This window comes from Podarcis cretensis (genome assembly GCF_951804945.1).
Source record: "Podarcis cretensis genome assembly, chromosome: 1".
NCBI classification, from domain to species: Eukaryota; Metazoa; Chordata; class Lepidosauria; order Squamata; family Lacertidae; genus Podarcis; species Podarcis cretensis.
The window spans coordinates 85,024,364-85,144,305 of record NC_137170.1 but is presented as its reverse complement, the minus strand read 5'-3'; the positions used below and the strand labels follow the sequence as shown (position 1 = coordinate 85,144,305).

At 42.1% G+C, this 119,942-nt stretch overlaps 11 protein-coding genes and 3 pseudogenes across 14 annotated transcripts; 9 read left to right on the top strand and 5 right to left on the bottom strand.

The window, feature by feature from the left end:
- Positions 1-11,706: 11,706 nt before the first annotated feature.
- On the top strand, positions 11,707-12,636 carry LOC307215051 (olfactory receptor 5AR1-like; annotated as a pseudogene). The gene has a single exon. The product of its transcript is annotated as an olfactory receptor 5AR1-like (transcript).
- A 2,395-nt stretch (positions 12,637-15,031) lies between these two features.
- Positions 15,032-15,970, top strand: LOC307214853 (olfactory receptor 5AR1-like; the record flags this gene model as incomplete). The annotated part of the gene is made up of 1 exon (XM_079973906.1): positions 15,032-15,970. One exon carries the CDS (start codon positions 15,032-15,034, stop codon positions 15,968-15,970), a length of 939 nt encoding a protein of 312 aa, XP_079830032.1.
- A 10,945-nt stretch (positions 15,971-26,915) lies between these two features.
- Positions 26,916-27,851, top strand: LOC307215008 (olfactory receptor 2G3-like; the record flags this gene model as incomplete). The annotated part of the gene is made up of 1 exon (XM_079974142.1): positions 26,916-27,851. One exon carries the CDS (start codon positions 26,916-26,918, stop codon positions 27,849-27,851), a length of 936 nt encoding a protein of 311 aa, XP_079830268.1.
- Positions 27,852-34,764: 6,913 nt separating this feature from the next.
- Positions 34,765-35,700, top strand: LOC307214946 (olfactory receptor 9G19-like; the record flags this gene model as incomplete). The annotated part of the gene is made up of 1 exon (XM_079974058.1): positions 34,765-35,700. One exon carries the CDS (start codon positions 34,765-34,767, stop codon positions 35,698-35,700), a length of 936 nt encoding a protein of 311 aa, XP_079830184.1.
- A 5,473-nt stretch (positions 35,701-41,173) lies between these two features.
- LOC307214994 (olfactory receptor 9G19-like) lies at positions 41,174-42,109 on the top strand (the record flags this gene model as incomplete). Its single annotated transcript, XM_079974116.1, has 1 exon — positions 41,174-42,109. The coding sequence occupies one exon, from the start codon at positions 41,174-41,176 to the stop codon at positions 42,107-42,109; it is 936 nt and encodes a 311-aa protein (XP_079830242.1).
- Positions 42,110-49,717: 7,608 nt separating this feature from the next.
- Positions 49,718-50,653, top strand: LOC307215014 (olfactory receptor 9G19-like; the record flags this gene model as incomplete). The annotated part of the gene is made up of 1 exon (XM_079974154.1): positions 49,718-50,653. One exon carries the CDS (start codon positions 49,718-49,720, stop codon positions 50,651-50,653), a length of 936 nt encoding a protein of 311 aa, XP_079830280.1.
- An 8,209-nt stretch (positions 50,654-58,862) lies between these two features.
- On the top strand, positions 58,863-59,798 carry LOC307201074 (olfactory receptor 9G19-like; the record flags this gene model as incomplete). Its single annotated transcript, XM_079950207.1, has 1 exon — positions 58,863-59,798. One exon carries the CDS (start codon positions 58,863-58,865, stop codon positions 59,796-59,798), a length of 936 nt encoding a protein of 311 aa, XP_079806333.1.
- A 2,417-nt stretch (positions 59,799-62,215) lies between these two features.
- LOC307214862 (olfactory receptor 5AR1-like) lies at positions 62,216-63,170 on the top strand (the record flags this gene model as incomplete). Its single annotated transcript, XM_079973917.1, has 1 exon — positions 62,216-63,170. Exon 1 carries the CDS (start codon positions 62,232-62,234, stop codon positions 63,168-63,170), a length of 939 nt encoding a protein of 312 aa, XP_079830043.1. The 5' UTR covers positions 62,216-62,231.
- Positions 63,171-67,447: 4,277 nt separating this feature from the next.
- On the top strand, positions 67,448-68,570 carry LOC307214876 (olfactory receptor 5AR1-like; the record flags this gene model as incomplete). The annotated part of the gene is made up of 1 exon (XM_079973942.1): positions 67,448-68,570. The coding sequence occupies exon 1, from the start codon at positions 67,632-67,634 to the stop codon at positions 68,568-68,570; it is 939 nt and encodes a 312-aa protein (XP_079830068.1). The 5' UTR covers positions 67,448-67,631.
- Positions 68,571-75,680: 7,110 nt separating this feature from the next.
- Positions 75,681-76,607, bottom strand: LOC307215068 (olfactory receptor 5AP2-like; the record flags this gene model as incomplete). Its single annotated transcript, XM_079974231.1, has 1 exon — positions 75,681-76,607. One exon carries the CDS (start codon positions 76,605-76,607, stop codon positions 75,681-75,683), a length of 927 nt encoding a protein of 308 aa, XP_079830357.1.
- A 6,181-nt stretch (positions 76,608-82,788) lies between these two features.
- LOC307201064 (olfactory receptor 5AP2-like) lies at positions 82,789-88,343 on the bottom strand (the record flags this gene model as incomplete). Its single annotated transcript, XM_079950198.1, has 4 exons — positions 82,789-83,134; positions 85,174-85,552; positions 85,920-86,097; positions 88,329-88,343. 4 exons carry the CDS (start codon positions 88,341-88,343, stop codon positions 82,789-82,791), a joined length of 918 nt encoding a protein of 305 aa, XP_079806324.1.
- Positions 88,344-92,175: 3,832 nt separating this feature from the next.
- LOC307201055 (uncharacterized protein) lies at positions 92,176-98,435 on the bottom strand (the record flags this gene model as incomplete). The annotated part of the gene is made up of 2 exons (XM_079950192.1): positions 97,489-98,435; positions 92,176-93,113 (listed from the first exon to the last, which is right to left on the bottom strand). Exons 1-2 carry the CDS (start codon positions 98,426-98,428, stop codon positions 92,176-92,178), a joined length of 1,878 nt encoding a protein of 625 aa, XP_079806318.1. The 5' UTR covers positions 98,429-98,435.
- A 2,364-nt stretch (positions 98,436-100,799) lies between these two features.
- LOC307201045 (olfactory receptor 5J3-like) lies at positions 100,800-107,077 on the bottom strand (annotated as a pseudogene). The gene is made up of 4 exons: positions 107,043-107,077; positions 106,289-106,426; positions 102,007-102,627; positions 100,800-101,438 (listed from the first exon to the last, which is right to left on the bottom strand). The product of its transcript is annotated as an olfactory receptor 5J3-like (transcript).
- Positions 107,078-108,750: 1,673 nt separating this feature from the next.
- LOC307214680 (olfactory receptor 5J3-like) lies at positions 108,751-111,622 on the bottom strand (annotated as a pseudogene). Its single transcript, XR_013843850.1, has 2 exons — positions 111,493-111,622; positions 108,751-109,762 (listed from the first exon to the last, which is right to left on the bottom strand). The product of XR_013843850.1 is annotated as an olfactory receptor 5J3-like (transcript).
- Positions 111,623-119,942: the final 8,320 nt, after the last annotated feature.

Genomic DNA, 119,942 nt, shown 5'->3' with positions numbered 1-119,942 from the left:
AACTGCTATAGGAATACAGTGGTACCTCAGGTTAAGAACTTAATTTGTTCTGGAGGTCCGTTCTTACCCTGAAACTGTTCTTTTAAATAATTTTTATTAACCGACCAATCAAATCAAATCAAATCACATCACATAAATTCCAAATTACAAAGCCGAATTTTTAAATTTTTGTTGAGGGTACCCATATTTCAAGTTCCAAAGGGGGGTCCAATCATCTTCTTGCTGCTGCATTAATGTCCACAAATCTGTCCAAATAATGTTCATAATTCTATCCAATCCTATCTTGCTGTTTCCCACATCTCATCTTATTATTTTCGTATATTTTTCCTTTCTCTTTGCCACCTCTTCTGATAATCTCCTTAAGCAGGTAAAAACAAGTTGTAATCCTGTATGAATTTTTCTGTTTGTCCAATAGCCATATCGAGATGGTTTCCATATATCATCACTTCCATAGATAAAAGCACTCTTTCCATCATTAATCTTCGCAAATCTGTCGCCTCCTTTTTCCCCCCGATACATTTTTATTGAAGTTATGCATAAAACAAACATATACAAAAAAGAAAAAATACAGAAAAAAATACAAAAAGAGTCAGAACAGTACAAATACACAAGCCAACATTTCCCTTCCCCCAACTATGCAGAAAGAGATAAATTGGCTACATCAAAAAAATAGAAAAAAAGAAAAAAAGAAAAAAGAAAAAAAATGAAGAAGAAAAACCGAACCCTGAACTCCCTTCCACCCTTTTGGTAAGTATCAAATATCTTCTTCCATTACGTATTTGATTTTTAATCTAAGATCTTAGATTCACTCGCTGATAGAATTGTTCTAACCCCGCCAGTTCACTTTAAACATTTGTTCCAATATAGTTCCAATATTTACTCCAATTTTTCAGAAATTTCTGTTCATCTTGATCTCTTATTCTACCTGTTAGTCTATCAAGCTCAGCATAATTTACCATTTTAATCTGCCAATCCTTCATGCTGGGAATAGTTTCCACTTTCCAGTATTGTGCCAACATAATTCTTGCTGCTGTGGTGGCGTAGAGAAATATCGTCTTATCTTCTTTTTGGATTTCTTTACCCGTCATTCCCAGCAAAAAGGCTTCAGGTCTTTTGGGGAAGGTGTATTTAAATATTTTCTTAAGCTCATTGTAGATTGATTCCCAAAAGCCTTTCACCTTTTTACATGTCCACCACATATGGTATAGGTCACCCTCCACCTCACCACACTTCCAGCATTTCTTATCCTTTAGTCTGTACATTTTGGCCAATTTCACAGGCGTGTGATACCATCTATATAACATCTTCCAGACATTTTCTCTCAATGCCATACAGGCCGTGAACTTTATATTACTATTCCACAATTCCAACCACCTTTAGAAATCAATATTATAGCCAAAATCGATTGCCCATTTAATCATTGCCTCCTTCACCTCCTCGTCTTTTGTATACCACTCTAATAATATATCATAGATTCTGGACAATATTTTATTCTTACCTTCTACTACCTCTACATTAAATTTTGATTTATTATCTTCAAAACCTAAATTCTTCTTATCCTCTTTTAACAAATCGTTCACCTGATGATATTGTATCCAGCCAGTGAATAAACTTTTTGTCTCTTTGTAAGGTCTAAGTTTAGGCCCTTGATCTGTTTTTCTTAGCAATTCTTCATAGGTAGCGTTTTTCTCCTCCATATTAGCTTTCTTATTCGTTAAAACCTCTATTGGTGAGATCCACCAGGGGGTCTTTCTTTCAAGGAGATTTTTATTCCTTTCCCATGCCTGGTATATTGGTCCCCTAAAAATATGATTTAAGAAACTCTTGTGGACCTTCACTTTCCCATACCAGAGGTACGAATGCCATCCGTACCAGTTATTAAAACCTTCCAGGTCCAATAAATCTCCGTTCTCCAGTTTTATCCAATCTTTTAGCCAGAGTATGCACACCGCTTCGTAATACAGACTTAGATCCGGAAGGGAGAAACCCCCTCTTTCTTTTTTATCTATCAAAATTTTCATTTTTATCCGTGGCCTTTTCCCCTGCCAAATAAATTTCGCCAAGGCTCTCTGCCACTCTTTACATTGCTTTAGGCCTTTAAGTATGGGGATAGTTTGGAATAGGAACAGCATTCTAGGCAAAATGTTCATTTTAACAACAGCTATCCTCCCCAAAAAAGAGAGTTTCATCCTCCCCCAAATTTCCATATCTTTCTTAATACTCCTCCAGGTGACCTCATAATTATCCTTATATAGATTTAAATTTTTGGCCGTGACCCATATTCCAAGATATTTCACTTTCTTAGCTACCGCAATTTCCGTCCTTCGTTCTAAATCTATCGTTTCTTCCTTTGTTAAATTTTTAACCAACATTTTGGTTTTATTTTGGTTTACTTTAAGTCCTGCCACAGCTCCAAATTCATCAATTTTTTGTAGAGCTTCTTTTACACTATATTTTGGGTCTTCTAAGGTTAATACGATGTCATCTGCGAAAGCTTTGATTTTATATTCCCTCTTTCCTACCTTGACTCCTTTGACTTCTGTTGCCCCCCTCAGTCTCTCATTAAGTATTTCTAATACTGTTATAAATAATAAAGGAGACAGAGGGCAACCCTGTCTAGTTCCTTTATATATACTAAAATATTCTGTTGTGGTGTTATTTATTACCAGTTTTGCCTTCTGCTCTTTATATATTGCTTCTATGCCTTTTCTATATTTCTCTCCCATTCCCATCATTTCCAGACTTTTCTTTAAGAAATCCCACGAGATATTATCAAATGCCTTTTCGGCGTCTATGAACACCAAGGCCGCTTGTCTATCTATTCTCATATCCAAATATTCAATAATATCTATCAAGTTCCTTACATTATCCCTTAATTGTCTCCCTGGGAGGAAGCCCGTTTGGTCTTTATGTATTTTATTGTTCAGAACCTTATTTAACCTTTCTGCCATTATATCTGCAAATAGCTTGTAATCATTATTTAATAATGAGATTGGCCTGTAATTTTTCACTTCCAAGGTATCTGCATCTTTTTTAGGGATTAATGTAATATATGCTTCCTTCCAGGTGTTTGGGATCCTTCCTTCTTTTAATATGATATTCATTACTTCTCCTAGCACTGGGGATACTTGATTACTTAGTGTTTTGTAATATTTGGCCGAAAGGCCATCCGGCCCTGGCACTTTCCCACTTTTCATCTTTTTAATAGCCTTCTTTATCTCTTCTTGAGTAATTGTCTGGTCTAATATCTCCTTTTCTTCTTTTGAAATTTGCTTTAGGTGGTGTTCTTGCAAAAAATAATCTATTTCTTGCTTTGTTTCCTTTCCTCTTTTATATAGGTCCTTATAATATTTTTGGAATATCCTTTTTATTTCTTTTGGTTCTTCCACAATCCTTTCTCCTTCCCTTATCTTACAGATCGTATTTTGTTTTCTTCTTTCTCTTATTTGCTACGCCAAGTATTTACCTATCTTATTTGCAGATTCAAACGTCCTCTGATTCATTGTTTTAATTTTCCATTCTACCTCTTGGTCAATTATTGTAGAGAATTTAGCTTGTAATATCTTTATATTCTGTTTAGCAGTCTCCTCACTGGGGTTGATAGTTAACTTTCTTTCATTTTCCATAATCTGTGTTAGGATCTGTTCTTTCTTTGTCTCTTTTTCTTTTCTTAGTTGGCTATTTTTCTGTATTAAAAAACCCCTCATAACTGCCTTTCCTGCATCCCACACCGTCTCTATAGCAGTTTCCCCATTTAAATTCCATTTGAAATAGTCTTCTATTGTTTCTATGGCCTTATTTACAATCTTCTGGTCGTTAAATAAGAATTCATTCATTCTCCATCTACCTGTTTTGGTGTCCTTTCCTGTTAACTCGATGGATACCGCATTATGATCGGATATGGTTCGTGGAAGAATTTCCGATTTACTTAAATTCTGTGTCAGTTTCTTTGATATCCAAATGCTATCTATTCTCCCCCAGCTCTGGTTTGGATTTGAAAAAAAAGTATATTGTTTTATAGTGGGGTTTTTAAATCTCCATGCATCAATTAATCCCAAATTATTTACCATATCAAAAAAAAGATCGAGGTAGTTTACCTTCCTTCTTCTCTTGTTTTTTTGTTAACTTGTCTATGTTTGGTGACACCACCCCATTAAAGTCGCCCATCAGTATCATTTTTTGGTCCATCCATTCCATCAATTTATCACCTAATTCAGAGTAAAAGGCTGATTTTTTATCGTTTGGTGCATATATTCCAACAACAATTATTTTTTCTCCCTGAAACACCATCTGAACTATGACTAGTCTCCCTTGATCGTCTTTATACAATAGTTGTGGGTCGTATTTTTCCTTTATATAAATTACCACCCCCCTTTTCTTCACCTTATCCGATGTCACAAAGTCTAATCCCAATCTCTTATTACTTAGTATTCTCTTATGCTTATTTATTACATGAGTCTCTTGGAGACAAATTAAGTCACAATTCTGTTTCAATAGTATATGTACAATCTGGTTCCTTTTATTTTTATTGTTCAACCCATTCACGTTCCAGTTTAGTATTTTTAACGCCATCTGTTATGTAGTATTGATTAATTTATCAAATCTGTACACAATCTACTGTTCTTTGTCTTCTTTCTCTGGTTCTTCCCTTTCTTCTATTAAGCTCTCCTCTCTATCTTCTCCTTCACTCCCCCCGCCTTCCTCCCCCTGCTGATTCCCCACCTCCTCCTCCCCCATCATTTTTCCCAGATCCTTCTCATATCTCCTTGCAAATTTTTGGAGTTCTGAAGTGGTAGACAGTTTGAACCTTTTTTCCTTGAAATAGAATGAAATACCTTCCGGGAACTCCCATCTATACAAGATCCCGTTTCTCTTCAAATGGTTTGTTAATTTTTTATATGTGTCTCTCCTTCGAAGAAATCTCAAAGGAATCTCTTTAAAAATAATAATTGGGTTTCCTTCAATATATAGCCTTTTAACATAATTCTGTTTCAAAATTTCATTTCTTATCTCCAACGAATTAAACATGGCTATTACATCTCCTGGCAATTTTTTTCCTTTGGCTTTGGCCGATTTTACTCTTATTCGAAAAATATTTACTAAACAATGATTTATCTCTTCTTCTTTTCTGTCTAGCCAAATTGCCAGCTCTTTCACCACTTTAGCTCTAATATTCTCATTTATACTCTCTGATATTCCTCTGAATTTCAGATTAGATTGATTTTGTCGCATCTGCGTCATAGCCATGTTATCCAACAGCTCTTCCTGTATCTCTCCTATCTCTTTGACTTCTAGTCTAATCCTGTCCACCTCTTTCTTACTGTCTTTCGTATCTTTTTGCACCCTTTTCATTGAATCCTCCAAAACCTTAGTTCTTACCGAGAGATCTTTAACTTTTCCTGTCAATTCACCCACCACTCCCTCCAGTTTCTTGTCTAAGGTATTTTGTACCTCTATTAATTTTCTCTCAATATACTGTTCATTGTTTTTAAACTCTTTTCTTATTTCGGCCATCAAGCTATCATAGTCTCTAATTTCTTTTGCCTCCTTCCCCTCTTCTTGTCTTGAGGGCCTCCTTTCTGCTGGTGTTGCCACCCCCTTTTTAGAGCCGTTCAGCATTTGTATATTTAGGGTTGGATCCTCCTATAATATCGGAAGGGTGAAATATAAAAATAATAAAGCTAACGTCTCTCAAATGTTGCAACAAGGATCCAGAATTAACTGGGTTAGTACAATGCAAAACATAACCCTTGATAGGGAATCAGATGATAACACAGATTTAAGTATACCTAAATCAAGACACGTATTTAAATCTTTAAGGTCTTGGAGGTCTTGGAGGTGAGTATGGTAAATATGCTCAACCACCAAAAAACGCTTCCAAGCGCAGGGGCAGGGTCCTGCAAGGGGGTATTCTTTTAAATTAGAAATTGGACACGATCTCCCCTTAGTCCAGCATTAGTGTATGTCTCTATAAGTTCCGAAGTGTATGTCTCTTTAAGTTCCAAGTATGTCTCTTTAAATCCTGAAGAGAGTCGCAGCCGTCTAGGAAGGTCAGAAACGTACCAGATTGGAGTGACAAAGTAGAGTAAAGTCCCCCTTAACTTTGTTGAATATGGCAGTCTCTCCCAGTCTCTGTCTTTGCACAGGGAGTACTAGAAGAAGGCATAAACTCCACAGACCGTTTAAATCACACCACTCCCCAACGCCACGATCATAGAGTTTAGAAACGATCATAGAGTTTAGAGACGGGCGTTTAGAGGCGAAAGTCCTCCACAAAAAACCCACGCTGGCTATAACGCTCTCCATCCCGATGAAACAGAAAAGTCTCTTTCTCTTCTCTCTAGTCCATTAAAGGGTTTCGCTGTTATATTGCTATTACCTTGCCTCCGACTCTTTATACTTTGTGTCCGAGGTCTTTCCACCACACTCACTTAGCGGCTAGTTTCTTACTCTTATTTCCTCTCTCCCAGCATCTCGCTATACTCCTTATTCACCTTACCGCCAGTGGTGGACTCCTCCTCCTTTCGCCACTTCTTTCGTCTCCGCTGGGTTCTTATCTTAAAGTTCCTTTAATCTTGACTAAAAGTTTTCCAATATTTCATTTATCCCCACTGCTTTCTCCGCAGTGTTTAATAGCTATTTCCCAGCTTTTCCGCTGTTGTTGGAGGTCCGCCGCTTTCCCTCAGAGCCTGAGGCTTCACAACATGGAGTCTGTTGCTTCCCCTTCACGCTGCAGCTCCAGCCTTGTTAAACGCCGGCAACACAGGCGAGCACAAGCAGCGTCGCTGGGTACTTTGTCCCCCAGGATATTCCTCCTGCGGTTTCGGGGTTCACGGAGCCTTCGTGACCCCTCTAAATCTCCATGTTGTTCGAGACCCCCCCGGAGGGTTATCTCGTGCTCCTTTCTGCGGCCGCGGCGTCCCGGAAGTCAGCATTCACCAATCTGTCGCCTTCTTTAGTCCTCTGAGGAGGTTCGCCCGCAGTATAAAAACAGATCCATTCCTCCTCCCAGACATAAATCTTTCAACAGAACTTGCCAAAATGGCGACACTGTTTTTTTACTGCGTCATCCCAAAGCTCTTGTACTTTCCTTGGTCTCCTTAAAACATGCTTTTGGTTAGGGTTTATTTTCACAGTCTTAAATCATCCAACTTAGGTCATTTAATCGGCATTTCTGACTTATGGGGGATTACTGGTTAATCACATAGAAGAAAGAAAGTTTTCCCCCTCCCCCATCCAGTCCCGCTGCTGACATACCGAGCCTTGATGTGTCTTCTCATGATATATTCCTGTTTATCCGACAGAGGTCCCTTCAATTAGCAGTCTTTACTCCCCATTCTTCACTTGAAATATGTGCATTTGCTTCTTCCTAATTGTTTATTTTCAAGTCGCTGCAGCTAGTGGCGCTATCAGAGACAGCGTCCAGGAGAGCCGAAGTCCGCACAAGGGCATTCTGCCTAGTGCCCTCACCCCCTCGAATCCGGGGGTGATTTATGGGCACAGCAGGCAAGGGCAGTCCTCCCCATTCCCTTGGGGGGGCAGGGAGGCTGCATACTCCCATTACAGCCTCCTAATTACCTTGTGTGGGTTGGAGAGATGTTATTGTTGGCCAACTTCCAATGTTCCCCTAGTGGCCCCCACCCTGAAACCCTGAAACTGTTCTTAACCTGAGGTACCACTTTAGCTAATGGGGCCTCCTGCTGCTGTCGTGTCGCCGGAACACAGGTTCTGTTCTCATCCTGAAGCAAAGTTCTTAACCCGAGGTACTACTTCAGGGTTAGCGGAGAGCCACTCCTGACATAGAGAGGGGGGGTTGTGGGCTCATGCCCCACCTACACCCGTGCGGGGCTGGCCACAGCCCCGCGCAATTTGGGAATCCCGATCTGCATCATCTCCCACACCAGCCAATTGGCTGGCGGCAGGGGCGGGGTTAGTGTATGTCATTTAAGGTTGGGGTAGCCCGAAATTGCCCCTTTCTTCCGTAACCAATAAAGTTGTAAACCAATAAACCTGTAACCAATAAAGTTGTGGCCAATTTCCCCCCATTAACCTAAATTACTGGTGTCCAGTGTCTTTATTTACTCCATCGGGGGGGGGGGGGGAATCGCCACGCAATCTGTAACCTGAAGCATCTGTAACCTGAAGTGTCTGTAACCCAAGGTATCACTGTAGTAAGTATAGGGGAAATTCACGCAGCTTAACCCACCACATGAATATTGGTCCTCTATATTTTATTTGTGGACAAATAACATATAGAAGGTTATTTATGGGATGGAGGAGAAGGGTGCAGAAGGCACTCATTCTAAGGGATCCATGACATCACTGAAAAAGAGAGGTACCCTTGCTTTCAAAACAGTGCTGGTTGACGGGTTTCCCCTAGCAGCAGGTTGAGTGTGGCTAGTCCAAAGGCAGGTAAAGGATTGAGCAATAGGGGAGGCGAAGACAAAGAAAGAACAAGATAACCACAAAACCAGTGAAGTTGAGAATCAGTCAATTCTCATTCTAAAGCATTTTCCAGGGGATCTCATAACCTTGGTTGGCTTCAGGAATTTCATGAAAGAATAACTTATTAATTCATATACGAAGACTCATCTTTCTATATTGTTCGACTTCCATTTTGTTGCTTTTACACTTGCCAAATTTTATAAATTAAGAAAAACCATTGCAGGGAGAGCAAAGAACTGCCTTATACATTATTTTCTGGAAGCAACAAACAACCAAACAACCAACTAGTGTGAACCATGGAAAGCAGTAATGATGACGGTTGTGTAAAGGACTGCAGGCCTTCCTGGGCCATCTGCCAGGCTGCCTGTTCACTCACCCCACCCACCTACTCACTCAGCTAAGCCGTCTGCTCATTCAGACCCCAGGCTTCCCTCTGTTGTGCAATCATGGAAGCAGACAGGTGGGTGGCATCATCACAGGGAACAGGTCAAAGCCCACCTGGACTGCCTGCTCACCAGTGTGTTTGCTCATTCTGCTGGCCTGCTCATTCACATAGTCATCCTATCCGCTTTGCTCATTCCATCCACTGTTGTCATGCTGCAGTTCACATGGCCATCTATTGGCGGCCACACAAACTGCAGCATGATGAACTTTTCCCGTCTAAAAATATTTAAATATACACACAATTATGGCCTATAGCTTCTAATTATTGGCAGCCACTTTATCAATAACCCAACCAGGTGTTCGTATTCCCATGTTGCCTCTGGAAGGCAGATAGCCTCTCCTACAATTATTAACTTTTCACTCTCCCAGTAGTGTTACATCAGTGTTTCTCAAACTCGGGTCTCCAGCTAGCAGGACAAGTGGTCAGGGATGAGGGGAGTTGTAGTCCAAAAACAGCTGGAGACCCAACTCTGGGAAACACTGTGTTACATTCTCTTTGCCACATTAATGAACGGAAACAACAACTATAAACCACTGGTGTTATGCCACTTTGATGTACAGTTGCCATACAGATTTAGGAGATCTGTGTGATGTCAGAGTACAAGCAATGGCATGTAGACAAGAACATGACATATTGACAATATTCAGGGTGCAGAGGTTGACAAATATAGTAAATTGATTAGCTACAGCTCTGGCCTTGGTTCACTTGTAGGATTAAATGATCCTCATTTACTTAACAATCTTGATTCTAATTAGTAACTTCTTCAATGACTTCTGGCTAGCCCTGTGAGTCTTTATTAAAACAAACATTTCCTGGATTCTGCACCCCAGAGAAGACAAGCAAATGAATAAATAATTGTGTACAAAGGACATTATTAGGAGGATATAAGTGTTGGCATTCTTTGCTGATAAAGTCCTATTATTTTTAATTGTGACATACAGAACTCTGTAACACAGTCTATAATTATTCCCTATGTGCTTTGTTTGTCCCATAACAAAATAACCCTTAGAGTATTTTTCACACTATGGAATGATATGATGCAAAATACATCTTAAAAGTGTACATGTGGAGTTTGGATGAGTATTGAAAATGCACTGAAAATCAACTGGAATCAGTATTTATGAAAGGCAGTATATAAAGGCCTCAAATAATAAATAGATTAATAAGTAGTTAATGGTATGGACCATAATAGAGGGAAAAGTTGTTGCTCAGATAATTTCCTAGCATATTTTGATGAAATAAAAACCCATCTAAATGATACATATTTTTTACCTGAAGGGAAAATTTTTCCCATGATTCTCAGCTTTCAACTTTGTATATTAATTGAAGGTTAGGTATTCTCGCCTCTATGGCATTAAAATAATTTCACAGACCTCTGTTTTTAATGCAGGTTTTATTTCAAGTCTTTATCATGCTTATATTTGAAGATAATCACTTCAGAATTGGTGAGGGAACATGTTAGTGACTTTTTCTGAAGTAGAGTTACTATCTTGAAATCAGACCATGTGATCTGATTTCATTCCCAAAGTTCCCTGGCTCAATATGATGTGGAGAATTCCTTCCTTCCTGCTGTCAGTGGGTGAGGGACTGGCAACAATCAAAGTGAAGGAAAACTGGAGGTCTGAGAAGCCTCCCTACCTTTCTTCTTCCTCCTCCCCCCTCTCTGACACCTAGACTGTTTGCATCAGATATGCCAGCAGCCCTGGAAAATGTAATTTCCTATTGTGTCAGAGTCATAAAGGTAAAGGTAAAGGATCCCTGACAGTTAAGTCCAGTCACGAACGACTCTGGGGTTGCGGTGCTCAACTCGCTTTATTGGCCGAGGGAGCTGGAGTACAGCGCACGGAAACGCCGTTTACCTTCCCGCCGGAGCGATACCTATTTATCTACTTGCACTTTGACATGCTTTCGAACTGCTAGGTTGGCAGGAGCAGGGACCAAGCAATGGGAGCTCACCCCATTGCAGGGATTCGAACCACCAACCTTCTGATCGGCAAGTCCTAGGCTCTGTGGTTTAACCCACAGCGCCACCCGCGTTCACTTTGTAGTTGTGTCATAATTAATGTGGCCTTGTAGTAGGTCAGTGAAGTTCACTTACTGTTCCTCTTTCTTACCTGAAATCACCCAGGCAAAAAACATCCAAGGGTGGGAATGGCAGCCTTCTACTGCCAAGGGTTGCATTCCTTTGGTGGAAATTTTTTGACATGAAGGGCACATGCCCAGGGTGGACAGAGGCAGAGCAAATGATAGGCAAAGTGTTCTGAATGAACTAATTGAACATAAAGAGTGTCCCACTCCAGTTTTCAACATGGCTGCCTCAGGTATGGAGCTGACAGGCTGTCTGTGTAAGATGGCTGCCTGATTCCCCCTAGCTTGCCCTACTCACCTCACCTTCGCAGTTCCCCTCTTTCAGCCAGCACTAGCAGACGGAGGGGGAGAAAGGGGAGAAAGTTGTTGCTTTGGGGATGCTCTGACTAGGAGTTCCCATTGCTCTGTTAATCTTCATCTAACCCAGTGAGTTTTTATAATTTTTACTGCATTCATTCTCTGCTCCACTGTAATTATTTGAAAGAGTAACTTTTACCCCTAGAGAAGACACAAGTTTTAATAGATTGTGTTCCTTTCTAAGCATACATCAGTTGAGAAGTATTTTGTCAGTTTTATAGAGAAGGCTAAAGAAGCAGTATCTGGCAATGCAGACTAATTCTCCATTTTTCTCAAGCAGGTTACAACGTTACTATTTTCTGGAACTGGCAGTGCAGGCTTTGCCTTTCCTCACTTCTCCTCTTCATCTCCTGTTCTGAAATTGTCTGGTGATGTCTGAGGGCAATCACACCACCGTGACAGAGTTCATTTTTGTAGGCTTCACAGATGATCCACGCCTAGAGGTTATCCTCTTTGTGGTGTTCTTATTGATCTACCTGGCAAATTTGGTTGGGAATGTGGGCATGATCCTCTTGATCCTCCTGGATGAGCAGCTTCACACACCCATGTACTTCTTCATCTGCCAGCTCTCAGTAATGGACCTGGGCTACTCCACTGCCATTGCCCCACGCATGCTGGCTGACTTCCTGTGCCAGCGTAAGGTCATCTCCTTCTCCAGCTGTGTCATTCAGTTTGTGTTTTTTGTGATATTTGTGGATGCTGAATTTTACACCTTGGCTGCCATGGCATATGACCGCTATGCTGCTATCTGCCGCCCTCTCCATTACTCCTCAGACATGTCAAATAAGGTCTGTGTGGTGCTAGGGATTAGTTGCTACTTTGCAGGTCTGATGAGTATGGTGGCCCACACCAGTCTCACATTCAGCTTAGATTTCTGTGGGCCCAACGTTATCAACCACTTCTTCTGTGAGATCCCTCCACTCATAGCGTTGTCTTGTTCGGACACTTCCATCAGTGAAATCCTCCTCTTCTTCTTCTGTGGAGTCAACGAGTTCAGCACCATCATTGTCTCCTACGTTTTCATCTTTGCTGCCAACTTGAGGATCCGCTCTGCTGAGGGCAGACGTAAAGCCTTCTCTACCTGTGCTTCCCACCTCACCAGGGTCACCCTCTTTTATGGGACAGTTATGTTTATGTATCTGAGGCCACCATCAAGCTACTCATTAGATTAGGACAAATGGGCCTCTGTGTTCTACACACTCGTGAACCCCACACTGAACCCTCTAATCTACAGCCTGAGGAACAAGGATGTGAAGGAAGCATTTAGAAGAATCATCAGCAAGAAAATGTTTTCACACTAACTCTGGTTATAACTATGAGGCGGTTCATAGAGATTGATGAGGAAAGTGATGCACTGTGTACCTAGTAGAGCAGAGTTATTCTGTGAAGTCCTGGTTATCTATACAACTGTACCTTGGTTTTTGAACAGAATGCGTTCCAGAAGTCCGTTCAACTTCCGAAATGTTCAGAAACCAAGGTGTGACTTCCAATTGGCTGCAGGAGCATCCTGAAGCCAATTGGAAGCTGCAGAAGCTGCACAGGACATTCAACTTCCGAGTCAAAGTTTGCAAACCGGAACACCTACTTCCGGGTTTGCAGTGTTCGAGTTCCGAGTTGTTTGTGAACTAAGTTGTTCGAAAACCAAGGTATGACTGTATAACAGCACAAAATTTGTGTTGCTGAGGAAAGGTTCAAGAGAAAGAACTTCAATTAACATATTTAATTATCTCTGTAAGGATGAAAGGGAGAAAGTGACAAGGGGAGGGGTACCCTTGAGAAGTATTTTTAATGGCTTCCTGTGGAGCCATGTAATCCTTGCATCAGCCATCTGGAGCTCTGAGCTGGATAAATAAATACCACCTTTTGACTTGCCAGTTTACAACAGCTAAGAAGCAGAGGAGAGGACAAAAGTATGGACTGAGCATCTGACTTCCAGGTGGGATAAAGTTTTTCAAAGCAGGAGGGGCTCAAGGTTGTGTAAGTAGATATGTGGACCCAAGCTAGCTCAGGGAATTTTGGAAATTTAAGAGGTCAAGGTTTCTGCTTGAGGAATCCCCTAGCAAACATTGTCCATGCTAGAGAGTCCACGTTGCTTAGAATTCTTACTCAAGTTGACATTGAAAACCAAGCAAGAATCTCCTGAAAGCAGTTGTTGTTGTTGCTGCTGTTGTTGTCGTGCTGCTAGAATTGGGCAACAGATAGGCACAACAATATTTAACAACCCAAATGCTGTGCTCTTCCAAGGGTAGTCTGATTAAAATGGCTGGTGAGTAAGATGCAGTGATGGCTACTGACCTGGATGGCTTTAAAAGAGGATTAGACAAATTTATAGAAGAAAAGGCTATCAGTGGCTGCTATGTAGGGTGGTTATGTTCTACCTTCACTGTTACAGGTAGCAATACTATTTGCTGTGAATCACAAATGAGGAGAGTGCCTATTCATTCATGTCCTGCTTGTGGACTTTCCATAGGCATGTGGTTAGCTGCTGTGAGAGCAGAATGCTGAACTTAAGAGGCCTTCAACCTAATCCAGCAGGGGTTTGCTTAGCTTCTTAATGTTTACATATTCAAAACCAGGACAATTTCAGGGTCATTATCTTCTTTTATAGCAGACAGAGCTAACAATTCAGGGGGATCTGCACAGGGAATATTTACTTCAGTGGAATCTGGAATAAGTCATGCAAACAGGGTGCTACAGAGACCATGGATATAACCCAGAGAACTAGTAGGACAATGGAAGGTTCCAGGCCCTGTGCTGCTCTCATGGTTCTCTCAGGGAAGGTTGGGTAGAAGACTAAAAGATCCATTAGCTCCCAGGAAGAAGAGATGGTAGCAGGAGAAGAGTAACATCAGGAGAGTATAGATGCTTCCTCCCCTTCTCCCACAGATTAGTGATTTGGGGAAAATTTGTTGAAGATCTCTCATAACACCAGACTCCTCCTATGTCAGGAAAAGAGGGGAGGGAGTGTCTTAGAGGAGCTATTCACCCAGAAGTCCCATTCTTTAGCCTAATCCTATCTGCCATGGTGGAAAAGATTGCAGAAGCTTCATATCCTCAATCAACTGCACCAGTTGCATAAATGTGCCCCTGGATTTGTTTCCCTTTTTACTGCACTCTCTGGCTACACTTTTCTAGATCCAAATGCAAAGTATATGAAAAAAATTATTCACTCTATTGGGATCTGGTAAGAAATGGAGCTACCAACATGAGTTTGACCAAACTGCAGGAGGCAGTGGAAGACAGGAGTGCCTGGCGTGCTCTGGTCCATGGGGTCACGAAGAGTAGGACATGACTAAACGACTAAACAACAACAACAAATGGAGCAAATAATGGTCAAGACTTTATAAAGCAGCATATTCTATCTGTGGCTTTAACTAAGGCAGGCTTTGATTCCAATCAGGGAAAGGAATGAATAAAAATGTTTAATTATTGTACATATAATAAAATAACTGTTTTCTTTTCTTTAGGAAGAAACACTGAATGTGATAGTTTATGTTCCTTTCATAACATTGACTAAGGGGACTTGAAGTGATTGGTGGACCCAGTTGCAGAAGGAGTGCTGTATTCTCTGTCCAGCAGGGCAGACTGCCTTTCTCCCATTCTATTGCTCTACACTACAAAGCATTTCTTCTGCCTCAAGTAGTGTCTTCTGTCTTCTCTCCGGATCCCAAGATCCCCAATTTGTCTTCAGCCACGATGGCTGAGGGCAATCATAGCCAGGTGACAGAGTTCATTTTCTTGGGCTTCACAGATAATCCACGCCTTGAAATAGCTCTCTTTGTGGTCTTTCTTTTCATCTACCTGGCAGATGTGGTAGGAAATGTGGGCATGATCCTCCTGATCACCGTAGATGAGCAACTCCACACACCCATGTATTTCTTCCTTTGCCACCTCTCCTTAGTGGATCTGGGCTACTCTACTGCCATTGCCCCACGCATGCTGGCCGACTTCTTACGCCAGCGAAAAATTATCTCCTTCTCCAGCTGTGCCACACAGTTTGCATTTTTTGTAGGTTTTGTGGATGCTGAATGCTATGTCTTGGCTGCCATGGCATATGACCGCTATGTGGCCATCTGCCGTCCTCTCCATTATACCACAGTCATGTCAAAGCAGGTTTGCCTGGTACTGGCTATTGGTTCCTACGTAGCAGGTCTAATAAGCCTGGTGTCCCATACCAGCCTGACTTTCAGTTTAGATTACTGTGGCTCCAATATCATCAATCATTTCTTCTGTGAGATCCCCCCACTCCTAGCATTGTCTTGCTCTGACACCTACATGAGTGAGATCCTCCTCTTCAGCCTCTGTGGCTTCATCGAGTTCAGCACCATCCTTATCATCCTTATCTCCTATCTCTTCATCTTTGCTGCCATCATGAGGATCCGCTCTGCTGAAGGCAGACGTAAGGCTTTCTCTACATGTGCTTCCCATCTCACTGGAGTCACCCTCTTTTATGGGACAGTTATGTTTATGTATCTGAGACCGACATCCAGTTACTCATTAGATCAGGACAAATGGGCCTCTGTGTTCTACACGGTTGTGATTCCTATGCTCAACCCTCTAATATACAGCCTTAGGAACAAAGATGTGAAGGAAGCTTTTAGAAGAGTTGTCAGCAAGAAAGTTTTAACCCAGTAATATCTTCTCTCAGTGCTCTTTCTAGTCAATTCTGCTTGTCCTTTGCCTAGAAAGCACGGGTCTGAGCAGTTTCCCACTTGTCTCAGACTTTCTAGGCATGGGTCCAAATGATTTTGCCTTTGCCTCCCGCTGTCCTCCAGAAAACCCACTCCTTAGTGCTAAATCTGAAGAAACAGTAACCTGTGGTAAACTCAATTGCTGTTTGTTCTGATTCAGCACTAAATATTGAGTTTCCCTGGGGGAAAGCAGCAGGGCAGCCTTCAGTGATGACATGCTAAGTTCAAAACATTACGAGAAGGAATACATTCCAGGTCTTATGCTGCAAAATAATATTGTGCAGGAGTCTATAGATGTTTACAGAGGATGATAATAGCTATTCTATACTACTAAATAAAGAGAGGGAAGAAGACTTGTTTCCATTAAGAGCTGTAATATTTGTTTCCATGTGTGTGGCTCTGTGAATATAATGCAAGTTTTAGAATAATTACAATATTTCCCAGTATTTTTCACTAAACACACACACACACACACACACACACACACAATTATTCTTTCACATTAATTTTAGTGGGACTAAGTGTGATTAACTTGGTCTGGAGCCAACAAAAATGTCCAAAGAATTTTAATGGTTTCCTTTCATGCGTCAAAATATATTAGGGACTATGTCAGGATGGGAAAAGAACTATAAAAAGCACTCCAGAAAAATTACTTTAAGAGGTGAGCTCAATCCTTTGCTATGCAGAAGTGAGCTCAGTGAGACTTTCAGGTATGTGTATAGGATTGAAGCCTTAGTAATCATTTAAGTTCTACTTACTACATTACACTCACTGAAAGTTTTTGGGTTTATTTCTCAAGCTACTTATGGGAGATTTATGTGACTCTGGGTTATGTGAGGCTTGCATCAAAAATGGAAGGTGGAAAATGGTGTGGTGGAAAATGGTGGTCAAAATGCATAGTAAAATTATATGTTCTGCATCCTCATAAAGATGCAGCATAACAAGAGTCACTGAGGTGAAGGTATGGCTGCTTCCCAAAAGACAAATTCTACACACATTCTTGATGATTTGTGCTCATGATGATCTCAAGACAGTCATACACAATCCTGCTTTCAATCCTGTTTGCTCCTGCAAATGTTTTGAGGTGGTCATTTCATGGACTGTGGCTGGATGAAAGACGACAAAGTGCTGGGGTAGCATCAGGTCGTTGGATAGAGGGTGAACAACTGAAATGATGTCTATATTTGCCTATATAGTGTGGATCCCATGGAAATACTTTGAAGATTCTTAGGATTCTGTCCTGTAATGCATTACTGAATAAAGTCTGTCTGATTTGGAATTTGGTTTGGGCCTCCATACTTGAACCCCTCAAGGGGAATTTCCCCCAGAGTAGCCAATATGGTGCTCTCCAGATATTGTTGACTCCAATCCCTGCCGATATGGCCAATGGTCAGGGATGATGGGAGTTGTAGTCCAACAACATCTGGATGACACCACATGAGTTACCATTGATGTCAGATAGATGCTTGTGGCTATAAGACTAGTCATTCCTTTACAGGGATAGGCCTGATCCTCAAACAACCCCTGCTCCACAAAGTGGCTTACTACTAAATATAGTGGCCATATGCACTAATTTACAGAGGGCATTCCTATATTTGAAGTCAGAATGCAACCCTCAGAAAACCTGAGACCTCTGCACTGGCCTGAGACCTCCAGGTATAGGGCCGTATATAAATTCAATAAATAAATAAATACTATTTGATGGAGTCTTCTATTTGAATGGTTCCCCAACCCTAGCTCATTTTAAGATGAGAGAAAATAAGAGAGAAAAGGGACTTGAAATTGCCCAAGATCCCTAGCACCTGGGCAGCAGAATGAGTACACACTCAAGTCACCTGGCACACAGCTTCTCTATGTTGACATGTATTTCTATTTAAACTATAGTTGCATGTCAAGGCCCCGTACTCTCTCCTTTGATGAAATAAAACACGTGGACATTGGTATTTTACTGTAGGTTAATGGGCGAAAAAAAGGTCACAACTTTTATTGGTTACAGAATGTGAGTGGTATTGGCTTTAGGTATTGGACCCAAGTATATCTGACTCCTGCGTGCCATGCAGGAAGTCTCACAACGGTTAGCCACCTGTAGGCGGATCATGCGAAAGGCTGGGCTGGGTGAATCCCTAGCTGGAATTAAGATTGCCGGAAGAAATATCAACAACCTCAGATATGCAGATAACACAACATTGATGGCAGAAAGTGAGGAGGAATTAAAGAACCTTTTAATGAGGGCAAAAGAGGAGAGCGCAAAATATGGTTTGAAGCTCAACATCAAAAAAACGAAGATCATGGCCACTGGTCCCATCACCTCCTGGTAAATAGAAGGGGAAGAAATGGAGGCAGCGAGAGATTTCACTTTCTTGGGCTCCATGATCACCGCAGATGGTGACAGCAGCCATGAAATTATTATTATTATTTTTGTAATAATATTTATTGAGGTTTTGAAGGTTACAAATAAAACAGAGAAACACCAAATTAAACAAAAAATGAAACAATATATCACAGTAAAAAAAGGAAATACCATACAAGTAAGAAGAAAAAAAAGATTAAGAAAAAAGGAAAAACAACAGCAAGAAACATATCAAACCTTCACATAATATATCTTTCATATGCTTATTTCCTTGACCTCCTCCCACCTCCCTTTTTTGTATTCTAATTCAGTTAAATATTTCAGCAAATCCTTTCCCTCTTTTTATCCTCAAAATTAATATATCTATTTGAACTTAAACTTTTAAAACATTTCCACTAGGGCCATAAAAATTTCATTCCATGATTTTTCTCTCCCTCATTAAATTTTACAAAATTTCCAAATATAAACTTTAAATTCCCAATCTTCTTCCACTGTCTCCTCTCCCTGGTCTCGGCCTCTGCCCTCCCTTCTGTCAACTCCAAAAAGTCCATCAACCTGGAGATCTTATATCCGAGGCTCTTAACTCTCCTTCACATCCCTTCTGCCGATCTTCTTCATAATCTTTAGTGCTAAAAAGCAGATCTCGGGGGAGCTCCTTCCCAACAATGCCTTTATTCCTTCTTAACAGGGCAGCCAGATTTCCATAGTTAAAGCTAGGATCCATAAAGCGTTCCAAATCTTGTTTCAAAAATCCTCCAAATCCAAATGTCCCACAAGCTCCAATCTCCTCCTGACCTGACTCCATATCCCAAAAGTCAATTGATCCCTGCATTGGGGAATCTCTCCAATTTCCTTTTCCAGACCAGGCCAGGCGCCAATCTTCAAAATCTGGCTTTTTCTAGTTTCAGTCACAAAGGGCCTCAATTTTTTTAATTTTTTTTTTTAAATATTTTTATTAAGTTTTGCATAACTATATTTCACAGACATACAACAGACAAAAGTAAATGAAATAAACATAAAAAGAAAAGAAAAAAAAGAAAAGAAAAAGAACATAAAATACGTACAACATAAACAACACAACTTTAACAACACAACATTAATTTTACAACTTAAACAACACAACATTAATTTTACAACAACATTGATCGACTTCCCTTTATCTCGATTTCGGATAATGTTATCTTAATTATCTTTCTGCTGTATCTATTCCAAAATAAAATTTATAACGTAGTAAGCGTTATCTCATGCCTACTGTGATTTATTTTTTTTTAAATACATCTATATTTCTGATTAACATTTTGATTTTCCCCTTGTCTCTATTTCCATATATATTCTAAATTTATCCCATTCATTACTAAATTTTGTACTTTTTTGATTTCTTATTTTCTGAGTCAATTTTGCCAATTCTAAGTAATCCATTAATTTAAATTGCCACTCCTTTAATGTTGGGGTGTTTGCTGTTTTCCAGTACTGTGCTATGAGGGTTCTATCGGCCGCTGTTGCGTATTGAAGAAGGGTTCTATCTTCTTCTTTAATATCTTTGCCAATTATCCCCAGCAGGAAGGTTTCAGGTTTTTTAACAAACGTATATTTGAAATTTTTTTTTAATTCATTATAGATAGATTCCCAGAATTTTTTGAGAATCTCGCACGTCCACCACATGTGAATAAATTCGCCCTCTTTACTCTTACATTTCCAACACAGTTTGTCGCCTGTTCTATAAATTTTATGCAATTTTATCGGCGTTATGTACCATCTGTACATCATCTTGTACATATTTTCCTTAAGTGTCGTGCATGCTGAAAAGTTCATATCTTTACACCATAAAGCCTTCCATTTATCAAACTCTATATTATACCCTAGATATTATACCCTATATTATACCCTTATTAACCAAAACAGAATCCGGGTGGAGGATTAGACCATACGAAGAAATAAAAAATAAGTTGACTGGTTGGATTCAATATCATCAAATAAATTCTATGTGGACGGAAGATAAAAAGATTGGAATAAATGAGAAAAAATCTAGATTCCAGATTGAAATAATAGAAAGTAAAACAAAATTACTATCAAAAATGTATAACCAGTTGCTTGAGTGGGACACCAAGGATGAGGAAGTAAAGGAGGTGATGGTGAGGTGGGCGGTAGATCTAGGGCACAAAGGGCCTCAATTTGTAATCCTCAATTTGCATCTGCAAGGTCAAGGCTCCCCCCTGTATTACTCTGGGCTCGACCACAGCAAAGACTCTCCTCCCTGAAAGAGAGGGGAGTGGTTGTGGACGGGAGCCCGAGCACCGCTCCTAGCAGGGGGCGTTGCCCCTTGCCTCCAGCTCACCTGGCTGGCACTCACGCCCCCCCCGGTGGCTGTCCAACCAGGTGCCATGGGGGGGCGTGTCCAGCAGCCTTTATGCTGCAGTGCCAGCCTTCCCCCCGGCCTCATTTCTCCTTCTTCTCAACGATTTGTTCAGTCATAATAAATTCCTGTGCCGGATCCTTGACAACTTCTGTGTTGATATCCACTTTTGATGCCAAGATGACAACATTAGTAGTCATAGCATCTATCTGTTTATGAAGCTTTTCCAGCAAATAGTTTGTTTTATACAATGCAAACACTAAATCTTCCCTAAGAGACATTCTTGGGATGTTCAAGGTCAAATTCTGGTTTCTCACAGTCCTTATCTTACAGCTGGATGTCTCCACTCCACTCTTGTAACAGTTTCAAGAACTCAGTCCTTTCCAACACAGTTCCAAAGGTGAAAAATAGTATCAATTTTTCAGTTACTTTTTCTTCTTTTAAAACGCAGAAGCGGACAATGGAAACAGTATCTTTCTCTTGTAGCTAGCTGTCAAATATGTACTGTTCACTGTCAATGGACTCCCCCCCCCTCTTCTTTTGCAGCCCGTTCCCAGGTTCAGAGACGTAGTAATTTAATTTAATTTTCCACTCTCTCCTGCAGGCATGCTTGGTCAAAATTTTCTCCCCTTCCCCTGCTTCCAAGGGGATTTTATAGTTTCAATCAATGGAAGTTTGATCCTTTACATGAAGCTTTCCAAAACCTTAGCTTATGAATACTTTGCTTCAGTCTATTTACAAAAAGGGGAGGCGGACTTCCTGTTTTGAGCCTTCCCCGTTCGATGCCAAATTAAAGTATTTAGAAATCCAATTTTCCGTTACTCACGGGTTGTTGTTTAAAATCCAATTGTCCACAGGAAAAAGTCAGCGCTCTCCGGCAGCAGCAATGCGGCTTCACTCCGTGAAAGAAGCGGTCGATTCAAAGCACCGTGCCGCTCACCCCACATCGCTCTGGATTCCCGATACTGGGTCTCCCCGCGAGTAGGGGGGCGCAAAAGGTGCCAGCTGAATCCCAAGTTCACAGGCTCTTCCGCCTGTGATTTCCAAGGGTCTCTGCCTTCGCCGTGGCGGTTCAGACCCTGCTTTCCATGGAGCAAGTTCCTCCCGATTGGAGGAGCTCCGCCATTGCCGGAGGCGCTTACCAGCAGCCATGAAATTAAAAGACACCTGCTTCTTGGGAGAAAAGCAATGACAAACCTAGACAGCATCTTAAAAAGCAGAGACATCACCTTGCCAACAAAGGTCCGTATAGTTAAAGCTATGGTCTTCCCAGTAGTGATGTATGGAAGTGAGAGCTGGACCATAAAGAAGGCTGATCGCCGAAGAATTGATGCTTTTGAATTATGGTGCTGGAGGAGACTCTTGGGAGAAGATCAAACCTATCCATTCTTAAGGAGATCAGCCCTGAGTGCTCACTGGAAGGACAGATCGTGAAGTTGAGACTCCAATACTTTGGCCACCTCATGAGAAGAGAAGATTCCCTGGAAAAGATCCTGATGTTGGGAAAGATGGAGGGCACAAGGAGAAGGGGACGACAGAGGATGAGATGGTTGGACAGTGTTCTCAAAGCTACCAGCATGAGTTTGACTAAACTGTGGGAGGCAGTGGAAGACAGAAGTGCCTGGCGTGCTCTAGTCCATGGGGTTATGAAGAGTCAGTCATGACTAAACGACTAAACAACAACAACAAGGGGGAGCCCTGCTGATGTACATCAACCAGGAGCTCCCCCATGGTAACCAGAAAGTTCGTGCCATGGCCCTAGCCACCACCTAGGCTTCGGACAGGAACCATGACCCCCAGATTCCTTTAACGGAATACCCTTAAAGGGGAGAGTTAGGTGATGGCCACAACCTCCCCTCCCATAAACCAAGCTTTTCCAATGCCTAGCCACCAAACTTACAAAGTTGTGACAATTTGCTACGAGGTAGGTGAAAACCAAGTGGCTGGTGCCAATCTGCCAAATGGAAATATTCCTACCAGGCCCCTTCAGCAGGTGACCAACCAAAGTCCATAGCAAGGTCAAGGTGAAGAACACCAGAAGGGAGGGTGGGAGATCCGTGGAAGCCAGGATTAGAGAGGGAGATCTCCTGAGTGCGCAGCCACTTTCATGTGGCAAGCCACGTCCCCCAGCTGGCTGGATTGGCCTGCTGTGGTCATGACGTGCGCCAGGGCTCCCTGTGATGCGGGGGCCTAAACATACCCCCCCCCGCACTGAAAGGCAGGAAGTGCGAGGCCCGCGTGCAACCCTGCCTCTCTCTGAAGAGAAGCGGCTCTAATATTTCTAAATTTCAGAGAGGAACCAGGGGGCTTGTTGTTATCATCACTGATCAGCACTGACAACTAGACTCATTTGCAATGAAGCAATCAGAAGCACACTTTTGGGCCCCCAATCTGCTGGGGCAAGTAGATGTGGTTTGGAGAAAACGCCCTGGCAGGCCAAACTGGAACCCCCACCAGGCCTAATCTGGCCCACAACCAGAGGCTCCAAGCCCTCTGTTTTAGTGTGTCACAATATTTTTTTGTATGTGTTTGCTGTAACAGATTAATGTGAGGTGATTCTTCAGAGACATCAAATCCCAAGTGCTTCTCCTACTTTTCTATAACCTTTGCTTTCCATCCTGTTTTTTCCTCTGCAGAAACATAATGGAGGAGTAAGAAAGGATCCTTGACAGTAATTTTTCAGCTCAGCACTTGTTGGGTTGGGTTTTGGGGTGGGGAGTGGAGTGTGGAGTGTGGTGTGTGTTTCTGGGAAGCGGCAGGGCAGTTACAGAACTCCAGGTAATATAACTGCTTCCTAACTGTGTTGCGAAAATGGAGCAAAATGTTAATGTTTTAATTTTATTTAGTTTGTTCCTTTAATAACAACAGGAAGTCACCAATGTGCACTATGTTTTTATAATCACTGGGAACTGGTTCCACATACAACAATTTCCAGAAGGATAGCTGTGTTAGGTTTGTTGCAGCACAATAACAAAAAAGTATTGTAGTACCTTAAAAACTAACATATTGATGACTGCATAAGTGTTCGTGGACTACAGTCTGGGATTTTGCAGGTTCTGTCTACTCATCCTTTCCACTTAACCATCCCCTTACTTATGAATTCCAACACTTTCCTCTGATTTTCAGAGCATTCTATAAATTAACAAGAAAAGAAATTACATTTGAAAATTAACAAAGAGAAGAGAAAAGTTTGAGGTGTGGGCTTGTTGTGCTTATCTTACTTTCAAGATGGCCAAGGGGGGGTTGTATGGCTGTCCTTTCTTTCACTGTACAGTACAAAGCATCTCTCTAGTAGCTTGCAGCCTTCCTGGGGGCCCCTGCTTCCTGAAAATCTTTGGTTCAGCTTTCCTGTAAGTGCTGGGTGGTGGGGAAGCTGTCCACCATGCTTCTGACAGCTATTCATTGTTGCTGTTTTGCAAATGAAGTCTTTTCTGCTGTTAAAGAAATAGGGGAGGGCATTCTGAAAGATGAAAGGAAGGACTTCCCTTAAAAAACCCTAAAAAACCACCCAAATTCTGAGGCTCTCAGTAACCTGATTCCTAGTTTCCTACACTTCTCCAAATAGGGAAGACACCATAGAGCAGCTCCTCCAATGCACTTTTTCAGATTAGTAAGCAGAACATGGAAGCAACAGAGCAGTGGGGAAATATTTAATCAGGGGTGGGGTGGGGTGGAACAACATACTCACTGAAAGCTTATGCTTTCTAAAAAAAATTTAAAATAATCTTTATTACTTTTCAAACTTACGGCAGACAAGAAAAAAGAACAAAAGAAAAAACAATACAATAAACAATACAAAACATAACCTTAACACTAAATTAAACAAAACAAAACAACAATTTAAAAAACATATAGCATACCATTTCATTAGTCTATCTTTCATTCCCTTATTTCATCGACTTCCTCTCACCTCCCTTTTTGTATTCCACTTCTGTTACTTGTTTCAGCAAATCCTTTCCATCTTTCTCTATCTTTATTATTATGAATGTCTTAACATATTTTTAACCTTATTTTCCATTAATACTAAAATACTTATTTATACTTAATTCTTTATAGCATTTCTGCTAAAGCCATAAAGTTTCGTTCCAACAATTTTCAAACACTCATTAATTTTACAATATTTCTATGTACAAACTTTAGACTTTCCCAATCTTCTACCACCCTCTTCTCCCTGGTCTCGGATTCTGCCAATCATTTCCGTCCATTCCACATAGTTCATCAACCTGGAGATCTTCTGTCCGAGGCTCTTAAATCTTTTCCAAGTCCCTTCTGCAATTCTTCTTCATATTCTTTGATGCTGAAAATACTGAAGAGCAAGTCTCGGGGAGGCCCCAACCCAGCCATGCCCCCATTCCCTCTCGACAGGCCAGCCAACTCTCCACAGCTAGAACCAAGGTCCATACAATATCTCAAATCATGTTTCAAGACTCCTCCAGATCCAAAGACCCCCACAACTCCAATCACCTCCTGACCCAGATTCAGAACCCAAAGGTCAATAAATCCCTGCATGAAAGAGTCTATCCAACCTTCCTTCTCCAGTGCAGGCAGGGCTCCAATCTTCAAATTCTGACTTTTTCTATATTCATTCATAAGAGGCCTCCACTTATAGTCCTCAATTTGCCTCTGAAAGGCTGGGGCTTCCACTTGTATTACTTTAGGTTCAACAACCACAGTTGTTCTTCTCCCCAGTTTGTCCTGTCAAAGTAGTTTCCTGTATCAAATCCTGAGCAATTTCTGTATTAATGGTCACTTTTTGTCCCAAATTTATCACTTTTTGTTCCAAGTTCTCAAGTATGGAATTCATAACATCCGTCTTTTTGTGAAGCTGTTCCAGCGAGTAGCTTATCTTACATAAAACAGTCACTAAAGCTCCTTCTGTCAACATTCTTAAAGTCCAAGGTCAATCTCTGATTCTCACAGCTCTTATCTTGCAGCTGGAAAAAACCCACTCTTGTAACAGTTTCAAAAGCTCCCTCTAGAGGGAAACAGTCTCCACTCGATCCTTTCATGCGCATTTTAAAATATAAAGTTAGTTTCAATTTTCAATTACTTTTCCTCCTTTTTGAACGCAGAAGAGGACAATGGAAACAATATATTTCTCTTATTTGGCCATCTGTCAACATGCTATCCGTTCACAGTCAATGAACTCTCCCAAAACATTAATTCTGCTGGCAGCCCTTTTCCAGGTTCAGAGCAGTGGTAATTTAATTTTTCACTCTCTCCTGCAGGCTCACTAAGTCAAAAATTTCCCCCCTCTTCTCCTGCTTCCAAGGGGTTTTTTTAACAGTTTTAACCGATGGAGATTTAATCCTTTACAAAATACTTTCCAAGGCTTTAACTTGCAACATCTTTGCTTCAATCTATTTACAAAAGAGGAAGGCGGACTTCCTGTTTAAAACCTTCCTGCTTCGATGCCAAATTAATGAATTTAAAGATCCAATTTTCCGTTCTACTCACGGGTAGTTGTTTAAAGTCAAATTGTCCACAGGAAAAAGTCAGCGCTCTCTGGCAACAGCGATGCGGCTTCACTCCGTGAAAGAAGCAGTCGATTCAAAGCACCACGCCGCTCACCCCACTTCGCTCCGGATCCCCAAATCAGGGTTTCCCCGCGTGTAGGGGAGGCGCAAAAGGTGCCAGCCAAATCCCAAGTTCACAAGCTTCTCCCGCCTGTGATTTCAATGGGTCTCCGCCTTTGCCGTGGCGGTCAGACCCTAATTTCCACGGAGCAAATTCCTCCCGATCGGAGGAACTCCACCATTGCCTGGAGGCGCCAACCCGGAAGTCCTGGAAAGCTTATGCTTTCTAAAGTCTCCTGCAAATGAGACAGAAAAATGGAAGTCTCTTTTGCAGAGAAAGAAAGCTGCCAAGAAATTGGAAGAGAGGTCTTGGAACATCAATGATAGATAAATTTAGCATTCACCCCGCCATTGAAATGCTACTTCCTTGTCTCCATTTCAAATGCTATCATTAAGACATAGAGCTGCATTGTAGGGGTTTTCTCATGGAAAGGTAAGCTTTTCTCCCTGCAGTGGAACATCCATAGAGTACAAGGAAATTTGCAAGGGTTGCCATTTTCATCTCTTCAGTGAGCATCAAAGACCAGGAACAGTATATGTCACTAGGTGCTGATTCTGCACTTTACTTCATCTGCTGTTTTCCCTTATCCTCCTCACAGATTAAATGTGAATGAAAATGGTTGGCTGCAACAAAACATTTGTGACCGAGTTCATATTTTTGGGATTCTCCAATCAACCAAGGGTGCAGCTGGTGCTCTTTGTGGTGTTTCTGGCTTGTTATCTGCTCACAGTGTTTGGGAACGTCATCATCATCTCAGTTGTCAGCACTTACCCTCGGCTTCATACACCCATGTATTTCTTCCTTATCAATTTGTCTTTCTTAGACATTTATTACGTCTCCACCAATGTCCCTCAGATGCTGATGAACCTTGTGACCAGAAGGAAAACTATCTTATTCTGGGGTTGTGCGATCCAGATGTATTTTTCCCTGGCGTTTGGCATGACAGAGTGCTTTCTGCTTGGCGTCATGGCTTATGATCGGTATGTGGCAATCTGTCAGCCTTTGCTTTACACGGCCATCATGAACTGGAAGCTCTGTGCTCAGCTGGCTGCTTTTTGCTGGTGCAGCAGTTTGATGAGCTCCATGATTATTAACATTTTCACCTTACAATTGCCTTTCTGTGGTCCTAACATCTTGAACCATTATTTCTGTGAGGTGCCAGCAGTGCTGTCTTTGGCTTCCACTGACACTTACCTTGCTGAAATGGTTGTCTTTGTTTTCAGCATCATCATAGTCTTCATTCCTTTCCTGTTCATTATTGTCTCCTACACCTACATTTTCTTAGCTGTGCTGCGGATACAAACTGCCCAAGGAAGGGTCAAGGCATTCTCTACCTGTGCATCCCACCTCACTGTTGTCACCATATTTTATGGGACAGCCATCTTCATGTACATGCGACCAAGGTCGAAGTCCTCACGAGACGGGGACAAAGTGATTGCTTTGTTTTATACCATTATAATGCCCATGCTTAACCCCCTGATATATAGCCTGAGGAACAAGGATGTGAAACATGCTCTGAAGAGACTATTGGTGCTAATAAGATGATGGGTTTTTCTGACCAGATGGTACCCAGAAATAACTTTTTGTTATTAAGCAACATATAAATCTCACTAATGAATGATGGACATGTCAGTCGGGATTTAAGCCAGGTTCCAACCTGTATGATGACCTCAGCCGGGAGAGAGACAAGGGAAATGTGTCCCTGTTAATTCTCCTTGAACTCTCAGTATCTTTCAATGCCATCAGCCACTTCTGGAGCGGGTGTCTGAGTTAGGGATGGGCAACTCCACTTTGAAGTGGTTCCAGTCCAGCTTGAATGGTCATTTCCAGAGGGTGATGCTTGGGGAGTGCTCTTTAGCCCCATGGAGCCTTCAAAGTGGGGTTCCTAAGGGTTCAATTTCATCCCCTTTGCTGTTTAACATGAAACCACTAAGTGGGGTTATCCAGAGTTTTGGAATATGTTGTCATAAATATGCTGATGACACACAGCTCTACTTCCCCTTTACATCTGTAGTTGTGGCTGGGGATGTGCTGGACTATTGTCTTGCCTTGATAATGGATTGGATGAGAGGCAACAACTGTAGCTCAATTCAGACAAGACTAAGGCACTGTTTCTGGGTGGTTCCCTAGACTGAATAGATGGGAGGTTGCCTGCTCTTGATGGGGTTACACTTCTTCTGAAGGAGTGGGTACTTCTGGACCCTTTGCTATTGCTTGAAGCTCAGGTGGTTTCAGTGACACAGAGTGCCTTTCATCAGCCTATTATAGTGGTCATGAAGGCCCAAGCTAGACCAGTGAGAGCTGGTCATTAGCATACACAATGACAATGAAGTCCCCTAAACAATAGTCAGCAGTCCTAGTCAGGGCTTTTTTTCCCCAGTTGGGACTCACTGGAACACAGTTCTAGCTCCTCTCAGATGGGCACCATTGCCATTCTAAGAGAACAAGAGAGTCATTCATGGTGAGTCTAGAAAAATAGCACACTGGTCCTAGGGTTCTCCAACACCATGCTGAAGACCACCTTCACTAAATCAGATAAGGACGAGGTGTCAGCATCCCCAGTGTGACTCTGTGACTCACAACTAGGTGCAAGGATGTGAAATATGTTCTGGCGAGACAACTGATGCCAATGAGCTGGTAGTTGTTGTTTTTTTCTGGACATTTCTCAGAGAACTTTTTGTTATTTATGAGCATATAAATCTCATTGATGAATCCCATGCATAAAAAGAAAGTTTGATCCAAGGAATCCTTGTCTGTTTGTGGCCAGATGGTTGTCATTATTTATTTTTGACATGGTCGATCATGAACTCCTGGATCACCGCCTTGCCGACGTGGGGATCCAGGGCACAGTCCTTCAATGGCTGCGCTCGTTTCTCTCTGGTCAGGGACAGAGGGTGGCGCTTGGGGGGGAATTGTCATTGCGCCACTCCTTGGTGTGTGGAGTACCTCAGGGTGCGATACTCTCCCTGATGCTTTTTAACATCTTTATGCACCCCCTCGCCCAGCTTGTCTGGAGTTTTGGGCTGGGTTGCCATCAGTATGCTGATGACACCCAACTCTATCTGTTGATGGATGGCCATCCTGACTCAGCTCCAGACACACTGACCAGATGTTTGGAAGCTGTGGCTGGAGCCGGTTGAAGCTAAATCCTTTGAAGCCAGAGGTCCTGTGGCTGGGACGGGACGATATGGGATTGGGGGGGGGGGCAACTCCCATCTCTTGCAGGGGCGCAATTAGTTCCAGCACTGTCCGTTAAGAGTTTGGGTGTAATCTTTGACACCTCCCTTTCCATGGAGGCGCAGATTGCAGCTATAACAAAGGTGGCATTTTTCCATCTCCGCCAAGCTAAGCAGTTGGCTCCTTACCTCTCTCGCCCTGACCTAGCCACTGTGATCCACGCGACGGTCACCTCCAGACTGGATTATTGTAACTCGCTCTATGTGGGGCTGCCCTTGAGACTGACCCAGAAACTCCAGCGGGTGCAGAATGCTGCAGCGAGACTCCTTACGGGGTCCTCGCTGCGAGATCACATTCACCCGGTGCTATACCAGCTGCACTGGCTCCCGGTGGAGTACAGGATCAGGTTTAAGGTGCTGGTTTTAACCTTTAAAGCCCTATACGGCCTAGGACCCTCGTACCTACAGGACCGCCTCTCCTGGTATGTCCCACAGAGAAACTTACAGTCTTCAAATAAAAACATCTTGAAGGTCCCAGGCCACAGAGAGGTTAGGCTGGCCTCAACTAGAGCCAGAGCTTTTTCGGCTGTGGCTCCGATCTGGTGGAACACTCTGTCACAATAGACTAGGGCCCTGCGGGACTTGACATCTTTCCTCAGGGCCTGCAAGACAGAGCTGTTCCACCAGGCCTTTGGCCAGGGCACAGCCTGACTCCCTCCTTCGGCAATCTTCGCAGGGTTTGATTTGAATTAATTTTATAATGAATGATTTTAGAGTGTTGTGTTGTGTTGTACTGTTGTACTGTTTTATTGTTGTTAGCCGCCCTGAGCCCGGCTTCAGCTGGGGAGGGCAGGATATAAATAAAATATTTATTTATTTATTTATTTATTTATTTATTTATTTATTGACTGACTGACTGACTGACTGACTGACTGACTTACGAGCCAGTGTGGTGTAGTGGTTAAGAGTGATAGACTCGTAATCTGGGTTTGCATCTCCGCTCCTCCACACGCAGCTGCTGGGTGACCTTGGGCTAGTCACACTTCTCTGAAGTCTCTCAGCCTCACTCACCTCACAGAGTGTTTGTTGTGGGGGAGGAAGGGAAAGGATATTGTTAGCCGCTTTGAGACTCCTTCGGGTAGTGATAAAGCGGGATATCAAAATCCAAATCCAAAACTCTTACTGGCTTACTCACTTATTTAACTTGCATAGTTCCCTTCATCTGCAGATCTCAGGGAGGTTCACAGCATAAAAATACAAGATAAAAACACAAAATACGTAATAAAAACGAGAACAAAAACAAAGAAAAAACAAATAAAACCCTTCCCCCATTCCCTCCCATGAACACATTTAAAAGGATATAGGATGTTAGTTAGCCCAAGGTCTGGTTGAAGAGGAACGTTTTCACCTGATGCCTAAAGGTAATGAAGACACCAGTGGAAATTATCTGCGAAAGCATTCTGCAATTGGAGAGCTACTGCAGGAAACTTGTGTTTCCACCATCTGGACCTCTCTTGGAGGAGGAACACAAAGAAGGGCCTCAGAGGATGATTGTTGGGTCCAGTTTGATTCATATGGAGAGAGGCCTTGAGGTATTGCAGTCCTGAGCCATTTAAGGTTTTTGGGGTCAAAAACAGCACTTTGAATTGGGCCCAGAAACTAATTGGCAGCCAGTGTAGTTGGGCCAGGATCAGTGTAATATGCTCAAACCATCTTGCCCCAGTGAGCAATCTGGCCACCAAAGTTGTGCCAGCTGAAGTTTCTGAACAGTTTTCAGAGGCAGCCCAACATATAACACATTGCAATAATCTAACCTAGAAGTTACCAGAGCACAGACAACAGTAGTTAGCTTATCCCTGTCCACATAGGGGCATTACTGGTCCACTAGCCAAGCTGGTGGACAGCACTCCATGCCACTGAAACCACATGAGCCTCAAGCACCAGTAAAGGGTCCAGAAATACCCCCCAAGCTATGTACCCGCTCCTTCAGAAGAAGTGTAATCCCATAAAGAGCAGACAACCTCCCATCTATTTGGTCTAAGGAACCACACACTAGCAGTGCCTCAGGAGATAAAATTGAATCCTGAGGAACCCCACTTTGAAGAGCACTCCCCAAGCAACAGCCTCTGGAAATGTCCATCCAAGCAGGACCAGAACCACTTCAAAGTAGAGCTGCCCACCCCTTACTCAGACACCTGCTTCAGAAGGATATCATTGTTGAAGGTATCAAAATCCACTGAGAAGTCAAAGAGAATAAACAAGTTCACATTTCCTCCTCTTCAAATCCATGTGTTTGAAAGGATGTGTGAAAGGTCAAGTTCTGGGTAGCCAAGCACAGTTACATTTACAAATTCGTGTGTGTGTGTGTGTGTGTGTGAGAGAGAGAGAGAGAGAGAGAGAGAGAGAGACTCCACAGGGCCATCCTGTTAGGCTGCAACAGATTGTAATGGATTGCTTTGAAGTCACTTCAGCACCAGATGAACCCCCCCCCCCGCAAACCACCCAAATATATAATGTGCAGAGGAGGGCAACCAAGATGATTAAGGGGCTGGAAACAAAGGTTCAACAAAGGTTGAAGGAGCTGGGTATGTTTAGCCTGGAAAAGAGACTGAGAGGAGATGTGGTTGCAATCTTCAAATATCTCAAGGGCTGTCACATGGAAGATGGAGCAAATTTGTTTTGTGCTGCTCTGGAGGATAGAACTTGAGCCAATACCTTCAAGATACAAGAAAGGAGATTCTGACTAACTTTCTGATAGTAAGAGCTGTTTGACAGTGGAACTGTCTTCCTCATGAGGTTGTGGACTCTACTTCCTTGGAGGTCTTTAAGCAGAGGTTGGGTGGCCATCAGTCATGGATGCTTTAGCTGTGATTCCTGCGCTTTGCAGGGGGTTGGACTAGATGACCCTTCTGATCCCTTCCAGCTCTACAATTCTACGATTCAATGATTTCAGCTGAAAATTAAAAACTAATGAATATTTGTCGAAGCTCCCAAATAATATGGACTTCTAATGGATCTGCAGCCCGTACATTTGCTGCTTTTTCTTGTTGAAATCATAAAGATAAACACAATGTAGGTGCCTCATGCAAGTTAATGAAATCTAGGGAAGATGTTCACAAGACTTATTCCCTCCCCAAGGGATAGAGTAAGTAAACAAATCTTTACACAATTATCATATAGCAGCCCACTTGAGAGCAACAAACACCAAATGCAAGCTTTTAATTGAACCAGACCTCTGAAATGCCACCCCACTGACAGCACACTGGGAACAAGACCTTCAGAAAAAGAGAACGTTCTCCCCACCTACCCTTGGCAGTCAGGATTATTTGGCATGAAGGAACAGAAGTACACACTGAGATCAGCTTCTTCTGAGAAGATTTCTAATGCCTTCTTTCCCTTTTTATATTCCAATTACAACATTTCTAGAATCCCATGCATTATGTGTGGAATGATGCCTACTTACTTTCCAATATAACAAGGAAAAGGGGACACAGACACCAGAGCCATTCTTTGCAAGCAACAGAAAACCATGTGTTTATAACCCAGCACACCCAAAACTGACTTCCCGTTTTCATGCAATGTCGCTTTTCTTTTATGTGTCCTAGCTTTGAAAGACTTGCAGCATCTGAAAGAAAAAGAAGACCTCTCTCCTTGAATGCATTTGATGAGGTAAGGAAATCAGGCTTCAAGCACTGATGGTTCTGCTGCCAGAATGATTATGATGACTATGATTTTAGAACTGAAGATGTCTGGATAGCTTTTATAAAAACTCCATGTAATTCAATGGTTAGCTTAGAAGAGGGTAAAAAAAGAACAGAGGCTGTCTCTTCCCCACCTCCTTTGTTCTCTATATTGCATGTCTTGTCTGCAGCATCAGGTGAACAGCACAGACTGAACTTCCGCAACACCTCCGAACACAATTAGTCCAATACAGGAAGGGAGATCAGCATGTGGGTTTTTCACTCATGCAGCTGATGAGGATGCAAACATCTGGTTTGCATTCAAGCCTTCTTTGAACTGATCAGGTGTATCTTTTGGTGTGGCTGCCAAAGAACATCTCCTTCTGGAACCATTGGCTGTGTATGCAGAAGCCATGCTGAGGCTCCACAGCTCACACCATCTCCATCCACACAAACTGCTGCAGCACACTGGGATAGAGTGGAGGAGGGTTGTGATGGTTGTGAGGTAGGTGTGGTGCAAAGGTGCCAGCAGCAGCACCAGACTGGCTCCACCAGAGCATTTGCACTGTACCAACATCACTGCCACAGCACCCCTTCCCTTCTCAGTCCCAGTATGCTGCACTGACTCAGTCAGACAGAGGTCTGGTGAACAGGGCAGTGTCACCATATGCCTGCTTTTATGTTATTAACTCATAACCATCACTTTTAAATAAAGTTAACTAACAGTTCTTGTCATCAGAAATTAAGTGGGACACCAATCTCCCTTATCATGATTGAAGCATTGAGTTATATGTAACAGAGTGGGAAGATGTAGAAGCACTAATATTCTTAAGTTTATTTACTAAGTCCTTTGGTGCTGTTTGATTAAACAAGTGAGATCTGCACCAATATGTCACAGTGTACCCTTGCATACTAACAGGGTTTTTCAGGGTTCCTGTCTCAATATTCTTGTAAGACATTCATATATAAAATGTACAATAATAGTTAATATGAACATGGAATAATTGCCATGTCTGGCCAAACTCTCACAATATGTAATTGACAGGTCCAGAAGTATGCATTTTCCTGTTTCAGTTCTCTGTACTCTGAACGATATTTTCTAATCTCTAGAAATTAGAGCACATTTAAATAATGCATAATAATTAGAAAACATAGAAATTAGAGTGCATAATATTCAGAAAACAGAGAAATAAGAGCACATGTATTAAATAATACATAATAATATGTATGAACAGCCATAGTCACCAGCACTAGACACTTCAGAAATATTTTTTTCAAAAGATGAAAAAGGAAGTGGTTAAAAATAATGATGAAACTGAGACAAAAAGTGTCAGTCTAAAAAGTATTTTACTTAGTTAAAAAAAAAAAAGCTTTGTTACAAGTGAGAAATCAAAAAGCCCAAAATAATTTTGAAGTGCATATTAGTGAGAATCTCATTAAACAAGTAATCTCCTCCCTCCCCATTTTTAATTGCCCTTGTGAGCTCTCTGATTCAGAACATATTGAGGAAAAGGAGCTTTAATAGGACACCATGGTGCCATTCCAAGTGTTAAGTGTCCTGTGTGTTTTCAGGTCCTTCAGCAAATGATTGACAGAAGATTCATGGAAGGAGGAAATCACACCACAGTCACTGAATTCATCCTTTTGGGATTCACAACAAATCCCAAACTGCAACTGATACTGTTTGTGGTGTTTCTCATAATTTATCTAGCTAGTCTAGCCGGGAACATTGCACTCATTCTTCTAATCTGCAGCAGCTCTCACCTCCATACGCCCATGTATTTCTTCATTGGGAACCTTTCCTTCCTGGATCTGTGGTATTCCTCCGTTTATACACCAAAGATCTTGGTGAACTGCATCTCTGAAGACAAGAGCATTTCCTTTGGTGGTTGTGCTTCCCAATTCTTCTTCTCAGGTGCCTTTGCCTATAGCGAGTGCTACCTTCTGGCAGCCATGGCCTATGATCGTTATGTGGCCATTGCTAAGCCACTGTCCTATGCCACTGCCATGTCCAAAAAGCTGTGCACAGTGCTGGTGGCCCTCTCATATCTGGGGGGGTTCATCAATGCCACTGTTGGAACCAGTAAAACCTTCTCGTTGAGCTTCTGTGATGGCAATGTCATTGATGACTTCTTCTGTGATGCACCCCCTCTGATAATGCTGGCATGTGATGTGACTGACAATTACCAGACTATGCTGTACGTCCTCTTGACTTTAAACATCATTGCCCCTTCAGCCTTCATCCTTGCCTCTTATGCCTTTATCCTAGCAGCCATCTTAAAAATCCGCTCCACTGGTGGCAAGTACAAAGCCTTCTCCACATGCGCTTCCCACCTGACAGCTGTCACCTTATACTATGGCTCCATCCTCTTCATTTACTCACGTCCCAGTTCCAGCTATGCTTTGGAGCATGACAAATGGGCTTCCACATTCTACACAGTGGTCTTTCCCATGCTGAACCCCCTGATTTATAGCTTAAGGAACAAGGATGTGAAAAAGGCTGTGAAGATGTTGATGACAAAGAGGACAGATTTCTAAATTAAAAAGACTGTAAGATCAGAAATAAGTGTGTACGGTAGTTTTGTAACACATATCTGAATGCTATTATCATCATAACTTCTAATCTAAAATATCAAAAGTCTCATTTGAGGCACTGTATTGAAAACTCAAATGGTTGGCTTCTCAGTTGCATATGACTGATAGATAGCTTTCAATTTTATATGTGTCAGTCTCAAATGGAGGTATCTGTCCCATAGGAAATGTGAGCTGGGGTGCCAACTTGGCCCCACAACTGTGGTTGCCTGGGGCCATGGGTGCCATGCAGCCCTGGCACTGAAATTTATGAGTGCCCATCATGAGGAATTTTGTGGGTGTTCGGGCACCCAGGCCCCAGGGAGTTGGCACCTATGAAAGTGGGTAGTAAAGATTCTCTTTTTCACCTTAGCCTCTCAGATCTCCTCAGAACTATTAGTCAACTACGGTAAGTTATGTGGGAGATAACAACTGTGGAAGGGAGACAGGGTAGAGAATGAAGAGATACCTTTTTCTCCTGTTTAAGGCAGTCCCAGAAAGGAACGCATCAGGGCATGTATAGGGAGGAAGCAGAAATGGTGGAACCCCACACCTCCCAGGCCAAGACATTATGGAAATATTTGGGACTCCTTAATAATGATACCTGCTGACAAAGGTCCATATAGTTAAAGCTATGGTTTTCCCAGTGGTGATGTATGGAAGTGAGAGCTGGACCATAAAGAAGGCTGATGGCTGAAGAATTGATGCTTTTGAATTATGGTGCTGGAGGAGACTCTTGAGAGTCCCATGGACTGCAAGAAGTACAAACCGATCCATTCTGAAGGAAATCAGCCCTGAGTGCTCACTGGAAGGACAGATCCTGAAGCTGAGGCTCCAATACTTTGGCCACCTCATGAGAAGAGAAGACTCCCTGGAAAAGACCCTGATGTTGGGGAAAATGGAGGGCACAAGGAGAAGGGGACCACAGAGGACAAGATGGTTGGACAGTGTTCTCGAAGCTACCAACATGAGTTGACCAAACTGCGGGAGGCAGTGGAATACAGGAGTGCCTGGCGTGCTCTGGTCCATGGGGTCACTTAGAGTCGGACACGACTAAACAACTAAACAACAACAACAATAAGGATACAGCATTAGCATTGATGGCACAGTTAAACAGCATGCATTCCACTTCTGGTGGTTTTGATTAAGCAAAGGATAGGTGTGCAGCAGATTGATTGGAATGTCATGTGTGATTCAATCACTCAAGTTTCTGATCGCCTGTGTTTTCTGTGGGTATGATGTGTGGCCTCTGTGGCAGCAGAATCTCTGACCAGTAGAAGCCAGTAGAGGGAGGCCTCTGCCTAGGGCCAAGAGAGGTGTTCTGTTTTGTTTGCATGGTAATGAGAAACTACCTAATTTGCACTTCTTGAATCAAGATGTAAACAGAAACACAGCTCTCCTTCAAAATTCATACTTTTCCCAATTTTGCGGTGCTATTCTTTAGTTAAACCATGTGTAGGAAAAAAATGCACTATATTAGGGGAGCCTTTGCAAAAAATGTGTATATTTCTCAAAACTGAACACTAAAATGGTGATAAATTTTCACGAGGATTTACCGTATTTTTCGCCCTATAGGACGCACTTTTTCCCCTCCAAAAATGAAGGGGAAATGTGTGTGCATCCTATGGGGCGAATGCAGGCTTTCGCTGAAGCCTGGAGAGCGAGAGGGGTCGGTGCGCACCAACCACTCTCGCTCTCCAGGCTTCAGGAGAGCCGCAGCGCCAGTCCCACAAGGTCGGGGGACAGCGGGTAGGCAGAACGCCGCCATCCCGCTGTCTCCCGATGTGGTTTGGAGGCTGACGGCGGGGAGACGCGTGCTTCTCCCGGCCGCCAGCCCCGCAAGCTCCGGGGACAGCGGGGAGGCGCAGCGCGTCTTCCCGCTGTCCCCGGACCTGGTCTGCAGGCGGGCGGCGGGGAGAAGCGCTCTTCTCCCCGCCGCCAGCCCCACATGCGCCTGGGGGGGAAATATTTTTTTTTTCTTTATTTCCCCCCCAAAAAAACTTGGTGCATCCTATGGGGCGAAAAATACGGTATTTAAAAAAAAAACAAAAACCAACAACACCCAATTCAAAATTGCTTTGGAAGTGTGGAAACCTGAATTTAAGATTGATAGATTCATTATTATCTTCCTCCACCTTACACCAACGTCCTTAAGGAGCAAGGACATGTGATTGTGATGAAATCCTTTTTTCTCTCTGTTCTCAAAATGCTTATCATAATTTTTGTTCACCATTAGGTTTCTGATGGGTGCGGAATGAATGAATGAATAAATAAATAAATATTATTCATGAATTCAATATGTCATGATGCAACATGGTATATGATTGCCTTTTTTATGCTTGCATGGGTTCTTTTATTCAGACATCTCAGTGACATCATGGTGCCCCACATCCTATATGATTGGCCTGTAGTTCTACATGGTTTCACATGCCTCAGGGTGATATCAAGGTGTCTCTGAACTAAAGAGCTAAGATCAACAAAGTGCATAGGGGCTGGTATGTGAAAATAATATCAAGAAGTTGTGAGCTAAATATTACCTTTGTGTGTGCGTGCAAAGTGTAGGTAATTAATTTGACACAAAAATGGAATTCTGATGTATGGTTGACTGTGGACTGTGGACATACAAGTTAATGAACTCTAGGGAATATGTTCACAACACTTATTCCTTATACAAAGAATGTAGTGAGTAAACAAATCTTTACCCAACTACATAATCATATAGCAACCCACCTGAGAGCAACAGGCACCAAATACAATCCTTTAATTGCATCAGAGCTGTGAAATGCATTTCCATTGATAGCACCACTGGGCCGGGGGGGGGGGGGAGAGAACCAGTACCTTCTAGATAAATATCCACTCACTCTTTCTAATCAGGACTGTTTGATGTGATGGAGCAGAAGAACACTGAGATTAACTTCATCTGAGGAAATTAAAAATGTCATATTCCCCACTGTTATATTCAAAGTAAATCTTTAAAGATACCTATTGATTTTCTAGTATAACAAGGAAAAGGGTACGTAGACCCTAGAGCTCTTGGTTCCAGAGCTCAGCATCAGAACAGAGACACTTTCCACAACCTTGCAGTTCTTCCATATGGTGCTGCCAGAAGACACTTTAAGCTTATCGCCAAGAGAAAAATGACATTCCCTATCATTAATCGGCCATCAGTGGCCAGCAACAGAAAACCATGTGAGCATAACCCAGTACACCTAAATTTGGCTTCCAGTTTCCCTGCAACTTTGTTCTATTTTTATTTAGCCTAGTTTGGAAAGCTTTGCAGAGCCTGGAAATAACAAGAAGGGGTCTCTCATTGGATGGGCTTGATAAGGTAAGGAAATGAGGCTTGGTTATTTGAAAGGGTTGCGTAATTTTGGTGCCAGAATGATTAAGATGAGTGTGGTTTCAGAATAACAACTGAAAACCTCTAGATAAATTCTTAAAAACGCCATCTGATTAAAAGATTAGCTTAGAAAATGGTTCAACAACAACAAGAACAACAGGGTCTCCCCTCCTTTGTTCTCTGTCTTGTTCTCACATGCTTGTCTTGCCTGCAGCATTAGGTGGTGATTTGCAGCTAAGCATGAGTCATCATGGAGGAAAGAGGTTAGGGTGAACTGAGAGCCAGTGTGGTGTAATGGTTAAGAGCGGTAGTCTCATAATCTGGGGAACTGGGTTTGCGTCTCCGCTCCTCCAAATGCAGCTGCTGGGTAACCTTGGGCTAGTCACACTTCTTCTGAAGTCTCTCAGCCCCACTCACCTCACAGAGTGTTTGTTGTGGGGGAGGAAGGGAAAGGAGATTGTTAGCCACTTTGAGTCTCCTTAAGGGGAGTGAAAGGCGGGATATCAAGTCCAAACTCCTCCTCCTCCTCCTCTTCTTCTTCTTCTTCTTCTTCTTCTTCTTCTTCTTCTTCTTCATATGACCTCAAATACGATTAGCCAAATACATCAAGGGAGATTGGCATGTAGGTTTTTCACTTACGCTGCTGTTGCTGCTGCTGCTGATGCAAACACAAGGATGGCATTCAAGCCTTCTTTGAACTGGTCATGTGTGTCTTGATGTGGCAGGGGATGAACATCAGTACCTGGAACCACCACGTGTCTGCAGAAGACATACATAGGGCTGCACAGCCCTGCTGATCTCTGTCCAGATGAGTTGCTGCAGCATACCAGGATAGAGAGGGGAAGGGATGTGATGCTGTTGACTTGGTACATTGGGAATGGGCCAGCAGAGCACCCCATTGACTTCACAGGTGCATTTGCACTGTGCAAACCTCACTGCCACCACACCTCCTCCCCTCTCTAGTGACTCAGGAGGACAGAAGTCAGGCCGACGGGGCAGACATGACATCCACTTCTAGCATTATGTTAATGGCTCACGACCATTGCCTTTAAATAAAGTTAATTCACAAATCATGACATCAGGAATGATTGAAGCTTGGAACTGAAAGGGAATACACAAATGGACTAATATTCTTACATTTAATTGCTGAGTCTTTTGGTGCTGTTTGATTAAAGAAGTTGCATCTGCAACACAGTGTCATAGTGTATTCTTGTATCCTAGCAAGTGTTTTGAGGGTTCCTGTCTCAATCCAATTGCAATATATTCCTATATATAATTAAAACAATCTGTTTAATCTGAACAAAGATTTAGTTCCATGAATCGGGCCAAACTCTCATAACGTGTAACTGATAGAGCCAGAACTCTTATGTATCTCTATGTATCTTCTTATGTCAGTTCTCTGTACTCTAAATGATATTTTCTGATCTCTAGAAATTAGAGCATATTCATAATACATTTCTCTGAACTGCCATAGTCATTGCACTAGATACTTCGGAATCTTTTTTGCAAAATAACAACAGGAAAGTCAGATTGAAAAACAAACAAACTGAGAAAAGTGTCAGATTAGAAAGTATTTTATACATTGGCCTGAATACAAGCCTCACTTTTTTTCCAAATTCTGATCGTGAACAGTTAAAGTGTGGTTTAATTTTGAGACCTTGCAAAAAAGGGCTTTTACAATATTGCTGCTGAAACAGATATGCGGTAAAATGGAATGGGTGTGAGTGCCTGCAGAATATTAAGGGAGCGGCTTATATTCGAGTATTGTCTTGTTTTCTTTTTCCCCATTGAATTCTAAAGGTGCGGCTTATATTCGGGTGTAGCTTATATTCAGGCCAATACGGTATATACACTTTGTAAAAACATGGCTTTGTTCCAGGTGAAAAATCTGAAAGCTCAAAATAATTCTGAAGTGCGTATTAGTGAGAATCTCATTAAACAAGTAATCTCCTCCCTCCCCATTTTTAATTGCCCTTGTGAGCTCTCTGATTCAGAACATATTGAGGAAAAGGAGCTTTAATAGGACACCATGGTGCCATTCCAAGTGTTAAGTGTCCTGTGTGTTTTCAGGTCCTTCAGCCAATGATTGACAGAAGATTCATGGAAGGAGGAAATCACACCACAGTCACTGAATTCATCCTTTTGGGATTCACAACAAATCCCAAACTGCAACTGGTACTGTTTGTGGTGTTTCTCATCATTTATATAGCTAGTCTAGCCGGGAACATTGCACTCATTCTTCTAATCTGCAGCAGCTCTCACCTCCATACGCCCATGTATTTTTTCATTGGGAACCTTTCCTTCCTAGATCTGTGGTATTCCTCCGTTTATACACCAAAGATCTTGGTGAACTGCATCTCTGAAGACAAGAGCATTTCCTTTGGTGGTTGTGCCTCCCAATTCTTCTTCTCAGCTGCCCTTGCCTATAGCGAGTGCTACCTTCTGGCAGCCATGGCCTATGATCGTTATGTGGCCATTGCTAAGCCACTGTCCTATGCCACTGCCATGTCCAAAAAGCTGTGCACAGCGCTGGTGGCCCTCTCATATCTAGGGGGGTTCATCAATGCCACTATTGGAACCAGTAAGACCTTCTCGTTGAGCTTCTGTGATGGCAATGTCATTGATGACTTCTTCTGTGATGCACCCCCTCTGATAAAGCTTTCCTGTGATGTGACTGAGAATTACCAGACTATGGTATACTTCCTTCTGACTGTTAACATCATTGCCCCTTCAGCCTTCATCCTTGCCTCCTATATCTTTATCCTGGCAGCCATCTTAAGAATCTCCTCCACTGGTGGCAAGTACAAAGCCTTCTCCACCTGTGCTTCCCACCTGACAGCTGTCACCTTATACTATGGCTCCATCCTCTTCATTTACTCACGCCCCAGTTCCAGCTATGCCATTGGGAGTGAAAAATGGGCTTCCACATTCTACACAGTGGTCTTTCCCATGCTGAACCCCCTGATTTATAGCTTAAGGAACAAGGATGTGAAAAATGCTGTGAAGATGTTGATGACAAGGAGGACAGATTTCTAAATTAAAGAGACTGTAAAGATAACTTGATAGATCAGAAATAAGTGTGTAAGATAGTTTTGTAACCCATATCTGAATGCTGTTATCATCATAACTTCTAATCTAAAATATAAAAAGTCTCATTTGAAGCACTGTTTTGAAAACTCAAATGGTCAACTTCTCAAGTGCACATGACCGATAGCTTTCAATTTTATATGTGTTAGTCTCAAATGGAGGTATCTGTCCCATAGGAAATGTGAGCTGGAGTGCCAACTTGGCCCCACGACTGTGGTTGCCCGGGGCCATGGGTGCCATGCAGCCCTGGCACTGAAATTTATGAGTGCCCATCATAAGGAATTTTGTGGGTGCTCGGACACCCAGGCCCCAGGGAGTTGGCACCTATAAAAGTGAGAAGTAAAGATTCTCTTTTTCACCTTAGCCTTGCAGATCTCCTCAGAACTCTTAGTCAACTACGGTAAGTTATGTGGGAGATAACAACTGTGGAAGGGAGACAGGGTAGAGAATGAAGACACACCTTTTGTTCCTGTTTAAGGCAGTCCCAGAAAGGAACGCATCAGGGCATATATAGGGAGGAATCAGAAATGGTGGAACCCCACACCTCCCAGTCCAAGACATTATGAAAATATTTGAGACTCCTTAATAAGGATACAGCATCAGCATTGGTGACACAATTAAATAGCATGCATTCCACTACTGGTGGTTTTGATTAAGCAAAGGATAGGTGTGCAGCAGACTAATCGGAATGTCATGTGTGATTCAATCTCTCAAGTTTCTGATCACCTGGGCATGATGTGTGGCCTCTTTGGCAGCAGAATCTCTGACCAGTAGAACCCAGTAAAGGGAAGCCTCTGCCTAGGGCCAAAAGAGGTGTTCTGTTTTGTTTGCATGGTAATGAGAAACTACCTAATTTGCACTTCTTGAACCAAGATGTGAACAGAAACACAGCTCTCCTTCAAAATTCACACTTTTCCCAATTTTGCGATGCTGTTCTTTAGTCAAACAATGTGTAGAAAAAAATGCCTTGTATTAGTGTAGTCTTTGCAAAAATGTGTATATTTGTCAAAACTGAACACTAAAATGGTGATAAAATTTCATGAGGATTTTACTTTTTTAAAAAAACATCAACACCAAATTGCAAATTGCTGTGCAGATGTGGAGACCTGAATTTAAGATTGACAGATTCATCCTTATCTTCCTCCACCTTACACCAACGTCCTTCAGCAGCAAGGACTTGCGATTGTGCTGTAAGTTGGCAACAATAAGTGAAATGAGAGTCAGTGCAGATTAGTAAGAAGTGGTGGTATTTAGGGCAAATAAATTCTAACAATGTATATAGTTATGAAGTCTGAATTGGTTATATGTATCCACTTAGGAAAGAAATCTTGGGTTCACTGTTGTCAGCTCAGTGTTAATGAAATGAAAAATGCAAACTCATTGTATTCTCATTATTATATTTGCTAATATAAACATTAGAATGGATTACTGTTTTAATACCATATTGGCCCGAATATAAGCTGCACCCGAATATAAGCCACACTTTTAAAATTGGAAGGGGGGGGGGAAGGAAAAAAAATACCCGAATATAAACAGCTCCATTCCTTGCTGCTCCTGGCTGCATACTGGGGGAGGGAGGAGCAGTGCTGCGTTGCCAGCGTCCTTTCCTCTTCCTCACTTTCTCCTTTCCCGGCCTTGGGGGAGAGGATGGGGGACAACGTGCAGGGCAGGCACCACTTTGCTAGGCTCCTGGCACTGTTTGCCCCACGCTCCTGGCTGCATACCATAAGGTCGCAAATATAAGCCGCACTTTAATTTTTCACGGTCTGAATTTGGGGGGAAAGTGAGGCTTATATTCAGGCCAATATGGTATATGACCACAGTGGAGAGACTCCTTTGTGAATAAAGATGAAACATTTATTGTTCCTCAACATTAGAAGGAAAGTTGTTATGCTGGAATGGAGAAAGACTACTGTTGACATTTATTAATAATAATCATTGAAGAACCATTTTTAGACTTCTTGTGCGAAAGGAAAAATGAATGAACTGAAATGCCTGGATCTGAAGACTGGGGAAATATTGCCTAGCAGAAGGAGGAACAGCTGGATGCCAGCCTGGAGTGAATACTATATATATATATATATATATATATATATATATATATATATCTGATAGATGTTGGTTTGCAAGCCCCCTCCATAGAGGCTGGCCCCTCTCACTGTCCTCGGAGCTTGCATACCGGTAACCTCCTCTGGCTGATATCCAGACAGACCAGGGAGATTTTGATAGGCGACATTTTCCCAAGCGTGGGTAAAATGCACAACCCCTCCCTCCTCCTGCTACTGCAGGGGAAAGAAAATAAGTCAGAAATCTATTTACATAATGTTTATTTTTGACATTACAGCACTAGAGAAAAACACATCCTTTCAGTTCAGTTCTTCTAGCAAGTCTGACAAACTTCCTGAACATGTGCAAATGGAAGGTTTCAAATTACACTCTTCACAAAGACTTATCCAGCCTGTGAAGGTCCTGGGAAATTCTTCTTTCCCACAGATAGATGCATCATGTGATGTCAACAAACTGGCTGTCTGCAGCGGCGATGTTTCCATATACTGACAATAGACAGATAATCCAAAGTCCTTCTCTCTCTCTGGGAGAAGAAAGGGAAGCCCCAATGAGAGCTGGGAGGGTCCACCCCATTTTGTGTGAGAGAAGGGTTAAGATCTACCCTTGAGAGAGGGCTTTGTGGTTTCTTCATAGGATCCACTTCTCCCAGCTTCCTCACTCAGGTCTCGGTCATAAACACCACATTGGCTCCCCCACCCACTATCAAGTCTTGGATCAATGAGATCATATTATGAACCAATCCAGCATTCAGCAACAGAACAGCCAGATTGGTGCATATTTTGGTGGTAGAAGAACGAGAAACCTGAGACTCCATGGGGGCAGAGGCGGAGCTAGCTGCTCTGGCACCCAGAGCTGTGCACCCGGGGGTGCTGTACATGCTGTGCACCCGGGGGTGAGGCTAGCCGCCCCAGGGGCAGGGCAAGCGTCCCAGGGGGTGGGGCGGCGATATCATCCCCTCTCAGGGATGACACCCGGGGTGGGCCACACCTTCCACACACCCCTTCCTCCGCCACTGTGGGAGGGGGGAAGAGAAAGGTAAACCCAGGGCTTTTTTTCACTTGGAACTCACCAGAACTCAGTTCTGGCATCTCTCAGGTGGGCGCCATTGCCATTCTTAGAGAAAGAGAGAGGTGTTTGTGGTGAATTCCAGCATCTCTTTTTTCTGTCATCATCATCCATGTATTGCACTAGCCAATGGCCATGGCATCATTCACAAAGGGAACAAAGAATAGCAACAATAAGCATAAAAAACCATAAAAACATCAGGCACTGCAGATACAATGAACCACAATCACTTCTCCTAAAAATTATTTGTTGCATACGATAGAATAGCAAGGGGTTCTCAGGTAGAATGTGCCAGCTTAAATGTCCGAATCACCTTTGCAATTGACCGCCATTTTATCTAGTTCTTTTCTCCTGATCTTCTTAGCTGCTAACGCATATAGTGCTACTTTATAGGTTACGAAGTCGTCAGTATAATTCAGCAGCCATTTCACCCTTTCCACCCTGTTCGAGTGTGTTCCATTCGTGAGCAGGGGTTTTATAAATCGGTCTCTTGGTTCTATATATAGTGGGCATTACAATAAATAGTGGCACAGGTCCTCTACGCAAGGCAAAGCCTCTCCTTGTACTGTACTTTGCCGTACCGATCATCCACCACCGCCAAGGGCATCGATTGGAATTGTAATTCTGTAAAAGTGTTTTTTCTAGAAAAATAAACCGCATGCAAGCACCTGGCATTCCCATCATAGGATTTCCTATGATGAAATGCTTTTCTCTTGTTCTCAACATGCTTATCATAATTTTTGTTCATCATTAGGTTTCTGATGGGTGTGGAATGAATGAATGAATGAACAAATAAATAAATAAATAAATATTATTCATGAATTCAATATGTCATGATGCAACATGGTATATGGTTGCCTTTTTTATGCTTGCATGGGTTCATTTTTAATGAAGTTGAAAGAGGAGAGCGCAAAATAAGGTTTGAAGCTCAACATCAAAAAAAGAAGCTCATGGCCACTAGTCCCATCACTTCCTGGCAAATAGAAGGGGAAGAAATGGAGGCAGTGAGAGATTTTACTTTCTTGGGCTCCATGATCACTGCAGATGGTGACAGCAGTCACAAAGTTAAAAAAACTCCTGCTTCTTGGGAGAAAAGCAATGACAAACCTAGATAGCATCTTAAAAAGCAGAGACATCACCTTGCCAACAAAGGTCCGTATAGTTAAAGCTATGGTTTTCCCAGTGGTGATGTATGGAAGTGAGAGCTGGACCATAAACAAGGCTGATTGCCGAAGAATTGATGCTTTTCAATTATGGTGCTGGAGGAGACTCTTGAGAGTCCCATGGACTGCAAGAAGAACAAACCTCTCCGTTCTGAAGGAAATCAGCCCTGAGTGCTCACTGGAAGGACAGATCCTGAAGCTGAGGCTCCAGTACTTTGGCCACATCATGAGAAGAGAAGACTCCCTGGAAAAGATCCTGATGTTGGGAAAGATGAAGGGGACAAGGAGAAGGGGACGACAGAGGACGAAATGGTTGGATAGTGTTCTCGAAGCTACCAGCATGAGTTTGACAAAACTGCGGGAGGCAGTGGAAGACAGGAGTGCCTGGCGTGCTCTGGTCCATGGGGTCACGAAGAGTCGCACACGACTAAACAACTAAACAACAACAAATGGTTTCATTTATTCAGATATCTCAGTGACATCATGGTGCCCCACATCCTATATGATTGGCCTGTAGTTCTACATGGTTTCACATGCCTCAGGGTGATATCAAGGTGTCTCTGAACTAAAGAGCTAAGATCAACAAAGTGCATAGGGGCTGGTATGTGAAAATAATATCAAGAAGTTGTGAGCTAAATATTACCTTTGTGTGTGTGTGCAAAGTGTAGGTAATTAATTTGACACAAAAAGGGAATGTGCATATTTTAGCTAAAAATATAAAACTCATAAATACTCATTGAAGCTCATAGATAATATGGAATTCTGATGGATGGTTTACTGTGGACTGTGGACATACAAGTTAATGAACTCTAGGGAATATGTTCACAACACTTATTCCTTATATAAAGAATGTAGTGAGCAAACAAATCTTTACCTAACTACATAATCATATAGCAACCCAACTGAGAGCAACAGGCACCAAATGCAAACCTTTAATTGCACCAGAGCTCTGAAATGCGGTCCCATTGATAGCACCACTGGGGCACAGGGGAGAGAGAGAGAATCAGAACCTTCTGGATAAATATCCACTCGCTCTTTCTAATCAGGACTGTCTGATGTGAAGGAACAGAAGAACACTGAGATTAGCTTAATTAAAAATGCCCTATTCCCCACTGTTATATTCAAAGTAAAATTTGAAAGATGCCTATTGATTTTCTAGTATAACAAGGAAAAGGGTACATAGACCCTAGAGCTCTTGGTTCCAGTGCTCAGCATCAGAACAGAGACATTTTCCATAACCTTGCAGTTCTTGCACATGGTGCTGCCAAAAGACCGTTTAAGCTTATCGCCAAGAGAAAAATGGCATTCTCTATCATTGATCGGCCATCAGTGGCCAGCAACAGATAACCAAGTGATCATAACCCAGTACACCTAAATGTGGCTTCCAGTTTCCCTGCAACTTTGTTCTATTTTTATTTAGCCTAGTTTGGAAAGCTTTGCAGAGCCTGGAAATAACAAGAAGGGGTCTCTCATTGGATGGGCTTGATAAGGTAAGGAAATGAGGCTTGGTTAGTTGAAAGGGTTGCGTAATTTTGGTGCCAGAATGATTAAGATGAGTGTGGTTTCAGAATAACAACAGAAAACCTCTAGATATATTTTTTAAAATTCCATCTGATTAAAGGATTACCTTAGAAAAGGGTTCAACAACAACAACAACAGGGGCTCCCCTCCTCTGTTCTCTGTCTTGTTCTCACATGCTTGTCTTGCCTGCAGCATTAGGTGGTGATTTGCAGCTAAGCATGAGTCATCATGGAGGAAAGAGCATAGGCTGAACTTCCATATCATCTCAAATAAGATTAGCCAAATAGATCAAGAGAGATCAGCATGTAGGTTTTTCACTTACTCAGCTGCTGCTGCTGCTGCTGATGCAAACACAAGGATAGCATTCAAGCCTTCTTTGAACTGGTCATGTGTGTCTTGATGTGGCAGGGGATGATCATCCCCATCTGGAACCACCACGTGTCTGCAAAAGACATACATAGGGCTGCACAGCCCTGCCAATCTCTGTCCAAATGAGTTGCTGCAGCATACCAGGATAGAGAGGGGAAGGAGTGTGATGCTGCTGACTTGGTACATTGGGGATGGGCCAGCAGAGCACCACATTGACTTCACAGGTGCATTTCAACTGTGCAAACCTCACTGCCACCACACCTCCTCCCCTCTCTAGTGACTCAGGAGGACAGAAGTCAGGCCGACAGGGCAGACATGACATCCATTTCTAGCATTATGTTAATGGCTCACGACCATCACCTTTAAATAAAGTTAATTCACAAATCATGACATCAGGAATGATTGAAGCTTGGAGCTGAAAGGGAATACACAAATGGACTAATATTCTTACATTTAATTGCTGAGTCTTTTGGTGCTGTTTGATTAAAGAAGTTGCATCTGTAATACAATGCCATAGTGTATTCTTGCATCCTAGCAAGTGTTTTGAGGGTTCCCGTCTCAATCAATTGCAATTTATTCCTATATATAATTAAAACAATCTGTTAAATCTGAACAAAGATTTAGTTCCATGAATCTGGTCAAACTCTCATAACAGGTAACTGATAGAGCCAGAAGTATGTATCTTCCTATGTCAGTTCTCTGTACTCTAAATGATATTTCGTGATCTCTAGAAATTAGAGCACATTTAAAATACATTTTTCTGAACTGCCATAGTTCGGAAACCTTTTTGCAAAATAACAAAAGAAAGTCAGATTGAAAAACAAAGAAACTGAGAAAAGTGTCAGATTAGAAATATTTTATCACAGTGGCCTGAATACAAGCCTCACTTTTTTTCCAAATTCTGACCATGAACAGTTAAAGTATGGCTTAATTTTCTTAATTTACAAAAATGGGCTTTTACAATATTGCTGCTGAAACAGACATGCGGTAAAATGGAATGGGTGTGAGTGCCTACAGAATTTTAAGGGAGTGGCTTATATTCAGGTATTGTCTTGTTTTTTCTCTCCCCCGCCCCCTTGAATTCTAAAGGTGTGGCTTAATTTCAGGCCAATAAGGTATATAGACTTAGTAAAAACATGGCTTTGTTCCAGGTGAGAAATCTGAAAGCTCAAAATAATTCTGAAGTGCGTATTAGTGAGAATCCCATTAAACAAGTAATCTCCTCCCTCCCCATTTTTAATTGCCCTTGTGAGCTCTCTGATTCAGAACATATTGAGGAAAAGGAGCTTTAATAGGACACCATGGTGCCATTCCAAGTGTTAAGTGTCCTGTGTGTTTTCAGGTCCTTCAGCCAATGATTGACAGAAGATTCATGGAAGGAGGAAATCACACCACAGTCACTGAATTCATCCTTTTGGGATTCACAACAAATCCCAAACTGCAACTGATACTGTTTGTGGTGTTTCTCATAATTTATCTAGCTAGTCTAGCCGGGAACATTGCACTCATTCTTCTAATCTGCAGCAGCTCTCACCTCCATACGCCCATGTATTTTTTCATTGGGAACCTTTCCTTCCTGGATCTGTGGTATTCCTCCGTTTATACACCAAAGATCTTGGTGAACTGCATCTCTGAAGACAAGAGCATTTCCTTTGGTGGTTGTGCCTCCCAATTCTTCTTCTCAGCTGCCCTTGCCTATAGCGAGTGCTACCTTCTGGCAGCCATGGCCTATGATCGTTATGTGGCCATTGCTAAGCCACTGTCCTATGCCACTGCCATGTCCAGAAAGCTGTGCACAGCACTGGTGGCCCTTTCATATCTAGGGGGGTTCATCAATGCCACTGTCCTTACTAGTGAAACCTTCACATTGAGCTTCTGTGATGGCAATGTCATTGATGACTTCTTCTGTGACGTACCTCCTCTGGTGAAGCTTTCCTGTGATGTGACTGACAATTACCAGACTATGCTGTACGTCCTCTTGACTTTAAACATCATTGCCCCTTCAGCCTTCATCCTTGCCTCTTATGCCTTTATCCTAGCAGCCATCTTAAAAATCCGCTCCACTGGTGGCAAGTACAAAGCCTTCTCCACATGCGCTTCCCACCTGACAGCTGTCACCTTATACTATGGCTCCATCCTCTTCATTTACTCACGTCCCAGTTCCAGCTATGCTTTGGAGCATGACAAATGGGCTTCCACATTCTACACAGTGGTCTTTCCCATGCTGAACCCCCTGATTTATAGCTTAAGGAACAAGGATGTGAAAAAGGCTGTGAAGAAGTTGATGACAAGAAAGACAGATTTCTAAATGAAGAATACTTTATATATGACATAGTAGATTTATTTATAATGTAAACTGGTTTTATAGCACACATTTGTATGCTTTCATTGCCATACCTTCCCCATATCTCCCATTTGAGGAACTGTATTAAGAACTCAGTTTTTCCCCTTCTCTACTACACATGGCCTACAGCTATGAATTTAATATGTGTCAGTCTCAAATGGAGGCAACTGTTTCTGAATAAATATGAGCAATAAATATGCTCTCTTCCGTCTTAGGTTTTCAAATCTCTTCAGAACTGTGTTATAACATCTCTCTCTTTTTTACCCATAACATTTTATCCATTTCCCAACAATAACAAAAACAAAGCAAACAACAATAAAAAACCAGATTGACTTCCCCCAATTCCCTTCCTTGCTTCCAATGTATATCAAAGTACTACATGTCCATTATAAAGTTTTAACCATTTGCATTACTTATTATCTGTTCATAATAAATGACAAGTATTCTTAAAACCCTGCCAGTGTACATTGCTTCTGTATATATGCAATAAAGTCCTTCCATTCTTCCTTAAATTCGTTGTCATCTCTTCCTCCTAATTTCATTGTCAATTTTGCCATTTCAGCATATTCCGTTAATTTAACTTGCCAATCTTCTTTAGCTGGGATATTTTCTTCTTTCCAATGTTGTGCTAATAATGTTCAAGCAGCTGTGGTTGCGTACATAAACAAGTTCTTTTGTGATCTTGGTAAATCCATTCCTGTAATATCTAATAGGAAAGCTTCTGGTTTTTTATCAAAGGTTATTTTAAACATCTTCTTCATTTCATTATAAATCATTTCCCAATACTTCTTAACAATTTTGCAATCCCACCACATATGAAATAATGTGCCTTCTGTTGTTTTACATTTCCAACACTTATTTTCTTTAATTTTGTACATTTTCGCTAATTTAACTGGAGTATAACAATACTACTAATAATACTAATAATAATTTTTATTTATAACCCCCCCCCCCGCCACTGGGCCAAAACTGGGCTCAGAGCGGCTAACATCAAATGTATAACACATTAACATAAAATCAATTAAAATACATCCTAAAATCAGTACAGGATCAGATGGCAACCTGCAGATTTGGGTTGGGGACCTTAAACGTTCATCAGGCCCAACTGTTTGTACTGAACTTATATGAGCCTGTGGGAAAATTTGGGAGACCACTTTCATGCAAGTTCTTATGAAAGGGGAGAGGGAGTCAGACTGAACCCTGACCAAAAGCCTGGTGGGACAGCTCCGTCTTGCAGGCCCTGTGGAAAGATGTCAAATCCCCAAGGGCCCTGGTCACTTGTGACAGAGCGTTCCACCAGTGGCCGAAAAGGCCTTGGCCTGGTTGAGGCCAGTCTAATCTCCCTGAGGCTCAGGACCTCCAAGATGTTATTATTTGTGGACTGTAAGGTCCTCCATGGGGCATACCAGGAGAGACGGTCCCGTAGGTACGAGATACCATAATTTTCATATAGTTTTCTTTAATCACCACACATGCTGTAAATTTTATCTCTTTCTTCCATAGTTTTTCCCATTCCTCCATCTGTATATTGTGTCCCAGAACTGAGTTATAACATCTCAGTATACAGGCATTACAACTCACCATTGAACCCATTGTGTTTTGACCAGATGAAATTTTGTCTTTTGGTGCACTGCCCCATGAAAGTTGAGGGCTTCATTGACTCATTGAATTGTAGAGTTGGAAAGCACCCCCAAGGGTAATCTAGCCCAACCTCTTGCAATCCAGGAATCTAAACTAAAGCACCTATGCCAGAGGATGACCATCCAACCTCTGCCATCTGACCTCTGCCTTGAAATTTATAGGAAAGGATATTCTTACGGTTAATAATAGATAAAATAATTTTATCTATTTTCCCATGGAAGAGAGTATTTGAATTTCCTGCACTGGTATGTGAAAGGTAACAACTAATTTGCACAGTCAACCAAATCACATGACTCAGCTGGATTCTACCCCCTTGTAGCTATGCTCTGTTGTGCTACAAATAGTCTGCAATTAGGTTTTACACCTGCTGAGTGAAGTTATGCTTATCAGTATTCTGCCAAATCTGAGTCTCCTTTTCATCAGTTTCAGGTATCTAAGTAATGGTGCCTGCAATTTTCCTCTTCAAAAATATTTAAGGAAAGGGTATAATAGATATGTCTGAAGCTTTTGAGGTCAAAAGTTGAGAACCCACAAAGTGTGCATATAACTATACTATTAGACATTATATTAAATACATGGACATCAACTGAGGATGGGCAGGAATGTAAGGTATCATCAATATTAAAGAAAAAATAGATTAATTAAACTGTTTTTTAATACTTGTTTCATTCCATACCAAAAGTCTTTTCATCTAGCTTAAAATATGCCTACAACAACAATGTAAAATTCTTACACTGCAAGCAACCTGCTGTCTAATCTTTTAATTTTAGGATTTGTGCTTCCGGCTTTCTTTAATAAAGGTGAAGAAGCTTCAGTGAAGATGGAATCAGTAGAAAAGAGGGTTAATAAATAAAAAAAATCAGAAAGATGTGGGAAAATATTTTGAGGCATAAAATATAACTTCTGAGCTGTTCTTATAAACCAGTCAAGAAACTTTGGGAATCAATGAAATATTATATAAAGCCAAGAGTTTTGTTTAGGAAGGAAATTATTTTGTTGAAAATGATGACAAAAAAGGCCAAGTAAACATTTCTCCTAATCCATAGTTGTCTCTGTCACTGAGTAGAGACAGTGCTTCAAACAGGATGATACGAGGCAGGCCCTGGACTGCCTGGTCTAATTTTATAGTGGAGTGAGATCAGGACCCTGGACAAGAACAAGGATGCTGAATCTGAATGTAGGAGCAAGAGCTTCAGGACTTCAGTAAGTGGAACTACAGTAAATGAGGTTTGTGGTTTGAGGACCCGATCCCCGCATAGTGGAATGAAACACAAGGACACGTGATATAAGGTTAATGGGCAAGAAAAGGCCACAACTTTATTGATTACAGCAAGTGAAAAGGTATTGGCTTAGGCATTGGATTACATCAGCTGACTCCACCCACTCGGAGAGGGGTGAGTATAAAACAGGGGGGTTTATTCACCAGTAGGTGGAGCCTGTTGATGCTAATCCAACTATAAGCTCTCCCCTGATGTCACCGAGGGTCGTGCCATGGCCTCCCGCCATGCAGGCATCGGACAGAATACATGACCGCCGGATTCCTTTAACGGAATACCCAAAAATTGAAGGCATAGGCGATGGCCACACCTAGCCCTTCAATACCACAACACATTATTCCAATGCCTAACAGCTACCCGAGCCCAAAAGGGGCTCGCCGCCAATACCCTCACAGCTGTAACCAATCCCTGATGCTGCTGCTGATGTTATTTAACCAAATGTCATTCCCTTGCTCTGAAAGATGAACCCCATCATTCCGGTACAAGGCCTGGTCGCCAATCCGGATACGGTCATGAGAAATGACTCGGCCATTCATAAAGTGCACTCAACGGGCTATTGCATGATTTAAGAGTTTCCTGGTTTTTTCAATGGCCATACAGTTCTGCGCACCGCGCCAAACAATTCTCTTCAGGAAGGAGGACCAGAACACCAATGTTCCGGGACACAAGGCAGCGATATCGTCCAAATCTCTTTTTATGTTCCTGTGATGGCCTGGGAATCTGATTCAGAGGCTGAACCGGAGGATTCCCAGCCTGCACAGGAGTCCCCGCCTCCAGGGCCGGCTGAACTGGGGCAGGGCCTTGATGCTGAAGCGCCTGCACCTGTGCCGGATCCTCAGGAGCAGGCACCAGGTGAATCCACTCTGGCTCCGGAGGTGGTTGAGGACTCAGTGCCTATAGGTGAGTCTCCCCCTGGGTCCAATAACCCTTCAGCCTCTCCTGAACTGCAGAAGCTCAGGGCAGAGAGGCGAAGGGAACTGGTTTCTCCCAGGAGGAGTGCTCGCCTTAAGGCCAGGAGAGGCGGGTCTCCTGGGGGCCAGGACCGCCCCTGGCCTCAGAGAAGATAAAGGCCAGTCAGCCTGGTCCCAGGTTGCGGGAGCAACATCGTTGAAGAGCTATTTCGGCCAGCATCCAGTCCTGTTTCCCCAGAGTTCCTGTCCTTGCCCGGCTTCTCGCTGTGGACCCCGCTTCGCCCGAGGAGGACTGTCTGCCAACCCTCAACTCAGGTCCTGGACCTCGCCCCACAGTAACCCCCCCCCCGGACCAGCACAGTTCCACAACAAGTCCACACTTCTTCTGCTAACAAGGTCATTTTCCCCTAATTGAAGGATAACGATGTCAGGAGGGCCTAACACGGCAACTCTCTCCCTCAACAATGGCATACGCTCTTCCCAACGCATGCCTCGTCTCGAAAACCAGGAAACTCGCACTCCAGGTGGCAACCCAAGGTTAGGGGTGAGGTTGCAGCTAGCCAACCGAACGCGGGCCCAATTGACTATACTATGGCCGCAAATCCAGACACTTCTCCTGAGAACAGCTGAGAATAAAGCAAAGAAAAGACGGGTAAGTAGAGGTACTGGAGCAGAAAGCATTCTAACGAATGTAACCTTTATAAGCGTCGGATTTCCACCGGCCCATTTCCTTAATCTTATCCACCGGCAGCCCCAAGCGTGCAGCTGTTGTGGCAGCGCCAATCCTGAATGAGTGTGCCGCATAATCCTGGGAAGCTAAACCACAGGCATCAATCGCTTTGTGGAGTACCTTTGTGAATTGGTGACTCAACAAAGGTGACCCATCCTCGTGAACCAGGAGTGGGCCCGGGCCGTCCAGTCTGAGGTAAAGGTACTGTCTAGTGTCCTTGACCGGGCATGGGCCCTGCTGGGCTGAAGCTGTAAGCTTAACAAGAGCACCCCTACTGGCCTGATCAGTTTTGGATTGATGTATCCGCACCGTTATGCTTGTTTCGGACAATGCACGTCTTCCATAAGGAGGCCGCACATTGAGCCACTTGCGTTAACCTCGGCTACGACTTCCCCAAATCTCAAGGCGCCAAAAAAGGTGATAGCATATGCTGCGGAAAAGAGGCGGGCCTCAAACTTTGTCCAACAGATTGACCTAAGCTTTGTGCGTATCTGTGAGAGCAACCCATAGGAAATTGGCTTAGGGCCTTCGACTCTAGGGGGTTGTAACCTGCCCCAACCCTCAATAGCTCTGCGGATCAGGAAGTCACTGCACGGATCAGAGTAAGGCCAAGTAAACATTTCTCCTAATCCATAGTTGTCTCTGTCACTGAGTAGAGACAGTGCTTCAAACAGGATGATACAAGGCAGGCCCTGGACTGCCTGGTCTAATTTTATAGTGGAGTGAGATCAGGACCCTGGACAAGAACAAGGATGGTGAATCTGAATGTAGGAGCAAGAGCTTCAGGACTTCAGTAAGTGGGACTACAGTAAATGAGGTTTGTAAAAACTACTTTAATTAATTAAATAGGTGTGTGATCTTATGAAGCAGCCAATCATTACAGTTAGTTGCAAGACAATGGTGATGACTGAAGTAACAAAAACATCTCCTCTGGTCTGCACTAGCTATTCTGATGCTCCCCCTAAATAATCCTGATGTTCCCCCTACATTATGTTTCCTCTTTCCCTATCTTCTTGTTCTCTTTCAGCTCTTCCAAATATATACCTGAAGGCATCCAGAGAAAGAAATGGCCACTAGAGAGATTTGGGGAATAGGTTCTCAAAGTCTATTTCCTCAACAAGTAACACTCTCAATTTGCTTGCCCATATATTAGGTTATTCCAAAGGCATAAAACCAAATCCCAGCAGAGCATGAGAAGTTTTGTGTCATTAAAGAGGCCACTGGGACTATATCCTCCAGGGACAATAGAATGCTCTGACTAAATATCAAATAATATTTTTCTGATGTGGCGCCACTAATGGGTTGTGGGTGAATTGCTGGTTCCAGCACTTATATAAATCAGCCCAGAGATTGAATAAGCTCATTTTCTTCTGGAATCAGCATCATCCATGACTATCATATTGTGCCCTATGACTAGTGGGTGCCATCAAGATTAAGAGCTAAGTTTTGTTCCAGAGCTTTATCACCTAACAGGTTCAGCTTATTTGATTCTATAGATATTTGATTCTATATGATAAGAAACAGACACACCCTCTTTCACTCCTCCCTGCATACTGGCTTGTACAGCACAAAACCAGCAGAAGAAATCAGTCGACTGACCAAGCAAATCACATCTGAGAATCAATTCTCAAAGCGTATGTTATGCACCTGGTTGTTTTGTTGTCTTTGGAATGTTTTCTGGAAAGAACAAGGAGGAGAAGATTGATGACAAGCCTCGTTTTGTGCTGGAGAAGGTAAGGCAATCAAAGGCAACACACTTCAAAGACTTGGGTGCCCAGATTAAAATCAAGGTTATAATTGTGATGGAGATTGGTATTAATGGCAACACTTTTAAAAGCATGCTTGAAATGCCTCTGGGTATATGTCAGTAATTTTTAAAAATAATAAAATTGGATTAAAAACGATTAATGCAATATAATAAATATGGCTTTAAAACAACTCCCATTAAAATAAATTCATGTGTAAATCCCATTTTGAAAGCATATTTCTTAAGCAGAAATGAAGCACTTGAAATGGAAAGCAACTGTCCTTTCTGCTTCAGTTGCTGCTCTTACATATTGCTTTCTACTGGATTTCTATTTATGTTCCAAATACACTTACAGTGGTACCTCTGGATGTGAACGGGATCCGTTCTGGAGCCCTGTTCGCATCCTGAAGCGAACACAACCCACAATTGCACGTGCATGGGTTGCGATTCAACGCTTCCGCACATGTGTGTGATGTCATTTTGAGCGTCTGCGCATGCGCGAGTGGCGAAACCTGGAAGTAACGCGCTCCGTTACTTCTGTGTCACCGCGGACACTCAACTTGAAGCACATTTATCCTGAGGTATGACTGTATTCTAAACATCTGAGTTTACAAGGAGGGGCAGAAAATTATTATTATTATTATTATTATTATTATTATTATTATTATTATTATTAAACTTTGTATGCCTCCCTTCATCTGAACATCACAGGGCAGCTTATGACATAAGAAATGCAAACTGGGAATACAAAATGGATAATAAAACAAAAGCAAACCAATAGCGCCTCCCATAAACACATTTAAAAGGCCATAGAATGTCCAATCAGCCATAAAATGGCGGGCATGACCAGGTAAATCAAAACTTTTAACAATAAATGAAATTTGGATCTTTATATAGCACATTGGATGGGGCAACAGGGTTGTGGAAGAATTTGGAGTGTGTAAGAGCATTGCTTGCATCCTTTTCCACTGTTGTCCTCTGCTACTTGTTAAGATCAGAGATCTCTTATTTTCCAGATGCTGAGAACACTACAAGCCATTTAGCTCAGAGGTGAGGACTTTTTTCAGCTCAGTGGTGTCCTTTCCTCAAAGGCAAGCTTCCAAGGACCACATGTCAGTGATGTACAGGGGCCAGGGCAAAACTGGGTGAAGCAGCAGCTGTGACACCTCTGCGCAGTAAGCTGCATTCTGCCTGCAGAAAAATCAGAGGTTTCTGGGCACACAAATATATAGAGCGAGAGTGATAAACAGAGATCCATCCAGTCAAGTAAAAGGCATTTTCACAGTTCAGGGACTCATTTCAGCCAAGCCAAAGTCTTCAAGAAGCCTCAGGGAGGGGAGATGGGATGGATGGATCCGTCCATTTCAGTTCTCTCTGTTTTCCCCATTTCAAATTCCATTCTTCACATTTTGCAGCGTTACAAAATAATAATAATGAAATCCTCATGAAAATTCATCAGCATTTTAGTTTAAGTTTCTCCCAATAAACACATTTGTATACACAGTTTTCACTAAATTGCATGTTTTAAATATCCACATTCCCCTAATATATGCACTTTTGTAAATAATTTTTGGTTGGCAAACCGCATAGCAAAATTGGGATGAGTGAAAATTTCAAAGGATAGCTGTGTCTTGCTTTGCATAGTGGTTCCAAAAGTGCAAATTCGATAGATTTGGCTTCAAATTAGACCTGAATAGAATTTCTTGCCCATCTCTAGAGGGACTGTAGCATGGAGAGGGTGTATCATAGATAAGGTCGTGAGGTTCTTCATCCCTGATGTAGCTCATTGAGAACTGATGCTATTCTGATAGGCCAGAACTTCAGTGTATATCTTCAATTTCCTTACCAGCTAATCCCACATAGCTTCATGGAGGAAGGAAATCTCACCACAGTGACCGACTTCATTCTCCTGGGTTTCACAACAAACCCTAAACTGCAGCTGATCTTATTTGTACTGTTTCTAATAATATATATAGCCAGTCTGGCAGGGAATATCACATTAATTGCTCTAATCTGCAGCAGCTCTCACCTCCATACGCCCATGTATTTCTTCATTGGGAACCTTTCCTTCCTGGATCTGTGGTATTCCTCCGTTTATACACCAAAGATCTTGGTGAACTGCATCTCTGAAGACAAGAGCATTTCCTTTGGTGGCTGTGCCTCCCAATTCTTCTTTTCAGCTGCCCTTGCCTATAGCGAGTGCTACCTTCTGGCAGCTATGGCCTATGACCGTTATATGGCCATAGCCAAGCCATTGTTGTATGCCACTGCCATGTCCAGAAAGCTGTGCACAGCACTGGTGGCCCTCTCATATCTGGGTGGGTTCATCAATTCCACCTTAATCACTAGTGAAACCTTCACATTGAGCTTCTGTGATGGCAACGTCATTGATGACTTCTTCTGTGACTTACCTCCATTGGTGAAGCTATCCTGCAACGTGCCCAAGAGCTATCAGTCCGTGTTGTACTTCATTTTGGCTTCTAATGTAATTACTCCCTCTGCACTTATCCTTGCCTCCTATGCCTTCATTCTGGCTGCCATCTTGAGGATTCGCTCCACTGAAGGGAGACTGAAAGCCTTCTCCACATGTGCTTCTCATCTGATTGCAGTTACTTTGTACTATGGCTCTATCCTCTTCATCTACTCACGGCCCAGCTCCAGCTATGCTTTGGAAAGGGACAAAGTGGTCTCTGTTTTCTACACAGTAGTGATTCCTATGCTTAACCCCCTCATCTACAGCCTCAGGAACAAGGATGTAAAACATGCTCTGAAGAAACTGGCAATGAAATGGAGGACAGCATGAATGAATATAACTGGAAGCATGCTGTTTTGTTTCTAGTAGCTTAGCATTATTACTCATTAGTAAGATCTTTTGTCATGTGTTTTTATGTAGATGTGTCCTCAGAGCCTCATTTGTATAATGCATTATTTGTGAGACACTATTTTTCATACTCATAAGACCCATTCATGTTGGACTAATTCTTCCTTTTCTCCCTCTGCACATTTTGAGGCTAACTATTGCTGCAGATAACAATCATTTTAGATCATTTTCCCCGATAAAGTATCTGAACCCTAGGCTGCCATCCTATACCCACTTACTGGGGCATCTCATTTAACTAAAGATGTATAAATCTGTCATTTTAAATGTGCCACAGTTTTTTGGTTTTCCAAACTTAGGTTCAATCCTGCACTTAAGTCCTCACAAAAATTCATCAGCACTCTAGTGCCCATTTCCCCAAATACAATGCATTTTTACACATAATTTAGTTGGGGAACTGCATCACAAAATTCATCGAAGTGCCGATTTCAAAGGATGGCTGCATATTGCTTCCGGAAGAAAAAATTAGAGGCAGTTTCTCATTAAGATGTTTATTGAACTTATCTCTGCATTTAACTCAATGAGACTTACTTTTGATAAGGCATGCTACATAGGATTGCAATATTAGCTGCTTGTGTATATCCTAGATCAATATATTGCTCTCATAGAGAACATCTATGAGCATAACAAACTTCGCTCCTCACTTATTTAGTTGAGATGTTATAATATAATTTGAAAATAAATATAAAGATAACAATTTCTTTTAAAATTGTATGTTTCCTGCTTCATAAAACAATGATAATAAATTAGAAAGTATATGATAAAACTGGCCTCTGTTATTGCAAAGGGTTATTTGTTCTGGGTGTTGGTGGCTATTACATCAGTGCTGTTGTGTGAAGAAACAGTAATTCAACATCCAGTGGCCCTCTAGAGGTAGTTGGACTCCAGCCAAGATGATCAATGTGCAGGGACGATGGGAGTTGTACTCCAATAACATCCAGAGGGCCACAGGTTCCTCATCCCCATTCTAGATAAAAAAATTCATTGCATGATGCAATTGTTCCACAGGAGTGTGTGTGAGAAGAGGAGGAGGAGGAGGAGGAGGAGGAGGAGGAGGAGTTTGGATTTGATATCCCACTTTATCACTACCTAAAGGAGTCTCAAAGCGGCTAACATTCTCCTTTCCTTTCCTCCCCCACAACAAACACTCTGTGAGGTGAGTGGGGCTGAGAGACTTCAGAGAAGTGTGACTAGCACAAGGTCACCCAGCAGCTGCATATGGAGGAGCGGAGATGCGAACCCAGTTCCCCAGATTACGAGACTACCGCTCTTAGCCACTACACCACACTGGCTCTCAGGGCCCAAGGGAGCCAGCACCCATGAGTCAGGGACTTATGGAGCAGTTGCAGCAACAGGGAAACTTCCGCTCCCACCAGCTTATACGTCCTCCCCTGATGGGTTGTGCTCCTGCAACCTGAGACTTCTAGCGGCACAGAAGGTCTGATTCTCTTCCCACTACAAGACCCTCCTGGTTCTAGGAGACAGCAGGCAGGGGGAGGTGGAAAGTCTACTGATCCATATGTTAGCTAAAGAGCCTCTTCTGCTGCTGCCCCATCTCGTATGCCTTCCTCCATCCCACTCTGTCCTGACTCTCCCATCTGCCCTGGCTCCTGCCTTGTGGACAGTGGCAGGCCCCATAAATCAATGCTCCCCTTGCCTGGATAACTCCCCTAGTCCCCTGCCTTTGCTGCACACTCTTCAGAGTCCTGCCAGTCCTTGAGAGCGTTGGTGACGTCAGGTGCAGGAAGGAAAATGAGGGCCCCTGACAAACCACAATTAGTCCCACTGCCTGAGAAACCCTGCCAGAAAGCAAGAGAAATGGATGTCATGTATTTTCTTTTGCAAGAGGGGAGGGGAAATGATAGGGAGCACAATGAGAAAACAAATTGCATGGGATGCCTATACCCTTGAAACCTCCACAAAGTTATGTCTCCTGATGAGGGAATCAGAGATCAGAAATCCCCTGGGGACAGAGCTCCCGGCCTCTGCCATTCCTACCCTTTAATTATCGCATCATCTTTCAGAGGTAGGAAACTCAATGCACAATAAATAGACATCCAGGAGTTTACAGGGATCAGTAGGATGCTGACTTAACCAGTGATCAAAACTTCAGAGTTCATCTCTCCCACCCATAGAAAGGTTCAAGGAAAAGACAAAGGGGAGCATCACTCAGGAACTCTGGATCTTCTAAAATCTCCACAAGAAGCCTTGGTAAGACCCAACTATGTCATCATCAGCCTCACAGAGCAAGTGGGACCCAAGCAAACTTTGACATCTCATAGACTGATTAATATTTAAAAAAAACCCTGCCATCCACATTTCCTACATTTCTCCAGACCACTGTATCTTTTCCTTAAAATGGTGAATGAAAACAGTACCACCGTCACCGAGTTCATTCTCCAGGGCATCTCAAATGATCCAGGTATGAAAGTCTTATTTTTTGTGGTATTCCTGATCATCTATCTGGTCAATGTTGTGGGAAACATGGGCATGATCATCTTGATCACACTTGATTCCCACCTTCACAATCCTATGTACTTCTTCCTCTGGCACCTGTCCTTCTGTGACATCTGCTACTCATCTGCCATTGCCCCCAGAACGTTGTCTGACTTGTTATCTGAGAGCAGGACTATCTCCTTCCCTGAATGCACTGCCCAGTTCTACTTCTTTGCTGCCTTTGTGGGTGTTGAGTGCTACATTTTAGCAGTGATGGCCTATGACCGCTATGTGGCCATCTGCAACCCATTGCTCTATTCCACTGCCATGTCCAAGTCCCTCTGCATCCGGCTCCTACTTGGGTCATACATTGCTGGTACAATTTGTGCCATAATACACACAACAGCCACCTTCAGCCTGCAGTTCTGCAGTTCCAACCTCATCAACCATTTCTTCTGTGATGTCCCTCCACTGCTGGCAATCGCTTGTTCTGACACCCACATTAATGAGATTTTGCTTTTTACATTTGCTGGCTTTGTTGAGATGAGCTCCCTCTCCATCATCCTTCTCTCTTACATCTTCATTTTAGCAGCCGTCCTGAGAATGCCCTCAGGGAGACTCAAAGCCTTCTCCACCTGTGGGTCCCACCTCACAGGGGTCACTCTATTTTATGGGACTGTGATTTTCATGTATCTCCGGCCCACTTCTGTCTATGCCTTGGATCAAGACAAATGGGCTTCTGTGTTCTACACAGTAGTGATCCCCATGCTCAATCCTCTGATCTACAGCTTGAGGAACAAAAATGTTAAGGAAGCTTTCAGAAAATTCATTAACAAGAAGCTGAACTCTGTCTTAAACTAAAATGCAATATTAATACTGAATGGGTTTTTTGTGAACTGGTTCCATAGGAACTTGACTTGTAGATTTCAGAATGATTTCCTTTCCCTTATAGCTGATCAACAATTTCCTACCCGCTAGAGAACCAGAAAACGAAGGAATGCAACCACAGAGTTATTGTCTGACATTCATTGAGCAATGTCATTTGCAATTTCAAAATCATTTGTGCTGAGTGAGGTTGACTGAAACTTCATGTCTACTCTGCAATTTAACAAGTGTGAGGGGTCACCTGAAAGCAGGCATTCCATCAGGCCACCTCAGTGGAAGAGATGGGATATGTTGTGTTGGGATATAAGGAACATATAAGAAGTGTCCCTTTCTTTCTAGAAGACAAGACTAAAAGAAGAAATTCCCCAGGCACCATGAAAATCATAGGAGCTCAAGGGTTCAAAGAGCATTACATTCAAATACAGCACCTCCTAGCATACATAACTGGAAGATTCCACCATCTTCTTTAAAAATGTGTCATCATGAAAACAGCTGGTTTGCTATTTTATAACACTAATTCTCATCATCGGGTTGTATCCAACTAGCTTATACCCAGAGTAGACTGACTGAAATATATCAGCTATGACAGTTATATCCATTTATATTCTGAGTAGGACTAACGTTCCAAGGTTTTTATGTCATATTATTGTGTTGTAGTCTAATGAATTGTTTGTTTACTGTCCTGGGTATCTTTGGGTTGATGGGTTGGTTATAAATATAACAACAACAACAACAACAACAACAACAACAACAACAACAACAACAAGCTTGATGTTATCAGATATTTTTCATGGAAATCACCACTAGAATGCAATCTGCCTAGTACATTGTGAGTGTTGTTAAGATTCTCCTCTCAAAATTCCAAAATACTATACAAAGTAACCCAAGAGAACCGGGATTCTATGGCCTCCTCCAAAGGTTTCCTGTGGCTTTTGTTATTTCACAAGTATGAGGTTACCAGCTAGGCTGCCACTGACTTCTGCTCGGCATTCTGGGCAGCCCAACCAGAAGTAAACACAGGCAAGCCTACAGTGGAACTATGCAGTAGCAGCTTACCACTCAATGCACTCTTACCTCACACAGCCTACGATGAGGGAGAGATGTGATTCAGTGCACATTTAAAGGTGAACTTACCTAGTTTCCACTTTCTGAAGCAATGTGAATCAATACAAATCCATCGGTCACAATTCAGACTTCTCTGAATTTTGCAATGCACATCTCCAGTCAAGTAATATTCACAGACTAGGGTGAAATGTGCATATGGATGCAAAAATCAACGGGAATAATAAAAAAAAAGCATGAAGAAGAGTTTGGATTTGATATCCCGCTTTATCACTACCCGAAGGAGTCTCAAAGCGGCTAACATTCTCCTTTCCCTTCCTCCCTCACAACAAACACTCTGTGAGGTGAGTGGGGCTGAGAGACTTCAGAGAAGTGTGACTAGCCCAAGGTCACCCAGCAGCTGCATGTGGAGGAGCGGAGACGTGAACCCGGTTCCCTAGATTACGAGACTACCGCTCTTAACCACTACACCACACTGGCTCTCACACCACACTGGCTTTATATCAGGCAAAATTGTGTGCAAGAAAAAGTTTATTGGGAGAAATTTGCTATGGAATGCTGAGGAACTTTCACCAGAACAAACAACGACCCCGTAAATGGATGTGGAAATGTGTGCAGCTTGAGATTGGGAAAATGTGAGAAACTGAGAGAAAGCAACGCTAACAGATTCACCCACCCATACCCTCAACTGCATAAAGAGACATGATAGCTATGTGAGAAAGAAAGAGAGCAGGAGAGAGGGCAGTAAGCAAATCCAAACCAAAATGCTTCCTCAGAGGAGATGGCAGGTAGGAAGGAGAGTAATACAGTGCAGAAATCAGGAGAAAGGAAGATTTTGGTTGTGGTCATACAGTGGCAAGCAAGCAGGGGATTCAGGCAGGAGTGGGAGGAAGCTGGACAGATGGGAGGCTGAAAGAGGTCTCAGCTTCATCTGCAGTTACTTTTATTTCTAGTAATTGCTGCTTCATAAAGAAGGGTTTTTATGATGGACTGGCAGGTAAGGACACCACATGCATCCACTGCAGCCACTGAGAGATGCTATCCAATACCAGAGCAATAGTAGTGCCCTCTATATGTTGTTGGACAACAGCTTCCATCAGCCCTAGACAGTGTGGCAAGTGGTCAGGGATGACAGGCATTCCAGTCCAACAACTTATAAAGGTCACCAGGTTGGCAAAGGCTGCACAACTCTAACTCTCCCTTCCCCCAGAAATATGGTTCTAACAACAATAGGAATAATGATGGACTTCATCTGCATTGGTATCAGAAAAGTGCATGTTTTATGTTTATAAACCCAGAGGGGTGGGAACCTCCTCTTTAATTCAGAGAAGACCTGAATTCTGCAGTCATTGTAGTTCCTTTTTGTTCTTGAGTTGAATCTACAACCAGCAGGTGAGGCCTTGTTCGTAGTGCCACTACTGGGGCTGCGAGGCTGGGGCTGACTTATGATAGGGGGCTTTTCAGTGCTAGGCTGCGGCTCTCTAACACCTCAGTTAAACTATGCAAGCAAAGGAACATGTCAGGATTTACGATCTCCCTCTCACACCAAGAGATGGCAGGCTGGCGACTTTATTACTCTTTAAATTTATTAGTCTTGACACAATAGTTTCAGTCTGAGCACACAGCTCAGTCTTCCGCACTCAATGAGTCAGTTTCGCCCACTGAAGGGTGGTCTCTTTGCCAACAGGCTATTCTCCATTGGCTGCCCCCTCCTCCTGTTGACCTGGCGCCAAGCCTGGACTCTACCATTTCTCCTAGTACAAGGAGACTATGGAGCAGCTTGCCCAGTTTGCCCCTCCTCCCCAGAGAATGTGTCTGAGATCTGTGGCTCCTCTACCTGCCTCACACTGTCTTGGGAGTTTAAGACACGCATTCCAGGACGGGAGGGACTCACCTCACCCCCCCCCCCCGTATGGGAAGAAGACATGCCTCTATCTCTTTCTGCCTGCCACCCCCGCCCCCTTCGTCATCGGAGCCCCGCTGTTGCTCTGGGAAGGAGCGTTTCTGACAGAACAGGAGTTGCAGAATTCTGCTGATCAATTGCTTGCTGGTGCCTACAAACCCTGTATCCTTTGCCCACAGGTTATGAAATCAAACAATGTTGGAAAGGGATCGGAGGGTTGCAAGCACTGCCAATCACCTGGTTGGCAGTATCTGCAAATTCTGTTTTCAACAGGAAGCTGCATTTTTACCTGTCCCACAGCTGACATCACGGCCCATCCCAGATAAAGAAGACGCACATCTGATAGTTAACTCTTTATTGGCAAGATAAACACTTACAGCAGCTCCCACAGTGCTCTGGATACACACTGGATATACTCCTCTAGCCTATTGGAACCCAAAATCTGGAGCCCATGGAGCAGTTGCAGCAACAGTTAAATTCCACCCCTCCACCTGCTTATATGTTCTCCCCTGATGGGTTGTGCTCCAGCAACCAGAGACCTCAACCGGTATGGAAGGTGCCACTGCCCTTCCCACTTCACGCCCCTCCTGGATTTAGGAGACAGCGGGCAGAGGAAGGTAGGAAGTCTATTGAACCGTCTGCCGGCTGAACAGCCTCCTCTGCTGCGGCCCCGTCTGGTGTGCCTTCCTCCATCCCACTCTGACCTGACACTCGTCCCTTGGCTCCTGCCTTGTAGGCAGTGTCAGGACCCATAAATCAATGGTCCCCTTGCATGGATAACTCCCCTAGTCCCCTGCCTTGTCTGCACACCCTTCAGAGTCCTGCCAGTCCTTGAGAGCGTTGGTGATGTCAGGTGCAGAAAAGAAAATGAGGGCCCCTGACAAACCATAATTAGTCCCATTGCCCAATAAACCCTGCCATAAAGCAAGAGAAATGGATGTCATGTGTTTTCTTCTGCAGGAGGGGAGGGGAAATGACAGTGAGTACAATGAGAAAGCAAATTGCATGGGATGCCAATACCCTTGAAAGCTCTACAAGGATATGTCTCCTGATGAGGGAATCAGAGATAAGAAATCCTCTGGAGACAGAGCTCCCGGCCTCTGCCATTCTTCTCTTTAATAATTGCATCATTTTTCGGAGGTAGGAAACTCAATGCACAATAAATAGACATCCGGGAGTTTACAGGGATCAGTAGGATGCTGACTTAACCAATGATGAAAACTTCAGAGTTCATCTCTCCCACCCATAGAAAGGTTCAAGGAAAAGACAAAGGGGAGCATCACTCAGGAACTCTGGATCTTCTAAAATCTCCACAAGAAGCCTTGGTAAGAGCCAGCTATGTAATCATCAGCCTAGCAGAGCATCTGGGACCCAAGCAAACTTTGACATCTCATAGACTAATTAATATTTAAAACAACCCTGCCATCCACATTTCCTACATTTTTCCAGACCACTGTATCTTTTCCTAAAAAATGGTGAATGAAAATAGTACCACCGTCACCGAGTTCATTCTCCAGGGCATCTCAAACAATCCAGGTATGAAAATCTTATTCTTTGTGGTATTCCTGATCATCTATCTGGTCAATGTTGTGGGAAACATGGGCATGATCATCTTGATCACACTTGATTCCCACCTTCACAATCCTATGTACTTCTTCCTCTGGCACCTGTCCTTCTGTGACATCTGCTACTCATCTGCCATTGCCCCCAGAACGTTGTCTGACTTGTTATCTGAGAGCAGGGCCATCTCCTTCCCTGAATGTACTGCCCAGCTCTACTTCTTTGCTGCCTTTGTGGATGCTGAGTGCTACATTTTAGCAGTGATGGCCTATGACCGATATGTGGCCATCTGCAACCCATTGCTCTATTCCGCTTCCATGTCCAAGTCCCTCTGCATCCGGCTCCTACTTGGGTCGTACATTGCTGGCACAACTAATGCTATAATACACACAACAGCCACCTTCAGCCTGCAGTTCTGCAGTTCCAACCTCATCAACCATTTCTTCTGTGATGTCCCTCCACTGCTGGCAATCGCTTGTTCTGACACCCACATTAATGAGATTTTGCTTTTTGCATTTGCTGGCTTTGTTGGGATGAGCTCCCTCTCCATCATCCTTCTCTCTTACATCTTCATTTTAGCAGCCGTCCTGAGAATGCCCTCAGGGAGACTCAAAGCCTTCTCCACCTGTGGGTCCCACCTCACAGGGGTCACTTTATTTTATGGGACTCAGATTTTCATGTATCTTCGGCCCACCTCTGTCTATGCCTTGGATCAAGACAAATGGGCTTCTGTGTTCTACACAGTAGTGATCCCCATGCTCAATCCTCTGATCTACAGCTTGAGGAACAAAAATGTTAAGGAAGCTTTCAGAAAACTCATTAACAAGAAGCTGAACTCTGTCTTAAACTAAAATGCAGTATTATTACTGATTATTATTTTTTTGTGAACTGGTTCCATAGGAACTTGACTTGTAGGTTTCAGAATGATTTCCTTTCCCTTATACCGGATCATCAATTTCCTACTAGCTAGAGAACCAGAATATGAAGGAATGCAACCACAGAGTTATTGTCTGACATTCATTGAGCAATGTCATTTGCAATTTCAAAATCATTTGTGCTGAATGAGGTTGACTGAAACTTCTTGTGGACTCTACAATTTAACAAGTTTGAGGGGTCACCTGGAAGCAGGCATCCCACCAGACCACCTCAATGGGAGAGATGGGAAGTGTTGTGTTGGGATATAGGGAAGATATTAGAAGGAAGTGTCCCTTTCTTTCTACAAGACAAGACTAAAAGAAGAAAATCCCCTTGGAGTACTGCACCATGAAAATCATAGGTGCTCAAGGGTCCAAAAAGCATTACATTCAAATACAGCACCTCCTAGCATACATAACAGGAAGATTCCACCATCTTCTTTAAAATGTGTCATCATGAAAACAGCTCTGATCTACAGCTTGAGGAACAAGGATGTTAAAGAAGCTTTCAGAAAACTCATCAACAGTAAGCTAAGTCCTGTCCTAAACTGAAATGCTATGTTATTACTGAATGTTTTTTTTTCCCTTTCACTTATAGCTAATTCTCAATTTCCTACTAGCTAGAGAATCAGAAATATGCAGAATGAGGTTGGCTGAAACTTCTGGAATGACTCAATAGTAAGCGGTTGGAAAATTACAGCCTATCAGGTTCATTTCAAATATATCCCTTTACAAAAGGGCACAAGTCGCAGCTAATACTACATGCAGTATTCATGCAGATACATCCTCACATCTGTAATAATAATGAGAAAACAGACCAGTTATCATCTACACTGCATCACTGTGCACATTTATTTACATGCAACATGCCACATGTGCAAAAACACTTTTGTTAAGCAATTACGTCATGAATGGCAACCTGTCGCCCTATAAATTTTGCTGGATTCCAGTTTCCATCAGCCTCAACTGATATGGCCAAGGTCACAAATGATGGCAGTATCTAGAAGGACTACAGCAGTATCTAGAGGGCCACAGGTCCCCCAACCCCTGAATTATGTGACTTCTCTTTTGTAAATCCCTACCTCACATTGAAGAGTATTGCTGGATCAGAGCAGTTTCTTTCTGCCTTAGATTCCTTTTTGCAATAATAATGTAATCTACTCACATTTGGGGCAGGGTAATAAAATCAATAACTATCAAATATATTGATTGGTTTGTGTCATCTGGTGTCTGGTGACTGAGGCTGCTTTTCTATATATAAGGAAATGGGACCTGTGGCCTTCCAGGTGTCATTTATTCCAGCTCCAATCAGCCCCAGTCAAGGCAAATGGTCAGAGATTATGGGAATTGTCATCCAACAACATCTAGAGGACCATAGGTTTCCCAGCTTTGCTTATACAGCCTTAACTGGAGTAGAGACCCATTGACCTCAGTAGGACTTACTTCTGAGATGATATGTATAGGATTGCACTGTAAAGCTTGTTAACTTTACTTGAATGATTCATATATTGTATTTCTGCTTTCTGTGTGTGTGTGTGTGTGTGTGTGTGTGTGCGTGCGTGCGTGCACGTGTGTACGCATGCATGTTTTGTGTGTGCGTGTGTGAAAGTTCAGTCCTGCACTGGGCTTATATCTATATTTTTGTAAAATATTTGTTCTCCATTTTATTCATTTGAAAGAAATGAGCTCAAGTCCACACATAAATATGTTACAGTACATTTTCTATCACCAAAACAGCACAACTTGGCAACTCCTCTCGAATATTATCCTTATAGATAGTCTTTGATTTGATTTACTATATTTCTATACTGCTTTTCCTTAAAATGAATCCCAAAGCAGCTTCTGAACAATAAATATTAACATGATAGAGCATAATAGAGTTTCACAAATACAGCATAAATTATGAAGAATGTAATTGTTTCACTGGTTATTTATTAATCAATCTATCTATCTATAAAATACTATTAACAAAGCAACAACTATAAAATAATCATTACAATAAAAAAATCATATTATATGATTGAAAAATCAATACATCATTTATAATCTATAAATCAATCTTAACAACATTAACAAAGTAGCAAGCAAAAACAACAACTCAGCACTGTTATGTTATCTGATGGACAGGCATAAACATGACAGAGATTGTGCTGATGGGGTATCTTATTTTTTGCATGCCACAGAAACTTTTGTTGTTGTTGTAAAACAACACAGCTCTTTCTCTGATAAATGAATTGTGCCTGAAAGTGGACCCATTGAAATAAATGGGCCTAAGTAACTCATTACTAGCTAAAGTCCATTGATGTCAATTGGTTTACTCTGTGTTTTAGTCATAAAAAGGTAAAGGTAAAGGTACCCCTGCCCGTACGGGCCAGTCTTGACAGACTCTGGGGTTGTGCGCCCATCTCACTTAAGAGGCCAGGGGCCAGCGCTGTCCGGAGACACTTCCGGGTCACGTGGCCAGCGTGACATCGCTGCTCTGGCGAGCCAGAGCCGCACACGGAAACGCCGTTTACCTTCCCGCTGGTAAGCGCTCCCTATTTATCTACTTGCACCCGGAGGTGCTTTCGAACTGCTAGGTTGGCAGGCGCTGGGACCGAGCAGCGGGAGCGCACCCCGCCGCAGGGATTCGAACCGCCGACCTTTCGATCGGCAAGTCCTAGGCGCTGAGGCTTTAACCCACAGCGCCACCTGCGTCCCTTGTGTTTTAGTCATACCATCCTATAAAACCATTGGGAACAGTGTAAAGAAAAGCAACAAATTGTCCCATCCCGGTGTTCTGTGGGTATGGCCTCTAGAAGAGACATGACCAGGGGCATGTGCAGAATAAACATTCTGTGATATTCTGGCAGTGGACAAAGCTGCATTGTAACTTTTGAATAAATGTTTGGTTTTAAATGAATGAATGAATGAATGAATGTTGAATAACCATATAGCCATATATCTATTTAGTTTCCAATTCATATCCTTCTCCAGTATTGTGGGGTTTCAAACACAGTGGGGTTTCAAAAGAACAAGGGAATATAAGTAACAATATCGCCTCTGCAAGTTGGCCAGTGTCTGTTAGGATTCTTGCTCCATGTTTGCAGTCATGGAATTGTTGTTCTATCACATGACGGTGTATGTTTTTATTCCACAGTGTGGGAAGTGACAGAGACAGGATGTTTGTGTTACTGTGTTCCACGAAGTGGGACTATTGTCCTTTGTTCTTTCTCTTTGCTGTCTAATGAGAAAGAGGAAGGAGCTAAGTCAGAATGCTTCAAGTGTATTATATGTAAATAAACGTAGATTAGCCAAAATGCTGTGCTACTGAGTTCTGTTACACAAACTACAAATACTCTGCAGGATCCCTAAGTGTGCTGATGCTTCTTGGTATCAGTCGCTGTGATGTTCGGGCTGGAGAAAGATTTTGAAGCTCCCGAATGACCAACCAGGAGGGAGACAACGTGCCAGTTGGGCATGTGTCTCTGCCAGGGTCCTACACGCAAGTAGGACGATCCTAATAGTGTCACAATAATCATGTGTGTCCTGTTGTGGTTCCTGGCATGTGCTCTCCTCCTCCCCACCCCATGCCCAAGCACAGGACCACCTCATTCTGGCACTCCTTCAGAGAGCAATACAACAGAGTGATTTCAAAATGACAACAAAATATAAGCAACCAGAGTGTAGGGGGACTAGAGACAGGTGTGCTGTAGGGATAGACTAGCCACTGAGAAGAGTCAAAGTACTCTGACACTGTTGAGGTTGTTGACTTCCAATTTAATAATCTGCCTTGGGTCTAGTTAAATGTAGTGGTGCCATGAGACCAATATGTCAACATTCTGCCCCCTCTTATTGTAAACAAATTCATTAAAGTCTAATTAGGACTCTGTAAGAAGATGAACACTTTCAAGAAACTGCCCCAGTGAAAAACATCAGTCTGTCAAAATGGAGCAAGGTCCTGAACCCTGGCAAATGAGTAGCTCCATACTGAAACACCCTAGAGTTTGTAGCTTTTAAAATGTGTGGTGCTTGTATACACAAATAATGACCTGAGGCTCAAAAAGGCAACATTACTGCTTTCTTATAACAAATTTTTGGATGAGATGCCACTGCTATCCAAAAATCTGTCATCATGAAACAACTGAATTTCTGATTTAAGATGCTAATTGGTAATATAACAACAACCATGATGATGTTATCAGATCTTTGATTTGAAATCATTACCAGAATGAAATTTGTATAGTATGTTGTCAGTGATGCGAGGACTCTGCTCTCAAAAACTCAAATTCCTATTCCAAAGTAATCCAGATTCCACACCAAGAGAGCCAGGATTCTGTAGCCTGTGTGAATTAAGTTAGAACATACATGTTGTTTTAGGTTTTAGTTTTGCTTTTTTGCATAACTTACTCTGGTTTTTCTAGTCATTTACAGTAGAAAGGAACTGTGCACAATACCTGAGCTATTTCTCATCACTAATGGATCTTCTCCAAAGTGTTGTTGTGGCTTTTGCAATTTCACAAGTGTGAGGAGTTACCTGAAAGCAGCCATTCCATCAGACCGCCTCATTGGGAGAGATGGGAAGTGTTGTGTTGGGGTATCAGGAAAGCATGTCAGAAGGAAGCAGGCCTCTCAAAGAACAAATGTCCTTTATTACTACAAGACAAGACTAAAAGAAGAAACTCACCCTGGAGTACTGCACCATAGAAACTACAGGGGCTCAAGGGTCCAAAAAGCATTACATTCATACAGCACCCCCAGGCTTACATAGCAGGAAGCAGCGGCGTAGCGTGGGTTGTCAGCACCCGGGGCAAGGCAAGTAATTTGTGCCCCCTAACCCGGGGCAAGGCAAGTAATTTGCGCCCCTAACCCCTAACCTGCCGCCGCTGCCAGCTTCTTCTTGCTGCTGCCTGGGCTGGGGTATTTACAGTAAGGTAGCCACGGCGGCGGCGGCGGGTCCATGTCAGGTGATCTGAGGCGAGTTGCCGCTGGCGCTGCCGCCCAAACGACGCCTCTTGCCCGGAGGAGGAGGGCAGAGAGGCGAGGAAAATGCAACATGGCCCAGCAGCTGCAGCAGCAGCGGCGGTGGGGCTGTGAGGAGGGGCTGCCTGGCGCGCCCTCCGCGGCCCTGATGCACGGGGACCGCGGCGAGCGCTGAGAGCCACTGCCTGCCGGACGCCTTCAGCCCGGACGCGCGCACAGCTCATCGGTTCCGCGAGACATGGGGCTCTGCTACAGCCTGCGCCCGAGGCTCTTCGGTGACTCCGGAGGCGGCGAGCGCCCCCCCCCAGATGTTGCGCCCGGTGCGGCCAGCCCCCCCCTGCACCCCCCACGCTACGCCACTGGCAGGAAGCAGGGCTCACTTGCAGGCAGGAAGTGTCTTGTTTAAATGATTGTATGTAAGCCACTCTGGTAACCATTTTGGCTGAAGAGCAGGGTATGGATGACAACAACAACAACAACACAGGCTATACAGTGGGTGTTTTAAAGGTCAATCAATGCTATAACTTCATTCATTGGCTAAAAACACTGAAAGGTGGGGAAAGGCTAGCTTCTTTAAAAAAACAAATGAGAATAGAGTCTGAACATTTTGCCTCATATTTTTGGATCTACAAATGTTTGTACAATTTCTTTTGAACAGGTTATACCTCAATTTCTACATTCCAGTAATGAGTCCCACCCCACAAGTTTCAGTAATACCCATAAGGTTCCAATTCATCTTGCTTGTTTCCCATACTCTGTGCAATAGTATGGAGACAACAGAAACCATGAGTCATTCCCTCCAGCTGCTTCCTTCTTGTAGTTGCTTGCCCTTTACCAAGTTTCTGTAGCACCACTTCAGTTTTCTGTGCAGCAAATGAAGCTATTGTCCCCAGTACCAGGTGTTCACCTGTCATCTGTAATACTGTCTCCCTTCTCCTTAGGATTTAGTTTAAAGCACTCCTGATCAGGTTCAGGAGACTCTTAGCAAACATATTGTTGCCAACCACTGTGTGAGGTGCAACCCATCTCCTGCTAGAAGTCCTTCCTCAAGCATATAACACCTGTGTTCAGAGATCTGCACTTGTTGCCAATCTGTGACAGGGCTAGCTTCAAGGTTTTACTGTTAGTATTTAAACCCCTTAACAACCAGTCTACCTACGATATCACATTACCCCTTGTGTGTACACAATCGACAGAATTGGCACATTTATAAATCAACAAAATACCTGCACCACATCTCTAAAAACATATCATTTGGTGTGCCAGCACTGACACTTTAGAACTCCTTGATTTTTTATATTGGACAGGTCGCTTCGCTGTATTCCTTGCCGTACCTGTTAAAGGCATTCTTATTTAGATAAACCTACCCAGATGTTTAGAAATTTTGTAGGAGTGTTAATTATTTTAGTCTATTTTACTGCTGTTGTAACATTCTGCATATTTTAAATTACAGTTGCAAAACTTTTTAGTGGTACAGTGGTACCTCAGTTACAGACACTTCAGGGTACAAACGCTTCAGGTTACAGAAACCCAGAAATAGTACCTCGGGTTAAGAACTTTGCTTCTGGATGAGAACAGAAATTGTGCTCCAGTGGCGGCATCAGGAGGCCCTATTAGCTAAAGTGGTACCTCAGGTTAAGAACAGTTTCAGGTTAAGAACGGACATCGAGAATGAATTAAGTTCTTAACCTGAGATACCACTGTACTGCTTTTCAACAAGTGTATAATCAAGAAGTTGATATATCTTTTCTTCTCTTCTTCAAAGAGGATATTCCTTGAGACTTGTAGACTTCACTGGGCAGATGCTATCAATTACTCTTGGCTCTTTCAGAGGAAATGGCTATTGAAGATATCATGCAAGAGAGAAATCCTGGATATATTTCCACAGTAGTCCAGCTTCTGACCCATTGCAATATTTTCTTTCTTTCTTTCTTTCTTTCTTTCTTTCTTTCTTTCTTTTCTTACTCCCTCCCTCTCTTACTTCTTTATCTTCCAGTTAAACATCAGCCAAATGTCAGAGACACAGCTGCAACCATCCAGCAGTCTGTACCAAAAGTCCTATATCAATTATAAGCTTTAACTTTGTCAGGCAACATACTTCTCCATCACCCGTCTCAGAGCACTCTTCACTTCCTTATTCCTCAAGCTGTAGATGAGGGGATTTAGCATGGGTATTACCACCGCATACAATAAAGAGGCCACTTTGCCTCCATTTCTTGATGTATTAGGTTGGAGATACATAAAGATAAAGCTGCCATAAAGGATAATAACAGCCATCAGGTGGGAAGAGCAGGTGGAGAAGGCTTTACGCCTGCCCTCAACTGAGCGGATTCTCAAAATAGTGGCAACAATGTAAGAGTAAGAGATAAGGACTGTCAAATGGGTGCTTATCAGGTTAAAGCTAGCAAATGAAAACATGACAAAGATATTGAGGCTGGTATTAGAACAGGAAAGTTGAAAGAGTGGGGGACCTTCACAGTAAAAATGATCAATGACATTAGGAACACAAAATGATAAACGAGTCATGCAACCTGTGTGTATCACAGCATTGACAGTTCCAGCAATGTATGAACCAGCCACCAGAAAAGCACAAACCTTCTGAGACATGGTGATTGTGTAGGTGAGTGGGTTGCAGATGGCCATGTAGCGGTCATATGCCATAGCAGCCAGGAGGTAACACTCAGTGGTGGCAAAAGTTACATAAAAATAGAACTGAACTATACACTCATTGAAAGTAATCACTTTCTTTTCCCTTAGGAGGTCTTTCAGCAGCCTGGGACTGATGGTAGTTGAGTAGCAAATGTCTAAGAAGGACAAATTACTAAGAAAGAAATACATGGGGGTGTGAAATCGAGCATCAGCCCTGATTAACATAAGCATCCCAAGATTTCCCACAATTGTGATGAGATAATTGACTAGAAACAATGCAAATAAGATGGCAGCCAACTCTGGACTGTCAGTGAATCCCGTGAACACAAACTCCTTCACTCTACTGCTGTTCCTGTCAGGCATTTTTTCCCCCTGATGGAATCAAAGAGAAACAAAATGGTGGTGGGTGAGGAGTGGGAAGATTTGGAAATCATTCACCATCAGAAATGAGGTAATCAATCTTCACCACTATATGTGCTTTTTTAAATAGAGAAATTGAGGTTTAAACCCCTGAATTATGGCTGGAATATAAAATTTAAAGGATCACCATTGGTGGAGAAGACCTTTAACAAATGAGGATGGTGTTTCCATATCTCCTCCTTCACAATTTAAAGCAGTGGCACTCTATTACCTTGAAATAAGGCAGTATACATAGCTTTACACAGCACAAAGAGAGGGCGATGTAGTAGGGTGGCCGTATGCCCGGAACTTCCCGGACATATACGGAATACTGCAGTCGTAAGCAGTGTCCAGCTGTAAATCGACCAAAATTTATGGGACAATCCAGACACATGGCAATCCATGTTGGCAGTGTCATTTTGGGGTGATTTCACCAAAAAAGCTAAACAGCTTTAGGCAAAACTAAAAAAGCTAAACGACTTTGGCAAAAAACCCAAAAAGCTTTTGTGTCCAGATTTTCACTTTTTGAAATACGGCAACCATATGATATAGGGAGGGCAGAGGGGGACTGAGCCCACATTCCGACATGTGAAGATTCCCCAGAAACACCTCTGTCTGCGGCCAACTTGCTGGTATTGAACACTAAGTGATTATTATCAGCAGCGAACTAGGCCTGTCTACAAAGGGTGACCACTATATGTGCACATCTCATTCTGTTAAAGAAAACACATGGAAAACATATGCTCTTAAATTACACTGCATTTTGCAGCTTAATTCTGAGAATATTTCAGCGGAGCCCTTTCACAAATATGCATGCAGAAACATTGAAATCTCCTTGCTTGCAGTACTTATGACACCATCTTCCTGTAATGTTTGTGTATGTGTGTGCGCTTTGTAATAGTTACATGCACTTAAGAGAAAAATAGTTAATTGATTCTATTCAAAGTGTCCAAACACAAAATATTGGCGCTATTATTTCATATCCTCCAACATTTCTATGATGAAAATAGGGACGTTCCATTCCATAATGATGATCTTACTGGGTCACCCTAGCCACTCTGGGCAGCTTCCAACATATATAAAAACATAATAAAACATTAAACATTTTTTTAAAAAAACTTCCCTGTACAGGATTGTCTTCAGGCGGCTTGGGAATTGAATAACTCCATACCCTCCAACATTTATCCAATGAAAATAGGGACATCCTTAGGGAAAGTGGGACATTCTGGGATCAAACCAGAAACTGGGATGACTTCTCTAAATCAGGGACGTCCCTGGAAAATAGGGACACTTGGAGGGTCTGTTATTTGCTAACAGCAATCATAAGTTAAATGTGCAGTTTCATTTTTTTCAAGAGAAGGAATTCAATTAGAACTTCTTTTTAACCCACTGTAGATATGAGCCTATCTCGCATGTTTTGACCTTTAGAACTGTAATCTCCAGGTTGAAATTCCTGAATCAGGCCATATTTAAAGTAGTCAATAGCTTTTTGATGAACTTCACAATCTTGGGCTCCAAGACTCCTCAGATCTTTGGCTCTGCGCATCATTTAGGCTGCACTCTCTTCTCTGTCCTCCTATCAGACCAGACAGCCTCTGCCCAGAAGCTCCTTTCATCTCCCTCAGTAAGGGGTGTCTGCCATCTTTGACCTTCTCTTTTTCCATGACTTACTATAGTGCTTAAAAGCCATCAGGAGGAGTCTGGAGGCTTGGAAATTCTTATCCTCACCTTTACCCACCTGTAACCTATCCTGGTCAGCATGGTTAGGAGCAATGGGCTGGTTTAACAGCTTCTATCCTACCATCAGGAAGTTACCTGGGATATCATTCTTTCCTTTCCTTGTGTCCTGCAGTGGAAGCATCTACTGGATCATTTGATCTTTCTTAGATCCAAGAGTGGAATCTGTATTCCTCCAAGGTCCTCTAAGATGCAAACAACTGTTTGATAGGCAAGCATCCTATTGACTAAGATTGCTACAGATATTAGTGAAAGACCTGCAGTTGCTGCATTGATTGAAAAAGTTCAGCATGTGCAACAGAACATAGACCATAAAACTCTACAGTAGGGGTAGTCAACCTTTTTATACCTACCGCCCACTAATGCATCTTTCTTGATGGTAATATTTCCTTACCGCTCACCAGTGCTCGATGGAAGGAGGACTCAGCTTGCGCCATACAATCCCCTACCACCCACCTAGAATCCTGAAACGCCCACTAGTGGGTGATAGGAACCAGGTTGACAACCCCTGCTCTACAACATCAAATAGTTAATGGTCTCTTCTTTACTGTTCTAAGGTTGTTGACTTCCAGTTTAATAATCTGCCTTGCGTCAGAGTTAAATGCAGTGGTACCATGGGACCAACATGCCAACAATATCCCCGCCCCCCTTGTGTACCAACTCCTTATGGGTTAATTAGTCCTCAGTAAGAAGAGGAAAGCTTTCAAGCCACTGTTCCTGTAAAAATAGCAGACCTTTCAAAATGGAGCAAGGCCCTCAACTCAGGCAATTGTTTTGTTTTTTTTAAATAAATTTTTATTAGGTTTTGCACAAATATCTCCAATCAAACAATTTCACAAATAACATATTTTCATCTTTTGGACTTCCCTCAGCTTTTCTGACAATCATCCGTATTTAAATTTTTATCTAATCATTCCCCAAATTCAGTACTTTTAAAATACCTTTTCAAACATATTTACATTCTTGCAATATTCCTTATATTTTCACAAAGCTTCTTTAAAACCCACTAGTGTTGTTGTTTCATCACATACACTCTTCAAATAATCTGTAAATTTCCCCCAGTCCTCAATGAACTTGTGATCTCGTTGATATCTTATTTTTCCAGTTAGTTTATCCAGTTCTGCATAGTCCATTAGTTTCATTCTCCATTCCTCCAGAGTCAGTAGTTCTTCCTGCTTCCATTTTTGGGCCATTAGTATTCTCGCTGCTGTTATTGCAATCCTTTCTATTTATATCATTTCTTGTTATTCCTAGGAGAAAGGCTTCTGGTTTCTTTACAAAAGTATATTTCAGCATCTTCTTTAACTCATTATATATCATCTCCCAGAACCCCTTCACTTTCTTACATTCCCACCACATATGATAAAAAGTTCCTTCTTTTTCTTTACATTTCCAGCACTTGTTACAAGTTTTAAACATTTTTGCTAATTTAACCGGTGTGGTATACCATCTATATACCATTTTCATAACATTTTCCTTTAATGTGGTACATGCTGTAAACTTCAAATTATCATTCCATACTTTAACCCAGTCTTCAAAATGTATATTGTACCCAAAATCTCTGGCCCAATGAATCATTACCGACTTGACTTCCTCATCCATCGTATACCATTCCAACAACATTTTATACATTTTCGATATTGTCTTACAATCATTATTTATTATTTCTGTTTGAAATTTTGAATCTTTTTCTTTATAACCCTTCTCTTTCGAGTCTTTTTTAAACATATCATTTATCTGATAGTAATGCAACCAATCAAATACATATTCTTTTACTTGTTCATATGGCTTCATTTTCCATTTCTCTCCTTCTTTAATCACCAATTAAAGAATTTAATTCTCCATAAGTAATCCAATTCCCCCTCATATTAATTTTCTTAACACACATGACCTCTAATGGAGACAACCAGTATGGAACTCCTGGTTCCAATAAATTTTTATATCTCTCCCAAACTTCAATTAGCGATTTTTGGAAGATGTGGTTTTCAAAAGCTTTATGACTCTTCTTCTTCTCTAACCATAAATACGCGTGCCACCCAAATCTGTTATCAAATCCTTCTAAATCCAATAATTTTCTATTCTTTAATTTTATCCATTCTTTTAACCAACAGAGACATGATGCTTCATAATATAGTTTCAAGTCTGGCAGGGCAAAACTTCCTCTTTCTTTTGCATCTGTTAATAACTTAAATTGAATTCTCAGGCAATTGTGCAACTCCATACACACAATGAACATCCTGGAGTTTATAGGCTTCTGAATGTGTGCTGCTTGTTACATGCATGTATATACAAATGCACACCTGAGATACATGCAGCCAAAGTCACTGCTTTCATGTGACAATTTTTAAAATAAGATTCCACCAACTTATTAAAAAATGTGTCATCATGAAAACAGCTGGTTTGCTGTTTTATAACACTATTTGCCATTATCAGGTTTTATCCAGTTTATATACAGAGTAGACCCACTGAAATTTATCAGCTATGTTAGTCATATCTGTTGATATTCTGAGTTGAATTAGTGCTCCATGGTTTTTATTGTTGTGTTGTAGTTTAATGAATTGTTTGTGTGCTGCCTGGGTACCTTTGGGTTGAAGGGTGGATTATAAATACAACAACAACAACAACAACACTAAGAAGAAGCGTGATGATGTTATCAGATCTTTTTAATGGAAATCTCCACTAGAAAGAAATTTGCATGGTACATTGTCAGTGTTGTTAGGACTCTGCTCGCAAAAAACCAAAATATTATACTAAGTAACCCAAGAGAACCAGGGTTCTGTGGCCTCCTCCAAAACTTCCCTACAGCTTCAACAGTTTCACAAGTATGAGGCACCAACTAGGCTACCACTGACTTCTGCTCTGTACTCTGGGCAGCCCAACCGGAAGTAAACACAAGTATATGGAGGTCACCAGATTGGCAAAAGCTGCTCTACTCTAACTTTCCCTCTCTCCAGCAAAATGGTTTTAACGGCAATGGGTATAATGATTGACTTTATCTGATTGGTATTAGGAGAGTGCATTTCTTTATGTTTACATACCCAGTAGGGCAGGAATCACCTTTTTAATGTATGAAAGAAGACCTAAATTAGAAAGCTCATGAACTCCAGTCATTGTAGCTACCTGTTGTTCTTGAGTTGGCACACAGTATACCACCTCCAATCCCAGCTACAATAAAATTATAAAAACCAGTTTGTTTGTTTTCTGTGGAGAATCAACTACTTCTCCAACAAAGAAGACCAGAAGAAAGGCTTAATAAAAACAAAACAAGAAGTTCCTTCTCTAGAGTCTAGGCAATCGGTGCTTAAAAAGTGAAGCAATGCTATAACCTCATTCCTTGGCTAAAAACACTGAAAGGTGGCAGCAGGACAAAAGAAATGAGAGTAGTGTCTAGAAACTGGGATGTTGCAGACGCTAGAAACTGGGACATTGAGGACTAATGCTCATCCAGGGGAGGAGCAACTGCTGCTTTTGCAGCCCTTCCCCATGGAATCCCATGTCTTTTATACAGTGTCCACTAGAACACCCTGACTCTGTAATCACAACATTACAATACCCTCAGCAGTATGGACTGATGTAATACTAATAGCATTAGCTATTAATAACCTGGTTCAGACTGTGTGCCCTTCATCAATCCATGCTCAATCAGCCTCAATACGACTATTTAAAACATTATTTAAGTGCCTTTTTGAATCAGTTGAAGGCTCATCTAGCTCACCATCTTGTCACCAACATGAGCCAATCAGAAGCTTCTGCATGCAGGGAATTTTGGTGCTGACCATCTTCCTTTTGTTTGTCCCAGATATATGCTTCTTTTATCCAAAGAGGTTTCTATTAGCAATTCTGACTAGAAGCCATTGAGTTATCTATCCAATATAAATATGCCTAATAAGATAATTCTCCATGAAATTTGTCCAAAGTAAGGACTATAATATGAGCTTACCTTACAGGGATTTGGTAAGATGCCAGAGAGAATGTATGGAAAGTGCTTCAAACATTTAGTTATTTGCTTTTATTTGATCAGAATATATATCTATATACGTAGCTTTTCAACAACATCTGGACTCAAAGTAGTTCATACAGTAAAGCTGAGCAACAACTTGAAACACCATGAAGTATATTTCACTTCTATCTTCTGCTCTCTTAATCAAAAAGGATATTCACTGAGTCTTCAAGGCTTCACTGGGAAGTTGCTATCAACTTCTTTTGGTTCTCTAAGAGAGGCAGCTATTGGAGAAGTCCTATTGGAAAACAGTCCTTGAAGTAGTTCCACATGGCCCAGTTTCTGCCACAAAATTACTTATTCTTTTTTAATATTCCAGTCAAACATCAGCCAAATCCCAAATAAACAGCTGCTATCCTCCAGCAGTCTTCACAGAGCATTCCATATCAACACTAAACCTTAACATTGTCAGGCAATACGCTTCTCCATCACCCGTGTCAAAGCACTCTTGACTTCCTTGTTCCTCAAGCTGTAGATGAGAGGGTTTAGCATGGGTATTACCACCACATACAACAAAGAGGTCACTTTGCCTCCATTTGTTGAATTAGGTTGGAGGTAGATAAAGATCAAGCTTCCATAAAGGATGATTACAGCCAGCAGGTGAGATGAGCAGGTGGAGAAGGCTTTGTGCCTGCCCTCAGCTGAGCGAATTCTCAAAATAGTGACAAAGATGTAAGTGTAAGAGATAAGGACGGTGAAATGGGTGCTTATCAGGTTAAAGCCAGCAAAAGCAAACATCACATACAAATTGATGCTGGTATCAGAACATGAAAGTTGAAAGAGTGGAGGACCTTCACAAAAAAAATGATCAATGACATTAGGACCACAAAAGGATAAATGAGTCAAACATCCTGTGTGTATCATAGAATTGACTGTTCCAGCAATGTATGAACCAGCCACCAGAGAAACACAAACTTTCTGAGTCATGGTGATTGTGTAGGTGAGTGGGTTGCAGATGGCCATGTACCGATCGTATGCCATAGCAGCCAGGAGGTAACACTCAGTGGTGGCAAAAGTTACATAGAAATAGAATTGAACTAGACACTCATTGAAAGTAATCACTTTCTTTTCCCTTAAAAGGTCCATCAGCAGCCTTGGACTGATGGTGGTTGAATAGCAAATGTCTAAGAAGGACAAATTACTAAGGAAGAAATACATGGGGGTGTGAAGTCGAGCATCGGCCCTAATTAACATAAGAATCCCAAAATTCCCCACAATTGTGATGAGATAATTAACTAGAAACAATGCAAACAAGATAGCAGCCAACTCTGGACTGTCAGTGAATCCCAAGAAGACAAACTCCTTCACTCTACTGCTGTTCCTGTCAGGCATTTTCCCCCCCTGATGGAATCAAAGAGAAACAAAATGGGAAAACTGCTTATTAGTTTTCTGTCTGAAATGAGGTAAGAAATCTCCACAGTTATATGGCTTTTAAACCCTAGAAGACGACAGCATTGTCATTAAAGGATAGTCATTGGTGGAGAACAGAACTTCATGTACATGAGTAGTGTAGAAATTCCATCTCTCCAACTTCAGAAATAAAACAAAGTCACTACGTTACTTGACATAGTCTTGCAATAAATAGCCTTACACAACATAAAAGCTTGTAACTTTAGGAAGGGCAAAGTGGGACTCAGCCACACCCACACCCTAACCCACATGTAGCTAACTTGGCTGATGACTGATCAACCTGCTTCTGAGCAAAAGGTTGCTCTATCAGCTTCTACCCTGCCATCAAGAAATTACCTGGGATATCATTATTTTCTTTCTCCAGTGGAAGTTTCTACTGGTGCAACTGCTCCACTTAGGTTCAAGAGTTGACTCTGTATTCCTCCAAGAACCTATAAAATGCATTTTACGCTGTTTGATAAGGAAGCATCCTCTTAGCTTGAATTGCTACAGACAAAGTGGAAGACCTGAAGCTGCTGCATTGACAGAAAAAGTTCAGCATGTACAGCATGACATAGTCCATACAGCTCAACATCATCCAATACAAAATGGTCTAAGATGGTTGACTTCCAGTGTAATAATTTGCATTGGGTCTGGTTATATACAATGGTGCCATGAGACCAAGATGCCAACAACAACTGTTTCCCCTTCAGGTAAACAACCCCCTTAAGGGCTAATTAGGACTCAGTAAGAAGAGGAAAACTTTCAAGGTCTTGCACCTGGTAAAAATATCAGGCCTGTCAAAATGGAGCAAGGCACTCAAGTGAGGTGCCTGAGTAGCTCCATACATGCTATAGATACTATGGAGTTTATAGCTTTCTGAATGAGTGGTGCTTCTTCCCATGGCACCTGTCCTTCTGTGATACCTGTTGCTCATCTACTATTACTCCCAGAATGCCATGTGTCTTATTATCTGAGAACAGGACCATCTCCTTCCCTTGGGGCACAGCCCAGTAACTTTGCTGCCCTCTCCATCATTCTCGTCTCTTACATCTTGCTCTCCAGGCTTCGCTTCGCTGGAGAGGCGCTGCACAGTTTTCCCTCTCTGCGCAGCGCCCCTTCAGCGAAGTGGGAGGAGAAATGAAAGGGGCTCCATTTCTCCTACCGCTTCGCTGAAGGGGCACTGTGTAGAGAGGGAGAGCTACACAGCGCCCCTTCAGTGAAGCGGGGGGAGAAATGGAAGGGGTTCCGTTTCTCCTGCCGCTTCGCTGAAGGGGCGCTGAGCAGAGAGGGGGAGAATTTTCCCCCCTGTTCTCCCCCTCTAAAACAAGGTGCATCCTATGGTCCGGTGCATCCTATAGAGCGAAAAATACGGTAACTATCCTGGCTGCAAACAGCGCATACACATTTACACTTGTATCAGAACAGGAAAGTTGAAGAACTGGGGGAGCTTCACAGTAAAAATGATCAATGACATTAGGGCCACAGAACGATAAACGAGTCAAATATCCTGTGTGTATCATAGCATTCAGTAATCCGGCAATGTATGAACCAGCCACCAGAAAAGCACAAACTTTCTGAGACATGGTGATTGTATAGGTGAGTGGGTTGCAGATGGCCATGTACCGATCATATGCCATAGCAGCCAGGAGGTAACACTCAGTGGTGGCAAAAGTTGCATAGAAATAGAATTGAACTAGACACTCAGGATACGTAATCACTTTCCTTTCCCTTAAGAGGTCAATCAGCAGCCTGGGACTGATGGTAGTTGAATAGCAAATGTCTAAGAAGGGACGCAGGTGGCGCTGTGGGTTAAAGCCTCAGCGCCTAGGGCTTGCCGATCGAAAGGTCGGCGGTTCGAATCCCTGCGGCGGGGTGCGCTCCCGCTGCTCGGTCCCAGCGCCTGCCAACCTAGCAGTTCGAAAGCACCTCCGGGTGCAAGTAGATAAATAGGGACCGCTTACCAGCGGGAAGGTAAACGGCGTTTCCGTGTGCGACTCTGGCTCGCCAGAGCAGCGATGTCACGCTGGCCACGTGACCCGGAAGTGTCTCCGGACAGCGCTGGCCCCTGGCCTCTTAAGTGAGATGGGCGCACAACCCCAGAGTCTGTCAAGACTGGCCCGGACGGGCAGGGGTACCTTTACCTTTACCTAAGAAGGACAAATTACTAAGGAAGAAATACATGGGGGTGTGAAGGCAAGCATCGACCCTAATTAACAAAAGCATCCCAAGATTCCCCACAATTGTAATGCCATTGTTCATGAGAAACAATGCAAACAAGGTAACAGCCAACTCTGGGCGATCAGTGAATCCCATGAACACAAACACCTTCACTCAGAATCATAGAATCATAGAGTTGGAAGAGACCACAAGGGCCATCGAGTCCAACCCCCTGCCAAGCAGGAAACACCATCAGAGCACTCCTGACATATGGTTGTCAAGCCTCTGCTTAAAGACCTCCAAAGAAGGAGACTCCACCACACTCCTTGGCAGCAAATTCCACTGTCAAACAGCTCTTACTGTCAGGAAGTTCTTCCTAATGTTTAGGTGGAATCTTCTTTCTTGTAGTTTGGATCCATTGCTCCGTGTCCGCTTCTCTGGAGCAGCAGAAAACAACCTTTCTCCCTCCTCTATGTGACATCCTTTTATATATTTGAACATGGCTATCACATCACCCCTTAACCTCCTCTTCTCCAGGCTAAACATGCCCAGCTCCCTTAGCCGTTCCTCATAAGGCATTGTTTCCAGGCCTTTGACCATTTTGGTTGCCCTCCTCTGGACACGTTCCAGTTTGTCAGTGTCCTTCTTGAACTGTGGTGCCCAGAACTGGACACAGTACTCCAGGTGAGGTCTGACCAGAGCAGAATACAGTGGCACTATTACTTCCCTTGATCTAGATGCTATACTCCTATTGATGCAGCCCAGAATTGCATTGGCTTTTTTAGCTGCCGCGTCACACTGTTGGCTCATGTCAAGTTTGTGGTCAACCAAGACTCCTAGATCCTTTTCACATGTACTGCTCTCAAGCCAGGTGTCACCCATCTTGTATTTGTGCCTCTTATTTATTTATTTATTTATTTTTTACTGCTGTTCCTGTCAGCCATCTTTCCCCCCCTGACAGAATCAAAGAGAAACAAATGAGGATGACTGAGGAATGGGACAATTCTTAATAGTTTGTTATCAGAAATAAGGGAATCAGTCTTTTCAACTCTATGTTTTTTCTTACAAATAAGAGAGAGAGAGAGAGAGAGAGAGAGACTTTAACCCGTGGAAGATGTCTATGAGACTATGAGATTTAATGGATTGCCATTGGTGGTGAACAGAACTTAATGAATTATAGGAGGGTGGTATTGAATTTCCATCTTTCCAGCTTCAGAATTCAAAGCACTGCCACTACATCACTTAACAGAGTGTTGTAATACACAACATTAAAAGGTGGTTGATGGAGGGAGTGCAGAGGTTTCCTCAGAAACACCTGTATCTGTGGACAACCTGCTGGTTTACCAACCCTGAGTCATTATTACGCACAACAAACTAAACCCGTCTATAAGGTGTGGTCACCATAGGTGCAGATCTTATTCCTTTAAAAATAGCTTCTGTTTGAAATATATTGATAGCACTTTATTTTTGAGAATAGTTAAGTCCAAGCATTTGCATGCACATTAATGAGCTCACACTGAAATGTCTTTGCTGACGCATTCCAAATATGCAAGTCTGAGCATAATGTTGTCCTACAATGTATTTCTGTTTTGTAAATAGGTGTGTGTATCTATAGAAAAAAACATTCTGATTGTTTTGGTTATAGTGTCCAGACAGAAAATATTACCACTATTAATTGCCAATTGTAAGTTAAGTTTGAGCTTTCTGCCCTTACTCAAGAAGGAGAATAAATTATCAGCTTCTTTTTAGCACACTGTAGGTATGAGTATGTTGTATGTATTGTGACCTTTGGGGTATACAGTGGTACCTCTAGTTGCGGACTTAATCCATTTTGGGGTGCCGTTCGCACCCCGAAAAGTCTGCAACTAGAGCGCCTCTTCTGCGCATGTGCATGGTGCGATTGAGCGCTTCTGCACATGCATGGGCGGCGAACCTAGAAGTAAACACTTCTGGGTTTGCCGAGTTCATAAGCTGAAAGTCCGTAACAAGAGTGGAACGCAACATGAGGTATGACTGTACTGTTCTGTGAGAACTCCTAGATGGAGAGCCCTCCAATTAGCCGATATGGAAAGCCCTGAATAGCCTTTTGGTGAGCTGTAGAGACCTGGGACCCCAGAACCTACAGACCTTAGGGTAGCTGCCCCATGCAACCTTTAGACTGCACTCCATTCTTTGTCTTTCTATCAGATGGGACCAGCCCTGCTCATCATGAGGAAAAGTAGATAACCCAGCCCACCACCTCAACTTCAACCCCAAACCCCACTGGCCCCTTTCTCCTCTATCAAGAAATGGCCACAGTCTTCTTCCACACTCTCTTTTTACCTGACTTCCATTCAGGCTTTGAAGCCATTGGGAGGAGACTGAAAGTTTAGAGGCTCTTAGCACCAGCCCCACCTTACCCAACTGCAGCCCATATTGACTGATTACTAGTCAAGCTACTCGTGTACAAGTTGTCAGTCTAGCATCTTCTACTCAGCAATTAAGTTACCTGTCATATCATTTTTCCTTTACTTGTAGCATCCAGTGGAAGTGCCTACTGGTGAATCTGCTGTTTTTTGGGTTCAAGAGTCTTCCTCCAAGATCCTCTAAAATGCACCTTACACTGTTTTATATCCAAGCACAATGTTAGCTCAAATAGCTGCACACATAGCAAAACATCTGCAGTTGTTGCATCAGTGGAATGAGTTCCACAGGCACAGCATGGCATAGTGCATAGAGCTCTACATCATCCAATAAGAAATGGTCTCTTGTATACTTCTGGTGCCTTATATCTCTGAGATCTGTCTGCTGACATCTCGAGAGACCACTAGGTAGGCTATAAACAATTACATGGGTGGCAATAACTACACAGTTTTCTATGATAAACATGTTTTCCTTAAAACAGAAGTAACAACCTAGTCCCAGAGGATCAATCCATATTTAGCAGGAGCTTATCCAGGCAAATATCTGCCCACACTTCTTTTCTACATGCAACAATCTAGCATACCCTTTGGTTGTTTACACTATCAGATCATAAACATGTTTGTTGAGAAATAGGACTTGGAATGCACATTGTGCTTCCACCTCCTCTGGATGCCATTATGACGGAGGAGAACATGAAAATTTATTTACCCTCTAGCCTGTAGTCTAGTCTTTTACAGACTCTGTCCCATAGCTTCCAGCCTGTAAAGAAGTTGTGGAATTGTTTACACAACATGTGAGGCCATGATGTGTCTTTGGACAGAGAGATGGTCACCCTTGGATCTGGACCACTGGACCAAAGTGGTTCCCCATCCCTTTCTTAAAGTACAACATTTGGAGAAGTTGTATGAACAGCAAGTGTTTTGGAAGCAGGTGCCTTTATCTGTTTCAAAAACAGCTTTTGTAGAAAGAGGGTAAGGAATTGCTGAATTTGATTGTGTAAAGGGGAACGCAGAAAAGGGAGATGTGAGGAAGTCAGGAAAGAGGGTTATGAAGATGGTTAGTAAAAAACTGGATTTTTATGTTTTTTCTGTTTGTTTTTTCTGTTATGCCTTTTATTGTGTTTAAATGTTTATGTTGAATATTTGTTTTATTATGTAAAATTTTAATAAATATTTCATTTTTTAAAAAAACAGCTTTTGTAAAACACAATATTTATTTATTCCCAGAAGGCGCTTTTGACCTCCTGGTTCTTCAGGCCTATAAAAGTGAAGCAAGTTCATCAACTGACGCAACTTACTAGTTCCACGCTGGAGTTTGTAGCTTTCTGAATGTGTGAGGCTTCATACATGCATGCATATACAAATGCTCACCTGAGGCATAGGAGGCCAAAGCCACTGATTTCTTGTGACAATTTTTTGGATGCCACCATGTTATCATAAAATGTGTCCGAATAAAAACAGCTAGATTACTGTTTTATAATGTTAATTGCTATTATGGGGTTGTTTCCAACTATCCTATACCCAGAGTAGATCCACTGAAATGTATGGGCCTAAGTTAGTCATGTCCATTGATTTCAATGGGTTTGCTTTGTGTTGGCCTGACATGGGATACAGCCCCTGGTTTTTATGTCATTTTCTTAGTTATATTTTCATTATTTTTGTGTATTGCCCTGGGTTCCTTCGCATTGAAGGGTGGGTCATAAACACAACAACTATGATGACGTTTTTCTATTGTTATGAGTTGGGGGGATGTGTTGCGTAGTATGCCTGACTCCGCTTCTAATTCCTGGATGGATTCAATTTCTGGAATAGCCAGGTTAGCTTTCTGGAGAGGTAATTGCCCACTAGGTATGGACCATTAAGGTAACAAAGGAAGTGGCTTTGTGCCAGACAGAAAATGGGTGGGGCCCCCTCCCTCAATGGTTGGGTGTGTGAGTTAGAAGGTAGAAGCTGGCAGGCTGGACAGCTGGGAGACAGAACCATGCCTGATTTCTGCTGGAATTCAAGGCTCTGGCTATGGAAGAAGCAAGACCATCTTGGGGTGTTAATGCTGTGTACCCCTCCATCATAGGCTCAGATTGTGTGTGTATACACACATACACATATACACACACACCATATATCATAAAGACACTACAGTCCCCAATGTTGATCATTCCGAAGGAAACCAAACACTGAGTAAGTGCCTGGAGCCCCTGGAATCAGAGATTGGGGTGGCATGAAACAGTATCTTTTATTGGAAATCACCATAACAATGCAATTTCCATGACATATTGTCAATGTTGTGCAGACTCTGCTGTCAAAAGCATCGAAAGCCTATCCCAAAGTAACTCAGTTTCCATACCAAGAGAATGTTGGGATACTGCCAGGGAGACATAGGCCATCACTGCCTCCACGCCGACCCCGGACTCCGGACGTCCATCGACCTCCCGTAGATACAGTATCAGCAATTAGCAACATGAGCTCCAGAAAATAGCTTTCACATTCCAGAACTGATGCACGTTCTTTCAGCAGATAATGCACAGTGAAAGTTGCACTCAGGAGAGCATTATTTAGAAAGTTTATTCAGCGTTGGTCAGAACAAAGAAAAACATGACTGCTTGCCAGCGTGTTCTGGCGCAGAGAGAGAAACGAAACAAAAACATCCTGTGAACAGGAAATACGCAGGCTGTATGACTCACATAGCCTGCTCCCCTTTAAGGTGGAACGGAAATATCCTAACAGAGAATAAGGATTCTGCAGCCTCCTCCAATTCTCTCCAGTGGCGTTTGTAATTTCACAAGACTAAGGAGTTAAGCTAAGTTGCTGTGAACTGTGGCCAGAACAACTGGATGTAAACATAGGAAAGGGTGGACACTGAGTTATGTAGTGGCGGCTGGCTCTCTCACCCCACAGCTAAAGAAGGTTAATAAATTCTGCATTGGCATTAGGAGAGTAGTTTTATCACAGTTATCTATTAAGCCTTATTCCACACAGAGAAAAGTGAACCCTCCTTGCTCTCACCTAGCAGTTTCCTCCTCTTCCCCCAGCCTCCCACGCAGAGAGATCCTTTCTATGCTGGCTCTCACACAGCTTACTTCATCTTCCATAGTTTTTTTCTTAATGTTTGCTAACCTGAAAGTGTGGAGTTGTCACCTTTTTCATGTGTGAGAGAAGGCATGAACTAGAAAGCTCAAGAAGCTCAAGTCTTTGCTGCTTCCTTTAGTTCTTGAGTTGACGCACTCTACTCCCCACTCATGGCCCCAGGAAACTTCTTGTCCAAGATATCCCGCAAAATAGGGGGCATCTTATATATGGGGGAGTCTTATAGACGAAAAAATACGGTAATTATCCTGGTAAAAAGTCACTGGCGGATCTGTCCAAGATAAATGTGCCCAATCAAATTTTTCACCAAGGATTTCTCCAGCGTTACTAGCTTACCTTACATGGTTGTTGTATGATACCAGAGAGAAAGTATGTGTAGAACTATGAGCATTTATTTAGAATATGTATATGTTTCTTTTCCATTACAAATGTACTCAAAGTAATTTACACAGTAAAATTGAACAAATATTTTAAACATCTTAAAGCATTCTTCTCTACTATATTCTGTTCCCTTTCTCAACTAGGATGTTCCTTTCCTTGAGTCTTGTAGGCTTCTCTGGGTAGATGCCTTTGACTCTTTCATGGGAGATGCTATATGTCTCCACCCAGCCCAGTGCAATCTTCTTCCTTCCCTCCTTCTTTCTTTCTTTCTTTCTTTCTTTCTTTCTTTCTTTCTGTCAGATACCAGATACACAGCTCCAACCTTCTAGCAGGTTTATATAAAACAGGGAGTTTTATATAAATATTAAGTGTAAAATTGTTACGAAATATATTTCTCTATCACCCGTCTCAAGGCACTCTTCACTTCTTTATTCCTCAAGCTGTAGATGAGAGGATTTAGCATGGGGATTACCACCGCATACAACAAAGAGGCCACTTTGCCTCCATTTGTTGATGTATTAGGTTGAAGATACATAAAGATCAAGCTGCCATAAAGGATGATGACAGCCAGCAGGTGAGAGGAGCAGGTGGAGAAGGTTCTGTGCCGGCCCTCAGCTGAACGGATTCTCAAAATAGTGGCAACAATATAAGAGTAAGAGATAAGAACTGTCAAATGGGTGCTTATCAGGTTAAAGCTAACAACTACAAACATCACAAAGATATTGAGGCTGGTATCAGAACAGGAAAGTTGAAAGATTGGTGGACCATCACAGTAAAAATGATCAATGACATTAGGACCACAGAATGATAAACGAGTCATACAACCTGTGTGTATCATAGCATTCAGTGATCCGGCAATGTATGAACCAGCCACCAGACAAATACAAACCTTCTGAGACATGGTGATTGTGTAGGTGAGCGGGTTGCAGATGGCCATGTACCGATCGTATGCCATAGCAGCCAGGAGGTAACACTCAGTGGTGGCAAAAGTTGCATAGAAATAGAATTGAACTAGACATTCAGTAAAAGAAATCACTTTCCTTTCCCTTAAGAGGTCTATCAGCAGCCTGGGATTGATGGTAGTTGAGTAGCAAATGTCCAAGAAAGACAAATTACTAAGGAAGAAATACATGGGGGTGTGAAGTCGAGCATCAAACCTGATTAGCATAAGAATCCCGAGATTCCCTACAATAGTGATGAGATAGTTTACTAGAAACCATGCAAACAAGGGGGCAGCCAACTCTGGACGATCAGTGAATCCCAAGAGCACAAACTCCTTCACTCTACTGCTGTTCCTGTCAGCCATCTTTTCTCTCCCTGATGGAATCAAAGAGAAACAAGATGGAGATGGGTGAGGAATAGGTAGGTTCTTAATAGTTTGCCAAAAGAAACCATAGAAATTTGGTAATCAGTCTTCACAGCTATGTTTTAAAAAACAATAGATTTTAACCTCTTGAATATGGCAGGCCAGTGAGTTTTAAAAGATTTTTAAGAGGATGGTGTTGAATTTTCATCTCTTCAGCTTCAGAATTCAAAGCACTGTCACTTGCCATCATATTGTGATAAATAGCCTTCTACAACATCATGTAGTGGGAGCAGAGTGGGATTGGACCCCCATTCAGACCATACAAGAAGATTCCCCAGAAACACTTACATCCATGACCTACTTGTTTGTATTCATCACTTGGTGATTATCAACAATAAACTACATTTGTCTGCAAGGTGTGTTCACCATAGGTGCATATCTCATTCCATTAAAGTGGGTTCCGCTTGACATATAGTGATAGTATGACTAGGGATGTTATGATATACAACAGAATAGGGGGGAAACACCTGGACAACATATGCTCATATATTACACTAATTATTTTCAGTTCAATTTTGAGAATATTTCAATTCAGGCATTACCACACATATATATTCACAAACAATAAAAAAATTCCTGACTCTTACTGAAATATGATACCCTAACCTGCAGTTCTGAGCATAACATCTTCTTAAAATATATGTGTGTGTTGTACTTAGTTGCATTTATTTAAAAAATATTACTAGTCATTAGGTTTAAAGTGTCCATACAGGAAATATTATGACAATTTATTGCTATTCATAATTGAAGGTTAAGTATGGGCATCCTTTTCTTTTTCAAGCACACCTACATGACAGGGCAGTCCCATCATATATGGTAGAAACTGCCCCACCAGTTGCAATTTCTCTTTTGCTTAGTTTTAACAGGAGAGAAATGGAAGATTATTCTGAGCATCATCTCTCTAATGTGAGGTGAAATTTCAACTTCTATTTAATGTACTGTAGGTATGAGTATCTTGCACATATTGTGACTTTTGGGCTATTCTGTTCTGTGATAACTCCTAGGCTGAGAATTCTCAAATTAGCCCATATTTAAAGCCCTGAATCGGCCTCACAGTCTTGGGATCTGAGACCCTTCAGAACTTAGGGTAGCTGCTCCTTGCTATCTTCTCCATCTTCCTGTTAGACCAAACAAGCCCTGATGATAGTGTTAGAAGGTAGACAACCCATCCCACCACCAGCAGTTCCTTTCTCTTCCCCCAAGAAATGACCTCTGCCTTCTTCCAGCCATTCCTTTGCCATGTCTTTCTTTGGGCTCATAAGCCATCAGGAGGAATCTGAAGTCTTGGAGACTCTTATCAACCCCAGGCCCTCCTTACCTACCTGCATCTGCTCCTGACTGATTAATGGTCAGGCTACTTGTGAACATGTGGCCAGTCTAGCACAATTCTACTCCACAATCAAGAAGTTACCTGGAATATCATTCTGTTCTTTACTTGTGCCCTCCAGCCAGTGTGTCCTCTGAGGCATCTGCTCTTTCTTAGGTTCAAGAGTGGAATCTGTATTTATTCAAGGTCCTCTACAATGCATCTTACACAGTTTGATAAGCAAACATACCATTAGCTTGAATAGCTACAGACGTAGTTAAAGATCTGCAGTTGTTTCATCAATGGAATTAGTTCAGCTTATACAGCATGACATAGTGCATAGAACTCTACATTATCCAATAAGAAATGGTCTCTTGCTTACTTTTGGTGCCTTATATTTCTGATAATTCTCTGCTAACATCTCCAGAGACTGCCAGCAAACAATTATACTTGTTGATTAATTACTTTGCAGTAACTGCAAAGCTTTCTATGAAAAGGGTTCCATTTGCTCAAAACAACAGTAGCAGCCTTGTCCCAGAGGATCCTTGTCCCAGAGGAGTCCATGCACTGCAGAGACTTTTGATGCATTACTGCATTTTAATATTGTGTTGGAACCTGCCCTGAGTGGCTGGGGAAACCCAGCCAGATGGGCGGGGTATAAATAATAAATTGTTGTTGTTGTTGTTGTTGTTGTTTTGAGGGAAACAACTGCTCACAATTCTTATCTACATGGATCTATCCACCTTTCTATTTAGGTGGCTTTACTGTCTGATTGAAAATGTGTTCGTTTAGTAGAATAAGCTGGAATGCAAATTGTGCTTGCCACCTCTTCTGGATGCCACTGTAAAGGAGAGGGATGAAAAATTACCCTCTAGCCTACAGCATTTCACAGACTGTGTCCCACAGCTTCCAGCCTATAAAGTGTGGGATCACTAGCCCATATAACCAACATGCTTAATGTATGAATGGGGATAAGACCATAGAGTATGCTGTCTGCAAGACTTAGCTGACATTGGGAAGGACTAGGTATTCAAGCCTTTATTTCCCTCCAGTCTACCCCAGAAGCTCGACATGTGAAGTGACTCAGTTGGTTGCTACAGCTTAGCCTCCATAGCTCTAACAAGTCTCTCTTGAGTTCCTATACCATTAATTTAGAAACATTCATCACTGTAACTAAGCCAAATTTTACTGCCTGCACAACTTTTTCTGAGTACTGTATGAAAAAGCACATGAATCTGACCTTTGGGAAGATTGTAAGTAAACCATTTTTAACTTACAAAACATGTGGTCTTCTTCTATGCTAGGGAAAGATGTACATTTTGGAACTCACGGGGGCATATTTTAAAGGTCTAACAACCTATATTTCTATTCTTTACTTTGCCGCATGTATTGTTTTAATTCTGTGCTAGGGTTCTCTCACCAAAGCATACCTGCCCCCAACCTTGATATTGGTATCTTTCCTTGAAGCAACATAAAGAAGTTGTGGAATTCTTTAGAACAGTCCCAAAATAACCCAGGGAATATGAACCCTGCCAGTAGCACTCCTACCACACCTGTGGTCCCCTAATACTGAGCCAGGAGAAACACAGGCTGCTTTTGAACATCCTTGAGATTCACAGAGACTATAGTCAAGCAGTCCACTCACTGTCTTTTGAGCCCCAAGCTCACAGGTTACTCAGCAATGTATGATCTAGCAGCTAAATGCCAGATATGCAGCCAAAGCTTATTGCAAGAAGCCGTATCAAGATAAATGCAAATACTTTATTATTATTTTTTTGTAATAATTTTAATTACATTTTCTGTTTTACAATTTCAAATAAACATTTTACAAACTTTAGAATATCCAATGACTTCCATTCTTCTCTTTCCATGATTCATTTTGCATATCATACATCTCTGCATATTTTACTATAAACAATTCTAATCAATTTTCCACTTTTACATACATCAAAAATTATTTACTCTGTTGAATTTATCTTAATGCTGCCAGCATTTTCAGCTGTATACAGTTTTTTCCAATCTTCTTTAAAAATATGTTCTTCTTGCTCTCTTATTATATATGTTAAAGGTAAAGGGTAAAATCTGCAAGTTAAATCTGCAAGTTGTGCATATTCTGTCAACTTCAGTTGCCAATCCTCTTTAGCTGGGACCTCGCTCACTTTCCATTTTGAGGCTAACGAAACACGGACCGCAGTTGTTGCATACATAAATAACCTTTTCTGACACCTGGGAATTTCAGTCTGGGTTATCCCCAACAGAAAGGAACTGCTTTTTTTTGGAAAAGTAATTTTGAACATTTTTTCCCAATTCATTATAAATCATTCCCCAATACACTTTTACCTTTTTAAATCTCCACCACATGTGGAAGAACGTTCCCTCCACTTCTTTACACTTCCAACACTCAACTTGAATCTGTTTTATAAATCTTATCCAACCTACTCAGAGTTAAGTACAATCTATGAATCATTTTAAATAGTTCTCTTTCAATGAATAGCATGCTGTAAATTTCAGGTTGCTTTTCCAGAGTTTCTCCCAGAGGTTAAGATCTCTATTGTGTGCTATATCTATTGCCCAGTGTGTCATTGAAGTTTTAAGAAGCTCATCTTTTGTTTCCCATTCTAATAGAAGAAGATTATACATATTAGACAAAGGTTTATCCCTATTTTTCAATAGTTCTTTTTAAAAAGGTGAGCTTTAATCCAAAAATCCATTCCTTGTATCTAATTTAAACATAATGTTTAACCGATAATATTGCAACCAATCCACAAATTGGCTCCTTAGGTTTTCCATTGGTTTCAGTTTGGGTCCGTCCCCCCCCCCCCCCTGCACCTGTGGAATCCATGAGTTCCTGGTAAGTCACTTACTGTCTTTCCATATTAACTCTCTTAATTATAATTGCTTCGATGGGAGATAGCAAATCCCGGCCGAAAGTGGCTCCCCATCCCTGTCTTAAGTTATAGGTGCTGTAAGGAAAGCAAAAGTCCTGGAAGCAGGTGGCAGAATCTATTTTATAAAAAAGCTTTTGTAAAATGTAAGATTTCTTCCCAGGACTTTTCGGAAGGCACTCCTGACTTCCTGGTTCCTGAGACTATAAATCAAAGGGTTCAGCATGGGAGTCACCACTACATAGAACACAGAGGCTATTTTGTCAAGGTGGTGGTTCTGCCTAGAACTAGGTCTTATATACATGAGGCCACCAAATCCATAAAAAATGGTGACAACCATGAGGTGAGATGTGCAGGTAGAAAAGGCTTTCTTTCGGCTCCTAGCACAGTGGGTCTTTAAAACAGTGACCAGAACATAAGTGTAAGAAAAGAAAATAGTCGAAGTGGTTGCTATAATATTGAACCCAACAAAGACGAACATCAAAATTTCATTGAGACTAATGTCTGAGCAGGACAGCTGCAGAATGGGAGGAATTTCACAGTAAAAATTCTGAATGATGTTTGGACCACAAAAGGATAGTCTTGATGCAGCAACGGTGTGCACCAAAGCATTTATTGTTCCAGCTGCATAGGAAAGAGCAACTAGCTCAATGCACTTTCTTTGGGACATGGTGATTAAGTAGAGCAGTGGGTTGCAGATAGCCACATAGCGATCGTAGGCCATCACTGCCAGCAGGTAACACTCAGTGGTGGCAAATACAGCATAAAAGAAAAGCTGAGTAAAACAACCGGCAAAAGAAATTACTTTCTTCTCCTTTAAGAGATTGCTTAGGAACTTTGGGGTGACGGATGAGGAGTAACAGATGTCCAAGATAGACAGGTTGCCAAGTAAGAAGTACATGGGAGTTTGCAGTTGTGGGCTGGACCTGATTAAGAGAATCATGCCCAGATTCCCCGCCAGGGTGGTGGCATAGACAGCACAGAAGATCACAAAGAGGGCAATTTCCACCTGAGGAAGGTCTGTTAGACCTGTGAGTAGGAAACTGTTCACCAACGTGTTGTTTCCTGTTTGCATCACGGTGACGCTGTGGAGACGGAAAGAACACAGAAGTCAGCATTGCTTGTTCTTTTAGACTCCCAGGGACTAAAAGACTGACACAAGCATAGTGGGGAAGGTGCCTCTGCTGGTGCTTTCTTGGAAAAGCAAAAGATATGAGAACAATGTTTTGAATGGGTTATGGTTTTCAGCAAAGTAAACTGAAGTGAAAAATAACTGAAGATAATTTTCAGCAAGGTTTTTATAAGCAGATAGGAGTGTTATACAAAGCACAGAGGTATACAATGAAGGACCCAATGTCTATATCATAGGTGTCTCAGAGCATATCAGTGGCTACCATAATGGAGGCGTAGCAGAGCAGCCAACTTGCCCGAAGGAAACATGTACCGAAGCATAATCTACACAAAGTCTTAAAGAAGAAACTCCAGGATTATGACACCTGTATTCTGCTGACTCTGACCATGTAATACAGAGCCTTCATCACCACATGCCTCCAAATATTCTTGGGGTACAGCTACAATTAGTTTCAGCCATTGTGTTTCATTATCAGGGATGATGGGAGCTGTAGTCTAAGACAGCGTGTGGGTAGCAACTTAGGGGAAACTGCTCTATAACTGTCTTTTGCTGAGAATTAATTCCAGGTGCTTTTGTACACCATCATGGATGATGTATCTGCAGAAGGTACGTCAATTAATCCTTCTCTGAGGATCCAAATGGTTCACCCTTTCTTATTTCAAAAAAAAAACAACTTGTTGCTAGTGAAATATTACACATGGCTAAAGCATATTCCAGCAATACTGATATGCAGTGGCAGCAAAACAGTTGTGCTAGTGTCACAATGGCCTCTCGCATGACTGAAAAAATACGTCTGAACTTACTGTCTTCCTCAAAGTTCAGTTGTGCCTTTAATAGCTTGAAGCTTTCTGACTCTTTCAAGCTGACTATTCGGTACAGGTGAATCACTGACTTGTGAAACCAATAGCAAAATGCTTCTAGTGATGTGAAGAAAGCCAGATCTATCTGTGTTCTACATGACACTGGGCTTTTTATTGTCTCAGCAAACAATGATGTTGCCTTCGCTTTCTTTGGGATCATTGGGGAAATCTTAATGCTCCCTGAAGTACCTCACATCCCAAGAACATACAAGAAAATATCTAAAATTGACTTCATAGTCATGTAGTGAAACTAATGAGAGCCAATATAAAATCTCTCACACATTTTAAAGACTGCTTGAGAAATTGTACATTTTGATATGTAAGGTTATAATAACTCATATAGCACTAGGTCCCTCACCCAATCTAATTCTCAAAGGTGGGGGAAAATCTGTGTAAGAATGGTCTGAATGGCTCCTTCCTTTCATCCTGGGCAAGGTCACTCCAGCTGGCCTCCATGTTCCAAAACAGGGGATGAGAGACAAAATTATCCATCACCTGCTAGAGGAAGAGGGGGTAGGAATACCCATCCTTTGCACTCCAACCACTACAGCAGAATGCACAGCCCAGAACCAAGGAGTAACAAAAGAACCCACCAAGCTAGTCAGCAAGGGAACTTGGTTGGAAACAGCCCTTCACCCAAGGATATCTCAGGGTGTTTTCCGTTGCGATTGCTAAAATCCACCTGACTGCCCGTGGTAGGTGCCAAATTGAATAGCCTGAGAAATCCAGCTAGAGTCAATTTCAAATCAAGGCATGGTTGGGTAGGCGAAAGAAAGAAAGAAAGAAAGAAAGAAAGAAAGAAAGAAAGAAAGAAAGAAAGAAAGTCTCCAAGGACCAGTTGATAGCACCAGAAACCTCACTTCTACCCTCTGTGACATGGGAAATTCATTTACATCCTAGAGGTGGGAACACCATTATCTGATTATAATGTACAGAAGGCCATTTGGGTGAGATTTCTAAATCACAGGATTCACTGAAATTGTATTTATATCGTAGAAGTTGAAATGTATTGGAATTCATATATATGGTTCTAATAAATAAAGTGTGATATACATTTATTTCATTTTAAAGTTCATATTCCACCTTAGATTTCACAAATGGCACCTCAGTCTTCCAATGTACAATATGAAACACCAAACAGGGCACATAACAATCAATCAATCATCATCATCATCATCATCATCATCATCCCATAGCTGCAGCATTGTAAGATCATCCTGAGGCAGCACAGGCCTACCTCAAAACAATCCGGGGGTGTAAGATGGTGAAGAGGAGAAGAAGGGGGAGCTATCACAAGTTGCCTATATGTGTCTCCTTCTACCTTGACTGCATGTTTAATTGCTGCTTAAAACCCTGTGGTTGGGAGCACGACAGAGGGACTGAGCTCACATGGGGAAAATCAGATCTTTGGGGGCTATTATGAAAACACAAAAAAGTAGTGTCTGCACACCACTTAGATTTACACAGCAGGAGGTTTAGCGAGCCCTACAGTTTCTTGGCTGTTCTGTTCCTCAAAGAAGATGGCCCTTGAGCCTTGTAGGTTTCACTGAGCAGAGGCTAAAGTCTGCTCTTGGTTCTTTCAGATGAGGTGGTTATGGAACATGTTATATTGGAATGCAGTCCTGGAAATATCTGTTCATGGCCTTGCTTCTGACTTACTGCGATCTGCTTCCACCATGAGCTCCCCCCACATGTTAGTGTTCCAGTCAACCATCAGACAGCTACACAGTTGCAATCACACAGCAGCCCATAAACAAAGTTTTATCTAAATACAAATCATTAACATCTTTAGGAAATATACGTCTCAAAGCAATCTTCACTTCCTTATTCCTCAGGCTGTAGATGAGAGGGTTTAGCATGGGGATTACCACCGCATACAGCAGAGAGGCCACTTTGTTTCCCTTTGTTGATGTATTAGGTTGGAGATACATAAAGATCAAGCTGCCATAAGGGATGATGACAGCCAGCAAGTGAGAGGAGCAGGTGGAGAAGACTTTCTGCCTTTCTTCTCAGCTGAGCGGATTCTCAAAATAGCGATAATGATAGAAGAATAAGAGGTAAGGGCTGTCAAATGGGTGCTTATCAGGTTAAAACTAACAAATGCAAACCCAACACACTTATTGACACTTTTATCAGAACAGGAAAGTTGTAAGAGTGAGGTACCTTCCAAGTGAAAATTACCAATAATATTAGGGCCACAGAAAGATAAATGAGTCAAACAACCTGGCCCAAAGTTCTTGCCCATCCCTTTCTTAAATTACAACATGTAGAGATGTTGTAAGGAAAGCAAAAGTCCTGGAAGTAGGAGCCACTATCTATTTTATAAAAAACCTTTGGTAAAACACAATTTTTCTTCCCAGGGTTTTTTGGAAGGCACTCCTGACCTCCTGGTTCCTCAGACTGTAGATCACAGGGTTCAGCATGGGAGTCACCACTACATAGAACACAGAGGCTATTTTGTCAAGGTGGTGATTCTGCCTAGAACTGGGTCTTGCATACATGAGGCCACCAAATCCATAGAAAATGGTGACAACCATGAGGTGAGATGTGCAGGTGGAAAAGGCTTTTCTTCGGCTCCTCGTACAGTGAGTCTTTAAAATGGTGACCAAAACATAAGTGTAAGAGGAGAGAATAGTCGAAGTGGTTGCTATAATATTGAACCCAACAAAGACGAACATCAAAATTTCATTGGGACTAATGTCTGAGCAGGACAGCTGCAGAATGGGAGGAACTTCACAGTAAAAATTCTGAATGATGTTTGGACCACAAAAGGATAGTCTTGATGCAGCAACGGAGTGCACCAAAGCATTTATTGTTCCAGCTGCATAGGAAAGAGCAACTAGCTCAATGCACTTTCTTTGGGACATGGTGATTAAGTAGAGCAGTGGGTTGCAGATAGCCACATAGCGATCGTAGGCCATCACTGCCAGCAGGTAACACTCAGTGGTGGCAAATGCACCATAAAAGAAAAGTTGAGTAAAACAACTGGCAAAAGAAATTACTTTCTTCTCCTTTAAGAGATTGCTTAGGAACTTTGGGGTGACGGATGAGGAGTAACAGATGTCCAAGAAAGACAGGTTGCCGAGTAAGAAGTACATGGGGGTTTGCAGTTGTGGGCTGGACCTGATTAAGAGAATCATGCCCAGATTCCCCACCAGGGTGGTGGCATAGACAGCACAGAAGATCACAAAAAGGGCAATTTCCACCTGAGGAAGGTCTGTTAGACCTGTGAGTAGGAAACTGTTCACCAACGTGTTGTTTCCTGTTTGCATCACGGTGACGCTGTGGAGAAGCGAAGAACACAGAAGTCAGCATTGCTTGTTCTTTTAGACTCCTAGGAACTAAAAGACTGACACAAGCATAGTGGGGAAGTTCCCTATGTTAATGCTTTACAGTGGTAGCTCGTGTTACATACGCTTCAGGTTACATACCTTCAGGTTACAGACTCCACTAACCCAGAAATAGTACCTTGGGTTAAGAACTTTGCTTCAAGATGAGAACAGAAATCGTGCTCTGGTGGCGCAGCAGCAGTGGGAGGCCCCATTAGCTAAAATGGTACCTCAGGTTAAGAATAGTTTCAGGTTAAGAACGGACCTCCGGAACCAATTAATTCCTTAACCCGAGGTACCACTGTATTGTAAAAGCAAATGAAATGAGAGGATCCCTCAGAAGAACATTACGTTTTGGTAGATGCTCTCCACACAATAAAAAATGTTCAGTGTGCTGCTACAGCTTCATCAAACCTCTGTCATTTCCTAAATATGTCATTGATATTGAACCATGTTTTGAATGAGTTATGTTTTTCAGCACAGCAAACTGAAATGAAAGATAACTGAAGACTATTTTCAGCAAGGTTTTTATAGGCAAATAGGAATACATGGACGCGGGTGGTGCTGTGGTCTAAACCACAGAGTCTAGGGCTTGCCGATCAAAAGGTAGGCAGTTTGAATCCCTGTGACGGTGTGAGCTCCCATTTTTCGGTCCCAGCCCCTGCCCACCTAGCAGTTCGAAAGCATGTCAAAGTGCAAGTAGATAGGTAAACGGCGTTTCTGTGCACTGCTCTGGTTTGCCAGAAGCGGCTTAGTTATGCTGGTCACATGACCTGGAAGCTGTCTGTGGACAAACGCCGGCTCCCTCGGCCTATAGAGTGAGATGAGCGCGCAACCCCAGAGTCATCCACGACTGGACCTAAAGGTCAGGGGTACCTTTAGCTTTACCTTTAGGAGTGTTATACAATGCACAGTGATATAGAATGAAGGACCCAATGTCTATATCATAGGTGTCAGAGCTGCCCCTAGGTCCCAGCTCACAGAGGACCAACGCCCGATCGTCGTTATGTACAAAAGTCTTTATTGAAGTTCAACTTCCATTCCAAAGCCGCAGCGCGCAGCTCTACGTCTTAAACCCTAAACCGGCGAAGTCCCATCTGAATCTCCTCCCCTCTGACACCAGTTTAAGATCCTAGCCCTGCTCCACCTTTTCCGTTGTTCTCTCCTCCTCTGGGTCCTCCTGCCCGCTGGGGCTTTCCCCTTTCTGGACTCTTCCGACGCTGAGTCGCCTGACTCCTCCCCCTGTCTCCAGCGGGCTTTAGGACCCGGTTCCCAATCCTCATTCTCTGCTGTCCCGCGCTCCTGTACATTTGAACTTGCCTCTCGTGCCAACCCAGTGACCTTCCTCCTGACCGTCACACTGCTTCTGTCACTGCTTCCCTCTTCCAGGATACTGCCCGGATCTGACCTCCCCTCCGTTGTCTGGCTCTCCGAAGGAGGCGTGGCCAGCCCTGACTTATCTTCACTCCCTGGTGTGGAATCCTCTGCCCTCGATACCTGGGACTCTTCCCCCCCACTATGCTCTGGTGGGGAAGCTGGTCCTGATTTCCAACTGCTGCTCTGGGAGTCCCTGCTGGCCCCTTGCTCCTGGAGTGTCCCCCTTGGGAATCCCCTTGCCCCGGCCACTGGCGCCCCCTTCTGTGAATCTTCCGATTCGCTGGAGAGGCTCATGGAATCTCTCGGGCCACTGTCATCTTCTCCTACGCTGCCCTTAGATTCTTCCCCTTCGCTCTCCATCTCCCCTCTTCCCTGTGCTTCTGCTCCTGAACCCCTGACAATAGGTGTCTCAGAGCATATCAGTGGCTGCCAGAATGTAGGCATACCAGAGCGGCCAACATGCCCGAAGGAGACATATACCTAAGCATAATCCATTTCCACGTGAGACACATAGTTCCCTAAACACTGTCAAAATGAAAAGGGTTCTTGACAGGTAGAAAGAGAGAGAACTATTGCCTCAATCAACCTTCCCCAACCAGGGGCGCTCCATATATTGTTGGGCTACAGCTACAATTAGTTTCAAATATTGTTTTTGATTATCAGAGATGATGGGAGCTGTAGTCTAAGACAGCGGGTGGGTAGCAACTTGGGGAAAACTGCCCTATAACTTTCTTTTGTTGAGAATTAATTCCAGGTGCTTTTGTACACCATCATGCATGTTGTATCTGCAGAGGGTACATCAATTAATGCTTCTCTGAGGATCCAAATGGTTCACCTTTTCTTATTTCCCAAAACACAAAACTTGTTGCTAGTGAAATATTACACATGGCTAAAGCATATTCCAGCAATACTAATATGCAGTGGCAGCAAAACAATTGTGCTAGTGTCACAATGGCCTATCACATGACTGAAAAAATATATCTGAACTTACTGTCTTCCTCAAAGTTCAGTTGTGCCTTTAATAGCTTGAAGCTTTCTGACTCTTTCAAGCTGAGTCTTCGGTGCAGGTGAACCATTGACTTGTGAAACCAATAGCAAAATGCTTCCAGATCTATTTCTGTTCTACATGACTCTAGGGCTTTTTATTGTCTCAGCAAACAATGATGTTGCCTTCACTTTCTTTGGGATCACTGGGGAAATCTTAATGCTCCCTGAAGTACCTCACATCCCAAAAACATACAAGAAAATATCTAAAATTGACCTCATAGTCATGTAGTGAAGCTGACTGCAGCCAAATTAAAATCCCTCATACATTCTGAAAGACCACTTGAGAAGTGGTACATTTGGTATATAAGGTAATAATAACTCATATAGTACTAAGTACCACAGCCGATCAATCTAATTCTCAAAGGGGGTAAAAGGATAGTGACAGCCAGCAGGTGAGAGGAGCAGGTGGAGAAGGCTTTGTGCCTGCCCTCAGCTGAGCGGATTCTCAAAATAGTGACAATGATAGAAGGGTGTCACTGTCAAAGGACTGTCACATGGGTGCTTTTCAGGTTAAAGCTAACATATGCAAACATCACAAAGTCATTGACACTTGTATCAGAACAGGAAAGTTGAAAGAGTGGAGAACTTTCACAGTAAAAATGATCAGTGACATTAGGACCACAGAACGATAAATGAGTCAAACAACCTTTGTGTATCAGGGAACAGACAGAGCCGGCAATGTATGAACCAGCCACCAGAAAAACACAAACCTTCTGAGACACGGTGACTGTGTAGATGAGTGGATTGCAGATGACCATGTATATGCCATAGCAGCCATGAGGTAACACTCTTTTGTGGCAAAAGTTGCATAGAAATAGAATTGTCCATAACTTGTCCAGAAATGTCCATAGCTTGTCCATATATCCCTGTAATTCTCTCACCTGCTATTTCCTCATGTGAATCGGACCATATGAGCCTCCACTTAAAGATGCAATAATGGAAAGGGGGCTCATCTCTTGTTCTGGGCCTGTTATGCAGCTTTTAAAAGGCACAGAGATTCTGTCCACAAAAACATGTGGTGTGCATATTTAGTTGTGGCCCCAGCACAGTGCCACCCACACCGTGTCTATTTATAATATATGATCAATAACTCAGGCAGACAACAATCTGGATTAATAAGGGCCACAACTTTATTGATTACAGAATGTAGGAGGAATTTTGACTCAGGCATTGGGTGTATCTATTCCAACCTCCTGCTGGAGGTTGGACAGCACAGAAGATCACAGAAGATCACAAAGAGGGTGATTTCCACCTGAGGAAGGTCTGTTAGCCCTGTTAGTAGGAAGCTGTTCACCAATGTGTTGTTTCCTGTTTGCATCACGGTGACGCTGTGGAGGTGGGAAGAACACAGAAGTCAGCATTGCTGTTTCTTTTAGAAACCCAAGAACTAAAATACTGAAAAAAGCCCAAATTCCTCTCTGATGTTGTATCAAAGTGTTGGAGAAGGCGGAGAGATGGGAGTATTCCTCAGAAATAGCTTTCGTTCTGATAGATGTGCCCACACGGTGAAAAACATCCTGTATCATTGTACAGCATTAAGACATCAATATCATTTCCTAAATATACTGGACATACATTGATGGTGAACAGTGTTTGAATGGGCTTTGGTTATAAGCAAGATAAGGGGCAATGAAATATAATAACAGATTGTTGTCTACTAGGTTTTTGTAGGAATGTTTTTAGTAGGAATGTTAGGCGTTGCAGAGTCATGTGTTATTATACAACCAAAATACAAGTACTGTATATGCAAAGTCTCAAAGAGGAAGAAACAGCCAAGAAGCCAGTTGACTGCAGACTTCAACCATGTACATAGAGCCCTCATAACCAAAGTGTGCCTTCCATTTCAATGCAGATGTACATAGTTCCTCACAGACCATCAAAATGAAAAGGGGTTTTGACCAGTAAGAAGACTGAATACTATTGCTTAGAGCAGCCTTTCCAAACCTGAGGCCCTCCAGATATTCTTCAACTATCGTCATTTCCAGCCTACATGTTCAGTGATCAGGGATGGTGAGAGTTGCAATCTAAAATTCTGATGGGCACCACCTTGAGTTAGGCTGCCCTAAATCTTTCCTGTTTTGAGAATTAATTGCTGATGCTATGCTGTATCTGCAGAGATTTCACCAGTGAATGCTTCTTTCAAGTTCCCTACCGTTCTCCTTTTTCCTTATTTGCCAAAATGGGGGGGGGGGACAACTTGTTAAGATCTGTGGTTGGAATGATGTGTGTGTGTTTGTGTCTAAAGCATATTCGGGCAACATCAGCATAAAGCAGCAGTCAGATAGTTGCACTAATAACCACAATTCTTTTTTCACATAAACTGAGAAAATGCTCCTGAACTTACTCTCTTTCTTGAAACTTCATTGTGCCTTCAATAGTTCGAAGCATTCTGTTTCTTTCAAGCCGATCTCTCACCTGAATGCAAGTGAACCTGAATCCTTGTGAAACCAATAGCAAAATCCATCTAGTAGTTTGAAGGAAGCCAGATATACTCCAACTCTTCATGGCTCTAGGGCTTTTCCCCCCCATAATGACAAACAATTATGTTAACTTGGCTTTCATTATGCCTAGTGGGGAAATCTTAATGCTCCCTGAAGTACCTCAGATCCCAAGCACATGCTTACAAGGCAATACAAAACATTTATCTAATATTTACCCAGTGAAGTCAATGGAGGCCAAATTGCAGTTGCCCCCATACCCAGAAAGAACATTTGAGAAACATAACTTTTTGTATATCAAGTTACATTTAATGAAGCATCAGGATCTTTATTCAATGCACCTAACTTTCATAGTGCAGGCAGGCAGAGTCTGAGTAAGGAAGGTATGGCTGTTTCCTTCCTTTTGCCCAGAACAGGATCACTCGAGTAGTGTTGCTAGTGGTGGCATGTAGGTGTGTGTGGATAATTGTTCAAAAAGTACATATCTTAAGGGTGTGCATGTGTATTACTTGGAGGAAAATGTGTGAGGACTATAAAGATGGAAATATATCCTCTCTCTCACTCACACACAAGCATTTTAGTTGCCACTCACTGAAATCGCCCACCCTCTGCCATCCAAAATATTTACACTCTCTCTAGACCCCATCTCTGGGGTTGCCTTCACAGTTTAATGTTAAGGTACCACTTGCTATACTTATGAATAAAGCTCCATTTCTGGCAAAGTGCTGTTCTCATTTCTGTTGCTCTCTGTGTACCTTACGAGGACACTCCGCTAGCGAGACCAAATGAACAGATGTTAGTATTGCTGTGTCCCTGAGTATTTTGAACAGAATGCTAGTTTGGGGCTAGCTCTCCCAGGCAGACAGCAGTCTGTCCTCTGGAAGGATAGAGCAAGGGTCACCATGGGAAACCCTGACCTTGGCATAATTAAAGTTCTCATAGTCGTTCATGTTCTGGATGAGCTTATTCCTGGAACATGGAGAAGTAATCTACAAGTGTGTATCAAGACACTTGCCCCAAGAAAATCTTGCAGCTTTGAATGTTGCTATACCATGATGTAGCAATATTCCAAAGGCATTGTTGAAGAAGAGGAGGATTTGCTGGCATGCTGGTGGAGCAGCAGCTACACGTGCTTAACTGTAAGTGTTGGAGTAAATGAACAGCAGAACAGTTTTATTTGTATGTTATGAGACAAAATGTTGTGGACCATCCTTTTACGTGTAGTGCTATCTCCTGCAATCTGGAGAAGGTCTAACTAGTATGGAAGGTATCATCCTAGACTGAGAAGCAGCTTTTCTTCCCAGGATTTTTCGGAAGGCACTCCTGACTTCCTGGTTCCTCAGGCTGTAGATCAAGGGGTTCAGCATGGGAGTCACCACTACATAGAAGACAGAAGCCATTTTGTCAAGGTGGTGGTTCTGCCTAGAACTGGGACGTGCATACATGAAGCTAGCACTGCCAAAAAAGATGGTGATGACCATGAGGTGAGATGTGCAGGTGGAAAAGGCTTTCCATTGGCTCTTAGTGGACTTTATCTTTAAAATAGTGACCAGGATGTAGGTGTAAGAGGTGAGAACAATTGTTATGGTTATTGTTATATTGAACCCAACAAAGATAAAGAGCAAGATTTCATTGAGACTGATGTCTGAGCAGGCCAGCTCCAGTATGGGAGGAATTTCACAGTAAAAATTATTAATGATGTTTGGTCCACAAAATGATAGCCTTGATGCAGCAACGGTGTGCACCAAAGCATTTACTGTACCAGCTGCATAGGAAAGAGCAACTAGCTCAATGCACTTTCTTTGGGACATGGTGATTAAGTAGAGCAATGGGTTGCAGATAGCCACGTAGCGGTCATAGGCCATCACTGCCAGCAGGTAACACTCAGTGGTGGCAAATACACCATAAAAGAAAAGCTGAGTAAAACAATCAGCAAAAGAAATTACTTTCTTCTCCTTTAGGAGATTGCTTAGGAACTTTGGGGTGACAGATGAGGAGTAACAGATGTCCAAGAAAGACAGGTTGCCAAGTAAGAAGTACATGGGGGTTTGCAGTTGTGGGCTGGACCTGATTAAGAGAATCATGCCCAGATTCCCCACCAGGGTGGTGGCATAGACAGCACAGAAGATCACAAAGAGGGCAATTTCCACCTGAGGAAGGTCTGTTAGCCCTGTGAGTATGAAGCTGTCCACCAATGTGATGTTTACCGTTTGAATCATGATGACTCTGTGGAGGTGGGAAGAACACAGAAGTCAATATTTCTCTTTTTAACATTTCAAGATAGACGTATTGGATAAACATTAACAACCAGTTTTTCTTCTCTTTTCCTAAACTGAAAATTTTTTATCCAGATAATGTTTGGGGCGCCTTCTAACTTTCTGTCAAAGGATATTGAAGAAGCAGATTTCTTCAGATTTAGCTGAAGTGGTAGCATAATGCTCTGTCTGCAGCAAGAAACTTTCAGGCTGCTTCAGCATCACTTATAACATTATGATACCTAGATAAAAATATTTTGGTAAAGTATGAGAATCATAGTTTACAGTAAATAACCCAGAGTTATGAATTGTAGACTTGACTGGGGTTCTAGACAAAGGTCTAACCATGGAGTCATGCCAAGGCAATCAATTTTCTAAGACACATTGGGCATCAGATCTCAGCTCACACTGGTTCATGAATAAGCTTCTCTAATTTACTGCTTAAGAGTCATGGACAGAGGTGAGAGAACTATGATCACTACCATGTAGCTCACGAAACCTCAGAATAGATGATTTGCTCTGAACCTGAATACACATCAAATAAGGGCAAAATTAGCTGTGTTGTGGAATTGTCTTTTCCCAGGACAGTTTCAGGACTTCTTTAGCAATATCCTTTAGTCCAGAAATATTTCATGATTCATTCTTTGTCAAGGGATGTAGTACTTACATTTAAAATATGATTGCTGATCTGCTTACCCTTGCAATTTTGATGGACAGAAGCTCCAGCAGTAGTCCTGCTTAAACTCATGACCATTGTGGTTTTTAAGGCAGTTTGTGCTACAGAACATAATGTGTGCATGCCAACCAAAAGCAAGAGACAGACTTTTAACAGATGAGCAAGTGTTGTTCTTTGCTAGAATTCAAGCCCAGCTGTGCTCATCACTAGCACTCAGCCTGTGTTATTATATATCTTTCTGACGGTAAGAGCTGTTTTACAATGGAATGGACTCTATCTCAGAAAGTGGTGGATTCTGCTTCATTTGAGGTTTTTAAACAGAAGTTGGATGGGATTGTTTTAGCTGTGATTCCTGCATTGCAGGAGGTTGAAATAGATGACCCTTGGGGTCCCTTCAATTCTATAATATGGAAGTCAAAATAGCCTGGGGTTTGAAAAGTTCTACATAAAAAATAATAATTCCTGGTCTGAACAGAATGAAGTCCCTCAATACTTCAGCCACTTAAACTCATCCTGAGTTGGACACCTCACATTTACTCTCATTTCACTAATTTTAATAATGCTGTATACCTTACTCTTTTGTATCTAATTAAAATACCTCTTCAGCAAAGAACCCCCCCCCCAAAAAAAAAAAAAGTTTAATTCCTAAAACTGAAATCTTGAGACCATTTCTTCTGAGGTTCCACTGATGTACTTCCAAGTAAACATGGTTTATTTTCTACCTGGTGATCTTTTGCGTTTTCATATCAGTTTGCCATCTTACCTAACACTGCCTAAGTAGATAATTTGTTTCCTTTCATCTCAATATTCTAGCTGCATCTTCGTGTAGATGAGTGGTTTTTCAGTTATATTCCATAGAATCCTGGCATTTCTCAGTTAACAACAAGCAATGACATACAAGCTTCTTTCCAAGGCGGCTTTTCCACCATTACACACCTTCCCAGTGAGCTCCAGCCAGGTATCCTTGGGTACATTTCAAAGCTGCATTTTCAGTTTATGTGGGAAAGCAGTACAGCCCAACTCACCTGGTCCCTGAATGAATTTTGTGTGGATTCCTCTGCAATGTTTCCTTGGTACAAATGCACACGTGGGGTCAGCAACAAAGTGTTGCAGTCTGCAGTATTCCTGATCAGCATTCCATCACCCAGTTTCCTTCCCTACCTCACCCACGCGGTTTTTTGTCTCCCTCTCCCAACCGTCAGTCAGCATTCCATGTCCACCATTCATGCCTATGGCATAGGGTTATTTGGGATGGCTCTGTCCCCTTTAGTTAGGGACGTTTGCTAAACATTATTTGTCCTTCAGAAAACTTTGGGGTTTCCTCAAGTCTGCCAATACCTCCCTCATGTTTCATGTGGTTCTGTTTTGGATACCAAAAGATCCACACTCTGGGAATGAGCTCTCTATAGGATGACGATTCATCATCAGACAAGCAGTGCAGGAAATTTCAAAACTATTATGTAGGTCCTATATCTTCCCCTTAACAGCTATTTATTTAAACTGGTCTTGTGAAGTATCATTCGTGCTATTTCTGCAGACTTTTGTTCAGTACTTCTCTAAATATCCAATCAGTTCATTTTAGTTCATTTTTTTTTAAAAAAAAATGCTTCTCTCACAGCTGCTTCTGGAGGGATATTGATAACAAAAGCATATTCCAGCAAGCAAAAACACAGAGCTGCTTAAAAATTAGACTGCAAGTAACCACCATGTGCTTCTTACATTGCTTAGACTTAGAAATGCACCTGAACATACTTGCTTTCTTTCCATTCAGTTGCATCTTCAGCATTTTGTCATTCTGTTTCTTTCCAGTTTAATGCTGATTGCTTGATGGGTTTCTCTGTGTGGAGCACACAGCAAAATGCTTCTGCCAGAGTAAGAAAATTAAAATCCCCCTTAGAAAAACCTCAAAATATTATAGCAGCTTCCTATAATCACAGCAAAATGATATTGTTTCTTTTGCTCTATTTGGAACTAAGAAGGAGAAGACGATCCCATTGAGGAAAGTCTTGGCTTTGAGACCTTATCCCTAAAGGACTTCAGACCCATATGAACATTGATTCCTACCATTTACATGGTGAAGACAAATGCGAGCCAAATTACAACTGTCTGAAAGATTTGCCACTGGGGAATGTGAAGCACAACTGGGATGATTTTGTGACACTGCCCAAATATTTATTTATTTATTTATTTTGGGCTGTATACAACTAACCTGTCCCGTCAGTGCAAGGATTTCTGCTTGTGCAGCTGGACTTCCCTCGCTCTTCTTCCTGTCTCTTATATGCCATTTGCCCTCCCCCAACCTGCTCTGGACCCCCAAAACAATTTGGGAGGGGACGGGGGGAGAAGAGGGGGGATAAAGTTTCCTTGCACAATCAGAAATCCTTGCACTAATAGAGTGTTCATTTAGAATGTTGGACTCCACCCATTACGTTGATCCTATACCTTCAACACGATCATGCTTCCCACCTGTTTGACACTGTCAGGGCAGCTAATGAAAATGGAATAAAAACAATGTATGGTAAGATAATATTGCATTATACACATGGCTTTTTTTCAGCCATTACTCACTGGAACTCAGTTCTGGCACCTCTCAGGGGGCCACCATTGCCATTCTAAGAGAACAAGCTTTTTCTATATAGAAAAATAGCACTGCACAAAGCCAAGGATTCTTGACAGGGGCCTAGTTCACATTTTAAACTATGGAAGATGGAAGGGGCATGTGTTAGTCCAGCACCAGGCTATTGCTGTTGCAGCTCAGTGGATAAAAGCGGGGTACCGTACATGAAGTGTGATTGGTGTGGGAGGGGGGGGGTTGTTTGCTGAAGCACAGTTTGCAGAAATGATAGCAGAGATTTATCTAAAGCCAGCAATTACACTTATCTGTCCCAATGCTTGAAAATCGTCTTTGTGTAAGCATTATCCTGGACAGTCTCCAATGTGCCCTAGGTCCGAATGAGACATGATTTTTATCATATAGTTTGGTGATGCATCACTGTTCGTTGTTCAACAAATACTGAACAGGAGTGGGCCCAGTATCCCCAAAGGAGCATTTCCACCCCCATCGTTCAGCCCAGACACCGAGGTCCAGCTCCAAGGGCCTTCTGGCAGTTCCCTCACTGCGAGAAGTGAGGTTATAGGGAACCAGGCAGAGGGCCTTCTCTCTTCTTTTTTTTATTAATTTTTTATTAAAAATTTTCTTTTACAAATTTGTTCAAATACAACCATATTTTCCAATTTACAAATTTTTTGACTTCCACCAGCTCCCCCCACAATCCTCATATTTTAATCTTTATTCCGCATTTCCTTTATAATGTATTGCCAGTTTATGGTATCTTCACATCTCTTTTTCTCTTTACAGTACCCTTTCTCATCACAAAGCCTCTTTAAATCCAACTAGCGTTGTCTGTTCATCACAAATATTTTCCAGATATATCGTAAACTTTCTTCAGTCCTGAGTGAACTTGTGATCTTTCTGGTATCTAATTTTTCCAGTCATTTTATCTAATTCCGCATAGTCCATTAGTTTCTGTCTCCACTCTTCCAGTGTCGGTAGTTCTTCTTGTTTCCATTTTTGGGCTATTAGGATTCTAGCCGCAGTCACTGCATATTGGAAAAGTTTGTAATCACTTTTATTAATTTCTCTTCCTGTAATTCCTAACAGAAAAGCTTCTGGTTTCTTCACAAATGTATATTTAAACATCTTTTTCAACTCATTATATATCAATTCCCAGAAACCCTTCACTTTCTTACATTCCCACCACATATGGTAAAACGACCCTTCCTTTTCTTTACATTTCCAACACTTATTGCATGTTTTATACATTTTTGCAAGTTTAACTGGAGTAGTGTACCATCTGTATACCATTTTCATAATGTTTTCCTTTGTCGTCATACATGCGGTGAATTTCATGTTCTCATTCCACACTTTTTCCCAATCTGCTAATTGTATATTATAACCAAAATCCTTGGCCCAATGTATCATGACCGATTTAACTTCTTCGTCCTTTGTTTGCCACTCCAATAACATTTTATACATTTTTGACAATATTTTACAATCGTTATTTATAATTTCTTTTTGAAATCTGGACTCTCCCTCAATATATCCCCTCTCTTTAAAATCCTTTTTAAACATTTCATTTGTTTGAAGATAGTGCAACCAGTCATATACATGTTTTTTAACTTCTTCATATGGCTTCATTTTCCATTTCCCCCCTTCTTTAATGACTATATCTCCATAAGTCATCCAGTGTTCTCTCATATTTACCTTTTTCACACTCATAACCTCCAGTGGGGACAGCCAATGTGGTACTTTAGGTTCCAAAATATTTTGATACCTATCCCATATTTCTATTAGAGAACCCCTGAAAATATGGTTCTCAAAACCTCTATGAACTTTCTTCTTCCCCAACCATAAATAAGCGTGCCATCCAAATCTATTGTCAAAACCTTCCAAATCCAACAGCTTATTATTTTTTAATGTTATCCACTCCTTTAACCAACAGAGACAAGATGCTTCATAGTATAATTTCAAATCTGGCAGGGCGAAGCCACCTCTTTCCTTCGCATCAGTTAACAACTTATATTGTATTCTTGGCTTTTTGCCCTGCCAGATGTATTTTGATATCATTCTTTGCCATTCTCTGAAGATCTTTGTCCCCTTGATTATTGGAATCATTTGAAATAAGAATAACATCTTTGGAAGCACGCTCATCTTGATTGTTGAAATTCTACCCCAAAAGGATAGTTTCATCCTGCCCCACACTTCGAGGTCTCTCTTTATACCGTTCCAAGTTGTTAGATAATTATTTTGATATAAATCAATATTTTTGGGGGTTAACCATATTCCTAAGTATTTCACCTTCTTAGCCACCTCCATTTCTGTTTCTTTTTGCACTTCTTCTATTATCCCTTGATCCATATTCTTCACCATTAGTTTAGTTTTTCTTTTGTTTAATATAAACCCAGCCACCTTTCCAAATTGATCTATTTCCTTTATAACCTCATTTAAACTGATTTCTGGGTCTTCCACTGTAATTACCAGATCATCGGCAAAGGCTTTTACTTTATATTCATTTCGACCTACTGTGACCCCTTTTATTAATTCATTTCGTCTAATTGAACTAAAGAAAACCTCCAGGACCGTAATAAATAATAGTGGTGAGAGAGGGCATCCCTGTCTTGTACCTTTCTTTATATTCACTTCTTCTGTAATTACATTGTTTATAATCAGTTTAGCTCTTTGTTCTGAATATATTGCCTTTATACCGTTATAAAAGTCTTTTCCCACTTCCATCATTTCCAAATTTTTCAGCATAAATTCCCATGATATGTTATCAAACGCTTTTTCTGCATCTACAAACATTAAAATGGCTTGCTTCTCATTCCTGGCAGTCAGATATTCCAAAATATTTATTATATTCCTCACATTGTCTTTCATGTGTCTGCCAGGAAGGAAACCTGCCTGATCTTCATGAATGAATTTCTGCAGTACCTTTTTTAATCTTTTTGCTAAAATACCCGTAAATATCTTATAATCTGTGTTCAATAAAGATATCGGTCTATAATTCTTTACTTGTGTGGGATCACAATCTTGTTTCGGTATGAGTATAATAAAGGCATCTTTCCATGTCTCTGGTATTTCCTGTTGTTTCATAATATTATTCATAACTTCCTTAAGTGGTACTGTCAGGGCGTCCTTCATTTCTTTGTAGTAAGTCGCCGTAAAGCCGTCCGGTCCTGGTGCTTTCCTTTTTCATCTCTTTTATAATTTCTATTATCTCTTCGTTCTCAATTGGGGCATTCAGTCTTCCTATTTTTTCTGTCGGGATCTTTTGCACCTTTTTTTCTTTTAAAAATTTTCCTATTTTCTTCATATTATTTTTTTCTCTTTTTGTATACAAATGCTTGTAAAAATCCAAGAATCTTTTTCTGATACCTTTTGGGTTTTCTATTTCTTCTCCATCCACAATGATTTTATTAACTGTACTTTGCTCTTTTCTCTTCTTAATTTGCCATGCAAGCCATTTTCCAGGTTTGTTTGCAAATTCAAAAGTTTCTTTGTCTCAATTTCTTAATATTCCATTCCACTTCTTTGTTAATAATCATGGCAAACTGTGTCTGTAAAACTTTGATATTTTGTTTTATTTTGACATTGTTCGGTTTTTTGATTAACTTTTGTTCATTGTCCATTATTTGTTTCAAAATTTCCTTCTTTCCTTTCTCTCTATTTTTGTTTTTAATCGCATTCTGTTGGATGAAGAAACCCCTCATTACAGCCTTGCTTGCATCCCAAACTGTACTCATCTTTGTGCCTTTATTCATATTTTCTGAGAAATACTCCAACAACCTTTTCCGTGCATCTTGAATAATTTTTTCATCAGCCAAAAGGTAATCATTCAATCTCCATCTAAATGTTCTTTCTTCATAAGCTTTGATCTCCATTTTAATCGGATTATGATCCGAAATTACTCTAGGTTGAATTTCAATTTGTCGGATTCTTGCAGTTAATTCATTCGAGACCCAAATTTGATCTATTCTTGACATTGACTGATTCGGTTCCGGAAAAAAAGTAAACTCTTTTCCTAGTGGGTGTCTAAGTCTCCAGATATCAATTAAATTATAATTCTGAACTAGAGAAAAGAAAGTCTTTGGTAATTTGCCTTCTTTACTGTCAACTTTTTCTCTCAATCTGTCCATGGCTATTGAAACAACTCCATTCATATCTCCCATTATTATCATTTTTTGGTCCATGTAACAATCTTTCTTCCAATTTTTTGTAAAAATCAGTCTTATTTCCATTAGGTGCATAGATCCCGACAATTAGTAATTTCTCGCCCTGCCAATTGATCTGTATAGCAATCATTCTCCCTTCTTCATCTTTGAAAATCTGTTGCGCTTCTATGTTTTTCTTTACATAAAAACTACTCCTCTCTTCTTTTCTTTATCCAAAGATACAAATTCATTTCCCAGTCTGTTATTAATCACGGCAAACGCTGGACCCCGTAGTAAACAATAGCAATGGAGTCAGCACCAAAGTCAGAAATCCCCTTCCATTGCGCAGTTTTATTTAGAAGCGATACCACCGTCTTATTTCTTTAACTCCGCTTCACTAGTCCCAAAAAGGACCTTAATGACTCATCCTCCTCCTCCTCTGTCTCCCCTTCTACCTTCCGTCAACTTTGCTACATTTATATCTTCCAAAAAGAAAGTTTTTAACTAGTTGAAAGGGAGAAGAAACAATAGCTGCAAGCGGTAGCTTACTTTCATTTTTGGTCGCTTTGCTGTTTCAACGCGATTGTGGTGATTGCAGATAAAAGCTGGTCTCGTAATTTCTAACTTTGCATCCAGTTTCTTTTCTTGATCTAATTTAGTTTTTCCATCCAATTAAGTCCGAATTCCTTCCAGATCGAGAATTGAGAGCTCCCCTTGCAAGCTCGGGGCTTCGTTTCTTGGAGGTAGCTATGGCTTCCCTTCAGCCCGCTCTCCCTCCCCGCCGTTCTCTTCACCCCTTTAGGAGTTACCTGACGGCCGGGTGGTTTGCGTTTCGACTGTCTGCGGGAACCTGAGTGTCGGAACACCCTTCCGACACTACTTCGGGGGGGTCACTGCGCCCTGTGACACCCCTAAATCCTCCGAAAAACCCGGGATTTCCCAAGAGAGAAAATCCCCGCTTGCGCTCGGGTCACTGTCAACCGGAAGTCCCAGGCAGAGGGCCTTCTCAGTAGTGGCACCCGCCCTGTGGAATGCCCTCCCATCAGTTGGCAGTTTGAATCCGCCCAATGGAGTGAGCACCCATTGCTCTGTCCCAGCTCCTGCAAACCTAGCAGTTTGAAAGCATGCCAGTGCAAGTAGATAAATAGATACCACTGCAGCAGGAAGGTAAACAGTGTTTCTGTGCACTCTGGCTTCCATCACGGTGTCCCATTGTGCCAGAAGTGGTTTAGTCATGCTGGCCATATGACCTGGAAAGCTGTCGGTGGGCAAATGCCAGCTCCCTCAGCCTGAAAGCAAGATGAGGCCACAACCCCATAGTCGCCTTTGACTGGACTTAACCGTCCAGGGGTCCTTTACCTTTACTTATGCTTTTAAAAAAAATGTAGAAATTAGATGGAAAACAGAAGGAGATTGAAAGTAGACTGATTCATCCATCCCGAGTCTATATTTACATGGTACATTCTCTCTTAATGGTGGAATGTTCTCAAATTCCTATGTATAAGTAGCATCATAATGCATTAGGAACACACACACTGGTTTTGCAAGTGATCACTTATCTAAATAGTTTTTAGTACCTAACAGCACATTGAGGACAGCAGTTCAATATAATATCACCAATACAGTAGCAGTACCTCTAAAACAGGCAGGCAAACCTGTGACCCTCCAAATAGAACAGGACTACATCTCCCATCATCCCTAACCATGACAATGCTGGCTGGGGCTGATGAGAGTAGTGGTCCAACAACAACCGAAGGGCAAAAGATTCACTACCTCTTTTCTAAATTACCATATTTTTTGCTCTATAAGACTCACTTTTTCCCTCCTAAAAGTAAGGGGAAATGTGTGTGCGTCTTATGGAGCAAATGCAGGCTGCGCAGCTATCCCAGAAGCCAGAACAGCAAGAGGGATTGCTGCTTTCACTGAGTAGTGATCCCTCTTGCTGTTCTGGCTTCTGAGATTCAGAATTTTTTTTTCTTGTTTTCCTCCATCAAAAACTAGGTGCGTCTTGTGGTCTGGTGCATCTTATAGAGTGAAAAATACGGTAGGTACTTGAATTGGCTACTTGCTGTTAAACATCCTTTATTCACTGCTTTGCATTTATTAATTTTAATTGCTATGTGTAATGGTTTCTAAGGGGTTGCTCATGCATAAGCAGGTACCTATCTCCCTGGCTGGGTGCAAACACCTGGCTGGGCTGCCGAAGTGAACCTCATCTGTCTGGACCACCACTCACCCGTGGCTGACTCAGTCGCTGGCAGAATCCGTGAGTGGGCGTTTCTTAAACTTCTTCCAGCAAAGAAGCTCTGACGCCTAGTCTCCGCCTACCCTCTCTGCGCGAAAGCCTTCTGCGCAGGGAGGGCGTGGGCAACGGAGGACCCCTACTCTCCCCGCTGGTCCCAGGCAAGGAGTCATGGGACCACCTCACCACTTCCCCCACCTGCCCCCCTTCTCCACTGGTGCTACGCTGATTCTCTTCCCCAGAAGATGGGCTGCTTCTCCCGATCCCTGGACGCTCTCTGGAATCCCTCTGGCTTTTGCGCTCTCCCTCCAGTACTGATGGCAGTTCCCTAACACTATGTATTTTATAAGCTGCTAGGAATTGTGTTCACTTCTTTAAAAATAGTCTTAATGAAACTTTTTATACACTTGGTTAGGTTTTTTTGTATCATTTGGTATACTACTGCCACACAGTGGTTGCTGGTTATATTATTGTTGGCATGCTGGAATGTTGATCATATTTGTTATTAACTGATAGTTTCTT